The following is a 108859-nucleotide window of genomic DNA, read 5'->3' as shown; positions in this document are numbered from 1 at the left end:
GCCTGCCCTGTGATATAATGGAGCATAGGTAGTTTTTTTTATTATTTTCATTTTACTGAAGGCTCGCTCTCCTCCAGCTACAGTCATTGGTAAAGACAAGACAATGCGTAGCACTGCTATGCATTTTCTTGTTTGTACAGCCTCGCGCACCTGTTCCCCACAGACTAACTTATATCCCTGATCTTCCATCACCTTTTCTCTCCTCGGCTCAACGCGAGCAGCATGTCTCGTCATACCGCAGCTCAGCAGCTCGAATCGGGCTTTGGGCATGGTCCTCGCGAATGTAAACGTTCAGTGTTAGCGTGTTGTTCACTTACAGACATCACCGTCCACAGTCAACTCTAGCCCTAATTCTCTGACTTCTTATCCAGCTTTTAAAAACTATAATTTTTTGTCATTCACCTCTATGATCTTCATCTCTTTTTCTTTTCTTTTCCGCGCACCCGATTTATGACGACTCGCCATGTTTAGAGTTTATAACAATGGCAGATTTTAATTTCCCGCTTCAGGGCATGTACATAGTGTAGCCTTAAGTACGCCAGAGCTGGGTTAAAACTATTCTCTGCTAAGACAGAGGGGGTGGGGGTGGTGGGCGTTGTGCAAAAAAAGGAAAAAATGTATATTTGAAATATTTAAAATGTTAAAGTTTTTAAGTATATAGAGTAGAACATAATATTTAATCAGACAATGATTTAGATAAAAAAGAAATATGTGAAAGTAAAGTAAAATAAAGGTCATTCAGGGGCCCCTATGGTCCTGAGGCCCGGAAGAACGATTGCTCGCCCCTGTCGACAGGCTTGACGATATAGCATAACCTGCATGTACACTTTTTGCTGGGGATGGGACATTCACCATGATCAATGCAAAATAAATCTGTATTGACTTATACTAACTTTTATGTGTATTGGTTCAGCCTACACCGTTCAATTCGAACCTTTGTTTTCAAAAACTACTAAAACATTTAGAAAACTTCCAGAAAAATGTCTGGATTTTAAACGCAAATTTAAATTGCATTATTTGAACATAAATTATATTAACATACACAATAAATACAGGCTTATTAATCATCTCTTAATTATCCAGGAATTAAAAACAATATTTGTCTTAAGACCGCTCAACATTGTCTATAAAAAGAAATTAAATATAACTGAAAAACTTTTGTCAGGGAATAACAAAAATATATAAAACTGGAGCGGTCCTTCATGGAAAACACTATTGCTTTTGTCCACATGCACAGCCAAACTCAACTAAAAAAATGAAAGCTCCTGTGGGCTGCTTTAAGACCACATTAAAAACAAACAAGTAAAATTGGGGAGAAGGGGTTAAACCTCGGTTCACTACATTTCTCACAGTTAATTTAACGTTAACAGTGAAAAACACATAGACACTTCTTTCTAAGCAGCTTCCTACTCGAGTTTTGCAGGTTAGCAAGTTCAAACAGTTTGATGTTATGCTAACTCTGATGCAGGTCGGACTTTTAATAGCAAAATTAGTGGTGTGTTCCTCACTTCCACAATATTGACATATTTTTACACTTCTTACAGCAGCTGCTACTGGCTGGAAAAAAAAACACCTTCTAATATCAGCCAATGAAATCTGCGTGGGGGGGTGGACCAGCAGATTCAGCAAGTGAAAACTGGTACATGTAAGTCTGAACATAATGAAAATAATTCACTCAATAATGGTGGGGTCAATTACAACAATTTAAACATATAAGACAATCTAAATGACCTTTATAACTGAAGTCCTTATGTAATGCAAATAAGGTTGCTTAAAAGATCGTAGTGACAATTTGAGCATCCTGAAAAGTTGGTAGTGTTTTGTCCCTACCATCTCTATGCAAACCTACGCCCTTGATTTTAAATAAAGCACAAATATGTTTTCAAGACCAGTGGTAAGCAGTCTTGACCAGTAAGGCCCATTCTGCCTCTACTCGGTTGGTCAGAGCAAAACTTGTTGCTAACAATTGCGAAATCTTGCTCTGTTTGTCTTAATGGTGTTTCAAGATCCATAATCTTCTCTCTTAAATGCCTTGAGTCTCTATGTCTCACAGTAGAGATAGTGAACCATTTCTCTCCAAAGTCCTTGAAAGAGTGGTAATTAAACAGCTCTGTCAGCACCTTCAGGACAATAGTTTATTTGAACAGTTCCAGTCTGGCTTTCGAGCTCATCATAGCACTGAAACCGCATTAGTTAAAGTAACTAATGACTTGTTACTTGCCGCTGACGTTGGATTAGTCTCAATCCTGGTTCTGCTGGACCTGAGCGCAGCCTTTGACACAATCGACCATAATATCTTATTGCAGAGATTAGAATGTGACATAGGCATTAGAGGAGCAGCCCTATGCTGGTTTAAATCATATTTATCTAATAGGTACCAGTTTGTCAATGTAAACCAGCAATCATCATCGTACTCTAGAGTTAGTTATGGTGTGCCGCAAGGATCTGTCATCGGGCCCATCTTGTTTACGCTGTATATGCTTCCTCTAGGTAATATCATCAGAAAATATAGCATTAACTTTCACTGTTACGCTGACGACACACAACTGTATTTATCAATTAAACCTGAGCAGGTCAGGCAAGTAGAAAAACTAAGCGCCTGCGTCCGAGATATAAATACCTGGATGAGCACTAACTATCTTCTACTTAACCCTGAAAAGACAGAAGTCCTTATAATAGGCCCGAAAAGTGCTAGAGACTCTTTATCTGCCCGGATAGTCACTCTGGACAATGTAAGTGTAGCCTCCAGCGCCACAGTTAAAAACCTAGGAGTTTTATTTGACCCTGACTTATCGTTTAAAGCACACATTAAACAAACCTGTACAACGGCTTTCTTTCACCTGCGCAACATTGCCAAAATTAGAAATATTTTATCTAAAAGCGATGCAGAAAAATTAATTCACGCGTTCGTTACATCGAGATTGGATTACTGTAACTCCCTACTTGCAGCTTGTCCTAAAAACTCTCTAAAAGGTCTTCAGCTAGTCCAAAACGCAGCAGCAAGACTTTTAACAGGAACCAATAGAAGAGAGCACATCACCCCTGTGCTCCAGGCACTTCACTGGCTTCCAGTCGAGTTTAGAATTAAATTTAAAATACTCCTTCTTACATTTAAGACCATTAATGGGTTGGGGCCATCTTATCTCACCGATGCTCTCGTTCCATACCGCCCCAACAGAACACTCCGATCTCAGAATGCAGGTCTACTGGTAGTTCCCAGGGTTTATAAAAGTACTGTCGGAGCTAGAGCCTTTAGCCACCAAGCCCGTTTTATGGAATCAGCTTCCAGCTAGTATTAAAGAAGCCGAGACAGTCTGCACATTTAAGATTAGATTAAAAACGTTCCTATTCGACAAAGCTTATGGTTAGGCTAGTTGAAGTCGGAGTAGACTCACAGTTTAGTTTAAGCTGCACTAGAAGCTATAATGCTGGGGGCAGTACAGCCGCTGAGTTCTATCTCCTTTTCTTACTCTACCTACCACTTGTCTTACTTTATTTCTATTTTCCAATGTTAATATCTAGTTGTCTAGTCTCTTCATCACTAGTCACCCGGTGTCCCCTTTCCCCCCTCCCCTCTGGGGAGGGGCTATTTTTCAGCTGCAGCCGCCTGACTGTCCGGACCCCTGGCTGGATTGACGTCCTCGCTGCTACCCCCGTCTCATCTGACCAGAGGGACCTCTTCTTGCTCCTTTACTCCACTGTATTTTTACGGACTACAATTTCGCTTGCTAATTCCCATTAGCCGTTCTGGGGTTCCTGTCTATCCGTCCTGGGAGTGGATCTCTCCTGACTGTGGTACTCCCCAAGGTTTCTCATTTTTCTCCCAATTGACTCTGGAGTTTTTGGAGTTTTTCCTTGCCGGCATGGAGGGTCTTAAGGATAGGGGATACCCAGGACTTGAACTGTATCTATTCATCTTTGTTGCTTCATTTCTAATTGTGTATCATATTGCCTCTGTAAAGCCCTTTGAGACCTCTGTTGTGATTGAGGGCTATACAAATTGAATTGAATTGAATTGAATTGAACATATTTGTGGCCACAATTTATTTAACTGAGGAGTACAAGTGCATTCATTAATTCATATACACTGCTAAAAAAATAAAGGGAACACTAAAGTAACACATTGTAGATATGAATATTTTTATTGAATACTTTGTTCTTTCCGTAGCTGAATGTGCTGACATCAGAAATCGTACAAAAATTATCAATGAAAATCAAATGTATTAACCCATGGAGGTCTGGATTTGGAGGTATACTCGAAAATGGAAAAAAAACACTACAGGCTGATCCAACAATTGCCACGTTTACATGGAGCCAAATATTCCAATTACAATCGGAATATTTGTTCAAACCGAATAAATGTGTTCCATATAAACACCTCATTCGGAATGAACAGGCGCAAACCGAATGGAATTTCATTCAGATTCACAGGGGTGGAATATTCCTTTTCCCAAACCGATTAGAAGTAAAATTATCTAATGTAAACAGGGAAGCGGAACGGTGTCTGGTTGCGTTCTTTCTGCGCATGCTCCGTACTGACGTGGTGACGTCACTTGCAACATGGCTTCCAAGCACACGCACAGCGCACCCTTACAACTTTTTAAGTGAACGGCGTATCATTCTTAAGTTTCGTTTCCACTCGAAAAGTTAAAACAGCAGCTGATCTGACGATCGATCTCCATGTTTTGCAACGTGACACTTTGTTTTGATTAACCTGCGCATGTCAGACGGCAATTGTCAAACGTCCTTTCAGAATAAAGGCAGTCACATGTAAACGCTGGATCGGAATAGATGAAGTGACATGTAAACAGCTGATGTGAAATTTCCATTCGGAATGATTTGAATCGGTATGAATAAAAGTCAGCATGTAAACGTGGCTATTGTTTGCCTGGAAGTAATTTTGGTTGGCCTCAACTGGAATGTTCATCACGGTTTCAGTACAAGCGGTGTTCATTTGTGGTAAATGGCTCAGACTTCACTGATTAACCGTAACTCTCTAGGAGAATCAGGTGTTAGAAATGTCTTTATCCTTATACCTTATTCAGCCTGATGGATTAAATTACTTTATTCTTGTACATTAACCTGTTTAGATTATTCCATCAAAAACTAAAATCCAAGTTAACTTGATTACTCTGTTTGATAGGTAACATTAAATCACTTCAAAATGACTAACAAATGTTGAGTAAATCATATGTCGTGGAAAGTTGAAAACAGTTATGGAGGTATGCATACAGCTTGAAAGACCATGCTCACTTAACAGTGGCTAGGAGGATTGGTCAAAGCCGTTTAGGGGCGCAGAGTTTGCGAAAGGGCCATTAAAAACTTTCTGTAAAACAGGATTCTTCAAAGGGCATGAGGGTTTGGAATCACAAAAAGGTGATGCATCAGCGACCGTTTTAGTGTGCAGCACAAAACTGTGTTTTTGCAAGTGCCTAGCCAGAGGTATAACTAGCTAGCAGTGTTGACCAACTTGATTTAGTAAAGGCAACAATATTCATAAAACTGGATATCAAAGTTGTACTGTTATCAAATATATTATCAGTATGTCATCACTATAACGTTGGTTTAGCGCAGGGGTGTCAAAAAGATTCCACAAAGGGCCGGAGTGGGTCCTGGTCTTTGTTCCAACGGATCCTGCACAGACATTTTAACCCATGAGGTTTCTGCTAAAAGCAGCAGCACCTGATTGCAATCAACTGATTACACTTGTAAGACACCAGATTGGTGAAAAGGTATTCATATCGTTTGGTTGGAGTGAAATCCAGTACTCACTTAGGCCCTTTGAGGACCGGTTTGACACCCCTGGTTTAGCGGATTCATTAATTCAAGTGAATTTAATGTCTTCGTTAGCAGTTGCTATGGTCTCAGTTCTATGAGTAGTCTAACAATAAAGCGATGCTTCCTTTTTTTATGTAAACATGTCGTCTTGAACTTATGCTCACTTTTCACTTAGCATTTTGTGAACAAAGACCTACACCAGGGGTGCCCAATCCCGGTCCTCGAGATTAGTGATGTTATGCTCGAAGCAGACGCTCGAGACAAGTGTCGAGCGCTCGCGGCAGAAGTATCACAAATCAGTCGTCCCGATGATTCGGTGGAACAGCTCGTGACGTCACGCTCGAAGCAGACGCCCGACAAGTGTCGAGCGCTCGCGGCAATAAGTATCCCGATACGTTGTACCAATGTATCGCTTCATTCAGTGGAAAAACACCTGGCCGGGGAAGCGAAGCGTTGTGATGTCACACGTGAGTCAGCCGTGACCGTGGACGTGTCACTCAGGTAGCGAGGGGTCGAGTCAGTCAATTTGGTTCAAACTCACAATGCTTATAAAAAGGGGAAATATCGTTCAAAATGTTGTGGGTTGAGAGGAGAACTTTTGCGCGCATTACGTATATTGAGAACGAGGGACAGAAAAGTGAAATTAGATCAGATTACACATTAGATCAATTTGCAAATGCACATAGTATAGGCATTCATTGACACACTATACACTGATTTATACAATACGCACACACACACGCACCCCCCCCCCCCAAACACACACGTTAGTTTTTGTGTCTGTCAGTTTGTCAGTTTTTGTGTCTGTCAGTTTTTGTGTTTGTTTATCTGCCAGTTTGTATATTTCTTCGTGCCATGTGAGAGAATATTCTCAAAAGCTGGAGAGGTCATTAGCAAAAAGAGGAACCGGCTGAAACCAAATGCTGCTGAGATGATTTTGTTTTTAAATAAAAATTTGTGAAACACCCAAATCCCCATCCCAGTGTCACTAGCATTCTATACACGTACCAACAAGAGTTCCTTATTGCACAAGCATTTCCGTATTTCATTTAAAAGTAACACAACAGCTTTTTTTTTTTTTTTTTTTTTGGTTTTCGTTATTATTACTTTTTCTTTTTTAATTAATCTGGGGGAAGAATAAATTTCAGGCTAGGGGTCAAACCCACTACTACTTGCACATCAGACAAAGTATATAACCACCATACCACCCACAGGTTTCATTGCTCAGATGACACTTGGTCATTTGGTTATATGAAAATTCAATATTTTTTTGTCCAGAAGATGTCACCACACTGAATTGTGTCAAATGCCTCGGAGCACTGAACCATTTCAATACATTTGCTTCAGCGGCACAGAAAGCAGTGGTGAAGCAGTGTTGTGACTCACCACACTGATTCATGACAAATGCTTCATAACACTGAAGCATTTAGACACATTGCTTTATTTTGATTTACTGCTTCAGAAAGCTTCGGTTTCTCCATCACTACTCGAGAGCCCCTATCCATCTTGTTTTCTGCGTCTACCTCCTTTGACACACCTGAATCAAATGATTAGCTCATCAGCAAGCTCTGCATGAGCCTGATAACGATCCTGATTAGTTGATTCAGGTGTGTTAGAGGGAGACACGGAAAACAAGCTGGATTGGGGCTCTCGAGGACCGGGATTGGGCACCCCTGACCTACACCATAGTATCCCTGTGCTTGCTTGAACCTGTATGCTTTTGCCTCAATAGTTGTAGTTTCCCCTTTGCTACTGTTTTTACACTTTGAACATAACCCTCCACTACGTATTGTAAACAATTTTGGCTCAATGTGGAGGATATTGCACCGGTATTGCTCGAAAATAAATCACTAACATACCCCGGTATAGACCCTACTCACATGACGTCACAACCAAACCTCCGCGCCATGTTGTCCGTCTACTTGTCGTGTATACGCATTACCGCTACGTAAATTCCTCCTATTATGGCGTTTTTCTGCTCGTTAACATTAATAATCAAAATGTTTAAGGCGTGTGTGGCGGTTGGTTGCAGTAACAGAGAAGATAGACGGAGAGACTTGTAGTTTTACCGTATTCCGAGACCCGGAGAGGAGAGAGATGGACAGCTGCAATTCGACGAGAAAACTGGGCTCCAAACGATTACCACAGATTATGTAGTAGTCATTTTATATCTGGTAAAATGCATTTATTATATATTTAGAGGGTTTTGTGCTGACAACCACAATTAAGATCATTGTGAGGCTAATCGCCGACAACATAGTTTCAAATTCAAGATGCTTATTTCTTCCACCATCATTACATTTTGAATAATATTTAGCTGGTACCAAGTGAAAGAAGCTGGCCTCGTCTACAGATCATCAGGTCCAAACCAGGTGTGTCCAAACCTTTTGCAAAGGGGGCCAGATTTGGTGTGGTAAAAATGCGGGGGGCTACCTTGGCTGATTTAAATAGAACAATATATTTAAACAAATTTTAGCAAGCCCTTCTGTGTGTCACATTTGCTTTATTATTTTTTTTAATTCATAATTTCAACAGTCTCGTCTTTGTGGTGTTCTCTTTCGACACTCGGGCTCTTGCGAAATACTGCTGCTGTGAAATTAAACTAGCTTCAAGTTGCTGCGTATATCGTCCCTGTAATGTTGTACATGTCAGCGTGTCTTGTTTGGTAATATTGCGTCACATCGAACTCTTTGAAAACTGCGACAGTCTCTTTGCAAATGAGGCAGACACAGTTGTTGCGTGTTTTATTGAAGAAATAGTCCAATATCCACCTATCCTTGAAGCGTCTGCCATCGCAGTCAACTTTTTTTTTTTTTTATTGTCGCCATTTTAGAAATCACACGGGATAATGTTGCTTAGAGTGCTGCTCTTAATGTTTTTCAAACTTTTGTGAGAATAGGCTGATTTTGTGTGGACAAGATAGTTGTAGATATCAGGGTAGCAGATGTCAGGCAGAGAGGGTGAAGACAGTGGTTCGAAAAATATCGATTTAGGCATCAAATATGGATCTGGCGAATGGATAGACTGAAGCTTTTCCACATAACGCCTTACATGCAACTCATCCAATGAGTTTACAGCGTCTGAAAGCACTGGGGCTTCCATGAATTCTCTATAAACTGAACGACTAATTATAACCATTGAGAATAGGGCTAAACAGAGACGGACAATATGGCGGCCTGATACAGCGACACGTCATTCTGTGACGTCGGTGAGTAGGGTCTATACGTTTCCTTCCACGGCTTGTGGCATCGGAGTTATAAAGCTTGACTGACTAGCAACAGTAACTAAGGGGGACAAAGCTTTTGCAAAAGGTCCATTAACTATACATGAGAAGGGAACCAACAGAGCCATGATTAAAAAATAACATTTTAATGGAGCATAGCCATTTCATTTGTGTCACCATGGGCCTTTATATCTCCAAATACAAACACTTGAGTAACACAAAGTGCTGTTGTAAAATAACTACCATCATATTGATCCACAACAATCCATTTTCCCAAAGTGGACCTGACAAACTGAGAGAAGTTCTTTCAAATTAAATTCAACAGTACACTACAGTAAAGAGGCAAAGTATAATGTTGCCATGCGCTCATAAAATCATGCTTTCAAATTCAACTAATATACCAGTCTGATACAAACTGAAGCAGCTCATTGGCTGTGTGCCGTGCTAATATTCATCCAAGTTATCAGCTTTCGGGATGGAGAGGCCTCGGTCTTTTAGGACCTGCATCTTTACTTTCTCAGTCTCCTGCTTGGTTTGCTGCTTCAACCTCTGCTCTTCTAGAATCTCCTCAATAGAGACCTGCTGCAGGATTGTGTCGCAAGGTTTATCAACATCCTGCAATAAATGATGCAGTAGTAAGGCACATGTGCTGTGAAGTCAGCCTTAGATATAGTTACAGTACAAAGACATTATGTTAAACAAATGAGAACAGAATACAATGTTTTGCCAATCATGTACAACCTATATTTAATTGAATACACCAAGATTCAGCATTAAAACATACATTTTGGTTTTATGAAATTATCACTAACTTAGAATTTTATGGCTACGACACATTCTAAAATGCTGGGACAGTGTCATTTTTACCTCTGTGTTTTATCACCCTTTCTTTTAGCAAAATTCAATAAACGTTTCGGCTTTGTAGGTGGAATCCTTTCCCATTGTTTTTGGGTGTACAGCTTCAGCTTTTCAAAGGTTTGGGTCACCATTGTTGCATTTTACACTTCATAATACGCCACACATTTTCAATGGGAGACTGGTATGGACTGCGGGCAGGCCAGGCTACTTTTTTTACTACAAAGCCCCACTGTTGTAAAATGTGCAGAGTGTGGTTTGGCATTTTCTTGCTGAAATAATCAGGCACATCCATGTGAAAGACGTTGCTTGGATGGCAGCATGTTTCTCCAAAACTTGTATGTATTTTAATAGTTGTATTGAGTTCATTTTCCTACACTTATTGATTAGTCAAAATGTTCTTTTATCCCGGACAACAGTACATGATTTAATTACCTGACATGTTTCGGCGAACACTTCCGCCTTTGTCAGAGGGTCACGGGTGTTGGCGTGTGTGGTGTGTGTTTGGTGAGTCATGCCTTCATCACCCGATAAAGAAGCGTCAGACCAACACTAGTGACCCTCTGACGAAGGCCAGGTAATTAAATCACCTTTTATTGTCTGGTATTAAAGAAAATTTTGACTAATTGTATGTATCGTTCAACATAAATGATGCCTTAAAAGATGTGTATCTTACTCATGCCATTGGCTCTAACACAGCCCCATACCATCACAGATGCTGGCGTTTGAACTTTGCATCCATAACAGTCCGGATGGTTCTCTTTGGCCCAGAGGACACGCCATTCACAGTTTCCGAAAAAAAATTAAGATTTGTACTCGTCAGACCATTTCTCTGTCTTTTTCGCCACCTGTCCCATCTTTTTTTTTTTTTTTTTTGGAACGTTTTAGCTTTAAAATTCTAAGTTTATTGTTTTTAGCAAAAATCCTCAAGTTTATCAGGTTTTCAAATCAGTTTGAACATTAAATATCTTGTCTTTGTTGTGTTTTCCATTGACTATAGGTTGAGCACTACTAGAAAATCTTTGTATTCTTTTTTTTTTTTTTTTAATTTATGCTTAATTCCCTTCTTCATTGGAATTAAGTGTTGTATTTTGTATAGAAGTCTATTCAAGTAAATCTCTCTGGGAGGAAGAATCATTGTATAAACCTTTCGTACATATTATAAACATACCTGTATTATAATGAGGTACCCCCCCCCCCCAAAAAAAAAAAAAAAAAAATCAATACAAGAGAATATCGCAGGAATGTTTACTTAGTCTACAGTAAACTTTTCTTTACCGGCTACATACTACAAAAATGAAAACTGATGACAGTGGGTGACCCAAACAAATAAAAATGCTTACGTACTATTTCGCCTAGCAGCACCACATTTTCTCCTCGCACAATGAAGATTCCTCTAGGAATGTCACCAAATTTCTTGCCCACGTGGATACGTTCAACCGTCTGATGGAACACTAAGTTGGCTGAAAAAAAAAAGAAAAATAATAAGACGTGCGCGATTATACTGCGGTATTGAGGAACAAATATTGGTTCATTATTTGTATTGCCGAAATTGACGAAAACAAAAGGGTAACCAAGAAAGGGGAGATCACTTACCGAATTGATCAATGCTTCTTAGGTATCCGATTAGTGTTCTACCATCTCGGAGGAGAACCAGATGTTTTTCTGCAAAGTAGAGGTACGGTAAGTGGGGTCATTATACAACAACATTGACGAGCTAGTGTGCTAAGTGCTAAGTTTTCATTGGGGTCTTTCTTCGAGAGTTGGCTCTCCTCACACTGAGAGGTTCACAGACTTACTGTCGATCTCGTCTATGAGACTAGCCGTCCCCGGTACGTAGTTCATCTTGGGATCCTGTTTAATACCTTCTTATATGTCGTAGCGTCACGCCATGAATATTTCCTAATGTTTTTTTTATACGGAAGAGGAGCGGAAGCGTTTTTTATAGACACCAGGATTAAACTTCCGGGTGATGTTTTACTGTTTGGGCGCTGGAATATCGTATGGAATAATTAATAACTACATCACCGTATACATTAAACGTCATCTCATTATTTAAAAACGCAGATTTATCTTAAAAATTTGGTTGTAATAATACAAGTCGTATTTATTTTTCTAATGAATCGTCGCGTGGTAAAGATTGTATATAAATACAGAAGAGTTACTCCTGCACTTATTTGACTTTAGTCAATATTTAGTTGAAAATTGAAATAAAAACTACTATACGCTATATAATTTACAAAATAATCTGAATACAACAATAATTGCTGAATTGTTTTGATATTTTTTGTTTTTAAAGTCAGACTCTCGGTTACGAGTTACGACATACATGGTCTCCTTTAAAATCTACAGAGCAAGCTTTCTTATACTTAATTCGCTATCCTCATTAAGGATAAACAAGCTGACGCGAGCTCACGGTACCATAGGCCATTCATCATTTCCGGTTATTTTAACAAGTCATCTCCCTTTATCATTCCCCTTCACTTTTTGGCGTTTGTAGCAATTCGAACTTTTCGATAGTAAAAGAGATTGCCGCCTGCAATAGAATAATACATGGAGTCCGTTTAGCAGGTACATCGCCGTCAAATGAAGTGAAATCCGACAGTCCCTCGATTTAGAACTTGGCTAATAACCCCGGAAACTACCTAAGGAACATGGTGAGTCGCACCACAACAACCTCCGTGTATAATTGAGGTTTCCTAGTACTGCTTATATTAAACATTGGCTCGCTGGCGTCTTCTACTCATGCTAGCTACGCGGCTAACGGGCTAGATTACGTTATGTAATAGCTAACGATCCCTTGCTAGCTCAGCTAAGTTTGTAGCGAGTCACGTGGCTATAACGATTTAATTGCAGCACTTTAAATATAGAAAATCGTTATTAAACTGCTAAATATTGTATAATATGTATTTATTTCATCAAACATAAGGAATGAGTGAGAAGGTGCCACCAGTCCCCCCACCGAGTCTACACCCAGATATATGTAAATTACATTGTTTAGATTTTGGTGTTGTGAATCCCCAGGACACGCCGCAGTATCCCGGCTACCCATCCCACTACTGGTATCCTCAGTCCCATTCCGCGGGTCACTATGCAAATACTTATCCTTCTGGATCTGATGGCCAGCCGCAGTATAATCCCCAGGTATGTTTCACATTGGAGCATAATTTGGTTTAAAAAGTGTAGCTAATGCATGCAAGACAGGCGTTTCATGAACCACACTAGGAAAGAACAACACCGCCGCTGGGATGGGAACACACCAACCAAAGCATAACTATGGGACTCCACAAATTAGTGCAGTACATTCCTGTTACAATGATGCAACCCTTACTTATAGCCATGACCGTAATTATGCAAATCAGCACACATTAAAATGACTACAGTAAAGACTTAATGGCAAACTGCAACTGAGTGACCCTGGAATGGATACTTTCCATTATTCATTTGGAAAGGCAAATAATTTAGAAGGCCAGACAGAATAAATTGTTTCCTCCCACCTTTTAAATGATAGGAATTCTACATTACAGAATACTTTAATTACCTAATAATCTACCTTTTGTAGGTGATTTCTGGAGGTTATCCAAATGGCCATGGGGTCTACAGCCCAGCACAGAGTCAATATTCCACAAGTGGTTTCCATCCATCCAATCCTTTCTACTGTGCTGATCCTCAGAGACCACCTCCAGTTTCTTACTCTAATCAGAGCTGTCCTGCAGAGCAAAACAGTGGGGCAGCAGGACAGCCCCACTCACAAAACCATCACTATCCTGGTATTCACTGTCAAGGGGTAAGAACATTTAAACATAAAATCTGAGGTCGATCAGATTGAAGTATCCCCTTAGTTATATACATAGGATGAACACCTGAGTTGTTTGTATCATTTCTTTTCATTCAAATTATTTTATTGTTGTATGTGTCTTCGCTCCATTTTCAGGGTCCTGGATATCCTCCGGGGCCATATTCTCACTACAGTGAAGGTGGGCATGCAATGCCTCCAAACCCGCTATACACACGCACGACTGATGTTTGGGAACACCAAGGGACGTATGCTCCTACACAGCAGCAATGGCAGCCTGGTCAACAGCTTCCTCAAAACCATTATGGAAATCCTGTACGTCCGTTACACCCTCCTGCTTGGCCAGGGACTGGAACCGGTGCGCCACCACCTTACCAACCTAAGGTATTGAAAGATAAAATTATAGATATGAATTTAGAACACAAATCTATTAGCAAAGGTACTAATTCTAATATTGTGTGTAGCTCTAATAATTTTATCAGTAATGCAATTTGAATTTTTATTTAGGATGCACTCACACGTATTTGGTTCTTTTGAATAGTGTGAATTCTTAACGCCCCCCCCCCAACACAATACATACACACTGAAGACTTCAGCCTGAGGAGTAACTCTAGTGAGCACAAGCACCCACACTGGCACTCAACCTTGAGTTGCTCTAGGCACAGTGTTTATTCCATTTGCTAGTCATCAATGATTACCATCATCTTGCGTAATACTGTGGAGTGGAAACAATGACTCAAAATAGTAGACAAAGTCAGGTGTGGTGTCATAAGCAATGCCACTTGTTAATATGCTTCAGTGGAGATGAGCACAACCCAGTGTCAGCACTGGACAGAGTGGGACCCGAAGGGGAGGGTTAGTTATGCTGCCGCATGAAATGACAGAAGTGAAATAGTGAGTTTGCCCGAGAAATAATAAGTCTATTTTACAAAAAGTAGTAGGGTAGTACAGTAATGGTAATGGTAATGGTGTTATACTTGTATAGAGTAGGGCTTGTTTTGGCCAATATCCACCGGTGAATGGGAACCTTTTGAAACCCCCAAAAGGCACACACGCCTTTCCTTCCTACAGCAACATTTTTCTGCAGCCATTTGGCTGGTGTAATGCGAAAAATAAACAAATTAATCCGCAAAATCAGCTGAATTCTTAGTCCTTCTCATACAACAGTACGGCTGTATAGTGAAGAGGACTCCTTCTCCCGTACACGTCACAGCGCCCTCTTCCTCAATGCAAGACCGAAGCCGGAAGTCTGTCATTTTCGTAGCGCGGGATTAAAAGAATTGAATAAATATATCGATCGCTTCTTCACGCATCCAAGTTGTCCATATCATTCAGGAGCATAAAATACCGCGTGTATTTCTAAATAAACATGCTTTTTCGTGTCACAGGCACTTTAAACAAATGCATACAGCTAGTATGATGATTTAAAAATCCCATTCAAACTATATTTAATTGAATACACAACAAAGACATATTCAGTGTCCAAACTGACACTTTGTCTTAAGAAAATAATCATGAATTTAGAATTTCATAGCTAGAGCACGTTCCAAAATGGCTGGGACAGAGTTATGTTTACCCCTGTATTATATCTTCTCTATAACATTCAATAAACATTTGGAACTGAGGACACCAATGGTTGAAGCTTTGTAGGCGGACCCCCCCATTCTTGCTTGATGTACAGCTTCAACTTCATAACGTCTGAAATGCAGGCAGGCCAGTCTAGTACTGTTTACCTCTTTTACTACAAAGTTACACTGTTGTAACACGTGCAGAATGTGGTTTGTCATTGTTTTGTTAATATAAGCAGAGCCGTACATGAAAATATGATGTTGCTTGGATGGCTGCATGTTTCTCTAAAACCTATACAGTATGTACGTTTTAGCATGAATGGTGCCTTCACAGATGTGTCAGCTACCTATGATATAGGCACTAACGGTCTCATACCTTCAAAGATGCTGGATTTTGAAGTGATCACTATTAACGTGGGTTGTTTTTGTTCTTTATCCTGTTTGGTACTGGGCATGGAGACCCAGTTTTTAAAAAAAAATGATTTGTCTGACCATAGAACAGTTTCCCACTTGGCCACACTCCATTTTAAACTACCCCAGCTCAGAGAAAATGTTGCTTCTGTGTCTTGTTTAGAACTGGCTTCTTCTTTGAACTTCGGTCTGGCAACAGCTGATGGGGCTTCCAGTATGGTTTTTCGGCCTTGCCTTTAGCCTGGCATGCAGTGATTTCTCCAGATTTTCTGAAACTTCTGATTTCATGGACCGTAGATCCTTGCAATTGTATGTTGAGGAACATTGCCCTTAAACTGTAAGACTATTTTCTCACACACTTGTTCACAAAGAGGGGAACTTTGCTTTTTTTTGCTTTTGAATGACTGAGCAGTTCAGGGAAGCTCCTTTTATACTTAGCCATAGCACCCACCTGATCCCAATTACGTAGCCTGTTCATGTCTGGGATGTTCCAAACAGGCATTTTTTTTTTGCCTCCAATTTCAGCTATTTGGAAAGTGTTGCAGCCATAAAGTTCTTAAGTTGTCAAAAGCAGTAACGTTTTATCTGTTCGTACCGTAAGTGTGTTTTGTGGTGTATTAAATTAAATATAGTTTGAAAATCATTAGCAAAATTCTGTTTATTTATGTCGAAAACTTCCCAAATTGAAATTGGGGTTGTGCTTCGGTTTATACTTCATTCATACCACTTTAGATAAGTTCATAAGGTTTTAAATCTCATTTAAACTTTTAAAGCAACACTTGCTAACTTTTCAGCCTTTATAAAATATTTTCATAACATGTGTGATAGTATGACGACTGAAAACTAGTTGAATGACACCTGTTTTATGTCTTGAGGGGGTCTGTATCGCTTTAACCGGCACTAATTAACTTTGAGGAGGGGGGCAGGAACCCTGCCACACACAAAAAAAAAAAAAAACACAAATGTGCTGACTGCTTTACAACATAAGTCTCTTCCCCATTCATTATAAAGACTGAAGTCTATGCGAACGCTTTCGCGCGAATTCTGCAAAGATGACAGAGCAACAAGAGACAAAAAGTTTTGTTTATGGAGGAAAAAAAAGGCAGGCTACCAGGATATACAGAATAAACATTGGCCCGGCTTACACTCGCTGGGTGGGGTGGGGGAGTTAGCCACACGGTTGCTAACCCACGTATGCTATTTTTTAGACACGACTGGATTCATTACCTTATTACTATTCATCCTTCACACAGCCGCTGGAAACAGATATGTTGTTGAATACATCTGCAGGCGACCGCAGATTGATTTTTGATTAGTTGATGATTTTATGACACCCGTGCGGGTGTGCTCTAGTCCACAAAGGAAACGCAGTCTTCCTTAAGGCAAAACACTACCGCTTTTGTCACTCAAATCGACCAAAACTGAAAAGCTACCGAGTGTTTCTTTCAGTCTGAAGCATTTATGTTTTCATTCAAAAACACTTTTGAAATTGTTCTGTGTCATTCCAGGACCAGCGCACCCCACAGGTTGGACCTAAGCCCAGAACAACTGCATCCCCAAGTCGCACCAATGGGAAACCCACAGAAATTAGTTCACCTCCCCAAATGTACAACAACGCAGGGCGAATTGATCAAAATCACTCACAAGGTGAGCCCCCACCCTCTGCACCCAGTCAGTCATTGGCTCCAGACAACCCTGGACCTCAGCCTGTGAGCGACAACCCCAGTTTAGCTCGAGTTCAACAAATCATGGTTAGGGTGCTACTTCTTCAGGAAGATGTTGATGAGTTTGTAGGGAAAAAAACGGACAAGAGTTATCGATGCCTGGAGGAACTTCTTACCAAAGAGCTGCTTGAGCTGGACTCTGTGGAGACTCAGGGACTTGAAAATGTCCGTCAATCTCGGAAGGAGGCTGTGCAGAGGATCCAGGCAATTCTTGACCAGCTGGAAAAGAAAGCATTCTAAAGTGGATCTTCTTTGAACTAGTGTTTGAACACATTTTCAAAAATGACTAGTAAGCTGTTGGTATGTGTGATGCGTGTCAATACAGTAGATCAACACATCTGTTTTTGTACATATTGTAAGGAACTTTCAAATCAGTCAGACTGAATTATTCTTTTGCGTTATTCATACCTGAAAAGAGAATTATTCATTGCCATTCCCAACTTGTTGCTAACCTTCAACGAGTGTTTCAGAATCATTTAATCATATTGATGTATGTCAGTTTAAAAATGGTCGTCTGTCCCAAACAACATAAACATTGCCTTAACTGCCCATTAGTTTGTCACAGTCCAGTTGCATGATATTGTAGTCACTGATAGCCATCAATGAGGCTATTGCAGTAATGTAGGTGTTCGTATTAATTTTCCATTATGCTCTCCGTTTTGCATGCACAACACTTTTACAACCTCGTTATTGTTATAATTGGACCATCAATGACAAATGAGTTTAAAAAAAAAGAAAGCTCCCTGAAGCTATCAATTCTTTTGTCTCTGCCGTGATTTCCAAAAATGTATTTCCTCTAATATCCATTCAATTGTGAAGATCCCATTTAACTTGTTATGAATAAGTGTTGATTGCAGCACCAGTTTTTTTTTTTTTTTTGTCCATTATTTAACTTCAGAATATTGTACCATTTTTCTCCAAGTTAGCAAAATAGGTATTTTCCCCTGAAATAATACAGATGTGTTGGACTATGCAGTGCCATATTTCAAAGGATGTTGAATATACTATATTTAAAAAGTAAAAAAAAAAAGTAAAAGCAATGCATGGAAAATCATATCTGTCTAAAGTATTCATTTCCTTGTGCTGTTACATGGAGCCCAACTGTAAAATGTCAGATGTATTGCATGTTTCAAACACAAGATGGAAATACTTGGCTGATTAACAGTAAAAAAAAAAAATGCCACTGTTGAGAATTCTCAGAAATAATAAAATATGAATTATATTTTTAATCCGGTGAAGTAGTGTCATTCTTAGTTGTGATGTAATTAACTGCCGTATTTTTGGGGTGAATCTGTTTTATAAAAAAAAAAAAAAATGTTTTCAAGTAAAGCACATTTAAAAAAGGAAGTGTTACCATGGTCTTTTTGTAAACTGTTGCATGCATAGCACCCGAGTTGCAAGCACTCTGGTCTTTAAATAGGCTGCTATTTTGAAGCAAAATTACAGCAGTAGACCCATGTGTTGGGGGCTGAAATTAATACAACAGTCTGATGCGCTCACAACACTTTAGACAGCCTGCCCTTAGCCGAAATTACCCTCAAAGTTAGTTTTTGTATTTTTTTTTTTTTTTTTACTTTTTTTTTTGCCCCCCACCCACTTGAAACCAGTACAACAAAGTGATGTCATTTTCATCCAAACTTCCTGCATCCTGGAATGATAGACCTCCTCCCAGGAAGGTGGAAATTGACCTAAGTTCCCCTGGTTTAGCGGTGCTTGAATTGGAAAAACTTTTGTTTACTGGTAAAGCCATCATCAGCCATGCAGATGAAGTGTGGCCCAGGCTCTACATTGGTGATCAGTAAGTATTTTACTTATTTTTTTTGCTAGTTGTATGACCCAATCTGACTTTATTGCCTATGCTGTTACTGTTATTATTATGTTTTTAATATTTTGAATGTTCTATGTCCAAACAAATGCAAGGAAATAAGTAATTCTAAACCTCTGACGTTACATTCCACATGGTGACAGCTGTATCATGTATGTTTCCATCAATGACTGGCATTAAGTCTGCATACACTTCTCCTGACAGTCCAAATAAATATTTTTGTAGGGTAATTCAATAGTATGTGAAGCTCGCGGATGCATTTCGCATTTATTTTGGAAACACTACTCAACTAAGAAATAACATTAATGAAGCAGCCAGTGCAGTAAAGCTTTGTTTTTCAACAGGTGCAGTGCACAGAACAGGAACGATTTAGCTAGGCATGGAATTACTCATATCTTGAATGCAGCTCACAGTAAACGTCATAGGTGTCCTGACTTCTACCAAGAAATGATGATCATATATTTGGGCATAGAGGCGAATGACTCCTGTAATTTTGACATGAGTGTGAACTTCCAGGCAGCTGCAGACTTTATCCACACTGCTCTTAGCAGGGGAGGTGAGAATGCACAAAAAATTATATGTACTTGTACTGGTCCAGTGAGCTAATAAAAACAGCTGTGATTTTTTTGTGTTGTATTACTTAAGGTCAAGTACTGGTGCATTGTCATGTAGGAGTTAGCCGTTCTGCCACCCTGGTCCTGGCATACTTGATGCTGAAGCAGAGGCTCACCCTCGTGGAGGCTATATGTGCTGTGAAAGAGAACAGGGGAGTCATTCCCAACCGAGGTTTCCTCCGACAACTTATCTGTCTGGATAAGCAACTTTTTGGTACACGTAAATGAAGCCAGAAACACAGGTGCTGCCATACTGTAGGCTATCCAAGAAAAAAGGACACATTGGAACCCACCACTTCAATGCTGCAAATGGAAAATACCATGTTCTTCGCGTGGGCCTAATATACGAAGTATAATGTTGACATGTTTGACATGAATGTGGATTACAGATACTGTATACACTGTCTAATTTTCATCAGCCCTGCTTGCATATAGTAAGGGAAGAGTAGGGGTTCAGGGACATACTACATCATATTTTGTATGCTTTCCACTGCTTCTTTCTTTATCTGCACTGTGCAATCTCTTGTGTTGTCATAGTTGGCCAGCAAACATTACATGGAATCAGTATGACACAGAGGCTAAACACACAGGTCCAAAGTTCAGTTCTTCTTGGTCATTGGTTTGATGAAAATTAAAATACTGCAGTGTATTGGTGATACAACTTTTTATTGAATCAAAATAAAAGTAGTACAAGAAACATTTTCGCCGGACTGTATGAAACAAAGCGTGGGAATTATTTATGCCTGAATGTGTAAATTTTCCCAGCCCACAGTCTAGGTAAATGTGCTTTCACTGCTTTTCATGATCTTCTGCTTCTGCCGCTCTCTGGTCAAATGGGAGGAGACTCAAGTAATATAAATAAGACACTCCTCACTGTCTAGCCTGTGCTTGGTGTGGCTGTGGTTTTTCAGGATTGACAACCAATCAACCATTGGTAAGTTATTTGATAACTGAATCCTGCCCCCCCCCCCCCCCCCCCCCCCTTACCACATTTACAATGTACTGAATAGAATTAAGAACTAGATAATGTGGTCCATTAGGTTTTCCTCTCGGGACAAATGCTTTGACTTTGTTTTCTGATGTGTTCTTAAATATGCAAATGAAAGACTTAACACAATTCAGAATATAAGTACTGTACATTTAATGTTGGGTTTTTGGTATGAATTTGCCTAATTGGCTCTACCAGGAACAGAAACACAACAGCCAAATGTTTTGATCCCAATCAAGCAGTTACATTGCACTTCTGTACTGTTTTATATTTTAAGCTTTCCAATGGGGCATTTTTGAAAAAAAAAAAAAAACATGTAAACTGCAAAACCCTACCTATGATGCATCACTTTGTCATACATCATTAGAAAGTTTAAAATCTCAATTTTCTGGGGGAAGAAAAATTTGGAGCAGGAGGGCATTAAAGACGCCATGACTTTAACGAGATATTATCGCCGACTTACCTTGTTTCGATCCCAAACTCCATGTAGCAATTATCAAAGAGTGTCAAGACACAGCTGTGAATGGCCACAGCTGGATTTTTTAGGGATTTCATGGGTGAAACATGGTAATATAACAAGGGTCGCAATGCAGAAATCGCAGACATCAAGGAGTGGTCGAGATTTTCTTTTTAATATATTTACCCTTTCAAAGGTTTTTTTTTCTACAATTCTTCTTTGGTTCGATTATCATCTAACATATCGGAGAAAATGCGACAGTGACAAAAAAATACAACTAAGCGATAGTTATGAGGTAGATATCCGTGACTTTTTTTACAGACGCCATTTTTTTCATTGTGACATAATTTGTTTAAAAGTTTAAAATATATGAATGAATAATTTTATACAGTGTTTTTTTTTTTTTTAATGAATATGAAACATCAATGATTCTAAGCTAAAAACGACACATTTTGAATAGTAAATATAATTAATTACCTTCATTTTATAGCTGGGTTGAAACAAAAGCGGTTGCGCGACGTCTGTAAATGGGGGTTTTCAGGACAAAATGAAAAAATTTAAAATAGTTTGGGGAATTAATGCGTCATGAATCTGTGATGGCAACATATAGACATATTGTTCTATCAAACACAACAGTTCTTTTGGCTTAAAATACAGCAGTTTATTTTAAGGAGGGGTGCAAGAGCAGAAACTGCTTTTTCAGCCTTGTCTGTGTTTTCCGCCATATTTATATAATTAGTACAGTATACGCTAATTACAGCTTCATTTTCAATGGCCATTTCCACACAATATGTTTTATGCTTTTGTTCTAAAATGTACCTATAATTTAATGTTGTATATATAATATAACAATATTCTCAAATTTGGCCACCAACAAAAAGGACATTGTTATTAATCGGAGAATTGCTAAAGTATGTGCTTTAGCTTTCAAGCTATTGCCATCTGAGTCAAATTGAAGCTGATTGGACATTACATTTTGCCATTGCAATGAAAAATAATATTTTTAAAAAAAATATTTGTTTCTTTGAGTTTTATCTATCTATTATATATGAAGAAAAAAATACCATTGTTTACAGCTGGAGTAAGTAACCGATCACCTGTATGCATCTGGTTACCATGGTAGCCACACAGTATACTACAGTATTGTATTGCCGAGATCTCTTGCTACATGCCCATAAATGGTTTTATGGGATTTGAGTTAATTGTTCCTGGGAAAAAAAGTTATATAGTTGCCATTTTCATAGTTCTTTGTAGTGCCACTGTAAGACACTCCATAAAACAATGCACAATGCTGGTTTTCCTCAAACCACCACCATGACAGTGCATACAGTAAATATATTGTTGACCTTTGACATGTCCAAATGTTTTTTTTAGTATAATGTATAATCAAAAGATCAATGTTGCACTTTGGAACTTTTTTGATAGTCCACAATGATGCATGCGGCCCTGGGCGTCTGGATCTTATCAGCAGTGATTTGTGTGGGAAGAGGCCACCATGAAGCAGACCACAGTGATGACAGCCTCTCACAGGTGAACTCGGGAAACAAAGAGTTTGCCTTCCAACTCTACAGAAAGTTGGCTTCTCATGCTGCCAACCAGGGCAAGAACATCTTTTTCTCTCCGAGTAGTGTGTCCGTCGCTTTGGCTGCCTTGTCTGTCGGAGCTCAAGGGGAAACCCACCAACAGCTGTTCAGTGGTCTGGGTTACAACAGTTCCCAAATTACACAGAAAAATGTAAATGAGGTCTTTAGCACGCTCCTCAAAAGACAAGACAATTCTTCCGACATCAATGAAGGGACAGCTCTGTTCCTGGATAACAAGTTTGAGCCAAAACCTGAGTTCCTGAAGAATTTGAAAGAATTCTATTACACGGATGTGTCAAATCTTGACTTCCTCCAAACAAAAGAAAGTGCAGATACCATCAATAAATATGTGTCGGATAAAACCCATGGCAAGATTGATAAATTGGTGGAGGAGCTGAATCCAACAACAATTATGTATCTCATCAGCCACATCTACTTCAAAGGTACATTAGTTTTTACAATGAGTTTGTTTTCCTTTTGATTCTGAACATTTTTTTTTCAAGATCAGTAATCATGATGTAACAATCTATCTAACTCGTCTGTTTCTGTTCATTCTCATCACATAGGAATGTGGGACAGTCCTTTTAAACCACAGCTCACACAAGAAGACATATTTAATGTTGATGAGAAAACCAAGGTTCAGAGCTAAGTTTTAGTGAGAATAATGATGCAACAAGAAAGGATTCTGCAATGTGATCCTGAATTGTTTTCTAGGTTTCTGTCCAGATGATGAACAAGGAAGATGATTTTGATGTCTATCATGACCTAGCAATCAACACAACAATCCTGCGCCTTCCCTTCAAAAGTTCTTATAGTATGCTCCTGCTGTTGCCTGAAAACATGGCAGAGCTAGAAAAGGAAATTTGTCCTCAACATATTACCAAATGGTCAAAATGGATGAAAAGCAGGTTAGTTATTTCTGTCATTTTTGAAGAAGCAACTTAGAATGCTCATGGTGTGATCATTCTAATCACTGCACTCTTGCCTATTTCGTTTCAGGGAATATGATTTATTTCTTCCAAAAATCTCAATTAAGACTACATACTCTCTGAAGGAAGTACTGATTGAAATGGGAATGACTGACATGTTTGATGCTCAAGCAGATTTGACTGGTATTTCAGAGGCGAAGAATCTCTTGGTCTCTAGCGTAAGGATGGGGTCATTTTTTCTCTCTCTTTATGTCATTCACGCTTTATCTCACGCTTCCTCCTGAATTTAAGGTCGAGCATCAAGCTGCCCTTGATGTTGACGAGTCTGGAGCCACTGCTGCAGGTGCCACAAGCATAGGCATCATTCCGATGTCCTTCAAACAAATCCCAGTGCTGAAGTTCAATCGTCCATTCATGCTGCTTCTCACTGAAAACACCACGGATGACATTCTCTTCTTGGGCAAGATCATTAATCCGAATAAATAAACCGAATATCAGTTGTACAGTAATGTACCATTAACATCATTATCATCCTAATTTAATCATCATATGTCCTTTGTGTTCTAATTCTTTTCGGTTTTCATGCTAAATAAACGTTTGTGGGAACAAAGTACAGACTTTTATGGTGTAGTGACAAAACCAACTCATGATTTGAGGAAATTGGGCCTTGTTCTTGTGATAAATAAGATAAAACATAGTACTTTGGTAGTTTATTACAAGATCTATCTATCCATTTTCTATGCTGCTTACTGGTTGTTCAGAGATACTGAGAGTTTGCTATGATTAATGATTATTTAAAAAACGGCTTCACTTAAATAATGTATATTAAAGCAAGGACTTGGAAAACAAGTTTGTTAATAGCAATTGAGTCAAAATCTTAAAATTAGGCTACCCTCATTTTTAAATACCTGTAAATATTGTTATTGTCCTGTGGAAGCCTTCCATTTCAAGATTTGGTCAGTTTCACCATTTTCACAAATGTTTGTCCCCTCATAAGTGAGACTGCAAATTTTTTTTGTTTTTGCCTAAAGTTTTGAAATTAGCTTGATCTATTTGACAACGTATTGTTAGTGACTCCAATTTTATTTTATTTTTATTTTTTTTTTGCTTGTAACGATGTGGTTATGGGGCGTTTCTGAACATAATGCGATGTCGCATTACGTACATTACATACAATAGATTAAGACAAGGCTTTGTGCATGGTAAATAAAACAGAATAGGTCAGGTTCCAGATTGCTGCTCGAGTAAATGTGCGTGTGAATTAGGACGAAGAAATTATTATTTACTCAGTATTTATAGTTTTGTGGCATTTTTAACACGATATATATGTTTTTTAATTTAATAAAGGTTGATAAAACTTGATTATTGCGCTGGGCATATTCTGTTGCAATGTCAAAAATGGACTCTAGACAGCAGCACCGCATCTCTGGCCTGTGACGTGACAAACTAATCTAAAGAAGAAGAATTCGAGGTAAACATGGCGGAAAAAACTATGGGAGACCCGCTCACTGGAGAATATATTCCAAAGGAACGAAAAACGTTTGCCCCTGAGGAAGAAGCCAGACTTGAAAGGCAACATTTTTGGAGAATCGTCGCCGCCTTTAGATTTTACAGGTGTTGTTGTAGTTGAAAAAATAATAAAAGGTTCACGAAAGCTGGCAACTGACTTTTCTTGCTATTATTCATTCACTTTCCCCACTATGCATACCCTTACCTTCAGGAGAATTAAAACGTTTTATACAGTTGGACGGGGTTATATGGTGTTATTTTACATGTCTTTGTTTGTTAACCTTTTTACTTTGTAGGAGCCATGTACAAGAGTATGTGAATCGAGCAGAGCGACACTTTCGTAGTCTACCTCAGCGCCACCAGAATCTACTTCCTTCTGTACTGCCCAATTTGGCCCGCATCCGTCAATGCACAGACCACAACCATGAAGTTCTGCAAGCCATCGTCGAGCACAGCATTCACATGTTTGAAAACATTGAGTTTGGGGAGAGGGTAAGTACGACCAATATGCTAAGTATATGTGTCGCTTCTTTGTGTACTCTGGCTTTCCCCTTCTCTCAGAATTCTCTCAGAATGTATTATTTTACTGTATAATGATTAGGGGTGTGACAATATATTAAAATAGTGATATATCGCAACACTAGATAAGATTGAAGGTTGTCGATTTGCACCCACCAAGAATCGATATACAGTGGTACCTCGACATACGACCGCTTCGACACACGATCTTTTCGACATTTGACTCATTTATTTTTACATCCGACGACATGCTCTAAATATGACGATTTATGACAGTGCCGCAGTTTCTGTGTTTTCCTGTAAGACGGACGCACGGCAGATTTTCTTGTGAGAGAAATCAATATGGGTTCCAACAATGTTGGTGCAGGTGGTGATAAAAAGGGAAAAGGTGAGGCTTGCCATTGAAATGAAGATGGAAATTATGGAAAAATAGGAGCGTTGTGTGCTCGTCCGTGAACTGGCTTGACAATACGCCTGTAGAATGTCTACGATCTTGGCGGTCCTCCTCCGTTCACAAGTCTTTATACGTTAAGGTGGCAATTATTATTATTGTTTGCCTGGCACGGCCAGACTGTTCTCCCTGTATTTTTCAAACACTGTGAGAATAGTCTGGGACCCAGCCCATTAACGGCCTCTCAAGCACGGACAAAACCAACCGTCCAATCAGATTTGTTTATTAGCGTGACGTGTTCCTAACGAGCAACATCACTCTTCCGCGTCAGCAACACAGATGGCAAACAGGAGAGCCGAGAATATGTTCCAATCCACGGTGAAATCAGTTTTAAATTACCAAAAACACATCAACACGAGTCATTGACAACAGTCTCTTGCTCTAGCCATGTTGAATAAACTCCGCTCTCCTCGTATGTTTACTTTCGTGCGCAAGTCCTTCGTCCTGCCCTTGTCACTTTACTAATGTCACGTCCGCCCGTCGCTGATTGGTCCACTCCGCTGTCTGTTTGCTTTGGCTTGTGCCGCCTTGGAAATTGTTTCCGCTGAATGCTGGCCAGACTCAATAGCTGGAATAGCGGTGAATCTGGTGTACCAGGCTAAATTATTGTAACATCGCCAAAGAAATTGCCGGCTTCGTCAGGTTTTTAATCATTTATTTCAGAACTTGTGCAACACGACATGCCTACTGTCCACCGCAGATGACACTTTCAACTGAACATTAAAAGTGAAAGTAAAAAGTACTCTTGATTCCTCGCTCACTCTGCAGGGATTCCCCTATATTCAACAGATTGTGGCGCACCGCCACACTAAAATAAAAGCCGCCACGCCTGGCAAATGATGTATTTTATTTATTTTTAAAAAATAATAATAATTTAGGGCCGCTTCAAACTAGCGGCAGCCGGGTGGGAGGAGTTCAGCGGACACCTATTCATTGTGTATTGTAGCCTAATGTTCGTAACAATGCAGGCCCAACCTTAAGAGACGCAAGGGGAACGAGTAGGAAGAATGGGAGAACGAGCGAGGTAGCGAGAGATAGCTGTCGCATGTCGTAGCAGCCCGCTGTTATTTTGTTATTGTTTTTCTTCATTATTGTTGCAACAATAAAGTGGTTAAGCAAATACAGACTTCTCTTCTTCTTCCCCATATCCGGGGCATTACAATAGTTAGGATCGGACTTTTCGGCGAAAGTGAACTTTGACTGAACTTGCGCGGAGAGGCGGGGCCCAAAATAAAACCTTGCTCTATTTTCAGAGCGTTGGTCACAGTAAAATATTTATTAGTTCAAGCAGAGTAAACTGATACATATTCACAGTATTCACGGTACAAGGACGTCATTTCCGTGTCCATCGATTGGTAAGAAAAGGCTGTTTGTACGAGTGACGTGTGGGCGCTCCCGTCAGGGGGGACATTTCACGTGGAGTGGCTATTTTTCGGCACAACACCGGCGCGCCAACTTCAGACAATTACGGCTGACGAAACTTTGACAAATGCGCTTCCCCCCCACCCAAATTTCGCGAGCTCTGGGACACTCGAAAAATGACTTATACCTCTCCTTGCTAAGTTAAGGGTACCTCAATGTGCCTTTGTTTGGAAATTTAGTTCACGAACAGCGGGGGAAAAACTATTCACCTTCTCACCGAATCAAGTAAAACTCTTCCCCAGAATTCCCCCAGTCCTGTAAATGGGTCAGTTGACAGAAGGACTGTTATTGTTGTGGTAATGTAGTACTTATGAGGGTCAAATAAAAAGGAAAAAGGAGGGCTACGATGGCGGTCTGCAACCCGCGGCTCTCGGGCCGCATGCGGCTCTTTAGCGCTGCTTCGGAGCTTTTTTTTTTTTTTTTTTTTTTAATGGAAAAAGATGGGGGAGGGAAATATATTTTTTGTTTTAATAGGATTTCTAGGAGGACAAACATGACACAAACATTCTTTCAATTCATTAATATTGTAATGAAGTCAAACTTGTGGTGGCATCGTACAACAGAGTAGACACGTGGTGCGTCATTCTCTATAGGATCCACTGCAGGGAAAATAAACATTTAATCATGAAGGCTAATTATGTATTTCTAGCCAACTTAGTCATTTCTATAGTAGGCTAGTATAGCTAGCATCGAAAATTATAAGGCTTGTACAAGGCTTTTAATGTTTTGCGGCTCCAGACATACTGTATAAGTTTGTTTTTATTTTTGGGTCAAATATGGCTCTTTCAACAGTTTGGGTTGCCAACCCTGAGTCACTACGAGATGTAAGTCGTACTATTGCTACGAGAAAAAAAGTCGCATTATTACATAGGGTAACGTAGCTGAGAGCTAAACATTAGCCTAGCTAATGAAATATTTCAAATATATCTTTGTTATGGTTCTTCTTGGGGGGAAAAATGAGAAAGAAAAAAATTCGCCGTGGCACGACATGGTGAGGCTGTCCGACTGATGCAGCCCACCACCACAGCTTCAAAAAATCCTAGGGGAAACACTGCTCTGTCATGTCAATCATGCGTTACGTTCAGGTACACTACGCAAAATACATCCACCACATTAGAACCCGATTTGTTACATTATTACAGGTAGTATTATTACTATTATCAAATTACTATTCCAATTTTTATATTTTATTTGTTTTGATCTGTGTAATAAGTACCAGCAGTATTTCTTAAGGATTTAGTGGAGGTTTTCGGGCTGTGGAATGAATTGGTGAAATTACAATGTATTCTAATGGGCAAAATCCTGCTCGACATATGACCATTCCGACTTACAAACAAGGCACAAGAACTAATTAACTTTTTATGTAGAGGTACCACTATTGTTTCCAAAAGGTGTCACTGTTTCAAACAAAAAGGCCAGTTTACTCAGTTTTGGGCGCATTTACACGTCACTTCCTGTTCATTTTAGGACATTCCCGGGTCAATTGCTGTTCAGTAACCCAAACTAAACTGGAAGTGACCCAGAAATACCCCCGAACCTATTGGAAGTGACTGAAAATCATCAGTAAATGACCCAAAGTGCACCCAAATTAATTTATTGGCTGCCATTGACGGCCATAGACATCCAATTTGTTTGAAATGGGAGGGATGGCAGCGAATGAACAAATGTTCATTCGATGTCACCCTCCCAGTCCAAACGGAATGGACGTCTACTTGTGATACTTATTTTAGTTCACATCAGAAAGATGAAAAGAGCTTGTTTTTCCTGTTCATAAGTTTTATAATAGCATATCCTAAAATGATTTCCTTACTCATTTATGAATAATTGTTTTATCGCCATATTTGGAGTTAATTGTTATCGTGAACTTTGAAATGCGAATCGTATAGCGTTGCAATGTATCCAGAGGTTCCAACCCCTAAAGATGATGGATGTATGGTTAATGATTTTGAAATAGATTTTTTTTTTTCGTTACTCAGCAGGATCCGAGGAAGGTGCGCTCCTCCTCAACATTTGACATGGACAAGCTCAAGTCAACCATAAAGCAGTTTGTCAGAGACTGGAGCGAAGCGGGTCAGGGTGAGCGGGACTCATGCTATCAGCCCATCATCCAGGAGATCCAAAGGCACTTCCCAAGGGACCAATAGTAGGAAGCACACCTATGCTCTGACAAACTAATGCAAAAATACACCACAAATGCTCGCAAGGGCAATCCTTTATTTTCCTGTATTTATGCTATATTTCACTCAGCTTAAATGTGTGTTGACATAATTACATTTTATTAGTTGCTGTACTGCAGTATATTTGTCAAAATTGTGGTCTTGTAACATAGTGAGTGTTTTCTATGTGATATGTGTTTTTTATTGTGTCAGTGATGTGTCTAAGGTCAGCGTGCTGGTTCCGGGTGCGGGACTTGGACGTCTAGCCTGGGAAATTGCTCGTCTTGGTTATATTTGCCAGGGCAATGAATGGAGCTTCTTCATGCTGTTCTCTTCCAACTTTGTTCTTAATAGGTACAATCTGCACTGACAAAAGCTCTCCATTACCGTAATTTCCCAAATATAAGGTGCACCCGTGTATAACGCGCACCCCCAATTTACCTGCAAAATCCAGGGAAAATTCTTATACTTGTGTATAACGCGCACCCTAATTTTAGCACCAATAAATATGGTAGAATACAAGAAAACAGCTCGTGTAGAAATACAGAAATGTCATTTTAATTTAACAAATTATAAACAGACATAACACAGCAAAAGCATAGCACAGTGATAATTACCGTTCCGGTAGTGCAAAACATTACTGTAACAACCTTTAACAACTTCTCCAACTTAAGAGAACCCGTGAGAAAACAAACAGCCATATCTGTATTATACATGAACATCTAAAGCATTCTTATAAGTGCTTTTCTGCCCCTACCAATTGCTTTTGCTGATGACTTAGCTTGTTCCAGCTGCTTCTTCATTCGTTTCCAATTTCGCACACTCGATTCTCCGACGTCATACCGTCTTGCCGCTTCACGAATTCCAGCTTCCTCAGATACGGAAATTACTTTCCTTTTGAAGGCTGCCGTGTAGCTTGCTCATTTCATCATCATGAAATACTGCAAATGTATCTTCCTTGGAATTATACTGTAAAATTAAAGTGACGACTGAAGTGGGAAAACGAAAGGAGCTCATAACAGTGCAGACGAAACGAACTCACGGAAGTCATTCGACCAATCAGAGTGAAGTATTACCAAAACAAACGGTGACGTAATATACCGTAATGGCGGCAACAAATCACCGTATGCGTTTTCTTCAACACAACATGGCCGTGTCAATAAAGAAAAAGTCTTAAAATATACATATTTATATGTATTTATTTCTGTCTCCATCCATATACCCGTGTATAATGCGCACCCTCAGTTTTACAAGTGGATTTGGGGTAAAAAAGTGCGCCTTATTTTCGGGAAATTACGGTAGTTGTTTTCTAATTGTATATCTATTTTTTTTCACTCAGGTGCGAAAAGGTTAATTGTCTGACACTGTACCCCTGGATTCACCAATTTAGTAACAATAAGAAGTCATCTGATCAGACACGGCCTATCAGATTTCCTGATGTCAATCCTCAGAGTTTACCACAAGATTCAGACTTCTCCATGGTAGCAGGGGACTTCCTCGAAGTATACTCAGATGCAGGTGAATGAACTGCTTCTTCTTCTGGGGTGGAATTCATGAATTGTTTTTTAGCAGTTATCAACTGCGTGACTGAAATTTCTTAGTGATTAATTTATCAAAGACAAATATGGCTAAAGAAAATAAATATTTATACTATTTGAAAAATTATTTCATCAATGGCATGTTTTTTTTTAGATTCCTGGGACTGTGTGGCTACTTGTTTCTTCATTGACACGGCTCATAACGTCATACAGTATGTGGAGACCATCTGGAAAATTCTTAAACCTGGAGGAGTATGGATCAATCTCGGTAAGCCCACATCACAGTAATTATAAAAAAAAATGTTTTGTGCATCCAGTTAGATTTGTTTGCATTTAAATTTTGGGTCCTTTTTTGGTTTGGTTTCGATTTTGGTTCAGCTACTTACTACAAGTACAGTTATATTTGTACGAGAACAATGCATTTGACCAAAACGTGATTGAGAAGATTTCAACAAAGTGTGATAGTCACACGTTTTTTTGTTGTTGTCTTTTTTAAAAATAATTATTACTATTTTTGTAATTTTATATAATAGAGCGGTCAAATGTTTCTCTCTTAAATGTCATAGTCAAAAAGTTAATTTCCCCCCTCAGGTCCGCTGTTGTACCATTTTGAGAACATGGCCAATGAGCTCTCAGTTGAACTGAGCTATGAAGACATCAGAGCCGCTATGGTTAAAATAGGCTTCCACATAGTGGTAAACAAAATCATCTAATTTATGTGCCTGTATTTTGTGTTGTAGTACTGAAACTAATTTGCTGAATTATGATGATATCGTCCTACAGGTGGAAAATGAGTCTCTTCATACTACCTACACAGAGAACGAGCGCTCCATGTTAAGATACATTTACGACTGTGTCCTCTTTGTGGCACGGAAACCTGAAAATATGTACTCTAACTGCCAAGAAGAAAATGACCAACAGAGTTCACCTCCAGCTGCCAAATCACCACGACAAGACAAGTCAGAGTGTCGTACATGAGTGGATTATTATTATTATTCTTTTAAACATAACAAAGGACAGTAATCTTCAGTTAATTTGAAAAATTGATCACCGACAGAGAATGGAAACAGAAAAAAAATTACAAGAACTCTGCTCATTTTTTCCCCCATTCTGTTAGTGAGCCACCACGATCTAACGAACTCAGGAGGAGGGAAACGCACCAAACATCAACTTAATATAACAAAAGTTTTTAAGGGTCATATGATATTTAAGAAAAATGGTGTTCTGCATGACAGTAACCGGGAGTGAATGTTTATGACAAAAGGAACCAATTGTTTTCACAAGTATTCCACTCTAAATCAGCCAAAGTTTAACAATCTCACTCCTGATGTTTCATCTGACTCACAGTACCCAAAGGAATCCTGAAAATGTCTGCCAATTGGTACACATTTTAACACAGATTATTTTTGTTCCAATACAATTACAGTAACAATTTCTAATACATCTGCAGAAAGTACAGTGGATATGAAAAGAACATTATTGTTCAAATGCAGTTGTTAATATAAATAAGGTAATTATAAATCTTTTCACAACCTCTTCCGCTATTAATGCGACCAACTAGATAGAGCAAGGGTGGGCAAACCGGTCCTCGAGGGCCGCAGTGGGTCCTGGTCTTTGTTCCAGCTGATTCAGCACAGACACTTTAACCAACAAGGTTTCAGTGGAAACAAGAAGCACCTGACTGCAATCAACTGATTGCACTTGTAAGAAACCAGATTGGTGAAAGGCTGTCCTCATAATGGGTATGACCAAAAACCCGCACACACTGCGGCCCTTTGTGGAATAGTTTGGCCACCCGAGATAGAGGGAAAACATATTTGACGCCTCCATTTGACATCTGTCTAGAGCAGGGGTTCCCAACCTATTCCACTAAGGCACACTGTGGGTGCAGGATTTCATTCTTACCAAACAAGATGACAACACTTTTTCCCCAATCTGGTGTTTTACAAGTGCAATCAGTTGATTGCAGTCAGGTGTGGCTTGTTTTAGCAGAAGCCTCATTGGTTCAACTGTCTCTGCTGGATCGGCTGGAACAAAAACCAGGACCCACAGTGTGCCTTGAGGACTGGGTTGAAAACCCCTGGTCTAGAGCAGGGGTTCCCAACCTATTCCACTAAGGCACACTGTGGGTGCAGGATTTCATTCTTACCAAACAAGATGACAACACTTTTTCCCCAATCTGGTGTTTTACAAGTGCAATCAGTTGATTGCAGTCAGGTGTGGCTTGTTTTAGCAGAAGCCTCATTGGTTCAACTGTCTCTGCTGGATCGGCTGGAACAAAAACCAGGACCCACAGTGTGCCTTGAGGACTGGGTTGAAAACCCCTGGTCTAGAGATTACAGGTTCATGTTTCAACTCAGGACTCTCACGTTCCTAAAACATAAATCTTATGTTGATTGAATATTCAAAATTGCCCTTAGTTATTACAACAATGAGTCTTAATGGTTGTTTGTCAAAAATGCCTTGCAATTAACTGATGACCAGACCAGGTTCTTTAAAGTTGCCAAAGGGAAAGCCCACAATTCACCTGTGACCCAAATGAGAACTGGCACAATGGACAAATGATGGACATTTCATACATTTAAAATGCCGAAATATGTTTTTGTGTTTTGTACTTAAATAAAGCAAAAATGTTTTGTATATAATAATCTACCTTGAATTAATAAATTAGGAGAATTAAGGGTCTTTTTCATTTTGACTAGTAATCGTATGCATTTTTACACTATCCTAAGTGTCAGAAAACAATTTTGCACCGTAGTTATGTCTTTTATGCGAGTGTGTTTATTTGGTAACACTTCTCATTAAAGCTTACTTTTTTTAAACACACTTTGCAAAGAACAGCTCTTCTTGAAGAGTATTGATTGCTTTACAGTACCTTGCTCAGGGACATGTCAGATGAAATGTTGAGCAACGCTTTCTCAACTGTTTAAACGTTAACAGATATCAGCAATATTTGTCTAATTTGTTACTTATTTATGAATTTGTAAATATAACAGTTTACTAACATTTTTATGTTATATTGACTTATGTACCCTTGAATTATTTGTCTTTGTACTTTAATGTCTTTTGAGGCATATTTTATTGCTATGAAACTTAATTTCAGGATCCAAATTCTCAAACGATCTTCATACCGATCTAATATGGTGTTGTAATGCGCGCTTCTGTACGGTAGATGGCAGGATTCACTGAAATCCTGCTATCTGCTTATAACTAAAGAAGAAGCGTTATCCACCTTATAGGGGAGGAGCTAAACCTTGGTCAGCTACAGAAGCGCGGAAACAACTTCTGGAAAGCAAACATTGTTGTCAATGTGAAGCTATTGTAAGCTTTTGCTCCACATTTTTCCACGTCGCACTTTCCACTTTCATGGCGAAGAGACACGCCGACGATATTTTATTTCCCCAATCACCCGCTAAGAGAAAATTCCGGTCGGCTTGTCGTGTTGTTGACTTGCATCTTGAGAGCATGACTGCTAACGGGGGCGTGAATCCTTCGTGCGCACGAGCGTTGTTGAGTGACAATTTCATTGAAAGGCGACGTAACTTAGAATTTCCAGACATGCCACAAGAAGAAACTGGTATGCATCTCAAGACTACAAACCCTGAGCCACATGAAGAATGTGCGTCACATACTCAGACGTACGGAAATTCTCATGAATATCACAATTCCATCACATCCAGAAAACGACGGCGAGAGGAGCCACTGGAATTGGAGACTGTCACTACGAAGGTATATGATCCAATAACGCGATAAAATGAATGTACAGTAGCTCCTTTTAGCTGGTGTTGTAGGTAGAGCGTTTCTCCTACTGGCCGCCAGATGTTACTCCTTGCACGTTTATTGTTTTTCTGCCAATAATTTACATCTGTACAATAAACCTGTTGAATTCTAATACTAGTACATTTAGACATCCTGAATGGTTATTTTCTGGTGAACGTGAATTGGCTGTAACCCCCGTTTTATTAATCGTTTACAGAGAAACGCAGATTTTGAAGACTCTACTTACAACTCTTTTCAGTACTGGAGGGTACCTTTGCCTGAGCTCGACCTTTCACTGCTGGAAGAAACCACGGAACATTGCAGAACAAAATCCAACTCAAATATCAAAAACACTTTGGATGCAATGGAGAGCTGACACTGAAGCACTTCTGTGTGCAGCTAAAAGTGAAGGTTGCTGGAAATGGATGCGATTTTCAATGTCATATTTTCATGACTTGAAATGTTGATATTTTGAGTAGGTAACCAATATTCGTTAAACGGTTTTTTGGGGGGGTTTGTTTAAATCAAGTCCAATACCGCCTCCTTGACACATTCTGACAAGACTAAACACTGGTTAGTCGGGCAGCCATATTGTATGTTAGGCATACTAATGAGGCACGTTGACACAATACAGTATTCACTTAACATCATACTATTTTTTTTCAAGGAAACTTGAGAAAAACAATACGGCCACATTTACCATTCAGGTTCATTTTTTCCATTTCTTACCATAGACTAATAAGAATTAGTGCACGTGGTAATAAGTTTTACACATCTCAAGTCGAGTTTCAATTCACGTTTTCCCCGTTGCCAGCCAGAATAAATTTTCCCCATCACCTGCTTTGACTGATAATAAAAATGTTGAATTGCTTTGAATTCCGCATTATTTTTGGAGAGAAAAAAACAATGACTATAACCTGCATCAGTACGATTTGGATGTTTTATGTTGACGTCAAATGGAGACAAGTGTGCTAAAAGCTGCGATTACTACATGTACAGTCGATACAGCACAACACACATACGCTGTGAATTGAGAAAATGAGCCCGTGAGTTTTTTTTTTTTAATTGAACCATATACACTCAAAACAAAGCACCCAATGTCAACATGAACTATATAGATTGATCATTATCAAGCCGACAATAGCAACAACTTACAAAAAAAACGAAAAAAAAAAAAAAAAGTCCTTTCTCAAAAGAATTTTAACTTAAATTCTTTCTATAAAGAAAACAAATAAAGGGCCTTCCCATATATCAAATTCAAGGCTTTGCAAAATATAAATTGTTTCTCCAGTGAGCCAAACATGGTTTGGTTTTAAAAAAAATCTACACTAATGGACAAAAAACTTCCCCATAAGCAATATCAAATTTAAAGCAAATTCTAAATTCTTGTCTGTTTGATAAACACCAAATAGAATTGTTTCTCCTGTCAGGGGCAGATCAATATTTTTACATTTCAGCTAAGTCAGGGGTGTCCAAACTTTTTGCAAAGGGGGCCAGATTTGGCGTGATAAAAATGTGGGGGGCCGACCTTGGCTGACGTCCTTTACGTAGAACAATATAAGCAAATTTTAGTAAGCCATTCTGTGTGTCACATTTGCTTTATTATTATTATTTTTATTCAATAATTTCAACAATCTCGCAACTAGCCTTTGCGGTGTTCGACTCTCGGTATCTTGCTGCTGTAAAATTAAACTAGCTTCAAGTTGCTTCAATTTCTCACTGCGTATCTTCCCTGTAATCTTGTCGTACATGTCAGCGTGTCTTGTTTGGTAATATAGCCTCACATTGAACTCTTTAAAAACAGCGACTGTCTCTTTGTAAATGAGGCAGACACAGTTGTGGGTATTTTAGTGAAGAAATAGTCCAATTTCCACCTATCCTTGAAGTGTCGGCTGTCGCAGTCAACTTTTTTTGTTGTTGTTGTTGATTGTTGCCATTTTAGAAAATTGGAAGTCAAGTGTCACGCGGGGTAACATTGCTTAGAGTGCTGCTGCCTTTTAGTGGGTAAATGAGGAGCAGCATTTAATGTGTAAGCTACTTCATATGCCGGTAGCAGTTCTGCCGACCAATTTATTAAAAGTCTGTGTGCGGGCCAGACGTTATTGATCTTATGACAGAGGCTGGGGGAAATTTGACCACGGGCCGCATTTGGCCCACGGGCCGCATTTGGCCCACGGGCCGCATTTGGCCCCCGGGCCGCACTTTGGACATATCTGAGCTAAGTCTTTAATTGACCACAGAAGGAATTAACTAAATTACAGTAAAAAAACATATGATTTAAATTTTAGATGTCCACATCACAAAAAGCACAATTATTCGTTTCAAAACCAAATTTCAATCTTGAAAAATCCTTTGTTGGGTAAATTCATTCAAAATTTTGAATTGAACCTCTTTAGCGTTAGAAGTCACTGGAAGTGACACATAATTCTTTTGTATATACTTAATCTTATCTATTCCAAATTGTTTCAAAATATAGATTCTTTTAATTGAGTTCGGATAATATTCATTTATCAACAATTTCCTGATAACTTTGTTACATTTGTTATCCAAAAATTTCCTGCCCCCCAATGTACGTAAAATTTCCTCGAAATTTGAGGGACTCGAGAGTTTTGAATATCCTCCATCACCATTGTTTTAATGCCATTGGGATTGCATTTGTTAACTTTGTAAATTCTTTTAGACTACAATGTACTAGTCCTTCTTAAAAAAAACAGCATATTGTGATAAAGTTCATTATTTTCTGTAATGTACTGATGAACATTAAACTTTCACATATTTTAGATTCATTACACACAACTGAAGTAGTTCAAGCCTTTTATTGTTTTAATATTGATGATTTGGGCAAAAAAGTCAAGAAAAACCAAAAATCCCGATCTCAAAAAATTAGCATATCATGAAAAGGTACTCTAAAGAAGCTACTAACCTAATCATCTGAATTAAAGAATTAACTCAGGTGTATCAGCGGGGTGTCGCCTGCACCGGCGGGGGACCCTGCCTTGCCTGGGGCTTGGTGGGCCGCTGGGGGTCCCGTGGCGTGCCGTGCCGGTTGGGGGGCTGTGGCTCGTGGCCCGGGTGGGCGGGCGGGGGTGGGTGTAGGCGTGGGGTTGGTGATGCGTCCCCTCCTGCCATCCCTGAAGGCCGGTTGATGGGCACGCGGGTGGCCCGGGGGACCACCCTGGGTCCCGGGGGGGGGGGGACGGTGGCTCCTTTGCTGGGCGGCGGGAGGAGGGATGGGCTGCGCATGGCCCCCCCATCTCCCCGCCCTCCCTCCCCGGGCTGGCTGGGTGGGGGCCGTGGCCCTGGGTTGGCGCCCGCGCGGTTTCTCCGCCCGTCTGCGTGGCTGTCGCGCGCCTGGTGGGGCTTGCGTGCTGCTGGATGTGGTAGGGCATGCTCGGGTTGGGGGTTCCGGTGCCGGGATTGGCGATGCGGCGGCGTAGGGTTGATCGCCAACGGGCTTACACTCATAAGAGATTCACACGATTACTGGGTTCGAGATCACAGAACTGATTTGTGTACACTCTACCCCTTTCAATCACTTAACTTATAGTCTTATAGACACCCCCAGCCCCATTCTCCTCTTTCACTGGCCAATAGGCCCCCACATGGTGTAAACCGGAAATACATCTCGCTGACGATAGCACCAGCATATTAGTAACTAGTTTAGATGTTCAATGTATTTCTTGTTGTTGTTTGCGTATGTGTTTCTTTTCTTTCTTCTCTTGTATTTCTTTTCTTCTGTCCCCCCATAATCCCTTCCTGTTCGCTGCTTTGTCATAATAAAAAGGTATTTTGAATGATCACAATGGGAGTATGTCAGACTCTCAATGTGAAACATTAAAACTGTTCAGAATCCGGGCACTTAGACTTCCATTCTCTGTGTCAAACAGCTGAACAGGACAGGTTTCAAAAAAAAAAAAATAATAAAAAAATAAATAAATTAAGAATTAACTCAAAACACCTGCGAAAGATTCCTGAGGCTTTTAAATAAAACTCCCAGCCTGGTTCATTACTCAAAACCGGAATCACGGGCAAGACTGCCGACCTGACTGCTGTCCAGAAAGCCATCACTGACACCCTCAAGCAAGAGGCTAAGACACAGAAAGAAATTTCTGAGCGAATAGGCTGTTTCCAGAGTGCTGTATCAAGGCACCTCAGTTGGAAGGAAAAACTGTGGCAGGAAACGCTGCACAACCAGAAGAGGTGACTGCACCCTGAGAAAGATTGTGGAGAAGGGCCGATTCCAGACCTTGGGGGATCTGCAGAAACCTAGAAATGGGCTACAGGTGTCGAATTCCCCAGGTCAAGCCAGTTTTGAACCTGAAACAGCGGCAGAAGCGCCTGACTTAGGCTACAGAGAAGCAGCACTGGACTGTTGCTCAGTGACCCAAAGTACTTTTTTCAGATGAAAGCAAATTTTGCATGTCATTCGGAAATCAAGGTGCCAGAGTTTGGAGGAACACTGGGAAATGCCAAAATGCCGGAATTCCAGTGTCAAGTACCCACAGTCACTGGTGGTTTGGGGTACCATGTCAGCTGTTGGTGTTGGTCTACTGTGTTTTATCAAGGGCAGGGTCAATGCAGCTAGCTATCAGGAGATTTTGGAGCACTTCATGCTTCCATCTGCTGAAAAGCTTTATGGAGATGAAGATCTCATTTTTCAGCACGACCTGGCACCTGCTCACAGTGCCAAAACCAGTGGTAAATGGTTTACTGACCATGGCATTACTGTGGTCATTTGGCCTGCCAACTCTCCTGACCTGAACCACATAGAGAATCTGTGGGATATTGTGAAGAGAAAGTTGAGAGACACCAGACCCAACACCGTGGATGAATTTAAGGCTGCTATCGAAGCATCCTGGGCCTCCATAACACCTCAGCAGTGCCACAGGCTGATTGCTTCCGTGCCACGCCGCATTGAAGCAGTCATTTCTGCAAAAGGATTCCCGACCAAGTATTGAGTGCATAGCTGATATAATTAATTGAAGGTTGACTTTTTTGTATTAAAAATACTTTTTTGTATTGGTCGGATGAAATATGCTAATTTTTGGAGATAGGGATTTTTGTTTTTTCTTGACTTTTTTTTTTATTTTTATTTTTTTGGCCAAAATCATCAATATTAAAACAATAAAAGGCTTGAACTACTTCAGTTGTGTGTAATAAATCTAAAATATATGAAGGTCTAATATTTTTCAGTACATTACAGAAAATAATGAACTTTATCACAATATACAATTTTTTTGAGAAGGACTAGTATTTGGTATTTATGACAAAAATCTTGATGGAGCAACCATTTCCCATTGTCATCCAACAAGTGAGCAACAGCCCATACACCTTTTATGAGCCCGTGAGTGTTTTACCGCCATTGGCGGCACTGGACGTCCACCCCCACCCCTGGTCAAATTGGATTGGACGTTCATCACCGTCAGTGGTATTGAAATGTGATCACTCGATGCCAGCCATGTCAAGTGAAATGAATTTGTCAGTCACTGTCAATGGCAGTGAATGGGTTAAAGGCGGAGCCTGAGCTCAAGTGTGCTTTCAAATACAAAGTCATTACCCTTTGGACTTCTAATGACTGATAACCGAGACGCCCATGATTGATCGGCTACCAATAATGTAAGCCTTCTCAAGACGTTCAATGTGGTAAACACATGTAGTGTACATGGCGCAAACTACAGAATTCTTCCCAGCCATGGTAAGTTCTTCGAAGACTTCTTTACTAAATTGAATATGATGGACATCCATACTGTGCTGTTCACAGAAAAAAGTAAATTACTACCCACAAGAACTGTTATGTTAATTGTACGTGATAGTAGCCTACTTTTTGAGACATTTGAGTTTGGTGAACAACAAAAAGCTGGCTAAGCACGACTAAATGCTTAATCGTTTAACGTAATTGGCTTGTTGATGCTGCAAAACCCTTTCCCCGTTATTTTTGTTTTTGTGTGGCCAAAATGTGTATGAAATTTTCTATACTGATTTGTCACATTACTGTAAATGCTGCATACATTTTAAAGTTGGCTGTGTTGTCACTGGGAGGGGACCTGCTACAAACATGCACACAAACTTCAGGAAAGGGATGTAATGTGTGTATATTTCCTTACAACAATACTTCACGTCAGGTCATTGTTAAATCTTGCTTGAAATAGTGCTAACACTAACGACCTTGAGAAAGTAAAAGGGTATGAAGAAAATACTGCAGCTGAAGCTCTCCTTCAACTGTTCCCAGGTGCAGTGCTAAAAGTTGCTCTTAAGGTCTCAAATGTTTTTCATAATGTATTCATAATTTCGTAAAGCTCTCTGATATATAGTGTTCACAAAAACTACATTAAGCATTTTGGTCTCTTGCCGGCCCACAATAAAACAATTTGGAATAGCAACGGCATATTGAGCAGTGTTACTGTTAGCTACTCTAGGCTATATGTATTTGTGAATGTTAACGTTGCCCTTTCATATTCCAGTCATATAAATCATGGATTGAGGAAACCTTCTCCAGGAGAGAATGTATAAAGTTTATCCCCTCTTCCAGAGATTTACACAGGTACAGCTGCATTTCCCCCAATTACCATACATTTAATTGACCCAACCCAATTCACACATCATCCACAGCAATCATACACTTTTGAGGATTCTCATTAGGTGTAAAACCCACTACGGACGATATCAACTATGTTTTTGGACTGTGTTCTCTTTCCTAAACTAATGGTGTACGTCATTATTTCACTGGTAAATCAAATACACAATACATTTGATTGATTAATTGTAATTGTAGGGCGGCTCGGTTGCAGAGTGGTTAGCACGTCCGCCTCACAGTTCTGAGATCAAGGGTTCAGTCCTGGCCTCCGGCCTTCCTGTGTGGTGTTTGCATGTTCTCCCCGTGCCTGCGTGGGTTTTCTGCGGGTACTCCTGTTTCCTCCCACATCCCAAAAACATGCATGGTTGGCTGATTGAACACTCTAAATTGTAACTAAATATGAGTGTGCATGAATGGTTTGTTTGTCTTCTTGTGCCCTGATATCGGCTGGCAGCCAATACAGGGTGTACCCATCCTTCTGCCCATTTTTATCTGGGATTGGCTCCAGCACCCCTGCGACCCTCGTGTGGTTAAGCGGCTTGGAAAATGATTGAATGAATGATTAATTGTATCCATTCTTTTCAGAGGAATTTGATGAATTTAAATAATTTTATTATGTGATTTTGGCAAAGGTGGCCAGTGTCAGGAGGAGATTATTGAGGAAAAATCTAAATCATATACATAAATATAAAGATAAACAATTGGCACAAGCCATTGTTTTTTGGAATGGATTGAACAGTCACATAACATTTTCACTCTGGTCTACTTGATATTATTGTAAATTCTCTATTATTACAGATGCAGTCCATTATGTCAAGTATGTCAAAACTTGATCAGGTATGCTTTGAGAAAATATACACATACTTTATCATGCAGCCACTAACAATTCAATAGTTCACAATTGAAGCAAATTTTTAGTGAAATATTTTTTTTTACCATTTGAATTACATACAGTAAATGTGTTTATCATTTTGGGTTGGACAATTGAAAAGGAGCACACAAGGCAAAAATGTGTTGGCATCACTAATCTAGGTGCTGCTGTGGTCGTCTAATGGTGGAACACTCTTGGCAAGAGGCACCTCCACACATGGTCATTTTTCCTGGTCCTGAACAAGATTTGGAAGAGGAATGGTCCTTGGAGCTACACACTAGCGACAGTCCAACCGACGCCTATGGGACTATAGACTTTCAGGACAGTGCAACACGCGTCTGTCGGGCCAAGGTCAGTGATTACACGGTGGAGTCTGTTGGGCCTGAACCTATAAACGTTTCGTAGTTTGCCATTTGAATTTATTGTGTGTCTGGCATGTCCATGTTTCCATGCTATATGGCAGACAAGTGGCAAAAGTGCTAAAAGACATTGCTGTCACACTCTGTCATAAGTTGACATGGTACAAACAGGCAAAACATTTTTATTGTGATCCTTGGAAAGGCCCAACCAAATATCCCATATTTGTTCAAGACTCTTGTGGAGAATCAGTGTTGTGACTACAAGCCTTTGCACAAACTCTTCAAAAGTGGCTGCATGTTTGTGGATGATGACCCCAAGTCATATCTCAATAGTGCTCAGTCTAAAGTGCAGCAGTTGGGCAAGTGACGGTGTTCACCAAGATGGTGTGTTAAACTTTTGTAAGATGACGACAGAGAGCAATGGTTCTATATTTGTCAAGACTTGCTGGAGAAGAATGGGGAAGACCACGAGTGTGGTTCTTTTGAGATATAACGTGACCATCAAATTGATTTTTGTTTCCCAAGTTGTATCACAAAGTGTTACAGCAATGTGCCACACAAAGTTTCCTCAATAATGCATGGACCGAAAGAGGTGTTCAAATTATTATAACTGTGGCACTCAAAGTTACTTTATTATTCTTCATTGATGAAAGTGGCCACAGCAATGTTTTTGCTTGTCCCAGAGTGACCATTAGCAAAGTTTGGACTTTCATCATCACTTAAATGGGACGATAATTGAGGAAAATGAAATTGAATTGCAAGCATTTGTGAATATGTAGTCGCTCCGTCTGTCATATTGCCATATGATTCCTTCATAGTTCGTGCGTGTGGCTCTTGACTCAAAGCCAGAGGCACTTCTCCAGCTGATGCTGAGGGAATGGCAAATGGATAGACCCAAGCTCTTACTTACTGTCCATGGAGGATCTGAGAACTTCACCCTTTCGCCCAAAGTCAAACAAGCCTTTAGTAAAGGCCTGATCACTGCAGCCCGCAGCACAGGTGCATGGATTCTTACTGATGGTATTAATACTGGTAAGTGTTATCATCATGTTCTGCATCCTCAACTGCTGTTGCCTATTTTCATGGTAAGATCTTGGTCATTTAAATAGTCTGTCATTAGTTTGTCATTATTTGTAACGTATATGGTAGATTGATAAGTCTTTCCTAACCAGTGCGTCATGACAAAGCCATGAAATACCATCTGCTGTGACTCGACAATGATCCACTTTCACTCAATTGGTTCAGAATGATTTATTTACAACAAATAATATCTTTCTATGACATCAACATGTACTGTGTATCCACTTTAGTGACATTTTGTTTGGTTGCTTTTTCCAGTAAAAAAAATATGTCCAAGGAGAAGAAACTAATATAGAATATACATTGTTTAGATGTCAATATTGACGTAGCTGGCTTCATATACGTACAGTATATTTTGTTATACAGTGATCACTCGTTTTTCACGGTCAGTGGGGACCAAGTGAAAATCGAAAATCTGTGAAGTAGAGGCTGTGCTTATTTACATTAGATTTTTTTTTTTTTTTTTTTGGTGTGTTCAAAATATTTATTCAGATTTAACAGCAATTGAAAGAGATACATATAAGACATTTTTTCCCCCCCTTTTTACCACCAAAGTATAATTAAAAAAACAAAGCAAAACTCTTACATGTATTTTTTTTATAAATGGTTTTTAAGCACTGCAAATGTAATAATTATGATATAAATTAAATATACAATATATAGAAGAAAACATTGATGCGTACATGAATACATGCATATATCTCAACATTTTTAAATAAAATACTGTTTGTTTTTTAATTGAAAAAAATCTGCGATGGACTTAAAGTTTGAACCATGAAGTACTGAGGCATCACCCATAGACTTCATAATGTAATTGACAGGACACGGGGCCGATAAATAGAGGGTCTGCATTGTTAGCGAGGCTGTCAAAGCTGACCAATTGGAATCACAGACAAAGAGCTTTTTTTCTTTGAAAATTCTTGTGAATAAAGGCTTAAATCCCTGAATTCTTTACAGATATGGACGTAAAACAGTCTCGATTCTTGGTTAAAAGCAAAAAAAACGTGCAGGTATCATTTCTTTTACGTAAAGATGTTGAATGTGCGACTCGTCTTTAAGTTCACTGTGGCGCCTCCTTACCACAACAAAGAGCTTTTTACTTTGAAATTCTCGTGAATAAATGCTTAAATCCCTGAGTTCTTTATAGATATGGATGTAAAACAGTCTCGATTCTTGTTTAAAAGCGAAAAAAAACCATGCAGGTAGCATTTATTTTACGTAAATATTGCGAACCTTAGCGGCTAATTTATCATTTTTTTCACAATGTTTCAAAATGCATGCATGGTACGAAAAATATAATAATTACCTTGAATGCTCGAACAAATCACTCCTGAGACAATCATTCCTGTTTGTATGTGGTACAGCTCATACTTTTTGAACCGAAATCCACCACACATCCTCCTGATGTGGGCGGCCCGCTGCTTAAAGGAGTTGCGCAGTGAATGGCCGAGCTGATCCGTCAATAATGAGGATGTCTATGCATCACCATATTTGCTGTGCAGTAAAAAACAGCTCGTTCAATCATTTCCAGGGGTGTCCAAGTATGTGGGTGAGGCAGTGAAAACATATGGTGGTCACAACCTGAGAAAGAGGAATACCATAGGAATCACACCGTGGGGCGTGATCGACAACAACACGGACTTTATAGGAAGAGATGTATGGATTTAAATTATGTTCTTCCCTGATGTAATTTCATTGAGATAACCACACATCTTTTGTACCCTGCTTGTCATTATTCAGATCTTCAGGCCTTACCAGCCACTTGGGAACCCTTTGAGCAAGAGAGCCTATCTTAACGGTTTCCACTCCCACTTTCTCCTGGTAGATGATGGAACACTAGGAAAATTGGGTTGCCAAGAAGGCCTAAGGAAGAAACTGGAGAAACACATTCAACTGCTAAAAATTCACCCCCGTGAGTCATTTGGTGTTTTATACAAAACAAATAGGAAGGAAAATAAGAGATTACTATTCTAGCTCGGTGCTACGGTGAACAATTGGTTAGCACATCAGCCTTGCACTTCTCAAATTGGATGCTGCACAGTCTCCCTATGCTTGTGTAATGGCCTGCTTTCAAATGTACACTCCATAGGACTGAACCAAAAAGTGCCAATGGTGTGTGTGATAGTAGAAGGAGGCCCTGCCATTGTGTCCACAGTGCTGGACTATGTCAGCAATAACCCACCTGTACCGGTCATTGTGTTTGAGGGATCTGGAAGGGCTGCAGACCTGTTTGCCTTTTTATATAAACACACGGGTATTGACAGGTGTGTTTGCTTATTCTTCTTGATTTATGCTTGCTATGTTTTGTCTTTGACATTGCTAAAAATCACAATCATTTTTCTTAAAAGCACATGAAATTGTGTTGTGTTATAGACAGTTAGATGCAGACATTAAGCAGGACTTCCTTATAAGGATTGGAGATATGTTTGGCGTTGATAGAGAGGAAGCATCTCACCTTTGCAATCTCCTCCTGGAATGTATGGATCACAGAAAATCTGTAGGTTAAAAAATATTATTTGATTTGTCCTTATTGGTCACAAGTCCGGAATACACTATTGTATTACACTATATGTTACAGATAACCATTTTTGATTCAGAGTCAGATGACCAGATGGCTCCAGATGCCACCATTTTAACCGCCATTCTCAAGGGTACTTTGCCTTCCTTGTTAAATTTTACTGTGGTTTATATACACAAGGGAAGGAACCATCTAGTAAATGAAATAGCCATCATTAATTCATTAGAGGTCATTGACTGATCTAGACGGCCAAACGGTTTTGAACTTACTGTGGACAGTTTATGTGTGTACCTGTCTATTTGCTCAATTAATGTTTAAATGAGTTGTCTAAAATTTCTTCTATTCATCTGCATGATAAACAGGCACAAAGGCAAGTGCTGCAGAGCAGCTGAGTATGACTTTAGCATGGGACAGGGCTGACATTGCACAGAAAAACGTTCTGGTGTATGGGCAACAGTGGCAGGTAAAACGAAGATTTACAGTGCAAGTCTTAATGCCCAACTCAAGTTTAGTTCTAATATTGTTCTTTCAATGGCAAATACACTCTACTATAGACTACAACACTTGGATTTTAATTTATTAAAGGTCATGAAAGTAAATAGTAGTAACACTAAAGTACCGTATTGATAAATAAGACTGCCCTGATTATATGACGACCCCCTCTTTTTCAAGACTCAAGTTTGAAAAAATACCTTTTGAACACCAAATTAATTTTCATACAGAAAATAATTACAGTACATCCGAAACAAATGATTATAACAATATATTTGAGAGAAAAAGCATGTTATTTTGCCTTATTCAAATTAGAGGAGCACGATAATTATCGGTCCGATAATTATCGGTCCGATAATAGGAATTATGACGTCATCCCAATAAATCCAATAACCTAATATATTATCGGCCCTATTAATAATATTTTTGGCACGGTGTCGGATTGGGATTTGTGTGTTGGTTTCCACTCCTGTTTTTCCAGTATGCAAAGTTTTGTTACTGTCTTTGTTTTGTTCATTATAATAATGTTCATGTCATCATGAAAATTCTGGTTCGGTCAAAGGCAAATCTAAGCTGAATCAACCACTAGTATTTCTGACCTACAGGTGTTCAAAAACTCAGGTGAATATACATTGAAAAATTATATATATATATTATCGGTTATCGTATCGGTATCGGCCTTGAGGAGCAGGAAGTTATCGGTATCGGTTTCAAAAAATGGATATCGTGCACCCCTAATTCAACTGTTAATATCTGAACATTTAAATATGTAAACTAAAGTGCAATCACATTTGTAAATTAATGGCTTCTGGTTTTTTAAATGTAAATAAACCAATCTATAGACCCCATTCACGTGACGTCACAACTCCGCCCCCCTGACTTGAACTGCCATATTGTCCGTCAGGTCATCGTGTTTACATATTACCGCTACGTACATTCCTCCTATTACTGCGTGTTTTTCTGCTTGTCGAATAATCACCGCATAGTAAACGAACCCAAAAACCTTCCTGACAATCGTTAACATTGATTAATCAAAATGGTGAAGGCATGTGTGGCGGTTGGTTGCAGTAACATAGAAAATAAAGGGTCATTTTAGTAGTTACTGTGTGCCCATTGTTAAAAGGGCAAATCTCTAAACCAGCACGGTTTGTTTATCTCGGTCCATGATGCGTTTGTGTTGACAGCGGCGAAAACATTAATAGTCGTGATGCCAACACGATCGCAGACATCATCAGACGGAGATTACGAAGCTCGTCGCCACGGTCGTGCAGCAAGAAGGTGAACGCTACAACAGGTGTTGTGCCGAAAAATAGCCGCCCAGCGTGAAATGTCCCCCCTGACGGGAGCATCCACACGGAAACGACTTTCTTGTACCATGAATATGTATTATTTTACTCTGCTTGAACTAATAAATCTTGTACTGTGAATATCTATTATTTCACTCTCCTTGAACTAATAAATGTCATACCTGTGTGATTGTCATTGGGATATGGTCGTGAAAACCTGTAGACTAGTACATTTCTGTTCAAAGATGGTTATGTGGCCCAGTCCACGACCACGATTTGTTACTAAAATACGGTACTAATATTTTGTGTAACTTAATTATTTAAAACTGATTTTACAGTCGTAAATCCAAAACTGTAAAGCGTCCATGAAAACATTTGATGGTTTCACTTCAATAAAGCTTTATAAATAAGTGCGCCCGTTGTCGAACCGCCGATCAAGTGTCATTTTACAATCGTGACAATGGTGGCGCTCAGCTGCCCAAATGTCGGTTTATATTCGGGCCGGTGCCGATTTTGGGTACCCGACGCCTCATCGTAACATCAACTGGAGTATGACTGGAGGTTTTTGCACGGGACGGTACCGGGTGGGAGGAAACATCGATTTGGGCATCAAATATGGATCTGGCGACAGGATCGACCAAAGCTTTTCCAAATGACTGCTTTTATGCAACTCATCCAATGAGTTGACAGTGTCTGAAAGCACCAGGGCTTCCATAATTTGCAAGTGAATCCACCATTAGAAACTACGATCATTTACAATACGGACACGCAATGACGGACAATATGGCGGCACAATAAAGCGATCACGTGATTGTGTGACGTTGGTGATTGGGGTCTATTGTGATAAAACAACAAAATTGCAATAACTGCATTAACCATCAAAGTGAAATCTAACTAACTGTAGTCTTGAAACAAATCTGAATAAGGAAAAACATCGCAATAAAATAATGCAAACTGGTTAAACTAAAAAGAGTAGCTGAGATTTGTCATGACAGAACGTCACTTCAATGATATCTGTCGCCATCTAGCGTCGCGAATGAAGAGAGTAGCTGAGATCTGTCATGACAGAACATCGCTTCAATGATATCTGGCGTCATCTAGCGTCGTGAATGGGTATAATGTGTAGACCGCGAATATAAGACAACCCCCTCTTTTTCAATGTTATTTCAATGCAAAAAACACCGTCTTATATTCGGGCCAATACGGTATATACACTACTCCCAAAAGGTCAGGGATGGAGATGTTTGACTTTCAGATTAAATTTCACAATGAACCTAAAATGTACTCTAACCTTTACAGGTGAACGAAATATCTAACCTCTACATTTTTGAAAACACATTTCCAACTGTTATTCACAATGGCTAATTCATAAATTCAGCTCCTTCAGTTCCTGGTTAGAGAACAGCAAGTCATGCATAAGCACTGAAAGATTAAACACTTTTTTTTTTTTTTAAATGTCAAATTATGTTTAGTTGTAAATATTATGGGGCATTCAAGCCTCATCCTTAAATTTTAACTTCCAAATGAATATCCCCATCTTTTAGTGAGTGGTCTTTTTTTTTTAATTGCATCAATTCAGGATTTGGTAATTAAATTGAAATGTAAACCCTGACGTATGAAAATATAATGGAGCTGTGAAGAGGTGAAATATTTGTACTTCTAATAATGTGTGAAGAGAAATATTATACATTTCCTTCCACTGGTGTTTGTTTATTGTGAAATCCTCTATATATCCAGGTGGGTTCATTGGAACAGGCAATGCTGGATGCTTTGGTGATGGATCGTGTGAGTTTTGTCAAACTGCTTATTGAAAACGGAATGACTATGAGTCACTTCCTCACCGTGGATCGCCTGGAGGAACTTTATAATACGGTTGTTAAATATTATTCACTCATTTACAAATATCTGTCTTCTGTTCTTGATGTCATTTTTCTTTTTTACAGAAAACTTTCTGCCACTTCTTTCTTTGGGTCGTTATTTTTCCATCGTTCCTTTGAAAGCGGTCTACCCTTGCTATGCAAACAGAGGAAATCTTTCTTTATATCTTTGAAGCACAAATTGCAAACAGTAGTTGAGACTAAATTCACAACAACAGCAATCCTAGGCCCAAGAGATTCTTTGTGGATTTTGATCTTTTTCATTCTGTTCAATTGTTTGGGATGCTATTAAGATCGTAGGATGCTTTGTTTTGTGCACACTCGATTCCCCTCTAGTTAGATTTGCCTTCATCTTTTGTGTATGTTTACTTATTTATAGTCTTAGTATTGCAAGTCCCCCTAAGAAACAGAGAGACAGTGGTACTGCTGAATATACAGTATTTGGACTTCTTTTTATGACTGCAACATTGTTATACATATGTTTACCTCCTGTATCGTGAGCTATGTGTTGTTAATGAATTAATTATTATTTAATGATTTACTTCTCAGCCTCTCGTGCAAACTGACCATTTTCTTCATCACCTTGTTGAAGATGTAAAAAAGGTGAGTGTTATAAGTAATGCAAATATAGGTGGAATTATATATAGAGTATATTGTCAGTCATTTACTGCATGTTTAAAAAGCGGTGTACTTGTTTTGAAGAGCACTGACAAATTGAATGTGTTTGTGCAGACCTCCCTACCGCTGGCCTACCGGTTGTCTCTCATTGACATAGGCTTGGTCATTGAATACCTCATAGGAGGAGCATACCGGAGTACCTACACCCGTAAACATTTCAGAACAGCCTACAACAGACTGCAGAACAAGGTGAACATCAATGGTTACTAACCCTTGATTGATTCATGTTCTTTGATCCATTTTTTTTTTGTTTATTTGTTTTATTTTGGTAAATACAGGAAAGTAGACGTGTCAGTACCTCGTCTTTGTCCAGACAAAAAAAGGGAATGAAACCAAACTCTCAAAGGAGTGGAAGTCCCCAAGAACCCCATTTCTTTAGAACAGCTCAGCCTTACAAATGCAAGGTGGGAAACGAATTCTTTCAAATTTTCCTACGTTTCAAATCAGGGATTTGAAGAGGTGTCTGAGAGGAATGCTGTTATTCCACAATTTCCTGGTTTGAGTTCCAATGTGATCCCTGAAATGATTATATCGTTTAATTAGAGACTGAAATCAAACAGATTTACGTCATCTCATTTAAGAAATAAGATTTTATGCAACCTGTATATTACTTTTATTATCATTCAGGTAGTGATGCACGATAATGCATTTTTCAGCCGATACCGATAACCGATAATTTCCTCCTCGTTCCAACCGATAACCGATAATGTCAAGCCGATAATTCTATTAAAAGATTTATGTAAAATTTTAAAGTATACACAAAAGAAAATATTACTGTGCAAAAATATAATTTATTGCTCTTTTTTTCAACATAAAATAAGAACAAGTATCCATTTGCAACATCTAAATAATGACAGATTGTCTGATATTGTGTAATGGTAACTGTTTTGGTAATGGTAATTGTTTTGGCAACAATTACCTATAGAGTAAATAACTAAGTTGCACAAAAATTCCTTTAAAAGTAAGCCATTCCTAACATATATAGCATTAATACACTGCAAAACACACCTCCTTAAAACTAGTCAGTTTTAAGTGTAAATCTATTGGAAATAAGTGAAATTATCTGCCAGCGCTTCAAGTGTATTTCTCTCAGATTTCTTAGAAGAAAAATAGCTAGCTGAAAATAATCTTAACAGCCTTATTTTAAGCAATACATTATTAGACTTAATCCTAAAAAAAAAAAACTTTGAAGAAGAAAAGATTTTGAATAATAATTGTGGCTACATAATATTATTATTTCATTACAACAGGAATGTGGATATTTAAATTGATAAGTGTTAATAAGTGCCAATAAGTTTTGATTATCTACTATGACTGTAATTGAGCAGACAAATAAGTTAAATTAATTTGAAAAGTGATTGCTAATGTTATATGCTTTGTTGCACACTGAAAATGATTAACTCAAAAGAGCGAGATGTCATGTACCCATTCTGCAGCGCTTTGTTTACTTTTGCGGCACTCACGACATTTGCTTTACAGCAGCTAAACTGATACACGGCAGTACGATTTGGATGGAGTTGGAGCTCGCATCTCCGTACGTGTTGTTTTGTGCCTGAGTTTTGTTAAACCGAAAAAAAAGGCAGCCTTACAAAGTCATCTGACCGCTCGTCATTTTACATACTGAATGCATTATTGACTGGCTGACTTCGTTTTCTCCATGTTTAAATTATCATCTAACCACTGTGCCGTCATGATAAGCTTGCTTATTGGACATCGCTTTTCCAAATGTCCGTGGTGAAAATGTTATTGGCATGTTTTTCATGAAGAATGGTGGTCGTATAAACTGCATTAATTTTTTTATCCAGGGCTTTGGCTCTCGGGTAATTTCGGTAAAAAAAAAAAATTGTGTCTCGTCTCGGTGGCTACGTTCGTACCGGATAATCCGCCCGTACTGGCCGGCTCGCCGCAGCATATTCAGGGCCTGGCTCTGCTTGCACGCCGTGGGGAACGCTCGAGAAACCGGGGTGTTCGCCAGAGGTCCTGAAGCCGGGGAACCGGGCTCTGCCGTTGGCGGGGCGGCCTGCCGGTGTTCTGTCAAAATTTGCTCCCTTCCAGAGCGGCGGGCTCCGTCGGAAGACGGCTACTTGCAGACTATCGGTCTCCAGTCGTGCCGGTGTTTAGCCTTAGATGCAAGTTTACCACCCGCCTTGGGCTGCTTTCCCAAACAACCCGACTCTGTAATGTCACAAGCCCCGTAGTTTAGCTTGTGTTTACAATAGCTTTAGCATTCCCACTAGCAACAGCCTCGTATTCGTTCCAAAAATCTTTGTGATGCAGTTTTAAATGGATGCTGGGTTAGTGGTTTTGAATGAGGACGCTTTCTTTCGGCCTCGTGGAACTTCTGCGGTACGTTTCGCAGATGGCGAGAGCGTCGTTTTTTTAGTAACAGCCGCCATAATATTCAACTATTTCTCGTCGTGTAACTCCGCCTCCTCAACCCCTCCTCCCTCAGGGGCTTCAGAGAGGGGAGGGGTTGAGGAGGCGGTGTGCTGAATTCTTCGGTTGTGCACATTTGGAGGCCAAATGAAGTATATAATTATCGGCTTGCATTATCGGTTGAATTTTTTTATTATCTGGATTATCTGTGTGACGTCATAATTGCCATTATCGGCCGATAATTATCGGCGACCGATATTATCGTGTATCTTTACATTCAGGACATGTTAGCATTTTTATTTACCGTATTGGCCCGAATATAAGACGGGTATTTTTTGCATTGAAATAAGACTGAAAAAGAGGGGGTCGTCTTACATTCGCGGTCTAGACATTATACCCATTCACGACGCTAGATGGCGCCAGATATCATTGACGTGATGTTCTGTCATGAGAGATCTCAGCTACTCTCAAGTTTACCAGTTTGCATTATTTTATTGCAATGTTTTTCCTTATTCAGATTTGTTTCAAGACTACAGTTACAGTTAGACTTCACTTTGATGGTTAACGCAGTTATTGCAATTTTGTCTTTTCACAATAGATTGGTTTGTTTGCATTTCAAAAACCAGAAGCCATTAATTTACAAATGTGATTGCACTTTAGTTTACATATTTACAGTGCCTTGCAAAAGTATTCGGCCCCCTTGAACCTTGCAACCTTTCGCCACATTTCAGGCTTCAAACATAAAGATATAAAATTTTAATTTTTTGTCAAGAATCAACAACAAGTGGGACACAATCGTGAAGTGGAACAAAATTTATTGGATAATTTAAACTTTTTTAACAAATAAAAAACTGAAAAGTGGGGCGTGCAATATTATTCGGCCACCTTGCGTTAATACTTTGTAGCGCCACCTTTTGCTCCAATTACAGCTGCAAGTCGCTTGGGGTATGTTTCTATCAGTTTTGCACATCGAGAGACTGACATTCTTGCCCATTCTTCCTTGCAAAACAGCTCGAGCTCAGTGAGGTTGGATGGAGAGTGTTTGTGAACAGCAGTCTTCAGCTCTTTCCACAGATTCTCGATTGGATTCAGGTCTGGACTTTGACTTGGCCATTCTAACACCTGGATACGTTTATTTTATAACCATTCCATTGTAGATTTGGCTTTATGTTTTGGATCGATGTCCTGTTGGAAGATAAATCTCCGTCCCAGTCTCAGGTCTTGTGCAGATACCAGCAGGTTTTCTTCCAGAATGTTCCTGTATTTGGCTGCATCCATCTTCCCGTCAATTTTAACCATCTTCCCTGTCCCTGCTGAAGAAAAGCAGGCCCAAACCATGATGCTGCAACCACCATGTTTGACAGTGGGGATGGTGTGTTCAGGGTGATGAGCTGTGTTGCTTTTACGCCAAACATATCGTTTTGCATTGTGGCCAAAAAGTTCAATTTTGGTTTCATCTGACCAGAGCACCTTCTTCCACATGTTTGGTGTGTCTCCCAGGTGGCTTGTGGAAAACTTTAAACGAGACTTTTTATGGATATCTTTGAGAAATGGCTTTCTTCTTGCCACTCTTCCATAAAGGCCAGATTTGTGCAGTGTATGACTGATTGTTGTCCTATGGACAGACTCTCCCACCTCAGCTGTAGATCTCTGCAGTTCATCCAGAGTGATCATGGGCCTCTTGGCTGCATCTCTGATCAGTTTTCTCCTTGTTTGAGAAGAAAGTTTGGAAGGACGGCCGGGTCTTGGTAGATTTGCAGTGGTCTCATGCTCCTTCCATTTCAATATGATGGCTTGCACAGTGCTCCTTGAGATGTTTAAAGCTTGGGAAATCTTTTTGTATCCAAATCCGGCTTTAAACTTCTCCACAACAGTATCTCGGACATGCCTGGTGTGTTCCTTGGTTTTCATAATGCTCTCTGCACTTTAAACAGAACCCTGAGACTATCACAGAGCAGGTGCATTTATACGGAGACTTGATTACACACAGGTGGATTCGATTTATCATCATCTGTCATTTAGGACAACATTGGATCATTCAGAGATCCTCACTGAACTTCTGGAGTGAGTTTGCTGCACTGAAAGTAAAGGGGCCGAATAATATTGCACGCCCCACTTTTCAGTTTTTTATTTGTTAAAAAAGTTTAAATTATCCAATAAATGTTCCACTTCACGATCGTGTCCCACTTGTTGTTGATTCTTGACAAAAAAATTAAATTTCATATCTTTATGTTTGAAGCCTGAAATGTGGCGAAAGGTTGCAAGATTCAAGGGGGCCGAATACTTTTGCAAGTCACTGTAAATGTTCAGATATTAAGATTTGAATGAGGCAAAATAACATACTTTTTCTTTCAAATGTATTGTTACAATCATTTGTTTCGGATGTATTGTAATTATTTTCTGTATGAAAATTAATTTGGTGTTCAAAAAGTCTTTTTTCAAACTTGAGTCTTGAAAAACAGGGGGTCGTCTTATAATCAGGGCTTTTCTGACTTTTCGTGTTTCTCCATTGTTTTTTTGTCCCCACTTTGCTGACCCATTTGTTTTAACATTCTATCCTTATTTTTCAATCTAGGACCAGCATGTACCAGACGGTACACGTGAAAAGGGTGTATGGCCATCCGGTCTATGTGAAACACCATTAGTTTTTTCTTTCAACTTTAATGACGTCTTCGTGTGGGCTGTGCTCCAGCAACGCCAGCAGATGGCAATGTTCCTATGGCAGCATGGCGAAGAGGCGCTTGCTCGGGCCACAGTGGCCTGCAAGATGTACCGCTCCATGGCCTTTAAAGCACGGCAAAGCAGCACAGATGACCACATTGCAGAACGGTTCAAAGCATATTCACTGTGAGTGTGAATGAAGTGTTGATTCAAAAATGCTTGAGTAAGTTCTCTCTGTGTCTGCGAGGGTTTTCCCATACATTAGTTTCCTCCCACATTCCAAAAACATGAAGGTTAGGTTCATTAAAGACTCTTGAACTGTCCATGATAGGCTGTGAAAAAATTATTAAGATGCTAGAATTTTTATATACTGTATTTTATTTTGTTTTGTCATAGGGAATTTGGTCAGCTGGCAGAGAATGTCTTAAACTGTGCATTTCGTCAGAATGAGAAGATGGCAATGAAGCTACTCACTTCTGAGATGGAGGCATGGAGCCACTTTACAAGCCTGCAAATGGCAGTTTCTTCATGCCACAGACCTTTTGTTTCGCACTCGTGCACACAGACTCTCCTTACTGATCTATGGACTGGGCCACTGAACATGAGAAAAAACTCATTTTTAAAGGTACTGAAACGAGTGATGTCATCCGCATTATAATCGTGTACATATATACAGTGGGGAGAACAAGTATTTGATACACTGCCAATGGGTTTTCCCATTGACTGTTTTTCAAATACTTGTTCTCCCCATATTTTTTTTTTTTTTTAAACTTGTCCTGTTCAGCTGTTTGACACGGAGAATGGAAGTCTGAGTGCCCGGTTGGACTGAGCAGTTTTAATGTTGCACATTGAGAGTATGACATACTCCCATTGTGATCATTCACATACCTCGTTTATTATGACAAAACAGCAAACAGGGGTTATGGGGGAACAGAAGAAAAGAAACACAAGAGAAAAAAGAAAAGAAACACAAACAACAACAAGAAATACATTGAATGTCTACACTAAATACTAACGTGTTGATGCTATCCTCAGCTGCATGTATTTCCGGTTGACACCATGTGGGGGGCCTGTTGACCAGGGAAAGAAAGGGACGGGGGTGGGGGAGTCTATAAGCTAAGTAAATGAAAGGGGTAGAGTGTACACAAATCAGCTCTTTTATGTGAATCGTGTACATCTTTGATCCACCAACAACAATGGCAATGTTGAAAACGTATTAGTATTGAAGAGGTATTGCTCAGTGTTGATTGTATTGTTTTTTGTTATATTTTATGACACTGTTAAGTGTGTTGGTAAACTTGATGTTGCATTGATGTACAACCATGTTGCATTGATATACAACCACTAAAATTCGGGGGCAGAAAGGGCCAGTGTAGTCACAACATTACATCGATTGAAGTATGTTTTTACCACTGGCTTTAGTGGCAAGTTATGTTAATTCAGACTTTACTGCTTGTTTTAGATCATTCTGAGCCTCCTTCTGCCTCCTGCCATTTTGCTTCTGGAATTCAAAAGTAAAGCCGAAATGTGCCATGTACCACAGTCAAATGAGGCAATTCTTTTTGGACGTGACACAGGAGCAACTCATGACAAAACGGATCACGTGGTATGTACTATAGGCAGCACACTGTATAAACTTGGAATATATGAACTGGAATCCTCAGACACAATACTATTTTGAAATTCCCACTCACAGGCTAACCAGGATACAGAGCATGGACTCCCATCCCAGGACCGATGTCTTGGTTCAGGATCTAAAGGCCTTTTCTCAATCACTTTGCATAGTGTGTCCTGGATCCGGAAATTCTATGAATTTTATACAGCCCCAGTTGTTAAATTCTGGTTCCATACAGTAGGTGTCAATTATTTTGTCAGGAAAAATGAAATGCAAATATTCATTTCTGCAACACAGCAATACAGTAAATACATTTACATCCTCCTTTGTGTACGTTTTACATTTTTTGAATAAAAATAAGCTTATTTCTTTCTTATTATCCTTTTTAGATGTCATACCTTGCTTTCTTGATGTTATTCTCATACGCCATTTTAGTTAAGATGGATGATCAACCCAGTGAGCAGGAATGGTTGGTCATTTTGTATGTATTAACTACAGCAATGGAGAAAACCAGAGAGGTGAGATAACCAGGCAATTCGACTTAGGGGGGAAATTGGAACTGCAATTTTAACAACCCATTAAGTGTAAAATAAAAATACTGTATCTGACAAATTATTTGAATTACTAATACCAGTAATGTTTATTCATGTAAACCCCCTATCAGGTGCTTATGTCAGAACCAAGGAAGCTCAGGCAGAAGCTGAAGATTTGGTTCTCTGAATACTGGAACTTATCGGACTTCATTGCCATCGTACTCTTCCTGTTTGGTTTGGTGCTGCGTTGGCATGCTGACCCATACCGCACAGCAGGACGGATTGCCTACTGTCTGGACATTATATTTTGGTTTGTCAGGGTGATGGATCTGCTGGCTGTCAACCAACACGCTGGTCCCTACCTTACAATGATCACCAAAATGGTATGTGGGTTTTGTTCATTACTTTACAAAAAAATTTTAATCAGTACTTGTCTTTTTTTCTTTCTTTCCATCCAGACCTCTAACATGTTCTTTATTGTGGTGATGATGGCAATTGTACTGCTCAGTTTTGGGGTATCCAGGAAGGCCATCCTGTCACCAGATGAAAAGCCATCATGGAGTTTAGCTCGTGATGTTGTGTTCCAGCCTTACTGGATGATCTACGGAGAGGTCTACGCATCAGAGATAGATCGTTAGTGGTTTAATAAAGGCTTGACATGATAACCTCGTTTTGAACTCATTGGCTGTCAATGATGGTGATAGATGTCCAATTCATTTAAACTTGCTGCCAGCCCCTCTTAGTTGAAAATGGATTGGATGTCTATCACCATCAATGGCCGCCAATGAGTTAAGATAACATACATTATAAATGTTTTGGTAACCGTTTTTCACAGTTTCATTTTATATCAACAGCTTGTGATGATGGCCGTCCGTGTGCTCCTGCTTCGTTCCTCACAGGATTCCTTCAAGCTGTCTATATGTTTTTCCAATACATAATCATGGTCAACATTCTCATTGCATTTTTTAAGTGAGTACCTCAGCAGCAGTTCTTGTCTATCTTCAAGGTTTGAGCATCAAGGGAGACACTTTTTAACCTCAGGTTTGCCTTTTCATTATCAGCAACATCTACTTTGATATGGCATCAACTTCCAATAAGTTGTGGAAGTACAACCGCTATCGCTACATAATGACCTATCTGGACAGACCATGGCTTCCTCCACCCTTAATTGTCCTGAGTCACATAACTATTGGTTTGAGAGCTATTTACAAGCACCTTAATGGAATTTCTAAGGGAGATGAAAGAAGCTCTGGACTTAGTGAGTTCTATTATTTTATCGATATAATCTGTATGTTGTAGATATAATTTTATTGTAGATTAATGTATGGTTATACCATTGGACTCTGTTCTGTTCTAACATGCTCTTTCCAGAGCTCTATTTAGGCGATGATGACAGAAAGAAACTCCATGAATTTGAAGAGAAATGCGTCCAGGCCTACATCTATGAGAAAAATCGAGATCTCCTCAGCAGTCAAATGAACAGGATCAGAGTCACAGCTGATAGGTTGTATTTCTTTTATAATAACTACACTGTTTTAAAAAAAAGTTGGATTCATTGTAGAATACAGGCAACTGCGGTTGTCGAAATTATACCGTAAAAAAATTGGAAAACCGTAAAACGTTCAGTGTCAAATAGACAACAAAGTACTGCAAAAAGAACCACAGCATATTTAATGGTATTTTTTTTCCATATATACACGTACTATAAACCCGACCAGTTTAGGGTGTAGTCTGCCTTTAGACCGAATTCAGCCGGGATAGGCTCCAGCACCCCGCAACCCTGAGAAGAAAAAGAGGTGTTGAAAATGAATTGTTGAATGGATATACTGTACTATGAAATTGTTGTGCTCCTTTTCTTGTTTTCCTTTTTTTGTTCACCAACTGGAGTTTGAACCCACGCTATCACTGTGGCAGTCATGTGTGCTGACTACTAAGCCAACAGCAAAATCTAGCATCTCTTGCTAGTACCCTCTGTAAGCTCTCACGAATCAAGTTTTCCTAATCTACACGCATAGCACTCCCTCTGAATGCTCTGCATTAGCTCAGTAGTTAGCATGTTTGACTGTCATAATATTGGTATAGGTTTAAATCCTGACTGGAGAGGGGAGACAAGGTGTAACATGGTATCACCACCATCAAGTGTTTAAATAAGTTATTGTATGAAATGGTACAATATTAAATTTTTACCATCTTTTCAGGGAAAAAAAAAAAAATATATATATATATATATATATATATATATATATATATATATATATATATATATATACTGTAAAAATTATGGTTGCTTAAACACTACGATTTCATGTGTATTTTATGACTTTGCCATTTTGTCTAACAGTGAAATTCTGGTAACCACAGATTTCCATATTTCAACGTGAATGTAACAGTTTTTTTTTCTTAGACTGCACTTGTGGCCCACAATGGAAACTACACTAAAATCATTGTCTAATGCACCATAAGAACCTTGAGTTGAAGAAGACAAAAAAACAATCCAACTTTTTATTTTCAAAAAAAACATTCAATTTTATTGTGTGTGTGTTCAAATAGAACAGAAGAGATGTGCACGATGGTTGGGGAAGTTTCTGAGAAAGTCACAGTCATTCAGGACAGCCTTATGAAGCTGGACTCTCAGCTTGGTCAACTTCAGGACTTGTCGGCGCTTGCTGTTGACACACTCACTCTGCTGTCTGCCTCTGATAACCTGCATCAAGAGGAAACTCGTCTTGCTCAATCCCAACCGATCAAAACATCCCGACACGTCCTCCCTCAGAGCTGGAGTGTGCTCCACAGAGGTGGTGCAGAGTATGATGAGGCTAATAGGAGACAAATGATGTGCAAACCTTGTAAAAGTACTCCACCTTCATTAATTAAAGGGTACACTCATAGACATGTGCCGCAGGAGTCCCACCTGGAAGTCAGAGGAAGCAGGGGGGACAGAGAAAGATTGTCAGGGAAGGGTGAAAAAGAGGTAAGTTGCAATCTTCCTGCAGTACAATCAGCCAATACCGGTATAAATGTTGACTGAATGATTACGGTAATATTGTTTCTTTTTTTATATATCGATTACAGTCGCTTGATGCCCACCATCCTAACGAGTTGTGTGTTGGTGTATCTCGAACTGCATCCCTCTCGACAATTTTGCCCCTTCATGGAGTTGGAAGCCAGTTTAGTGGTTTCAGCGATCAGACATCTTATGAATCACGTGGCCCATCCAGCAGTGAGTCTCCTTTCTCTCACAAGTTTACGGACAGACTGGACTCACCACGTTATAAACTGTGGAGCTGTGACCAACACCTTTACCCAAATTGTGAGGAAATTGACGTGGAAGAGGAAGAAGTCAGTGGAGACGATGAAGAAATAAATCAGAAAGAGCTGACTCATGAAAATCTCTATAATTTAGAAGTATTGAGACATAGTGGTGATATTCTTCTTTCTGATCCCACTAAGATCTCTAAGGATTTTGAAAATTGTACCTGTTTGGATGACCACCAACTCTCCGGTAATTCCCAGAACAGACCTTGTGCAAAATCTCCAAGGTCATCCTATTTGTCAAGAGACTACCCTTATGGCTACTGCAGATCTTTGTCATCCAGTGTGGAGAATATGACTTTCTCTGGTGCATCCCTGATTCCAAGAGGGGGGTCATTTCCTTATCTTAATGAAGCATTTAAAAAGCGTGGTGGTAAAAGAAGTTTGAGAGATGACACATTCTTACAGTGGAGCAAAAGCAGAGGTACTTTTGTCATTTACAGTATCATGATGATTGAAGGCAACAATGGGAAGACATTTGACAATAGAATGTGAAATGTCGCTGAACAGTTTTGTTAGTGCAGTCTGTTATGTCTTTGATTAAGCCTACCTCGGTATATTTCATTAGCTTTTTGATTCAATGAATTTAAGTTAAAGTTTAAAAACTTCATGTTCAGTAGTTTGGTCTGATTGGTTGTCATGTTTGACTCTGCAGAGTGGTGTAAGTCATTTGAGTTTACTCAAGTCTTGAACAGAAGAAGAAGAAACCCAAATCGAAAGACGGTCAAAATACAAGAAAGCTGCCAAGACGATGTAAGAGTGTTCCCTAAAATGCTATTGTTTATTTATTAATGCTGTATTATGCATGTTTTCTTAAACCTACATCTTGAATCTTAATATTTTCAATGTCCTTATAAAAACAAAAAACTTTAAAATTCATTAGGGAACCATGCACACATTTCTGTCTGACGCTTGCTGGAAACGATGGCAAAAGTTGAAAGGAGAACCTACATGTTGGTCAGCTTCAGCTAGCCTCACCCAGCTTAGTAAGAAAACCGAATGGGCTTTTAGATAGTGTATAAAAATGTTTGCTTTCAACACTCAATTGTTTCTAAGCACACGACATGCCTATTTTTTTTTAAATGTTAAAACTTTGTTGTCTTTTTTTACCCGAAAGATTTTGAGCCCCTGGATTTGCAGAAGCAAGTTTTTTCTCATCAGGTACTGCAAATTAAAGAAATTAAGTTGAGAATAAAACTATACTGAAAAAAATAACTGGTGGATTTACTTGATAAAATCATTGCAACAATTTGCATTTGTTAAGTTCACAAGCAGTAAAATTTACTTAATAGAAGTAAGTGCCAATTGTCACTATGATTTAATCAATAACTGGTGGATTTACGTGATGAAACTGCTTGTGAACTGAACTTAATATTGCAAGCAGTAAAGTTTACTTCATAAAAGTAAGTGCAAATTGTTACAATGATTTTATCAAGTAAATCCACCAGTTATTTTTTTCAGTTTACACCTTATTATTTTAGACTTTTAGGAATATTTAACTTTGAGGGAGGGGACAAATACTTTTTTTATGGCTTTGTAATTCCTATATTCTTATTTTACTGTGGCATTCAGGACGTCTTGAGTCCTACTCATTCAGCATGGAACAGCTGGGCGAGATCAGTTAGCCGCACATCTTCGTAAGTCTGTCCCTTCTTTTTTGGCTTGCCACAATGTGCATGAATAATTGATTCAACGAAACATATTTTTGATGATGTCCACTCCAGGTCGCAGAGTGTTATTGCTGCTGAAGGTATTTTCTAAAATAGATATTTGTGTGTAATTTAGTACAATACTAAATATCTGTCCTGTCGTTGTATCAGGGAGTTCAACATTCCAGTCCACGGATATGTTGTATCCACATTATTCAGGTATTAATAAAATGAATAAAAATTCAAAATTAATATAAATGAAAAGTATTTTTACATTTTTATTTATTTTTTAAAAGTTTTTATTTATTTATTTATTTTAACTCATCTCATGTTCTGCACCCAAAGTACAGATACTTTTATTATGACATAGTTAAGTTACAAAACTTGTATGTTTTTGTGTTTGCAACCAGCCATGGAAAGAAACAACCTAATGAGACTGGCTCACACCATCCCATTTACTCCAGTTTCCATTCTAGGTACCCTTTTTGATGCAAGTCCGCAGCAAATAATTTCCAGTATCCTTCGGTAATTATACTGCACTATCCTAATACAGTATTTACTTTTGCCTCTGTAGGTGGTGAAGAGGTGAGCATTTATACACTGGAAGAAGCTCACTCAGAGACCGACCCTGAAGCAGAAATAGTCTCTTCATGGTCTTCCCGAGGCTTGTCAGCAATAGTTCAGTTGCTGCCTAGTGAAGAGGGCTCTCTGGAAGGGGGTTTGCGGCAGGGGTTCAGGGTTCTCTGCACCTGGGCCGAACAGAATGTCCTCACACCTGGGCAGGTGTATGTGGTCAAAGCATTCAGACCAGAGGTGGTGTCTGCTTGGCAGAAATACTTTCATGATGACACAGCACTGCAGCTATGTTTGAGGGTGAGTATGCAAAATCTAAAAGCTATAGAATAATATAAGCCTTTGAATGGTTACAAATTTTAATGTTTAATATCACTAACAATAAAATAAACTGGCAGGAAATACTACTTCCATCTTGCAATTACTGATTGACGCTGTGTATCAAGGCATTATGTAAAAGTAAACCGGGTTCTCCAAATCTTTCTACCGTTGTAAATCACTTTTACATAACATTTTTTAATGTCACATTTACTATGTTCTCTATACTTAAAGGAGATCCAGCAGCAGAGGGCAGCAGACAGGATGATGCAAGTGTTTAACCAAATCAAACCTGCCAGGATTACACATTCACCGAAGTATGTGGTTTCTCTTGCACTATTAAATGCCATTGATTCTGTATTAATTTGTTATGTCATCACGCCAGATTTCTGGATGTATCATTGGTTCTTTGGCATTCAAATGGCCAATGGCTTACTATTGAAAGGAACATGTCTGGTAACTTCCGCAAGTACAACAACAACACAGGAGAGGAAATCACACCTTCCTGTTCACTGGAAGAGTTACTGCTTTCGTTTTCACATTGGACCTATGAGTACTCATCCAGGGAACTTCTGGTGCTTGATGTACAAGGTGATCCTTGGAAGCATTTCATAAATCTCACAATCTATAGGTAAATGTACTGTAACCCAATAGGTGGTCTCAAAGTCCTCTTCATCACTATTCACATTTTGACTGCATGACACTAAACACTGACAAACTGCAAAGTCACCCGCAAATTTTCCTCGAAATGCTAATGACTTATTTCATCATATCTTTTCTTGTCAGGTGTCGGTGAGGAGCTGACCGATCCGACAGTCATTATGGCTGAAGTGCACAGGTGTTCCACTAACTTGAAATAGATACTATTGTAAAAAGATTTGTCATTTTGACGCTGTCTCTGTTCCTTGCACAGTGGCAGCATGGGTGAGATGGCATTTGGTCCTGACAACCTTGGAGATGCTGCCATTACTGCTTTCCTGCAAAAACACACATGCAGTGCTTGCTGCCGCATGTTTGGCCTCTCAGGTTAGAACTTTACATTTTTTCATAGAGCTATTGGATTCTCAATATGAGAAAAGCAACGCGCATTAAAATATCAGTGCATGTATGAATGCAGAATGTCACCTCAGCGTTGTCACTCAGGAGGCCAAAGTTGGCTCCGAGATAAATCCCCAACAACTTCAAATGAAGACAACACATATCAACAGCCAGCTAATTAAGCCGCGAGCATTCGTTTATTTCTATAACAACAGTGGTGTTCGAGGCGGGGTGGCTGGGGGTGGGTTCTGCTTTGTGCGTTTGCGCTGCACAGCCTTTGATTACGTATTAATCATGTCTTTGTGCTGGCAATGTGCTGCTGAGACATTAGCTTTGATTAGCTATTAATTAATGTCTCTGGGTAGACACGATACCAGCATCTAGAGGATAACTTGCTCGGAAAGGAACTGTGCTCAAAAACAAACAAGTGTAGCAAACAAACACACAAACATACAGTCACAGTTGTTTTGATATTTCAAAGGTACGTTGTGTTTCCTCTTCCTCCTCTTATGTCCTCTCCAAGATTTCTATAACAAATCAAACCAAATTATTCATGATGGAAGCATGGACTTCCTCAAAGCCCTGTCAGTATTCTCTTTCTTGTGCTAATGACTGTGATATTGCAGCGACATGTCGCTTACTGATGTTTCTCTTGTTCAGCTTTAAGGAGGCATCTGGACACATGCAAGAACAGCAGTGAGCCAGGGACCACGCCGTGGGAAGCAGAACAAGAGGATAAGGGGGGTACATAGCATACAAGCTAAAAGCATCACGTTACCTTTGACCCATTAAGTAGGCAAAAAAGGGCACTCCTACATTGCGTATCATGCACACAGACAACTCTGAACTCAAAATGAGCTAGGAGAAAATATACACACGCTAACATTTAGTAAGAGAGAAAAGTTAGAATTGTTGTCTGAGACATTCAAATGTATCTATTTCAAGTATAGTACCTGCCATAAATGTGCTATTATATTGTTTTTGTACTGAGGAAGGATAATCTTTGTGCTGCCTTTGGAACAAATTGTTATGTGATATCATCAGACATGAGTAGTTGCTCAGATAATGTTGTCGTGCATGTGTGAGACAGAAACATGAAGCAAATTTTCACCCATAAAATTTATTGTATTTCTTTTTCTTCCCACAACAAAATTTCTACAAAAGCGATAAAATATAGAATTTAACAAAAATCACTTCAGACCTTCACATTATATTTACACATATCAAAGGAGGACTCAGTAAAGGGCCCTGCATAGCTCTAAACTTCAACCCATTCTAATCCGTAACATGTGGGTGTCTGCGACGCAGTTAAATGCAGATTTATACATGCATACACACACGCTCACAATATCATTCTGATGTGAAAAAAACTGTTTGCACAGAAGAGCTCATGGATTGATAGTCAGAGCTCAGAGTCCTGAAGAGTCCTGTATGACCAAATGAAAAAAGCATAAAATGTAAAAACTGTTCGCAGTGTCATCAAATGCACATTTTCCTTGAGTTTCCCCTTTTTATGATTGGTTTCTCACGTCAACTCAAGACAGTAAAGCAGCTACAGCCCACGTCCAATCATTCATTTTCTCACTAGCTATGGCACTTTGAAAACAGAAGAAAAGATTTCCTTTTTATATATAATTTTTTTCAGTATTTTGTTTTGTTAGTCCTGTGTAAAAGAGGTTCCGTAATCCCAAATACCATTTTTAGGTACGAGTTACAGATTGCTACATTTTGTTTTATTTGCTCTTGCTTGCACGCAAAGACATTCTAAACAATAAATTAACAATTTTCAACACTACTTGAATTGCACGCATATGTAATGCATCGAGAAAGCTTACAAAGCATCGATAGAGAAAACATTGTTTCATTCTCACAGTTTCAATCTCTCACACACTCCGGTTCTTTTCAAGAAAGGAAGGATTTCTGGGTGTCGCATGATGGACAAAGTGTAGGAAACGGATTTAAAAAAACAAGTGTATTAACATGTCCGTGCAGTTTGTCAGAGCCATCATGTGGAATGTCGACTAGTTATTGTGCGCTTTCAAATGTATTTGTCTGTGTTGATGGAGTGGTAAAGGCGTATTTAGTTCAGTCCCTCACACTGAACAAACGACTCCATAACATTCAGAAAAGTTTACCCTCTGATCCGGTACAATAAGGCCAGTACAGAATGGGCCGTTCACTGACTGGTGATAGCAACTCACACATTCAATGGTTATAGAAAAAAAAAAGCGTTCTCATCCAGTTAAACAGTATCTCTTAAATTCCTTGTGTATAAATAATAATATTTTATTAAAAAGTCCATCAGATTATTGGAAAATCACTTAGGACTGACTTAATTCTGGATCCCGGTTTCAACCCACCCTGCCAATGATCCCACCCATAACCTCACATTATTGTGAGAAAACACAAATATGCTCCAAATGTTTCATTGCAATGAAACGTCATGCAAATAGAACAGAACAACAATAGGCTAATAGTAATAGAAGAATAGTAGACATAATAAGAACAATAATAATAGTAAATAGTAATAAAATAAAAAATAATCTTACAATGCAAACATGACAGTAGTAAATGCCTCCAGTTCTTATTGCTACAGTGTCTTACTTACAGTGTTACGTTACCACTCGTTCTTGCCAGCACGTCATCTCACAACCCCACCCCACCTCTCTGATTCACAGTCTAACCAGGGAAAAATAAAAACATTTCAAACAAAACTTCAGAGTGAGAATTCACTGTTCCAGAGTTGTTGTGATGTAGCATGATTCACATTTTGCTAGTGAACTTCCCACATGGTCCCAAAAGCAGCAAAATAAGCAATAAACATACAGTAACTGTACGCCAGTGGTGACGAGAGCATGCTGATATGGAGCAAATATATCGCCTCCTTGTGCTATACGTCACAATGCTTATCATATAATCTGGGCTTTAACGAGATTTGGACAGTGAATTCATGCGGTGTTAACAGACACACCAATCAAAGCCTTGTCTGGGCGGATTCCATTGCTAGCATATGCTGCTTTTATCGCAAAAAGTACTTCTATAATAATTAAAAATCTTATTTTTGTAAATTTGCAAAAATATGAAAGCCTTTTCTAGTGCTAAGTCAGAAAAGAGCTGCTCCCTGAGAGATGCTACGCAGTGCATCAAGCTATTATTGAGCAAGTGATTGTCTTCCAGAGTCGCTGGCCACTGGGTTGGGGTGAAACGTCGAATAAACAAAATCTATGTATGAGTTCAATTGATTTACCAAGTAATTATGTCCACGCATAGGACAAGCATTACATTTGGCCACTTTTGAAGGAATTGGTATTCAAATGACCACTTTCCCCTGCACATACATCATTAAATACTTGTAGTTTATTAAACTTAAGTGCTTTGCCATATTTGTGCCAATACATGAAATACTAGTCCTTGTTTTTTTACATCTTGCCTTTTTTCTGTGTGCCCTTTTTTAAGATGGGACAGTTGTGTTCAGGAAAATTGTTCTACCTAAAACTAATGCATAAGTAGCATCTAGTGGTTGAAAACAGAACTGCACAAACCTCAAGTTACGTGTTTACATACCTCAAAAGACATATGTTGAGCGCACACGCCTTTGTGTTACTCAGTGGCCAAAATTTAATCAAAATTACATTAAGGCTGAACAATTAAAAACAATAGAGATAGTTTATAAGTGCTAATAAATATGTATCGGCTAACAAAATGAAAACAAGGTGATTGTCGATCACATTTGCTGTATAAATTGTCATTTAGAAATGGATCATTGGTATTCAGGGCTATTTTTGTTCACATCTTGCAACCAGTGCTCTGTATATCCTAACCACAGCCCATAATATCTCTTGTTAAAAACCGAGTCTGTGGTACAATTTACTGTTGTACCATGTAAAATAGTGCATTTTAGTTAAAGTTGCTACCCTGTTCCAAACAACAGAAAAAAGGGAAGGAAATGTTTAAGATTGAAAAAAGGCAGTGTAAAAGTTATTGCTCTCTGGGTTCCTTCATATTCACAGCCCGGAGTGGTTCAGGCTGTCCAGGGACTTGATTGTGCAAATAGTGATGGGAGGGATGAGGGCATACAGCAATAATACAAGTCTTTGAAGATTTGAAAGTTATCTTAAGATTAAGTTTTTTTCACATCTTGCTATTCAGTGGGAAAAATGCCTCCCACTCTGAAGTCAAGGCCCTTTCTTAAAAATAATATATGGGGCACGGTTAAGATTTTTTTTTTTTTCCCTTTTTTCTGCCAAAGATATGGGGTTTATTTTGAAGTTGTAATTTCTGATTGTTTGTTTCTCTATGATTGTTCAAAAGCAATCCAGCTTTTTTGGATTTAGTTATTGCAACAACAAAATAGAATATTACTGTATACATCTTCACCTTGAAAAGTAGTTTTTTTTGTCAGTCCTTCATATGTTCTATACATCTCTACACGTTTGCATCAGCAGGATGCGATTCCTTCTATAAATATGAACAAAATCCAGACAAGGCTTCTATATATAAACAAATGAAAATCAACCCCCAGTTTTACCCAATATTCCTTTACAAGTCTTAACTTTACAAATTCTGTACACAAGAAACTATCAGTTAAAATAAAAACACTTAGACAAGGAATAATCAGCCACAGCTGACTGTTGTGTATTTAAATTAGGACTAACTTATTTTAACAGAAGTAATACTGGAAATCCGCTCTGTACTAGGAGAATATCTACAATAGCTTCTCTAATTCCACAGTTCCCTCCCCCGGTCAGTCAGTCAGCATTTTTAAAACTATCTCCATCTCAGAATAAAAGAAAACAACAAAAAAAAGTTTTCTTTTTCAAATTTCAAATAAATTTGATGTACCCACATCGACAGCAAAAATGGTTCCTAGATTCTTAAAGTCTGTACATTTCTGGTCAGGAGACAAGAAGAAGCCTCTGCTAAGGTTGTAGCGGGGGCCATGTTTCATATCTATATACATTCTTCAGACTGTATCGGTGAACAGGATGGGATAAGTGCTGGACATTCCTAGTATTGTTGGCGGTAACTGTAAGTTTCTGGCAGTTGACTCTTCATCTCCCAAGTCTCAAATTAAACAAGGGGAGCTGTGAAATATGACGAGGACATGATAGATATTGCCAATGTTCTTTTTTCAGATATAGTGGTCCTTTTATTCTCTTGTTCCTCGACTGACATTGTTTGTTGCAATTGTGCAATAGGCAGTCACTTGGGCATCGCCATGGCAGAGTTCGGGTCAGGATTGAATAGTTCCTTATACAGTGGAGGGAACAGCACATTGACTGTTTCTGGATGAAGCTGCTGGAAGGCTTGAAGCTCCTCCGTGTGGAGTGTACACAGGGCAGACAATGTTGGGATACGACTGATCAGCTGATGATGAAGAGGGACAAAAGAAATTCAGATCAACACATGAGTACCGTAAAATGAAATCTGATAGGAAGCACTCTTGAGGAGACCGTGATCACACTGGCTGTTCAAATCGTATTTGACATAAAGGGAAGCATGCATCACATTGACCTTTTCCTGAAACGTGACAATAACTAAGATAGACAAATGCACATTTTATATTTAAAGAAAAGGGAGCATGTTATTACTGAATTCATTAGCGCATTGAAAGTCCTTAACAAAACTGAACATTTTTGCCTTATTAGAATTCAAATTCTAACTTCATTTGTGTTTCTTATTTTAATACTAAAAATATAAATATTCCCCCTTTATAGATGACACTTTGTCACATTCTGATGATGCATATTTCTCAAGTAATTCATGGGCTCTAGAGGTCAATGTATTAGTTATAGCAATATTTCAGGATTTATCCAGACCCTTGTATTTCTCAATATCAGTGCTAAATTCCAAACATGGATAAAGACACAGTAATCTGGCCTCTGTATTTGACATATTTGTGGGTTAGTCTAATCTTCTCGTGGGCAGATGCAAAGGTCAGAGACATCTGTCAACTCTTTTCACAAATGATGCTTCGATAAATTTATTTTTAATAAGAGGCATTCATGTTAGGGGGAAAAAAGGCCCATGCAGTGTGACACATGAAGTCACCAAAGTATGCAATACACTGTCATTTGTGAACGTCTCATGCACACTCACCTCTGGGACTGTTAAACAAGGTTAACTAGATACATTTTGAAACATTTTTATTTTTTCCGGAAAATTGCCGTTTACGGGTGAACGGAAATTTTTTCTGGGCCGTTTGACAAAAAGCCACGGTCCCACGAAAATTCCGGTCGTGCCGATACTTGAACGGTGCCGATCGGTGCAACGGTTCGGGCTGCGCGGCGGGACGAAAAAACGCGGAGAATAAGATGAATAATAATAATAATAATAATAATAATAATAAGGAAGAAAAAGTGCGATAAAGTTGTAGAATATCATTACCTTGTTCTTTCCTTTGGAAAGACCAAGGTAATAAATGCAAACTATATACTTGAAATGTTAAATAAATGTAGGTAGTTTTCTCCTCATTGCATAGTTAGAACTAAATATTAGTTGATCTTTCACATACCTCAGTCAAATAGTGTACAAATTACTTACACTCTCACTATCAGAGTGTGGACATGAGCAGTTGAAAAAAAGCATTTAGTTAAGGCCTGATTTATGTTTCTGCTTTCCGTTGACGGCGGAGCGACAGCGCAGACCCTACGTCGTCATTGCGCATTTAAAGTTTTGCGTCAAGGGAACGCGTTTCTCTGTAATTCACTGCCAAGCCACTAGAGGGGTGTGGCTTTGTTTTTTCAACGGAGATGGAACGTGTGTATTTGCAGCTTCAGTTAATCAATATTGAACAAAAAATGTTGTTTATACAAATGTTGAAGCATAGGTGACACAGAAGACATTTGCGAATGTTTGAGAACGGCAGTGTTGTTTTGCTGAACCGGAAACAATGTTCTGAGCGGACCAATCACGGTCGTTTGACATTCATGTCACGCGTGTAGTCTGGATTTTTTGGAGGTGCACATCAGGCTACGGCGTAGGTCATAAATCAGGTCTGTGTTAATGGCGTAAATCCGCCGTCACTGCTACGCAGAAGCATAAATCAGCCTTATTTGCCCCTCATATCTTCTCACATAATTTAGCAGTTGTGATTACTAAGGTTTGGCCTACCTTAGCCAATGCATCTTCATCCATGTGGTTCTTCTGCATAATATGTTGAAGGGCAAAGTAGATCTTCTCCTGGAGTTTTTGAACTTTGCGGGGCTCCATCAACCATGGACGATCTGAAAAGGGTATTGAAAGACAGGAGAGTTCATTTTTTTATACGCTGAAGCGCTCCCCAATTCCATGAAATTATAATACACAAAACAATTCAGATAGATTCCATATGAACAAAACTTTATGTGACTACAACATCACCAGATCTAACTGCTTGTAGCTCCTTTCGTTATAAAATGCAAATCTGATTGTGTTTTTTTTTTTTTTAAAAAAAAAGTACCACTAAAGCAGTACTTGTCATCACTCAAGATATGCTGGAGAGGTGACAACTACACACCTTCGTCAAAGTTTGCAGCGTAACCAAAGTAGTGCACATGAAGTTCTGTCATTGCAATATGCAACTCATACCACATAAAACAATGGAACCATGCATCTGTAGCTACCAAATGTGGCAAAAGTATCAAAATTGACTCACATCCTAGATCTGTTCAAAATAAGAGAATATATTTTTCTGCACATGAATGATTAGCAATATAGTGATAACTTGTTAAAATTTCATTTGACCTCTTGGTTTCCAATACAATGAGATGTTCACTGACCTGTGGAAATGAGGACAGCTGCTGAGAAGAGAGCGATTTCCTCCTCCGTCAGCTGCAGTGAGCACAAACTCTTGGCAAAGTCAAATACCGCGCTGACTAAGTCATCACAACCTTGAACACAGACACAAAGATGAGGACAGAATAAAGTCATTACTCTTAGTATAGTCCGTAATCTCAGAGGAACACAGCTATTTTACAGGACAAATGATCCATGTATTTTTCATTCCACTGACCCTGAATGTCATTCATACAGTAGCTAATCACATCTTACCTAACGCTTTGAACATCTGCATGCCACCATACTTCCCCTCAAAGAGCACAGTGTTGTTGAGAGGGTTGAAGGCTCTGCACATCCTCACCAGGACAACCTCTAAACAACCTGAAAGACCCAAACAGAGACCATTGGAACCTGTAAAGTTGTCTTAGTGCTTACAGGCTGAGGAAGAGGACTCACCTGATTTGAGCAGGAGGATCTGGTCATTTTGACACAGCTCCATAAACCCTGAGATCCGCTTGGCGAACTCTACCACATACTGGATGGCATGTGTGATTTGAATGGCACACTGCTGCCACAATACGTCCCGAGGCTAAATTAGAGCACATTAGTTCCTTGATTAGAGCCATGTTCTTTATGTTCCTTTCATTCATGTCATTGCATACTTGTTATTTAAATCAGTCCCCAAATGAATGCCATTGTTTGCGAAAACGATGCAATTACTCATTTTTCAATTGGCAACGATCCATTTAATTCAAATGGATTGGACGTCTATCCTCAATGGCAATGGACAAGTTAATTGATATCTCATGCACGCGTACAATGCACATAATAATTGTGTAACATGCAGGTGAACTATAATGTTCAGGAACAGAGCAGCAGGAAACTATACAGGAAATATTAAAGGACTTCTTAAACCTGGAGAAAGCCACAACAGGAAAAAGACTTCACCTTGCTCTGATACATTTTGACCTCCTCATAGGAGTGTGTCTGCCAGGCCAACTGCTGCAGCTCCTCTGAGGTGTACTGACATGTCTCTAGATGAGACTTGATGATATTCTGCGCAATCCGGTCTGTAGGAGAAGTAAGTCAATTCAGTATCTACTCATTTCTATTCCACTTCAGAATTGTCATTCTGATGCACAATCTAATGGGTTGAATGTACTGGACATTTCACATCTACGTAAATGTGTTAAGCAGATTTTAAAGGTTGTGTGTTGTGTATTGATGATGGGGAAAAATACCTAATTCTCCCATGCTGACATTGTTGTGAACAAGTTGACTGTCCTGGTATCCTCCATAGCTGAACAGGTTGGGTACTGGCGTTAGGTCGTACACTGGTTCCTGCTTTATGTGCTTCATGCCTGACATATCCAAACCTGACTGGTCTGGAGATGGCTGGGTGGAATCCATCCCATAGTAGCCCCCAGGGAGTCCACCGCCATTACCGTGGCCACCCTTGGGTAGGTCAATGACATGACCATTGGCGTAGGTGCCCCCAATTTCATGGTTGAGGGTTGACAGTCCATTGGTTAGACTAGATGAGTAAACACGTGCCAAAGCTTCTGCTTCCCCTGTCTGTTGCTGCCGCTGCTCCTGTAGTCGTGCCTGGTGCTTCTGGACTTCTGCGTACAGACTGTCACGTTGTTTCTTGGACATACGGCCGAACTTCACAGCTGAGAGAAACAAAAAAAAAAGTGATGAATGCACTTTTTAAATCTTGCAGTGCCACTTTAAATTACAGACGGTCAATCATGTGGATCTTCTAATCCTTCTTTTATGAATTGAAATGAATTTTTTCCTCGCAGACGTCCAATCTAGGAATGTCCCGATCGCATATTTTTGCATCCGAGCCAGAGTCACCTGATTTTGAGACTCCGCTGATAGCCAGTCTCGATCCGATACCAAATTTTATTTGAACAAAAGCTCTAAACATGTTACAGTACTGTACTGTTTACAGTACTTTCTCTTCTGATTTTTCTGGGAGTGTTGCGAGTATGAAATGTATATATTTTGTTTCTTATGGAAATGCAATCATATTTCCTTACTTTGTAGCCCTTAAAATTAAAAACCCAATCCTTTTCACCCATTTCTGATCCTCTGAAAAATGGCGCGATTGGCCTGATTTCTAACCACTTGATCGGATTGGGGACATCCCTAGTGAAATCCATTTGAAGAGCAAGGGATGGCAGTTGCCAACCCTCCCACTTCAAATGGATTGGAGATCACGTGCCGTCAATAGGAACCAATAAGCTAATGACTCATTTGAAAACCAAACTGCTTGTTGTAGTGAATATTAAAATACTTTTCAAGTTCTATCACATATTAAAAGTATCTTGTAAAATTCTCTCCTAACCATCCACTGGGTCACACTCATGCAGGAACAGTCTTCCCAAATTGTTGAAAATTAAAAATGTAAAATTGTTCCAAATGTCTATACAAGATGAAGGATTAAGATTTAGAAGTAGTAATGAGTTTTAACCGTACTTACAGCTTACAGCACACAACTACAGTGTAGATGAAAAGAGCCTCACCATCTCTAGACATTCCTAAGGCTAGACACTTCTGAAGGCGGCAGTGTTGGCATCGGTTGCGGTTTGTTCTGTCGATGAGGCAGTTCCTCTGGCGGGGGCAGGAGTAGGATGCATTGTTTTGCTGACTCCTTCTGAAGAATCCCTGGTTACATGTTAACACAATGCATGAATACGGACTCACAGGTATCTAAGCAAAATAGACAAACTCCTTCTGTGTTGCTGTCTGCCACTTTTACGAAGTCTTACCTTACATCCCTCACATGTGATGACTCCGTAGTGGATCCCTGATGATTTGTCTCCGCAAATTTTGCATGGTATAACTTCGATTTGAGCTGCAAGCAGAAAAAGGTTAAGATTTTAAAATGGGAAGTGAAGTACGCATTGAAAGGACACAAACGGCACAATCTTAATTTGGTCATCACTCAGTGTGTACATATTTTTAGAACACCAGTCGAAAAGCTCATCGGAGGGTAAAAAAGAAAAAAATAATAATCACGTAACCTTGTTTGCTGTGGAGGGTGAGTGTTGGTGACAGTTTTTCTAAGACTTATGAAAACAGTCTTACAAGAGCAGTGTGACATGTAGACCTTCTGTATGTCTTTGTAGGAGTTTCTCTTATGACCGCGACATCACTGACTGCATGCATGTTCTCAAGCACACACTCAAACACCTTGGTGACAAGGCAGCATTAATTGCAGATCTATTCTTTGTGTTCCACTTCAAGGAAACACCCCTGCAGGTTAGTAATGCCCATAATCAAAAAGCATGTTACATCACTGCTGACCACTTTTCAATCACATTCACACAAAAAATCTCCCTCTTCTCACATTTAAATCTTCTCTTTGCCATAACCTATTTTAATATTTACGATTACTTGATTTTCAATTCCGATTTTACTACATCTATTTCCCTTTTAAATTATTACTCACTGTGTATAGGGAGCTCCATGTACATCCAAAACCAAAGGCACAGCAATGACAGCATATAAACAACGGAAGCTGTTTCAATGTAACACACAAGCGCACCTGTTGCTAGTAGTGTTGCTAGGATCCATAGTCTATGGAAAGGGAAAGCTGCTGTTCCTGTTAAGTGATACGTACATGTATGCAGTGATAGGCAGGTCTGTCTGCTGAGATGGCACACTGTCTAAAGAGATTATGCAGCCTATCTAATCCTAAATTATTTACCAACAAGCTGGTGGTGCTGAACACTGTCTTAAACTCTAAGATGTCCATTCACCTGTAAACTCTTTGCATTGTTCAGTTGTTCACCTTTGCAAGTTTTGTTATAGGCTTTCATGGAAATTCATCAATTGCCAAAATAGGTTAAACATGGGTTAAACAAATGACCAACAAAAATACACTAATGCAAATTACAGTACATTTATATAAATGTATATATATATATATATATATGTATTTATTTATCTGAGATATTATTAGTAATTTTGAAACAGCTCTTACTAGTACATAATGAACTTGTACTTTATAACAAAACTAGCAAGTCAATGCTCCATATACAGTGTATCACAAAAGTGAGTACACCCCTCACATTTCTGCAGATATTTAAATGTATCTTTTCATGGGACAACACTGACAAAATGACACTTTGACTCAATGAAAAGTAGTCTGCGTGCATCTTATATAATAGTTAATTTATTTTCCCCTCAAAATAACTCAAAATGTAGCCATTAATATCTAAACCCCTGGCAACAAAAGTGAGTACACCCCTTAGTAAATACGTACATCCCTAAATGTCCAAATTGAGTACTGCTTGTCATTTTCCCTCCAAAATGTCATGTGCTCAGACCATACGCCACACTCTACATCAAATTGGTGTGCCTGGCTTTCACCCCAGGAGGAAGCCTCTTCTGAAGACGGTACACCAGAAAGCCCGCAAACAGTTTGCTGAAGACATGTCAACAAAGCACACGGATTACTGGAACCATGTCCTATGGTTTGATGAGACGGTCGGGCTTTCTTGTGTTGAGGACTAAGGGGTGTAGTCACTTTTGTTGCCAGGGGTTTAGATATTAATGGCTATATTTTGAGTTATTTTGAGGGGAAAATAAATTAACCCTATTATATAAGCTGAACACAGACTATTTTTCATTGTGTCAAAGTGCCATTTTGTCAGTGTTGTCCAATGAAAAGATAGTTAAATATCTCCAGAAATGTGAGGGGTGTACTCACTTTTGTGATACACTGTATATATGTATACATATAGACATATACAGTAGTCACCCATACTGATATTTATACAGCATGTTACATTTTATTTGTGGACACAAAATATTTAATAAGTGTGTTAAGGAATGGCTGTTCAAGTGTGTGTAGTTGGATAATCCCATATTCGGATCAATGGGGATGGTTCTCTGGAGTCTAAGTGACTGACTAGTTATAGACTTGTGTCACCTACTGTACACCTTAAGTGCTTTTACTGATTCCAGCTTTGGTGTGATGCCTTCATTACATTTATTTGTTGCACAACAATAGTTTACCAAATTTTCTATTAGCTAGGGAAAGTATAAATCAGTTTTCAGAAGAATTTAAATAAGTTTAACATGTTCTGTAAATGAGGTCTTACAAGTCAAACAACAAATCATTGTGTTGCTTTTCAGTTTTAGTCCGTGTTAGCCACTGATGTAGGATTGTAGTTTTTTCCCCGTCTTCTAAATTAACTAAATCTAGCACTACTCATGCTGTGATTATCGGTGCAGCTCAAGGCCTGACCCATTTCCACCCATTCCTGCCCAACTGGCTCCAAAATGGGTCAGAGCAGAAAACTGGACTGAGACAACGCACAGACGATGCATGTCAATGAATATGGCATTTACAGTATAACAGCAGTCAGTGTCTGGGACCACACAGATCCTTTAAGCGGACAAAAAAAACAAGTCTCAGCCACATTAATGCTTAGTATTCCCAGTCCTACCATAGTTCATGTTTCAGTTTATCATGCCTACATTTGCTGAAGCATACATACTATATGTACATACTAAAGATTTCCTTCGATTTCCTGCAAAGTCTTGTCTACCCAAGATGAGCATATGTTGACAGCCCTGCTTCAGTGATTACAGTATATCTATATCCACTGTATGTCTTCATATCCCATGGGACATTCTATTCCTCTTTATACTACATAATTATGCCCAAAGGAGCACTAACGTGTGGGCATGAGCATTGTTTCAAGGAGCGCTTGTGTTCCCTTGAGTTTTTCCACAAATGAAAAGAACAGTGAAGTGCGTCTATGGCACGTGTGCATGTTTGCAAATGTGTGTGTGTGGGTGTGCGCATTGTCGGCCGTGTGCGTGTGATGCGCTCATTGCCGGCGGGGACTGTCAGGTAGGATATAGAGATACGGTCATGACAGCATTGCCGTTGCCAGGGTGACCACCCACTCGCTGCACTCGTCTGGCTGTCACAGCAATGATGTGCTAAGCTGTCACATTCTTAAAGGAAGTGATGTCACCGAGTGTCCTGTTTGCACCCACCCCCCTCCCCATCTCTTTCTATCTCAGATGCTGAGGATTTAGGAATTGTTCAAGCAAAAGACTCCCACTTCTTCGAGTAGACAATACTTGTTTTCTTTCTGTTATACCTCAGCTGCACTCGTGGATTATAGCAGAATTAAAATTTTTGTGTGTGCCAATGGAGTAAGTTATATTGTTTTACACAGAAAAGAACTTTGTGAATTTTTACAAAATAAACTTTCAGCAAAACGTCTTTAGGTAAACGAAAAATAAGTTGAATTTTGAGTTGTATTATACAAAAACTATACTGCCTCAGTCACCTTTATCCACAAAATGTGAATCAATGCATTTGGACTCCTCCTATTTGTTTGAGACGTTTTCACATTTTATCCAAATTTCTCGGCGTGCAGTCTCTGGATAGTTTTTATTTCTGCCAAATTTTATATGTGTGGCATGGGCAAACAATGTTTCCCTGTAATTTATTGTGATTCAGAATCTAATTAAATAAGTGAAAACAGAGATGTTTGCTGATAATTCTGGAAGGGTAAATTTCTCCTAGTGGGTGTAAAGGATGTCTCAGTTGAGTGACAGATAGCTTCGTTGACCAGCGGGAGTGTGTGTGTTTATCCTGAGGTTGTTATGTAAGAGCAGGACTGCAACGCCGGCGATTCCTCAGCTCAGAGGAGGATCAGTCTCAAGCTCATGGGAGAAAGAGTAAGACAACTTTAGAAATAACAAGGCCAGATAGCTGTGCTGTTAACTTTGCACGTGTGTGTGTAGCTGATTCTGGCCATGAGGACTATATTACACCAGCACGTGCATTATCATAATTGATTTTTAATGAAGTGAGGCTCTCCTGTGTATTTCCTGGGCTGCCCCTCTTTAAATAGAGTCCTAATTATCTACATCGTGCTACTAGGGGGGGAAAAAAGCAGCAGGCTGCCGACAGTAATGTTACAATATTTCATCTTATCACACACACTTTTAAGGTATGAACACAAATGGATGTACATGAACCAAAGGACAAATCATCAGTTTCAAAATTGATCATGCAACAGCAAATGGGGTCCACTAGGTGTTGCTGTACATGTTTAGCATGTACTGTATGTATCTTTGGAAAGAAGCACACTGGACATGAAGGTGTCATTTATTCATCCTATGGGATGGCTCCAAAACAGAAAAACATCCAGAGCATTGCAAACACACAATTGCATGCAGCGAGAATAGCTCAAGTACATTAGAGCTTGGTGCCGTAGTGTCACATGTAACGGAACAGTTGATTTCACTTTCCATCCTAACTTTCGTCAATGGGAGGCACTTCAGAAAGGCAAACAAAACTCCTGAGGTCCCAGGGGTTGACTCGTTGAGGATGACTGTGGGTGGTATTTCCACCATATTAGAAATATGAATTGCTTCTTTCCAAGTTAACGAGATATCTTGTGCAAGAAAGAAAGAGAATCGACACTTCTCTTCCCTCCCGCGAACCCTGCTTGTTAAATGTGAACAAGACTGATGCTGGTCTTAGATGTCTTAGTCACTCTGAATTGTGTTCTCACGATTCGCCACTTCAGTCTGTTTGACATTGCCGAACGCCTCTGAGTGTTCCTCCATGCTGTAAGTGGCTGTGTGACTTGGAAATCATCTCTGTTTCTGTATTTCATGATCTATTTCCATCTCACGGCAAAACTCCTTGTCTTATAAAGCCGAGAGAGGAACGAGCTTTTTCTTCCCGTCCGCTGATGATGAAAAACACCGCAAAAACTTCTGGTGCTGTGATTGCTGAGTGAATTAAGTCACACTTGTGGGAATAGCGCATAAGAATATTGCTTGGGTTATCTCCCCTGTGTCTCCTCTCATGTTTGCACATCTTACTGTCCCATTAAAATGAATGAAATACTCCTCTGCCTATGGATTCAAATGGGCTTGAGCGGCACGTCGCCTTACATAGTGTGCAAAACATCTAAAACTCGGTGAAGAGCTGTGGACTATGTGTTTTTCTGAACTAATTTCCAGACACTTTTACGCAGCATCCATACTGCTCGTGTTCTTTGGCTGTTTTGCCATCCGTGTTTTCATGGATGTCTGTCAGTGTGTCTGAACAACGTGTATTGATGCTATTTTGTATAGGAAAAATCAATTCTACTGCTCCAGCATACATGAACACTGCCAGTTTGAATTTAATCCTTAAAATTTGACAAATTTAAGAAGTAAAGTTTTCATAAAAGTACTGCACTGACCATACATATACTGCAGTGAGTATTCCTGTCCTTTATTGGTCTTGGACATTGTGCAGGCAGATTAGTAATAGTTAAAGCTACTAAATAAAGAGTGTGTTGTTTAAACCGTTTAACCGTTTCAGGACAGTGGATAACTATTCAAAGTTGACACTTAAGACCTTTAACCCATTATAAGGCAAGTGAATTATTTGTCATTTAATAAACAAAAAATATTAACAATTAATATATGGCGGGAAACACAGACAAGACTAAAAAAGCAGTTTCTGCTCTTGCACTCCTCTTTAAAAGAAACTGCTGTATTTTAAGCCAAAACAACTGTCGTGTGTGATAGAACAATATGTCTATATGCTGCCATAGCAAATTCATGGTGCATTAAGCCCCCAAACTATTTTTAATTTGTCCGTTTTACCCCAGAAACCCCCGTTTACAGACGTCGCGCAACCTCTTTTGTTTTAACCCAGCCATAAAAAGAAGGTAATTAATTATATTTATTATTGAAAATGTCTGTCATTTTTGACCTTGAATAATTAATTGATGTCTAATGTTTCATTAAAAAAAAAAAACGACTTTAAAAAATTATTCACTGGCATATTTTAAACTTTTAAACAAATTACGTCACAATGAAAAAAATGGTGACTTTTTTACAGACACCATTTTTTTTTTGTTACTGTCCCATTTTCTCAAAATGTTAGATGATAAATAATTGATCCAAACAAAGAAAAATTGAAAAAAAAAAGTTTAAAAGGGTAAATATATGAAGAAGAAAATATTGACCACTCCTTGATGTCTGCGATTTCTGCATCGCGACCCTTGTTATATTACCATGTTTCACCCATTAAATTCCCCAAAAATCCAGCTGTGGCCATTCACAGCTGTGTCTTGACACTCAGTGATACATACTACATGGAGTTTTTGGATCGAAACAAGGTAAGTACGCGATAATATCTCGTTAAAGTCATGGCGTCTGTAATTCTGCTCTCGCGTGCTCTCACCTCCAGATAGGTTTTTGCTGTTTAAAAAAAAAAAAAAAAAAATGCCCTCCTGTTCAAATTTTTTCATTCCCCAGAAAAATGAGATCTTAAGCTTTCCAATGATGTATCACACATGCATTTCGGACAATTTTTAAATTTGGTGAAATTGGGGGTCTCAGAGCGGGACTTCAAGTCACCTGAGTGTTTTCCGCCATATACAGTACATATTTTTTAAATTATGAACATTATTGTATTTTTCATATTTTTATAACTAAAAATAAATTAATGAATGAATACATTGTTAATAAAAACTAAATTAATGAAATTAAAATGAATAAAAACAAAAATAAACACTGCCTGCGGCACCAAATAACACTCCAAAGTATATTTTATTTTCATAGTACAGTGGTCCCTCTACATACGAAGTGAATTCATTCCAGGAACTTGTTTGTATGTCGAAATGGTTGTATGTCGAGCAGGATATTCCAATAGGAATACAATATAATTCAATTAATTCGTTCCACAGCCCAAAAACCTACATCCTTAATAAACACTGCTGGTACTATTACAAAGGGCAATTACACATAGTGAAACAAATAAATCATAAATAAAATTCGGAATAATATAATAATAATTTCTGTAATAATGTAACGAATCGGGTTCTAATATGGTGGTTGTGTTTTGCTGTACCTGAACACACCGCGTGGCTGACGTGACAGAGAGGGAGTGATGAGCTTTAGTTTACTTTCGTTTTCAATGTTTTCTTGAGGGCACCGTCAACTGCGGTAAGCATTTTGTGTTGGATAGGTTGTGAAATAAATGATAAAAAAGTGACAAAACTGGCGATTTCTTTGGCGATGTTACCACAATAATAATTAACTTATAAAGACTGGCGAACGGTAGTCGGAGGAGGACCGTGGAAAAGTATTGTTGAGCCAGTTCACGGATGTGCACCCGACGCTCATATTTCTTTATAATTTGCATCTTCATTTAGAAGGTAAGCGTCCCCGTTTTCCTTGTTTCACCATCTTGTTTTAACAACCTTTTTGAAACCTGTGTTGATTTCTCACACAAGAAAATCCGCTGTGCGTTCGTCTGCGGTACTGTCATGTCGTCGTATTTCGAGTATGTCGTCAGATGTAGAAACAAATGGCGAGTCAAATTTTATGTCAGGTGCTGAAAAGATTGTGTGTCGAAGCGATCGTATGTCGAGGTACCACGGTATTTAACTCATTGCATGCCATTGAAAATGATAGACGTCCCATTCATTTAAACTGGGATGAAAGGTCATCTGAGAACCATTGACGCCGCTAGATGTCCAATCCATTTTAAACTTGAAGGGGTGAATGAACGTTCAGTCAAAATGGATTGGATATCTAGCTTCGTCAATGACAGCCAATCAGGTAAATGCGTATACTGTAAGAGTTAAAAAAAAAACTGCATGAAAACATTAAATGAGAGTAGTTACATTTTGTACTAACCAAACCACCACTCAGGATACTCCCAAAGGAAGTGAGCCAAAAAGCTCTGCAGTTATTTTAAAATTCTTCACATTTTTGAACAGATTGCTTCCAGTGTTTGTATTTAGTGGGACATATTTTTTACATCTAAACTGATGGACAAATGCTTTCATACTAACATGAAGCTTGATACAGCCTTGGAGCAGTTTTGTGTGTGTGAACCCTGCTGCGTGTTACAATAATAATCATAATGCCACACAGCAGCAATAGTTTTGCCTCCCCACTCCTCTGAGTCCCCCCCTCCTGCCACTAAACATGTCTGTGTCACTTTCTTGCAACAAGTACTGTGAGTGAATACATTTTTAAGGGTTAGATAGATAAATAATAAATATATCCGTTTTAGTATGTAATTTCATTCATTTTCTGTGACACATATCGTCACAAGGGCCGTGAAGTAACTGGAGCCCATCCCAGACAACTTCCAATTGGTGGTGTTCTTATAAATTCATACTGTACATGCATATTGCTATTCTCTACCCCCTAAAAGCCATCGACATCAAAATCCCTTCCCAACCGTCACACTTTGCCAGCACAACTGTCTCCATACACATGTACAAACACTCCGAAAAATACTGTTTCTCGCCCCCCACCCACCCCCTGACGCTGTGTGTCAGAGGGCATGAGCTTGTCCAGCTTGCCATACAGCCACAAAGCACTCTGGGTAATTGTTCAGATAGCAGGTCTGGGATCAGCTGCAGTTTGCTCAAAGAATATGTTGCTGCAGCGTGATTGGACACCACAGAGAGAGAACAGAAGGGGGCCACTGGCTGTTATCCAGTGCATCGATTCTTGCACACACATTCACACAAGCGCGTGCACGCACACCAATTTTGCAACACATTCAAATATGCTTGAATGCATAAATTACTGCAAGCTGCTTTTGAAAAAAAAAAAAAAGACATTACAGTACTACATTCTATACAACCCCCCACTCCCTCCCGACATACACACACACACACACACACACACACACACACACACACACACACACACACACACACACAGTCTCCCACCCAATGCAGCATGTGTCCTCAGATGGATAAGAGGAGAAGGAGGCGTGGGAAAAAATCCACAGGGTAAACCCAACCCCTGCCCCAAAACATATATACACACACACAGACACACACTGGGTCTACCCATCTGCCTCCTCTGATCTGCCTCTCATGGTCACTGTACACACTCACACACAGGCGTACACTCACACCCTTCGGTCCCCTGGGTGACCCGTAGGACCTTGACAACCTTTGACCTTTCTTTAAGGACCGAGTGAAGGCATCAGAGTGGAACAAGCCCAAGTGTGAGAGGTCTGCATCTGGTCATTATGGTCCCGAAATCAGCCACGAGAATACACACGCACAGGCAACGCACGCACATGGCTTTAAGCTCTTTCTTATATCGCTCACTGTCATGACTTGGTCTTCACATCAGCACGCTCGCACGTGCGCGCACTCAGCTGAGCTGCAGCACCGAGCGCTTGCCTTCATATTATGCTTGGATGTAAGTAAGGAGCGTACAAGGGAATATGTTTACACACACTGAGTGAGGTCGTTCCCTCCTGGGGTGGGAAAATAATGTTTGTTGGCGTTGGCCATGTCCTCATCCTCCTTCAACGCTCCTCCTATGGTGTTTCTCTTGAGTCTAATTGTAGATGACAGTGTGTGTGTCTGTGTGTGTGTCTTTGAGGGGGGATGGGAGAGAAAAAGGTGGCTATCCCAGTGAGCCAAAGAAAGGTTGGAGAGAGACTAACAGAAGAGAAGGGAGCGACATGCATCTAAAGACAGACAAAAGTGTTAATTTTGTTCTGTAGGTGTTTTATAGAATTATTGCCTGTAGGAAAATCATTTTGTGTGTCAAATATAGAATTATGTAGTAGCCTGAATGTCTTACAGTAATGGTGACAAATTGTGTTTACAGCCTCATTATCTTCATTACAATAATATCAATCAATCAGACTAACTTCATTATCGTTCTTATTGGCTGTGAGAAATCTCATCATCGTTGCCCTTTTTCTATCAATCATTTTTTTCAACAGTCCATATTTTGTGAAATCGGGTATTATTATGTCTTTCTTTTAGAGAGGAAACGAAATATTTGTGATCTACTTGAACAGGTTTGTTAGTTTTGTTTTCGATACAATTGTACTCAAGTGAATGGAACTCGTACAGTACGCTTAATTGGTGATGTCACAAGCAATAAATACACATTGAATACCTGTTTAAGGAATAACTACAAATTGCACATACCCCACATAATCCGGAGGCAATTTAGCCAAAGCATTTGTAGTACTTTTGTGGAACCCCTAATTATTTTCTCACTCAAGTAATAGTGTAAAAGCCATCTTTTTCCATTGGCTGAATCATTTTCCACTTTACCGCCTTAAGTTGGGGTTCGTTCGCACTGCTTGTGTGTTTACGTATTCCTGCGAGTGAAGCCAGAGCGAACACGAGCATATGAATGAGAGGCCGTTGGAACTGATGTGCGTTTGAATGCATGTGTGTGCTTTTCTGTTTAAGTGCGGGAGCATGCGATGTGTGTGTCCTCTCTCAGGAATGGCCACTAATAGCTCGCCTCGGGCAACAATTTAACTCAGCCTAACAAGGTTCTCCCCAAAGTGGCCCCAGGGGCATCTCTCGCAGAGGCAAATTGATCACAAAGACTCACACACACAGCCTGCTCTGCTCTTCACCTGCTTTCTCTCCATTTCTCTATCCCTCTCTAGTGGCATGATTTAACAGAATACATTATCAACGTTAAATTGGAGTCGAGTGAATAAAAGCAGCAGCAGTCTTGGTTTCATAATTTCATTCCTTTTTCAGAGGAAGGATAAGAGACTTCACGTCAACTGCTGGCAACTGTTTGTCCTTAGCAGTGATTGTTCGCACACGCGCGCACACTTGGGCTAAGTGCGGTTGCTCAAGAGAGAGCGATACAGAAAGAGAGGGAGAAGGGGATGAAGAGAAGGAACGATAGTCCTAATAAGAATCTCTTCAATGGGATTACAAGCACTAAAACAGGCTAATCTTTGTCATTAAGAAAAGATGCAGTTGGCTAAGTCACAGGCTTATTGTTGCGACGTGCAAGCTTTGCACCTGCCAACACAACACCTTCAGTTAGTAAGAACTTTCAGACAGGCTCTATTACAATTAATTGAATCTGTCAGGTAGATAAATGCTACCACAAACATTACATCTATTTTTTGCACGGGAAATATTCCTTATGTTCATTAACCAAGAGGTGGAAATGTAACACTGACACAAACCTACAGTAAATGGAGCAATCTGATTTTGTGTTAGATAAGCAGCCGTTTCCAAGTGCGGACTTTGGATGCCACCGTTATGGGTGCAGGCATTACTCACTGCTGAGGCCAGTGTAATCTAATCACAGTATCTCTATTAGTTTGTGTATATGTCTGGTATTTAGACTCAATATATACTGTGCATATAAATTAAGTGCATATCCTCCACTTTAGGCACAATTTTGGCAGACAGGCTTGCATGCACGCTTACTTTATTATATAACCCTTAAGTCTTTTAATTGCTCTCCTTTCTTATCTCGGTCTCATTTGCCCTCCCTGCCGTTTTCTTTTATCTCCTGATTTTAAATGCCTGCTTTAACATTTGTTCACCTCAAATCAGCTCACCATCTACAAGTGCAAAAAATGAAATAATTTCACACATAAACTGGTCAAAATGAAGAAGAAAACATTAATCACAAAAGCCTTCCATTCTATCCCTTTTTCAAATACTATTTTTTAGAGTACGATTAGCTGGCCATGTTTGCTTTCATGTTGTATTTAAGGCCTCAAAACTTTTATACCTCTTTTTAGACCAAACGTATTGAAAAAGAAAACGAATCACTTCCTGTTTAGCTGGTATCTGTGTTTCCCCCCTCCCCTCTAAAGCTTTTCTTCCAATAATACATCAGTTGATTAAGTAGTACCTTAAACAAACCCCCAAATCTGAAAAATATGCGAATATTGTTGTGGCACCACAGCGAAGTACTTCCTTCATGGATCAGTAAAATTGGCATAAGAGGACTTATGACTTCAAGGCAGATTTAGAGTTTAGGAGCGGTTCAGGACTGAAAATCCCTCTTGGCGTAGATAAAGTGGCGACACAAACTCAAGCGTGGTATATAGCCCACGCTTTGTGTGAATTAAGAAAAAAGAATGAGACTGTGGAGAAAAGGGGGACACTGTTCGCCTCATATCCCCGAGATAGCGACGGCGGGATAAAACCAACATGGAGTCGATGCTGAGCACATGCTAAACAAACACGAGCTATGATAGCGGCTCAGTGGGACCGCGCGAGTGCCATCGGGCCGCACGCTCACACACACACGCGCACACACCACAGTTGGGAGGAGTAGACTGTGGTATCTGTTCGACGAGTGTATTGCCAGTGGAATATGAGTCCCACGTGTGTGTTGCAACATCCAAACCGTGGCTCAGTCAGTAGGGCTGTGTTGAGGGATTAACAATGTGGCCTGCATGGGCTTGGGGTAATCTCTCCTCTCTTCTTACATAACACTCGCCATTAGTCAGCACAAACACACAATAAACAACACAATCGACACTAACCGACTCCGACATCAGGCCGCTCGGGTTCCGATAATAGTGGACATTGCGTATTCTACAACGAAATAAATCAGTGATTTCTTGTTGAGAATGTGTGGATCCACTGATGCCAAGTTCAGCCCCTCCCATCTTTTTGTCAATTTATGCATCTCACCTTGTATGCAATAGGAAAAAGCAGTGAAACGTTTGAAACATCAGGATCAAATTTTAGTTAAAGTAATGTCATCGGAGTGAAGCACCATAGATTTATCTGAACAGACCGCTTCCGTTGGTTTGATGAGAAATCAATCTCGGGATGCTTCGGAATCGGACAGATCAATGCTTAGACAAGTAAAACAGGATGGGACTAATTCTATTGGCATGAGGCCGTCATGCGTAGTGTGTGTGTGTGTGTGTGTGACGTGGGTGCTATCACAGTGTGAAATGACATAGGAATAACGACACAAGTATTTTTTTTGTACAGGATCACCACGTTATATTGTGAAACATTTGGCCTCAGGTTGTCTTCACCTTACTTGTGTACTTGTGTCTCTCATTCCATCATATAATCGTTTCTCATGGTGAAAAAATGGAGAGGAAATCATGACTGACACATATCAGCAGCGCAAAGGCTCAAATTTATGGCAATTTCAACACCCCTATCGCACCGTATAGACCCTTACTGCTTCGGCTACTACATGGTAAACTCTTTGACCTATAGGCACGTCAAAGTGCTACAAACTCTCTGTGTGACTGCAGCTTAGACAAAACATGTCCGATACAAGATGAATGAAATGACTTGGTCTTGCTATAATATATGTTGTTTGGTTGTATCAATACTATGTAAAATTGTAAAAAGGTTAATGTGGCATCAAATCAAATACAAAGTTAAAAACAGACTTTCCTCATTTGAACCATGTTGCAACGTCACATCGGAAACATCTTTTTTGATTATATTTTCGTCTGTTGCTTTTTTCAGTTTTTATTTTTCTGGCCTGGCAATCATCAATGTCAGTCGGAACTTCAGAAGTTGTGGCTACTGTTTAATGATAATTACCACGGCACATGAGGGGCCTCTATTTTTTATAACCTTGTGTTTGTGAGCACATTTCTATGTACGGGCAGCTGAGACACACATGCACGCACACACAGGTTTAGAGTGGGGGGCGCGCTGCCCACACTGATTTAATTCTATCTGACAAAACCCTTTCGGGCGTGCAGAGGGAGAGAGGAAGATGGAGAGAGATAGAGATGGAGAAAGAGGGGTGAGAGAGACGCTTCAGGGGCCTCCTCTGCTAACCGAGGCTGTAAAGTGAAAGCTGGAGCTTTCTGTAGAACCCCCCCAAAGCTGCCCATGCACAAGAGTGGTCGCGAGCCTTGCTCTAATGTGAACAAAATGCAAGGTGCATGACAGAGGAGTTTGCTTTAAGATAGCAGAGGTAGGCCATGTTTGCCTGTTTTTTTTTTTTTTTTTTTTTCTTTTTTGGGGAGGGGGGTTCTAGCTCAAGGTTAGTGATGGCCTTAAGCAACAGCAGAACATGACATCCACACACATAAAACATGACAGCAAACAGAAGATACTTAGGTGCTGCTATTTAGGATTATTCCTCATTTTGAATCAATTCATTTTTGCTACTGTTATTTATTGTTTCATCTTCAATTACATTATTTTATGCCACATCAAGTAATATGATAATATCACAAGCCTTTTTTTTGTAAATATAGCAAATGTATTAAAATGATGCATATTGTATTTGACCCTGCAATCCAATTTCGTTCGTTTTTTGCTCAGTAATTCGCTGTCATATATATACACTTGTAATAATTCAATACTTTCAATGACTAAAACTTCCAATCCAATGTTTTTACTGACAAAGTTAGGTATACAAATAAAGTTCAATGACGCAACTTCATCTTTGCCTGAATTACACAATAAGTATTACAACAGTGTAATAAGGGATATCAACATTCCCAACGGCCCCACTGCTACAGTGCATGAAATATAAGCAATATAAACTGTACAACGTTGTTTCAATTGTAATATTTTATATGAATAAAAAGGTGAGAACAGCGTTACACAGGCTCGTGCGCGTGTTTGTATTTGCGCGCGCGATCGTGTGAGTTTGAGCGTGTGCGAGAGTGAGAGACACCCTTAGAGGAAGAGAGAGAGAGACGCCAACATGACATTGACATTGAAATTGAACATGCCGGGCGCCTTGCAAAGAAATGGGTTAGTGGAGCGCACGTCAAGTGGCTCTGAAACAGCCAATAAACTTTTTGCACAACGCCGAATTAACAAGACATATTTAAGAAGAATGAAATTTGGTGTTCCCAATCCCAGTCACTCTATCAGGCGGCAATTTACGGCCGCACGCGCTTATGTGTCTTGACTAAGGTGATTAATCAGGCGCCACTTTTAATTTCCTATCACTTTGTGCATGGACTTGTTCACCTGCATGGGCGCACGCAACTTTTATACACTTGATTTATTATATATATCGTGGTAAAAGTTACTTGCCATGTAGTTTAAAAAAAGACGAAACACATGCACCAATAAATACATTAATAAAACTCCCCCGATAAACTTTCAAGGTGCAACAAAATATACCGCCTCGTGCACCACGTGCGTGCGTGAAGTTGGTGCTCTTACCTCGCATGGTGTTGCTGTTGCGCCTCACTTCCCAAAGCAGCAGTCATGAAGAAACAAACATAAACACTAAAATGAAAAGGGGACGTCTCGACGGGGAAGATCCTCGGTTGAAAATAAAAACAACTAACAGAATGTCGACAATCTGCGTCGACGACCGCTGGCTGCCCTGATTGGAGGCGGCTTGTACGCTAAAAGCATCCCAGACCGAGGCGTGCGGAGGCGGGATGAGGTCTTTCGGCGTGTCGGTGTTTGCGCTCTGGTCTTGCGGTTGCTCTCATGACATCTGCGCTCTCACCTCTATGGGAGGCTTCCACTGTTTTCTGCCGGCTGAGGGAGGGAAGAGCGTGTTGGAGAAGCTTTGCCCGCCAGCTCGGATTGGACCGGAGCACTTTCCGCTCCTCCCACTCTCTCCCGCTTAGCCTGCAGCACACACACATAGACACGCACACAAACAGGAGCCCTCCACATTTAATCATCCCAATGCAATATACTGTTGGCTGTTTTCAAACATGCAATAATTGTTTCAGCCCTTTGACATGTCCAGATTTATGATGCATGTTGAGCTTTATAAAGGCATGTTGATCATAATTCTAATGTCAGTCACTATACATGCTGTATGAAGCAACAAAAGTTTTCCTGAATGGAATTATCCTGGGCTGCCATTGACAGCAGTAGACGTCAAATTCATTTTGACTGGCAGTAATCATTTGCTGCCGAACTCTCCCAGTTGAAATAGATTGGACGTCTATCGCCATCAATGGCACCGGAACATGATTCACAGTTAAAACGGATTTAACGTCTTTCACTGTCAATTGCTTTATATACTAAATCAATACAAGATCTAGTATACAAAGTTAAAAATATTCTGTTGCTAATTGAACTATTCGCTTGTGAGATCCTCGGTCGATAATTTTTTTTCTGCAATATCATTTTAACAGTCTACTACAGAAACGCCACTGATAGCTAAATACGTTGACCAACATATTTGACACAGTGATCTGTTTTGCGATCAAAATGCATATTTTGTACAGTTTATTAGTGATTATCAACTTGGATTTTAAAAGGTATTTAAGACAAGAATGAAACTAACACTGGTTATCTACTGTATATGGAGGTTAATGATCTTATGTCACAGAAAGAAGAGCGGCTCCGATGACACGGCTTGTCTCGGGTATCCTTAGGGATGGCTTTCAGGGTGGGGTCTTCCACTTCCTTTGAAAAAAAACCTAAATACAGTACTGACCAGGCAAAGGAAGGATATCGGGCCACAAAGGCTGACACTGTAGGCTTCAGGTCATCCTGATCATGTATACGATGATAGAGTTTATTTTGCCTTAATGGATACATTCTGACTATCAATAAGTTTTACTCAGAACTGTGGAGACCAGCGATTAACCTAATGAGTTGCATTAGGGTAAATTGTAACATGCAGGACTTAAATGACTAATTTTGCATTCATACATTTTCGAAGTAACTCTACGTTGTTTCCTCCATAATAAAGAACAGAACAGAAAGAACAGAATACAGTGCCGAGTATTCGTTTCCAGTGACTGAGCTTCAGTTACCTCAACTACCAGCCTCCCTGCCCCACACTGACTCAGGTTAAATTACGTCCTTAAGAAAAGTTTAAAAAGTAATCATATCATGAAGATGCAGAAATGAGCATGCGTCATGTCTGTTTTGCAAAAGATCCCCACTTGTCACATTGGGTAAGCATCACGCCTGGTGCTCAACGTCTGCCATCCGAGTAGTTGTCTGACACTGTGGATGCTTCTGTCAGTCTGTGCAAGGTAGTAAAGAGGCAGGTGTGGGTTGGAGGCACTTTCACCCCCAGTCTCTTAGCCTCTTTAGCTGTGGCCCACGGAGAGAGAGACACAACCATAGAGAGAAACTGCCCCGAGCGCATCTCCACTGACCTACATTTTATCTGTCGCTTTTTTCCACTCTTCCTTTTTTCATCCCTTATTTCTCTCATACCAACAGCTCCATAATTGTGATGTAATGACCAAAGCAAGCGTGATAAAATCCCAGACTGGTCAGGATGAAACCACTCCTGAAGACGGGCAGACAGAGGCAAGACAGTGAAAGACAGCAAGGGGGAGAGGAATTCTAGTTAGCTCTTTCAAATCAATCATTCCATTTTGCCAAAGTGATAAAAATGTGTCCTTACATGATCTCTGCTCTGTGTGGACATGGACATGTGTATGATCTGTCCATCAGGGAAGGACACGATTATTCCAGTGGCATAATAGATAATCGATAATCAACTTTAAACGTGTCCAAGATTGTAGATTGTGTGGTAAAACTGAACATGTAGCAGGCATTTATGAGATCTGGAGTGTCCATATGGTGGTGAGAGGGAGGAAGGGAGCAGGAGAAACAGACCGGGCCATGCCTGAGGGCCGAACTTGGAGGAGAAAACTACATTCTACAAACAGGCAATCTCAGGTCCCTCTGCCTTGAGTATGTTCTTCTGCCTGTTTCTTCCCTTCCTGTTTTTTTTTTTATTTTATTTTTTAATTACTCATCTGTCCTCATCCTCCATCAGTATCTCAAGAATTGCAGAATTATTCATTGGTTTTGCTTTCTTTCTTCAAACAGTTGACACTGCTTTCTCGCTGAAATGTGGGTCAAACAAAAGTGTTTTTATGGCTTCCTCAACTTTTTTTTTTCTGTGCCACGTGAGGCAGATTAATGTACAGGTTAAAGCACCCAGGTGTGCTTCATTGCCTCCAGTAGGGAAGGAATAATTTAATTAAAATACTAGGCCAGATTCACCTCCATTTTAATGGTTTACAAAACCGTTTATAATGAAAAGTAACAGATTATAGATAAAAGGGCTTTTAACCTTTTTTAATTTTATTTCAAATTTAGGTCCCTATTGACAAAGTAGCCTAGGGGTCCTGTTTCACAGTCCATCTTGACAAACGTCTTGATGGCCAATCACAGCCAGAGTTTACTATCATATCCTCTGTGAATGGTGGATTAACCTTCATGTTGTGTTTCGGTCAAATTTGACGGTTTTGGAAGTTCTCTCTCTGAAAAATGTTGTTAATCTGATGAGACCTACTTGAAATTCCATAACTTTGTCCCTAATTACAAACCCGAAACAATAGTTCATCAATTTTGAGATGATCTGGTGGGTTTTATTCAACTTTATGATCTGGTTGTTCACGGTCAAAAATGACCAGTCATCAAAAAGGAATAGGAGAGAACAGAAGTTTAAAAAAAAAAAAAAAAAAGTAAAAATAAAAGCTGCGCTCCGGTGAATCCCCATTTGTCAGACACTCACATGCAAACATGTACTTTGACAGGTCAGAAATAGATCAACCACACAGTATGGGTCAAAAGGGTAGAAACAAGATCAGGGAATTCTGAAAATATTCCGAAATAATACATAATCTATTTTTATTTTGTTTAGTGTTTAGTTCACTCAGTTCACTGCATGGCAGGAGTAAAGTAAGTGTGAGGCTCATGACTATATTTTAAGATGACCACACTTGGGAGGAGGAGAGATGCGAGGAAACTGTCAGTGAGGATGGATATGAGGAGGATGTGTCAAAAAAATGAAGATGACATGGAATATAACCCAGACCAAGAAATAATTGAAGAAGAATCCAGTGATGAATTTAGTGATAAAAAGGATGCCCATGCTGAAGCTGCTGTCACATTTATGTTAAAGAATGGTAATTTATCCTGGTCGTCATCCCCACCCGAGAAAGACGGAAGGCTTTCAACGGAAAACGTCATCAGAATTACCCCAGGACCGACAAAATATGCCGTACCCCACTTTGATGCCTTCAAATGCTGCTTTGAACTGTTCCTGACCGACTCCATCAAACCCTGGTGGTAAATATGACCAACTTGGAGGGAAAACAGATTTACAAAGACAAAAAAAAATAAAGAAATAAAGAAGAAAAAAGAAATTAAAAAAGAAATAAATAAAAAATAAAAATAATAAATAAAAAAAGAAGTAGATAACGTCGACAGACACCAGAGTGGTGTGTAGTGTAAATATCCAGAAATGAATCTACCAGCAATTGAAAGGATGCAGAGTTGGGTCGAGCCATTTTTCAGAGCACAATATCACTCAAAAAATTTCACACGGTATTACAGGTCACTTTTACAACCGAGTTGGCTTTGAGCACTAATAAAATATTCCTGGTCACTTTCGACTGAAACACACTTCCTGTAATTACATAAACCCTCTACATGGTTTCAAAACAATAGTTGTTTTAACTTTGACCCAAAGTTGTTAAAAAAAAAAAAAAAAAGCATACTATGTTTCTTCTGATTATTTCTTACATACGTAATCATCTGGTAACTTTTTTTTTTTTTTTTTTTTTTTTTTTTTAGAATTTAAATTCATTATCTTTTTAATTTCTATCATTGAGGCCTACAGGCCATACATAACAAATAGAACTTCAAAACTTGAAATGTTCTCAAGAACTTAAGCTAATAAAAATAAAACACACAACAATTAGTGATTATTTCTGTATTAGGTTTTATGATGAGTCTTAATATTACAGTCATTTTTGACTGAAAACATAATAATGTTTTACATGAAATGACATTAGGGTAACGGTAGCTAACCGCGCCAACTCTTGAATGATACACCACTGTAATGTTGCTATTTTACAAGACTTTGTCTGCTTAGAATTCTAAAGGAACTGTTACAATGGATACCAGAATCATTAAAGACATTTTCCATTATAAGATCAGTGTATATGATTGCCTCCGTGAACATCTGCACCACGTTACAGTACAATCTGACCACACAGTACATCTAGCAAACACTTATTGTTAAAGCCAAGAGCTCACCTCAATATGTGTGTTGATGAATCAACACAAACTGGCAATGTCCTTCATAATGGGTAAAGTAAGTGAACTGTCAAATTCTTTCTCGACCATCCAGGGCCAGCATCAGTCTCTCCAAAGTCAGCCCTTTATGATGGCGACCTAAGGTACATGTCGTACCTTCCTTGTTCAGTGCTCAATAGAGATGTACCTTCCTTGTTCAGTGCTCAATAGAGTTCATCCAGTAGCCTTCATCTTATTCCACTCACCATACTAAGAATAGAATAGAAAAAAATCAATAAAAACGTACATAAAATACAAATTAAATATGCAGCATAAAATATGTAAGCATATATGGTACAGCTGTCTCCGGGGCACTTCGTGGTCCACCTCAGAGTGGGAAAGGCAATCGCCCATTCGTGCTTCATACTACATGTTCACCGAGGAGATGAACAAAGTATTTCTCTGAGAAAGGCAAGCCGCTAAATGCCTGACGTCACTTAAACAGGTTTCTAGTATCGCTTAGTTTTCGGTGATGTTTAGAACACTGGCTGCTGAGAATTGTTCCAATGATGAGGCACTGCAGGAGATATTTTGCGGCGCGGTCAATGAGTCAGTTAAAGATGAACTAGGTTCCTGAGATGAGCCAGCCCAACAGTTTTGACCAAATAATCGAAGAATGCAATCCATGCAACTGCGAGTTCAATCTGCAAAGACAATTGATTGTGAATTCTCTATCCTATCCTCCGTAAATGATGGATTAAGGTTACAAGCTTCACCAACTCTTGAATTGTACCTGTTGAATATAGAATTTTACAAGACTATTTCTGCCTAGAATTCCATTAAAGACATTTCCCACCATAAGATCAGTGTTTGTGATTGGGTCTGTTAACATCCGCACCTTGTGACTTCCTGTGCTTCTTTATTTCGACTCTGAGTGCCATTAGAAATATCCCACACAGTGGCATGAAAATCTTATATGCAGTGGTACCTCGACATACGATCGCTTCGAGACATGATCTTTTCGACATCCGACGTAAAATTTGACTCACCACTTGTTTCTACATCTGACGACACGCTCGAAATATGACGATTTATGACAGCGCCGCAGTTTCTTTGTTTTGCAAGAAGACTGATGCACTGCGGATTTTCATGCCAGAGAAAACACGGGTTCCAAGGTTAGTGCAAGTGGTGAAAAAGGAAAAAGGTGACACTTACCATTGAAATAAAGATGGAAATGATGGAAAAATATGAGTGTGGTGTGTGCATTCTTGACCTGGCTCCACAATACGGCCGTAGAATGTCTACGATCTCGACGGTCCTCCGACGACCGCCGTTCGCCAGTCTTTGTAAGTAAGTACAGTGACAATTATTATTGTGGTAACATCGCCAAAGAACTTGCCAGATTCGTCAGGTTTGTAATCATTTATTCCATCAACTTGTGCAACACAACACGCTTACTGTCCGCCGCAGTTGACACCAGCAACAAAAAAAGAAAATAAAATCTCTACCGCACTCTCTATCTCACTGTCACGTCAGCCACGCGGTGCGTTCAGGTACGGAACACAAAAAATGTACGCTACATTAGAACCCGATTCGTTATAATTAGTGCTGCAACGATTAATCGATTAACTCGAGTATTCGATTTGAAAAAAATATTCGAATTAAATTTTGTTGCTTCGAGTATTCGTTTAATTAAAGTGGCGTTGTAATGGTTTATTTGGAAGGTTTTTACATGTAATTGTATTGATTAGGGTGGGTACACTGCCCTCTGGTCTGCCCCATTTGACATGGTTGAATCCAACTGCTCCCTGTTAAGACCAACGTAAGCTAAGTTTCTGTTTGGGCTGATATTTTTTTAATGCATTCGTGATTTAGTGTTTTGCAGGAATATGAGTTTGGACCATTTGTTAAGAGCACCGTAGAAAAAAAAAAAAAGTTAGCATTTTATAGCATTTGGGCTAGCGGACGTTTGCTATGTAAGTTAGCCAAATGTTCTTTTGTTGCACTTCGATCCTCATTTAATTATTTTTTTATACCGTTTGAGGCTCATCCCAGGTATTTTAATTTTCATGTTCCTTATCCGATTACTCGATTATTCGAACTAACTAGTTCATCGATTAATCGACTACTAAAATAATCGATAGCTGCAGCCTTAGTTATAATATTAAAGGAATTATTATGATTATATTATTCCGATTTTCCTTTATAATGTATTTGTTTCGCTATGTGTAATTGCCATTTGTAATAGGACCAGCAGTATTTAGTAAGGATTTAGTTAGGTTTTTGGGCTGTGGAACGAATTAATGGAATTATAATGTATTCTTATGGGAAAATCCAGCTCGACATACAATCATTCTGACTTAAAAACAAGGCCCTATGTAGAGGTACCACTGTACATAGCCACTGTACATTACCATTGAAATATAGAATATCATTTGAATGTCTGGCAAACTGTGTATGCCTAAACATTATCATTGAGAATGAGAAAAAAAACAGGACTGAAGGCTAGGGATTGGCTTGTCAACACTTCAGAGTGTACCTCACTTCATGCCCAAAGTCAGCTGAGCTCCAGTCCATCCACAATCCTAACTAGCAATAAAAGAGTTTAGTGAATCATTCTACCCTTATATAACCTTAAACATTTGCTTACCTAATAAAATGGACTTTTCTGCCATTCTACTACAATACATAACTCTATTTTTATCACTTACATTATATCATGGGAACAAGATTAAATATGTGACCATTTGATGCAGTGTAAATATCGTCATGCACATACGTAGCAGACACCAGTCATAGTGTTCATTTTTTAATATACTATAGGTAATATTGATTACTTTTGATTCACACTGTAATGTAGTTATTTATTTACCCAACTATATATACTGTACGTATATAAGTATATACGTCTATGCAATTACAAATGTTTTCAGTATGAATGTGTTTATTTCTTGGATGTGCATTGGAAAAAACACAAAAAAGCTGAAGAGAAAAAGCAAAATGTACACAATTTTACACAGAATGCATAAAATGGGCTGGACAAAATCGTTGGTGCCCTCAGCTCAATATTTGGTTGCACATCCTTTAGAAGAAATAACAGAAAGCAATTCCGTCTTATAACCATCAACAAGTTTTGTGCACCTCTCAGATGGAATCTTGGACCACTTATCTTTTGCGAACTGTTCCAGGTCTCTCAGATTTGAAGGTTGCCTTGTCGCAATAGCTATTTTGAGATCTCTCCCTAGTGTTCAATACGATTTAGATCCGGACTCAACGATGGCCACCTCAGAATTCTCCAACTCTTTTTCTCCAACCATTTCTTTGTGCTATTTGAGGTATGTTTTGTGTCATTGTCCTGTTGGAACACCCTCTGACGCAGACCCAGTTTTCTGACACTATACCTTACATTCAGGCCCAAAATATTTTCATAGTCTCCATATTTCATGACTCCGTGCACACTGTCAAGGCACCCAGTGCCAGAGGCAGGAAATCAACCCCAACACATCATTGAACCTCCACCATGTTTGACTATAGGCACTGAGTTCTTTTCTTAGTAGGCCTCATTGTTTTTTCTGGCACTGGGCACTGGCTCCAACCCAGTGACGTGCGGTGAGGTTCATGGTTAGTGAGGCACTGACTCCTTTAGTGGCAGATTTCCAAATATATAAACCAAAAAGGGTAGCTTATTCAATTGGCTACTGGTTATTTCATATCTCATCAGCATTCTTCACAAAACAGGCACACACTGTACATATTATCGATACGTAAAAGTGAGAAAATAACATGCATTTGCTCTACACCCTCAATGTGTTGGCCGTCACCATTCTATAATTAATGCAACTTAAATGAGAATAAAGATTGGTGTACAAAACCACAGAATTCAATTCTGACCTTTAGTGAAATATTCAGTTGTTTTTAAAACTTTTAATTCTGAAACTTTAATCAATTTATTACAGATTGCTAAACAAAAAGTGTGAAAAGAAAAATAATATTTTATTTAAGGCCAAAATTTAGTTTTTAAATATTCTATTGTATTTTCTTGGTCCAAGCTCTTTATTATTATTATTTTTAATAAGATTGAAATGAAAACTGTTTGTGGTCTTGCGCCTGTCCTTCACCACAAAAACCGGCGTTACTTTGGAAGGGCATAGGTTTTGTCTCAACATTCGTAGGGACGATATAACAGCATAACCTGCATGTAGGTACACTTTTTGCTGGGGACGGGACATTAATTAGACCAAACAGATTGGATGAAGGGGGCAAAGGGCCACATTTCTAATGTATATGAACCTAATTAATTAATTGGCAAAATGATCAATGCAAAATAAATCCTTATCTACTGATAATAACTTTTACGTGCATTGGTTTAGATGATACACTGTTCAATTCAAACCTTTGTTTTCAAAAAATACTAAAGAAACATTTTGAAAACTTCCTGAATAAATGTCTGGTTTTTATTAGCAAACATAAACATAGTGAAAATAATTCACTTAATAATGGTAGGGTCAATTCTATCCTTACAACATATGGAACTATTGAAAGATCTAAATTCTCTATATAACTGAACATTATATCATGCAAAAAAGGTAAGGTTGCTTAAAACTTGGTGGGGACAATTTTAGCATGCTGAAAAGTTGGTAGTGTTATGTCCCTACCGTCCCTATGCAAACCTACGCCCTTTTAGTAAAAGTCCTCCTTATTTTCCTTTACTTAAAAAAAAAAAAAAAATCTCTCCGCCTCAATGGAGAGGATTGCTTCAATTAGATCGTTCTGTGTTCTATTTGACAAGCCAGAAAACACAGTGGATGTGTCCAAATGTCTAGCTAACCTTTCATCTTTCTCAGCAAAACCATGTAATCGTTCTACATATATGCCACTTTTAGAAGAGCTACACGCTCATCGTTACCACGAAATGTTAATTCCTGTTTAGCTAGGATGCAGGTTGCATTAATGAGGTCTTTCAAACTCTTTTCTTTACCTTAGCTTTTGAGGATGCTACCGTTGAGCTTCCGCTGTTCGTCAAAGCCAAATCGATCCTTGAGCTTCCAAAAGTTTTTAAAACAAACAGGCTTTGAATGTGAGTGGTCGAGCTCTCATGTTTGCTGAGGCTTCGTGGTAGTTTTTAATGTCACAATATCTCGTGTTAGTCCAGACATTGGCACAAGTTGAGAAGAAAAAGCAGGGAAAGCAGCAAAGGCGATTTTTCGAAGGACAGCCACATAGACAGTCTTTTCGGGTGTACCAGTCCGTTTGAAAAGCGCGAGTTATCCTCTGTCCCGTAGTTTGAAGCAAACCTTTTAGCTCCGGACAACACCGGCGTTGAGTTAACCGCGTCCACTTTTAACGGAAAGTCCAGTTTCACGTACGCCCCCTTGCAGTGCGGCACAGTACTATCTGCCGCAGCCTAAGTCTTTTCACTGCGGTTTGATTTCCCATCAGCAAAACTAAATATGTCGCAAACAAACATTAAACTTTAAGGGTTAAAGACATTAGCCAGACTGAAGAAAATCAGGTCAAATAAACGTATCTGGAAACATAATGGCGACATGCAGATGTACGGCAACCAGCACGCTCCAATTCCATGTATCAACCCAGTTTGTTAAGGATTGCGCAATCAGAGGTGAGGCTTTACTCGTTGCTGCCGCACCTCTCGTTTCATTTCTTTATTTGAACAGGAAATAGGCAAATTCAGCGATTTTGACTATAAAAAATGTTTGAAATGAGTCATAAATAAAGAGCAATGGACAAATATTAATATAAATTTGATGCTATAATTATTTTTTTGTCAGGGTTTAGGGTTAACACTTCAGAGTGTACCTCACTTCATGCCCAAAGTCAGCTGAGCTCCAGTCCATCCACAATCCTAACTAGCAATAAAAGAGTTTAGTGAATCATTCTACCCTTATATAACCTTAAACCTCCCCTGACCGCACGTCACTGCTCCAACCATTTCTTGGTGCTATTTGAGGTATGTTTTGGGTCAATGTCCTGTTGGAACACCCATGACCTACCCAAAACATTTTGATAGTTTCCATATTTAATGACTCCTTGCACACTGTCAAGGCACCCAGTGCCAGAAAAAAAGACCACCACCACAGACAAAAAAATGAATTTATTGTTAAAGGGATCCTTGACCTTAAATACATGTAGGCTCTAATAAACCACAATTGTTCTCTTGTACTAAAAAATGTTGTTAGAAACATAAAATGTTAAATCAATGGCAATATTTTATAATATTTAGTACATATTCTGACCAATAGTTGGCACGGCTCGCAGTGATGACGTAAATGGGGTCTTTCCAAATGTAGCATGTACAACAATTGCATATTGCTGCCTAAACTCGCGAAGTAAAATGCCACGATGTGCTGCTTTTGGATGCAATTTCCAGTCAAATGGAAACAAGGGGAGTGACGTGAGTCTCCACAGATTTCCTGTTGACAAGAAGAGGAGAAAGGTTTGGGAAAATGCCGGCAGGCAAAACTTCCCAAGGACCCAAGGCTTTGTTCTCGCCATTTTTCTCCTACCGCGTTCGAGGCTTTTAGCCGACGACAACTTCTGAAAGAGCTCACCGGAACGGCTGGATATAAGCGCTGACTAAAACCAAATGCTGTTCCAACTATTTTCCCTCACAAGAAGCCTCAACGTGCTCGGATAGCGAGTAAAATGCGCGCAATAAAGCGCCAAAGACAAACTGCTGGCCGCTCTTTAGCAGCCAAGCCGCTCCTGTCACTAAAGCGGTAGGCGAACCTTCGGGCGTACCGCTAGTCACAGAGAAAGCTGATAATTCACTTCTACTGTCGATTCATCAGGCAGTAAGCGTGTCTGTTCAGTATTCACCTAATGTGAGTGATGCTGCTACTCAAACTGATCCAAACACGTCCGATGCAATGGTACAGTGGCCAGCTGGTGCGCGGCAAGCAGTTTATATGGACCACCATTGCGTAGCTAAACGTGAGTTGGATGTACAAGACATGGGGGACACTCGATCCTGATGACGAATTTCATGAGGACAGCCACGACACGACTTGGATCCTGACTATCTCACGTGTGCATTCCTAGTTTTATTACCTTCAGTGAGAGTTTATAATGTCAATAGTCTTCAAAATTAAAATGCACGAATGACAAGGTGTGTTCAAACTTTTGGCCTGTACTGTATGTAAAGCACACGACAGATCTGGATGCTAACAATCTACATAATTATACTGGGATAAGTTTGATCACTCAATAGCTTCTTACCTTGAAGATCTGCTAACAAAAACCGGAGTTCTCAACAGCATACGCTCTCTCGCTCCGTTGTCATTCAGACGTACGTGCCGCGAGTACATCACCAGATTTGCCCAACTCTTGTCTTATCAGGTATTTCCTGCTCTGCATTTTGCCCTTTTTGCATTTTGTCGGTCTTGTGAACGACAGACAGTGCTTTCCTGCGCTTCACTTTTCCGATCTGGTTCAAATTGGAAGGGCAGAACCGACAACATGTTGGGGTAGCTAACGAGTGACACGCTGGAAGTTCGGCAGCGGGTCCAGTGACGTCACGCACTGCGACATCAACAAGAATGGCGACCTATCACTTAAAATAATTTAAAAAATTGTATTAAAACAAAACCATTAAGAGGGGTTTTAATATAAAATTATTATAACTCATACTAACATTTATCTTTTAAGAATTACTTGTCTTAAAGATCGAGGATCCCTTTAAATCAATACCTTTCTGTCTTAGTTAAAAACGTACACTTTAGGTGATCATGATTAGGGGTGTGACAAAATATCGAAACGGTGATATATCGTGATACTTTGCATCCCAAAAGGTTATCGACATGCTCCTGCAAGAATCGAGATATCGTTTTAAAAAGGTGTCAATTTCTTTAAAAAAAAAAAAAAAAAGGAACCAACAAGTTGCAACCAAAATCTTCCACTATAATAGTGTCTCAGTTAATTCTATGGCTGCCTTGACGGTTCTCGACACCCAATCCATTTAGACTGGGAACTTTCGTTAATTCGAAACCAGAGCATTCACAGTCATTCTGTCAGATTTTCAGGGCATTTATAGGTCACTTGCTGTTCATTTTTGGGCATTTCCAGGTCATTTCCTGTTGAGTTTGAGTCACTGCCTATTCATTTGGGTGATTCCCAGGTCTGTAACACAAAACGAACAGGAAGTGACCCATAAAATACCCCAAAATCAACAGGAAGTAACTGAAAATCAACAGTTAAATGACCTTAAAGAGTATTACAACACCTGGGGAAATGCTAATATTCCATCATTTATCCACAAACGCATGCCTTTTGGATTCATATCATGCCATTTCGTGTAATTACACACATCGCAACACCAGGAAAATGATAGAAATTTGGATCGATTGTCAAGCTACAACGACTGGCGCCAGAGATCCCCGAAACTAGCATATTGTGTGTGCAATGTCACAACTAGGAAACACCTGGCTCAGTGCTTGGGTCCTGACAAATTAATGAATGGAGGCGATGATGGCGGACAATTTTGTTTCTAGTTGTAGCGACGAATCCGACGTAACTGACGTTCTTCTAATAGTGACGAGGACAGTTATGAACCTTTCTTTGGTGTTTTGGGTTATCTATTTGAGCCCAAACGAAAGCTAATGCAGCCTAATGAAACGATCATTAAGGGGAGCAATCACACTGATGAAACACCGGCAACAGATCGTGTGGGAAACACCGAATGGTTTGTTATGCATTTCTTTTTGTGAAGTGATACACCGTGACTGCAAAATAAAGTAATATATAGAATAAATATCATTTATTGTGCTATCATAGGTTTTCGCTCTGCCAACAGACACAAATATGAATGGGACTAAAGGATTTGTTGTATATATTCTACGAGCGATAATTTATACATGTGTCCAGTCCTATGTCCAATGCATGATTTTTTTTTTTATTATAAAAGAGTACTCACTCTGGTCATTTTGAGCTTGGCTTCTCCCCTCCTTTGCTTTGCCTGGGGTGGTCGGTTGGTCTCATCAGTGCCAGTCATCGTCCTCTTTCTTGATATCTCAGGACATTTAGGTGGCTGCGCTTGTATGGTGGGAACCGCATCTGCTTTCAGCAGCAATTTCTTAGCAAAACCTGATTTCATTTGTCCATAGTTCGAATAGCTTTCAGGTGTAAAATGCGCACCACACAAAACCGTGCCGGAGGCTGGGTGTGCAAAATTAGCCCTCATTGCATGGACGAACTTTACCTATTGTCTGCGTAGTCCAGCTCTTTTTCTCGTGTTCGGGAACTCATGGGTACTACATTGCAACAAATGGCTATTTGTACACCACATAGCACGACAGGTTTGAACCATTTTAGTGATTTTTTGATAAAACACGAACGCAACTCTCTCGTCGATAAACAACGATGGCACCTGCCTCGACCTTTTGTTTCCTGGCTGTGACCTCACAGCCCCATTCGGCTGTTTCCGGGCTACATTCGGAGATGTTCATAATTTTCTATCTATTTTCGATAATTGCTCATGAATGTGATTTATTTTTTTGTTAACTGTATTCATATTTGTTATCTTGCCACATAACGGTTCTATTGATATCTCACAGCCCCTTAGTATTATAATTCTCTTTAAATGGCCCAAAATTACCTCATTGCCTGGCATTGGCTGCTACTGACGGCCATAGCCGTTCAATCCTTTTGAAGTGGGAGGGATGGCAGCGAATGAACGAAATTTCATTCGCTTCCACCCTAGTGATAAACTCATTCCAATTCACAGCAGAAGCTTGTTTTTCTGTTTATTAGTTGTTTTTAGAATATTCTAGAATGATTTCCTGACCAATATATCGATAATCATTGCATCGCCATATCGTCAGATAATCATTATCGTGACTTTTATATCGCAAACCGTATCATATCGTGAAGTGCCAAGAGGTTCCCACTCCTAGTCATGATATATTTGCTAGTCGAAGCTAAACATTGTTCTAAACTCCTTATTCCTAACAGTCAGTGCTGCCCTTGAATTGACCAGGGAAGTTAACTTAAATATAATTAGATAAGTTTCCTCTTGAAAATAAGAAATTAGGCCACAGGTCTCAGAGGAATCATCGTCTCCAATCTGACATGTTCTGCTCAGCCTCTCCGTCTCCCACGGAAACAAGCAGGTGATTTTCTCTGCAAAGATACAGTAAAAACATCTTCATGAGTGGCATTGCCACAGCACCTTAGTTTGAATTTTATTACTGTTTGTAAAGATCAACTGACATGCCTTTGCAGATGTGAATGCGTGACCATATATTGTACAGTACTTCAGCGATTAAAACACAGGTGTCAAGTACAAAGGTCTCATGGAATATGACATTGAGACGTTGACATGTAAAGTGAGAGCTCAGGGATAGAGAATGAAAGCCAAAGAGGGGGAGACTGCAGATGGAGTGAAGGAGCAGTAGAGATTGAAAATACACTTGAGAAATTTGCTGAGAGATACCACAAGTGACATAGGCAATTTCTGAGGAAAAATTACTTCATCATAATTTCAATCCCAAGAAGAATTGAAAGAAAAGCCCTGAGGGAGGAAAGCCAAGTCACCTTGAAAAGCATTAGGAGAAATGCTCACCAGCCACCATCACACATCTAGACACACTGAACAGTGGTTCAATTATATGCATCAATACCAAATCTTAAATGGATCCTTATGTCTTCTTTTAATGAAGTTTCAGGACTATTGCCTTTTTTTTTAACTACTCAGTGAGGTGGGCAGGGGGGCACAACATGTTGATGACCCCATAATGCAGTGTCAGCAATAAAATTAACTTACAAAAAAATTCATAATAATAAGTTGACAATGAGTGTTTTTTGTTTCCCATCATTCTTGAGGGGAAATCTAAATCAGGCTGCTTAGGCATGCTTTTCGCCAAGATCGTCATCCATTGAATATGGTACGCCCGCCGGTGTCGTGCCAATGTAGTTACCCCAGTCAAAAATTATATCCCCTGGGTGGAGCCATAAGGTGGTAGATTTGGCACTGCACTCTTTATTATTCAATCATAGAAAATTGCTTCAATAAGAAAAAAAAGTTGCTTCAAACAAAATATACACTCACCGGCCACTTTATTAGGCACACCTGTCCATCTGCTCGTTAACACTTAATTTCTAATCAGCCAATCACATGGCGGCAACTCAGTGCATTTAGGCATGTAGACATGGTTTAAGACAATCTCCTGCAGTTCAAACCGAGCATTAGTATGGGGAAGAAAGGTGATTTGAGTGACTTTGAACGTGGCATGGTTGTTGGTGCCAGAAGGGCTGGTCTGGGTATTTCAGAAACTGCTGATCTACTGGGATTTTCACGCACAACCATCTCTAGGGTTTACAGAGAATGGTCCGAAAAAGAAAAAATATCCAGTGAGCAGCAGTTCTGTGGGCGGAAATGCCTTGTTGATGCCAGAGGTCAGAGGAGAATGGCCAGACTGGTTCGAGCTGATAGAAAGGCAACAGTGACTCAAATAACCACCCGTTACAACCAAGGTAGGCAGAAGAGCATCTCTGAACGCACAGTACGTCGAACTTTGAGGCAGATGGGGTCCAGCAGCAGAAGAACACGCCAGGTGCCACTCCTTTCAGCTAAGAACAGGAAACTGAGGTTACAATTTGCACAAGCTCATCGAAATTGGACAATAGAAGATTGGAAAAACGTTGCCTGGTCTGATAAGTCTCGATTTCTGCTGCGACATTCGGATGGTAGGGTCAGAATTTGGCGTCAACAACATGAAAGCATGGATCCATCCTGCCTTGTTTCAACGGTTCAGGCTGGTGGTGGTGGTGTAATGGTATGGGGAATATTTTCTTGGCACTCTTTGGGCCCCTTGGTACCAATTGAGCATCGTTGGAACGCCACAGCCCACCTGAGTATTGTTGCTGACCATGTCCATCCCTTTATGACCACAATGTAATAACTTCTGATGGCTACTTTCAGCAGGATAATGCGCCATGTCATAAAGCTGGAATCATCTCAGACTGGTTTCTTGAACATGACAATGAGTTCACTGTACTCAAATGGCCTCCACAGTCACTAGATCTCAATCCAATAGAGCATCTTTGGGATGTGGTGGAACGGGAGATTCGCATCATGAATGAGCAGTCGATAAATCTGCACCAACTGTGTGATGCCATCATGTCAATATGGACCAAACTCTCAGAGGAATGCTTCCAGCACCTTGTTGAATCTATGCCACGAAGAATTGAGGCAGTTCTGAAGGCAAAAGGGGGTCCAACCCGTTACTAGCATGGTGTAAGTGACCGGTGAGTGTATATTTTCACCCAAAAAAAAGTCGCTTTAATAAAAAAAAAAAAAAATGTGTTTGAATGCAAAAATAGATTTGAAACTCAAAAAAGTGCATGCGAAAGCTATTTTTCTTTTTTTTCTTCTTTTTTGATTGAAGTAATGTTGATTTGTGTTCGGGCCACATTTTGGCTAGGACATTTTTGTCATTATTCAATCAAAAAATGAGTTGCCTCAAAAACATTTTCAAAACGAAAAATCACTTCAATCAAAAAACAAAACAAAAACAAAAACAATTATGTTAAAAGTTTTTGAATGCGAAACAATATTTGAGATTGAAAAATTTGCATTTGAACACTTAATTTTTCATCGAAAAAGTTTTCTTTGATTGAAGCCATCCTTTTTGTGTTTGGGCCATATTAGAGGTAGGGCATTTGTGTCTAAATCATTTAATCCCCCAAAAGTTGCTTCAATCAAAAAAAAAAAAAAAAAAAAAAAAAAATGTCAATCAAAGAAAAATCATTTGAATTTTTTTTTTTTTTTTTTTTTAAATTTATATGCAAAGCAAATGACCGTCTTAAGTTGCTAGTCACATAATCTGTTCGAAAAATAATTTTGACCCATTATAAAAATATATTTTTTGTTCATTTCATTCATTTTTGTTGCAGTTTTATTGCTTCACTAATTTATATATATAGGAAAGCCAGTTACATGCAATGACACCTTTCGGCCACCAGGGGGGCCCTGGCCCCCCCCTTAAAATCCGCTTATGGAGGTGGGGAAGATAAAGGGGCTGCTATGATTATTTGATTTTCACTTTATATTTTAGAATGATTATAAAAGAACAAATTTCAAAGTGAACAATCTACCCGTCTGTCTGCTGTCAGATAAATAATCAAAGCCTTCAAAAATGTTTCATCTTACCTCTCACATTGACAGTCGTCAGATTTCATTTGGTTTCCTCCATTTACTGTATGTTTTTCTCTCCATTTGGTTGTGCTGTGAGTCATTTTCCTCTTCTTGTTCCTCCTAATATACAGTATAGTTATTTTTTTTCCTCAGTAGGCAGGCATGTCTTAAAATGTGTCTTTCGCCCGAGGCACTCTCTCAAAATAATTTAGTCGTCGTTGATTTCTTAGCGAGAGCTTAATAAACGTTGGCGTGCAAATGGGGAGGAAATTGCCAACTGTGTGCGGCTTTCATGTTCAG

At 39.4% G+C, this 108859-nt stretch overlaps 7 protein-coding genes across 15 annotated transcripts; 5 read left to right on the top strand and 2 right to left on the bottom strand.

Annotated features, from left to right (window-relative positions):
- Positions 1-9131: 9131 nt before the first annotated feature.
- lsm1 (LSM1, U6 small nuclear RNA associated) lies at positions 9132-11817 on the bottom strand. Its single transcript, XM_057831489.1, has 4 exons — positions 11656-11817; positions 11453-11521; positions 11204-11319; positions 9132-9616 (listed from the first exon to the last, which is right to left on the bottom strand). The coding sequence occupies exons 1-4, from the start codon at positions 11699-11701 to the stop codon at positions 9446-9448; spliced, it is 402 nt and encodes a 133-aa protein (XP_057687472.1). The 5' UTR covers positions 11702-11817; the 3' UTR covers positions 9132-9445.
- Positions 11818-12230: 413 nt separating this feature from the next.
- Positions 12231-18598, top strand: bag4 (BCL2 associated athanogene 4). Its single transcript, XM_057831487.1, has 5 exons — positions 12231-12513; positions 12881-13000; positions 13419-13643; positions 13791-14036; positions 17140-18598. The coding sequence occupies exons 1-5, from the start codon at positions 12511-12513 to the stop codon at positions 17593-17595; spliced, it is 1050 nt and encodes a 349-aa protein (XP_057687470.1). The 5' UTR covers positions 12231-12510; the 3' UTR covers positions 17596-18598.
- A 376-nt stretch (positions 18599-18974) lies between these two features.
- On the top strand, positions 18975-20420 carry LOC130913648 (dual specificity protein phosphatase 26-like). Its single transcript, XM_057832421.1, has 3 exons — positions 18975-19153; positions 19525-19736; positions 19826-20420. The coding sequence occupies exons 1-3, from the start codon at positions 18975-18977 to the stop codon at positions 20020-20022; spliced, it is 588 nt and encodes a 195-aa protein (XP_057688404.1). The 3' UTR covers positions 20023-20420.
- Positions 20421-20580: 160 nt separating this feature from the next.
- Positions 20581-24364, top strand: LOC130913647 (alpha-1-antitrypsin-like). Its single transcript, XM_057832420.1, has 6 exons — positions 20581-20728; positions 22665-23265; positions 23389-23459; positions 23537-23730; positions 23822-23969; positions 24043-24364. The coding sequence occupies exons 2-6, from the start codon at positions 22671-22673 to the stop codon at positions 24235-24237; spliced, it is 1203 nt and encodes a 400-aa protein (XP_057688403.1). The 5' UTR covers positions 20581-20728; positions 22665-22670; the 3' UTR covers positions 24238-24364.
- Positions 24365-25215: 851 nt separating this feature from the next.
- On the top strand, positions 25216-35975 carry carnmt1 (carnosine N-methyltransferase 1). 2 transcript variants are annotated; one of them, XM_057832418.1, is made up of 9 exons: positions 25216-25365; positions 25557-25752; positions 29632-29795; positions 30022-30162; positions 31148-31326; positions 31501-31614; positions 31938-32041; positions 32130-35075; positions 35323-35975. In XM_057832418.1, the coding sequence occupies exons 1-8, from the start codon at positions 25229-25231 to the stop codon at positions 32322-32324; spliced, it is 1230 nt and encodes a 409-aa protein (XP_057688401.1). In that variant the 5' UTR covers positions 25216-25228; the 3' UTR covers positions 32325-35075; positions 35323-35975. The 2 variants fall into 2 exon arrangements, with proteins under 2 accessions (XP_057688401.1, XP_057688400.1); XM_057832417.1 differs by having other exon boundaries at positions 29629-29795.
- Positions 35976-38339: 2364 nt separating this feature from the next.
- trpm6 (transient receptor potential cation channel, subfamily M, member 6) lies at positions 38340-66634 on the top strand. 5 transcript variants are annotated; one of them, XM_057831587.1, is made up of 41 exons: positions 38344-40800; positions 41567-41646; positions 42478-42516; positions 42712-42901; positions 43728-43941; positions 45521-45645; positions 45730-45901; positions 46079-46253; positions 46363-46486; positions 46568-46640; positions 46870-46970; positions 50023-50157; positions 50712-50765; positions 50895-51029; positions 51119-51244; positions 55792-56063; positions 56274-56502; positions 57340-57483; positions 57574-57729; positions 57882-58010; positions 58157-58408; positions 58484-58658; positions 58880-58994; positions 59087-59283; positions 59397-59529; positions 60576-60820; positions 60902-60996; positions 61098-61761; positions 61993-62090; positions 62221-62323; positions 62455-62498; positions 62910-62974; positions 63062-63087; positions 63158-63205; positions 63397-63462; positions 63561-63859; positions 64112-64194; positions 64263-64468; positions 64664-64715; positions 64791-64903; positions 65576-66634. In XM_057831587.1, the coding sequence occupies exons 1-41, from the start codon at positions 40768-40770 to the stop codon at positions 65665-65667; spliced, it is 5877 nt and encodes a 1958-aa protein (XP_057687570.1). In that variant the 5' UTR covers positions 38344-40767; the 3' UTR covers positions 65668-66634. The 5 variants fall into 5 exon arrangements, 4 of the variants coding, with proteins under 4 accessions (XP_057687570.1, XP_057687572.1, XP_057687569.1 ...); XM_057831586.1 differs by having other exon boundaries at positions 38345-40800; positions 60576-60996; XM_057831588.1 differs by lacking the exon at positions 38344-40800 and having other exon boundaries at positions 41610-41831; positions 60576-60996.
- Positions 66003-95665, bottom strand: rorb (RAR-related orphan receptor B). 4 transcript variants are annotated; one of them, XM_057831592.1, is made up of 14 exons: positions 95431-95665; positions 92780-92818; positions 92307-92662; positions 90738-91029; positions 90610-90636; positions 75451-75536; positions 75205-75346; positions 73915-74346; positions 73622-73743; positions 73130-73262; positions 72947-73054; positions 72676-72786; positions 72029-72141; positions 66003-70282 (listed from the first exon to the last, which is right to left on the bottom strand). In XM_057831592.1, exons 4-14 carry the CDS (start codon positions 90805-90807, stop codon positions 70118-70120), a joined length of 1509 nt encoding a protein of 502 aa, XP_057687575.1. In that variant the 5' UTR covers positions 90808-91029; positions 92307-92662; positions 92780-92818; positions 95431-95665; the 3' UTR covers positions 66003-70117. The 4 variants fall into 4 exon arrangements, with proteins under 4 accessions (XP_057687575.1, XP_057687574.1, XP_057687573.1 ...); XM_057831591.1 differs by lacking the exon at positions 92780-92818; XM_057831590.1 differs by lacking the exons at positions 92307-92662; positions 92780-92818.
- Positions 95666-108859: the final 13194 nt, after the last annotated feature.

Source organism: Corythoichthys intestinalis, chromosome 3, assembly GCF_030265065.1.
Source record: "Corythoichthys intestinalis isolate RoL2023-P3 chromosome 3, ASM3026506v1, whole genome shotgun sequence".
In the NCBI taxonomy this organism is placed as follows: Eukaryota; Metazoa; Chordata; class Actinopteri; order Syngnathiformes; family Syngnathidae; genus Corythoichthys; species Corythoichthys intestinalis.
Note: the sequence above shows the minus strand (reverse complement) of the source record. Positions and strands in the feature narration are given on the sequence as shown.

Bases quoted from the DNA above. Each gene is read 5' to 3' on its own strand.
- lsm1 (XM_057831489.1), bottom strand. From the start codon at position 11,701: ATGAACTACGTACCGGGGACGGCTAGTCTCATAGACGAGATCGACA. The intron at 11,522-11,655 runs GTAAGTCTGTGA...TCTACTTTGCAG, and splicing joins TCTCATAGACGAGATCGACA to AAAAACATCTGGTTCTCCTC. The intron at 11,320-11,452 runs GTAAGTGATCTC...TTTTTTTTTCAG, and splicing joins AAGAAGCATTGATCAATTCG to CCAACTTAGTGTTCCATCAG.
- bag4 (XM_057831487.1), top strand. The intron at 13,001-13,418 runs GTATGTTTCACA...TACCTTTTGTAG, and splicing joins AGCCGCAGTATAATCCCCAG to GTGATTTCTGGAGGTTATCC. The intron at 14,037-17,139 runs GTATTGAAAGAT...GTGTCATTCCAG, and splicing joins CACCACCTTACCAACCTAAG to GACCAGCGCACCCCACAGGT.
- LOC130913648 (XM_057832421.1), top strand. From the start codon at position 18,975: ATGTCATTTTCATCCAAACTTCCTGCATCCTGGAATGATAGACCTCCT. The intron at 19,154-19,524 runs GTAAGTATTTTA...GTTTTTCAACAG, and splicing joins AGGCTCTACATTGGTGATCA to GTGCAGTGCACAGAACAGGA. The intron at 19,737-19,825 runs GTGAGAATGCAC...GTATTACTTAAG, and splicing joins CACTGCTCTTAGCAGGGGAG to GTCAAGTACTGGTGCATTGT.
- LOC130913647 (XM_057832420.1), top strand. From the start codon at position 22,671: ATGATGCATGCGGCCCTGGGCGTCTGGATCTTATCAGCAGTGATTTGT. The intron at 23,266-23,388 runs GTACATTAGTTT...CTCATCACATAG, and splicing joins CAGCCACATCTACTTCAAAG to GAATGTGGGACAGTCCTTTT. The intron at 23,731-23,821 runs GTTAGTTATTTC...ATTTCGTTTCAG, and splicing joins TCAAAATGGATGAAAAGCAG to GGAATATGATTTATTTCTTC.
- carnmt1 (XM_057832417.1), top strand. From the start codon at position 25,229: ATGGCGGAAAAAACTATGGGAGACCCGCTCACTGGAGAATATATTCCA. The intron at 31,615-31,937 runs GTAAGCCCACAT...TTCCCCCCTCAG, and splicing joins AGGAGTATGGATCAATCTCG to GTCCGCTGTTGTACCATTTT. The intron at 32,042-32,129 runs GTAAACAAAATC...ATCGTCCTACAG, and splicing joins AAATAGGCTTCCACATAGTG to GTGGAAAATGAGTCTCTTCA.
- trpm6 (XM_057831586.1), top strand. From the start codon at position 40,768: ATGGCGCAAACTACAGAATTCTTCCCAGCCATG. The intron at 42,517-42,711 runs GTATGCTTTGAG...TCACTAATCTAG, and splicing joins GTATGTCAAAACTTGATCAG to GTGCTGCTGTGGTCGTCTAA. The intron at 59,530-60,575 runs GTTGTATTTCTT...GTGTTCAAATAG, and splicing joins ATCAGAGTCACAGCTGATAG to AACAGAAGAGATGTGCACGA.
- rorb (XM_057831592.1), bottom strand. From the start codon at position 90,807: ATGCTTTTAGCGTACAAGCCGCCTCCAATCAGGGCAGCCAGCGGTCGT. The intron at 74,347-75,204 runs GTGAGGCTCTTT...TGTTTCTCTCAG, and splicing joins CTTAGGAATGTCTAGAGATG to CTGTGAAGTTCGGCCGTATG. The intron at 73,744-73,914 runs GTATTTTTCCCC...CTTCTCCTACAG, and splicing joins TGTCAGCATGGGAGAATTAG to ACCGGATTGCGCAGAATATC.